The following is a 144,179-nucleotide window of genomic DNA, read 5'->3' on the forward strand; positions in this document are numbered from 1 at the left end:
CCACGATTAAAGACACCGAGGGAGTTGTTCCATCTACGTTCTCGATCATGTGGAATGGTATACATCGGTACGGCTGAGTTAAAGGGCCTACAATATTGTCAGCGTGAAGGTGTTTCTGTATGCCCTTTGATTTTTCGATTCCTTTGAAGATATCGGTGAACTTCTCGCACAATTTGTCAAACCTGGTCTTCACTGTAGTACAGATTCTTGGAATTACGTGTAACTACATGCTTCATTCATGGCAAACATCATCGACGGACCAGCTAATCTCGAGAAATCATCGCCGTATCTTGCAAGAATGCTTTACTAGCAACATCACCAACAGCACCAATACCTTTTGTTTGTTTGTTTGTTTTTTATGCTCGTTTACTTTCTGCTGAAAGATAGTAACATATTTATCATCAAATTTGATACTCTGAAAACCATTAGCGACGATATATATATATATATATATATATATATATATATATATATATATATATATATATATATATATATATATATATATATATATATATATATATATATATATATATAAGTAGTGAATAGGGCCACCCTACGGACAATGGGAATTAGCATTAAAAACACCCCTGGGCCACTCTACGGACAATGGAAATTTAACATGGCGAAAAATCGTGGGCCACTCTACGGACAAGGGGAATTTAACATGGCAATAAATCGTGGGCCACTCTACGGACAAGGGGAATTTAACATGGGATTTTTTTTTTTTTTTAAAAATTTTTTTTAAAAAGGGGTAGGCAATGGAAAGGCTATCTCTTTTCGAGAAATATGGCTGGCCCTGAAAAGGGCCTTTGGTTTATGTTAATATGCCCTTAGCATAAAGGGCATTTGCGACATCTTCTTTTCCTCAAACTTCGTCTTACAGCAGGGCCATACATCAGAGTCCTCTTGAGGCAACCTTGTCTCTCTATATAGACTCTTCTTATCCACAGGCTGCTGTTGGTCCTGTGGACAACGGTCCACTTGGATCGGACATACATGAGCATGTCCGTCCTGAACATCATTGTTGACACAAGGGTTGAAGATTCAACGTCGGTCCACATGTTGAGGCTCCGAGAATAGGTGAATCAATGCAGTGAACTGCGCTTATTTATAGGGACAGAAAGGATTGAAACGGATTGAGTTCATTCACCAATCCGAACACGCGTTACAGAATTCAGTCAGCCCGCATCCAATCCGAAGAGAGCAGTCTGTGACGTCACGTAGTCAATATAGATTCGCTAGCGCTTGTGTGCAGTCAATCTATGCGACAGTGATTCAACATGACGGAAACTCAGAAAACGATCCAGTGGGGTGCACCAGCAGGGGAGACCGCCCAAGGGAACCCGGACTTACTTTCAGAAGAGGTGAATTGGGATTTTGTGGATTTTCTCTCCTCGCAAGAATTTGTTCCGGAACCTTCGTTACCTTCTTCATTACCGCAAGTGGAGAATTTTAGACAGACAGAAAGAAGAATTGGAGAAATTTATACAACGACAAAAGGAAGCGGAACAGGCTTTTCTCCTACAGCAACAGCAACAAGAAGAAGAGGTAAGAAAAAAACAACAGCAAGAAGAAGTAGCAGCAAAGAAACAAGAGGGTGAAAATCAAACGGTCACGGTACTGTTGGACATTTTAGCGGAGTTAAGAAGTCTGAAACAAATGTATCAGACTTCTTTATCACGACCGAAGAGAATACGACCTTCCCGAGCCAAACATGTGAACCCTGTGACTAAGCCTACCGTACCACCCTTAGTGATTTCAACCCAATCATTATCATCATTACGCAGTCCAGAAGTAGGCCTTGGCCGTGGCAAAGGCTTAAGGCAGTTAAAATTGATTGCTTAAACTCACCCCTGCACCATAAAGAAAAAGGCCCTTTTCAGGGCCACCCACATTTCTCGAAAAGAAATACAATTTCAATTTGCCAATAACTCAAAAAAAAACTCACCCATGTTACCCTTATAGTACGTGTCTTTGTATGAGTGCGTGAGTGTAGCTTCTTATTTTAAAATCAAAACTCAAAGACTCTTACCTTATATCATTAATTTATTCTTTTCTCCATTTTTTACAATCCAATTCACAATTCACAACACAACACTTTAATAAAAAGTTCATTGATTTCTTCTGTCTCCTTGTTTAGTCTCTCTGTTTTTTGAATTTCTTCACCGTCACACTCTTTTCCTCTTCTTCTTCCTCCTCGCTTTCTTCCCTTCTTCTTTTTTTCTCCTGTTTCTTTTTCTTCACCTGTCTTCTTTCTTCCTCAGAAGAATCCCTCTCTTCCTCTGAAGAATCCCTCTCTTCTTCTGAATAATTCCTCTTTTCTTCTGACTCTTCTTGTTTCTTTTTTGGGCAATCTGGAGACCAGTGTCCTTTTTCTTGACAATAATAACAGGTATCTTGACTTTTGTCTTTTTTATCCCCTGTTTTTTTTCTTTTTTGACGGTCTGGACATTCTGAAGACCAATGCCCTTTCTTCTGACAGATATAGCAAGTATCTTGACTTTTATCTCTAAAGGAAGGAGAGTAGTCCGTAGGCTGGTCTGAAGAGAATTTTCTAATGACCCCTCGCAAAGCTCTGACGAAACGTTCCATCTGGTTAGTCTCTTCCATCGTTGTGCTCGGCTTGAGAGTGAAATGAATAGTGAAAGGACAAGACACACACCCTTTTATATACGCTGGTCTGCCATGACTATAAAGTAGTTTATGGTGTTTGAACTTGAGTCATTTGACTTTTTGCTTTCAAGATGAAACGATCCCATTCATTCGAGAAGAAAAAAGAAGAAGAAAGTAAGAGGCAGAAACGTGATCTCTCGCCTCGAACCAGGGCTGAAATCTTGGCACAAATTCATGCCAGTGATTTTGAAGAGGACATGAGTGAACCAGAATCCCAACCCTCTAAACCAAGTTCACCACCCTTAGTCAACCCTGAAAAGTACTATTCCATTCGAGAGACGGAAAAGCGCTCCTCTAGAAAATTAAGAACCACGGCTTACAAATACACGGTGAAGTTTAAAGATTTCAAGGCTGAAGTGCCGTTAGAGAAAGCAGAAGTGTTCATCACCGAGGTGTGGGATTCTTTGCTCACTGCACTCAAGCGACAATGTCAACCCAAAGAAGACGATCGCTTGAGACTTTCCATACAACACGACGGTTTGAAATCCCCTGTTTGGATCGAGTTTAGCACCCCTGCAGAATTGACTGCTTCCAAAGTCATGGACAAGATTCAACACGTACAACAATCTAATGATCAGTTTGACATCACCGATGGTAAAGCCACACTGGACATGACCCACGTCTCTCCTCCTCAAGGGACAGGACGCAAAAAGATGTTATTGGTGGACGACCTTCGCAACACCAAAACGAGTCTCGTCCGAATTAACAACCCTCATGACCAGATGTGTTTAGCTCGTGCCATCGTGGTGGGACGAACCTATGCCAACAAGAACGACACGGTAGAATGGAAAAGAACCTGGGACACTATTCAACGTTCCGACCGAGCCAAACAACGAAACGAAGCAGAACTCCTGTTACAACAAGCCGGACTGCCCAAAGACACACCCTGTGGCATTCCCGAGATGCAAAAATTGCAAGATGCCCTAGCTCCACGATACACCTTGAAAGTGCACCCTCAAGAAGTGCGCGGACCTCTGTTGTTTCGAGGCCAAGATTTTAAGGATGGAAAATATATTCACCTTTATCATCACGATGAACATTTCGATACCATTACCAGTATCACTGGATTCCTGAGATACAGATATTACTGTGAGAAATGTGACCATGGTTATAATAATCGAGAGCAACACAAGCATTGTGGATCGAAATGCTCAGGATGTTTGGCCTCTTCACCCTGTCTGAGCGAAGAACCAGTGCCTTGTTCAACTTGTCTGCGCACGTTTGTCAGCCCTACCTGTTACCAACAACATCTGAAAACGCAAGGTTCACAGAAGAAATGTGCTTGTCAACTCCTGAGATTGTGCCCTACGTGTGAACAAGTCATATGTACCAATGCTGCCAAGGCACACGTATGTCGAGGAAAGAAAAAATGTCACATTTGTCACCACATCGTGGACTTGGAACACCAATGTTACGTGCAAAAATACCAACCCCCACCAGAGAAAGAGGACGGTCACAAGAAGAAAGGCAATTTCATCTTTTTCGATTTCGAATGCATGCAAGAGACCGGCATTCACATTCCTAATTTCTGCGTGGCTCATCGAGCGTGCGAGAAGTGCATTCAAGAACCTATCTTCAGTCATTGCCCTCACTGCAGCAAGATTCCCGGAGGGCGTGAAAAAATCTTTCGGGGACCGAACACGTTAGCCGATTTTGCCCAATGGGTCTTAGACCCCGTCGACAAGACGTGGAGCCAAGAGGACATCGAACGTTACGGAGATTGTCATCGTCATGCCACGGTGATGGCTCACAATTTCTCCGGATACGATGGACAGTTTCTTCTCAGATACTATACGGAACAAGGCACCGAACGTCCTAAAGTCACTTTGAACGGAGCCAAAATCATTTTCATGCAAGTGGGACAAATACAGTTTAAAGATTCGATGAGTTACTTGGCCATGCCTTTGAGTCGAATGCCTAAAACGTTTGGAATGACAGAAATGGCTAAAGGGTACTTTCCACACTTTTTCAATACGGAAGCCAATCAACATGCCGTTCTACCCCATTTACCAGAGGTTCACTATTACGACCCCGACAACATGCGTACCGAACAACGAGAAGCTTTCTACGCTTGGTACCAGATTCACGCCTCGGACCCTTTCGACTTTCAGGAAGAAATGCTAAAGTATTGTCGTTCCGACGTGGACATTTTACGGCGTTGCTGTGGAAAATTTCGAGAACTGTTCATGGAACACGGAGGGGTCGATCCTTTGAAAGAAGCTTGCACCATTGCCAAAGCGTGTTCCTTAGTGTACCGCCAACGATTCATGCCTGAAAACACCGTGTCTGTCATCAGTCCTCAAACGACCCACTATGTCAAGCGTCAATACTCGGTCAAAGCCCTACGTTGGTTACATTACTTGTGCGACAAGGAAGACAAATGGATTCAGCATGCCCGCAACGGAGGAGGCGAAAAGACCATCGGAACGTATTCGGTCGATGGCTGGGACTTAGAAAACCCCAAGATCGTGTACGAGTTTAACGGCTGCTTATTTCACGGATGTCCCGTCTGTTACCCTGACCGTGGCACTAAAAATCAGTTTTTGCAACGAACCATGGAAGACTTGTACCAGGACACTTGTCAGCGACGCCTAAAGTTAGAACAGCAAGGATACCAAGTGGTGGAAATGTGGGAACACGAGTACGATCACCGTTTGAAAACCGATCCCGAGTTTAAACGCCTCGTGGAAAGTTACCAGTTCATGGACCCGCTGAACCCGAGGGATAGTTTGTACGGAGGAAGGACCAATGCCACCTGTTTGCTGTACCAAGCCGACGAAGAGAAAGGAGAAGAAATCAAATACTTGGACGTGTGTTCGCTGTATCCCTACGTGTGCAAATATTGTCGCTTTCCTGTAGGGCACCCGCAATTGTTCACGGAACACATCGACCTGAAAAACATTCGACAATACGAAGGCTTGATCAAGTGTAAAGTTTTGCCTCCCACGAACCTATACCATCCCGTCTTACCTCACCATTGTCAAGGCAAACTGATGTTTCCATTGTGCCGTACTTGTGCCGAAACGTGCAACCAGGACCAACCTTGCCATCACATCCAGGAAGAACGTGCCTTGACGGGAACCTGGGTCAGCGTAGAATTGTTCAAAGCTCTGGACATGGGATACCAACTGTTAGAAGTGTACGAAATTTGCCACTTTCCCAAGACACAACAGTACCACAAGGGTGACCCTACTCAGAAAGGCATTTTCGCCGACTACGTGGATGCCTTTTTGAAACTGAAACAAGAAGCCAGCGGCTATCCTTCCTGGTGTCACACTCCCGAAGACCAAATACAATTCAAAGAGAAATACTACGAACAAGAAGGCATCACTTTAGACCACATCGAGAAAAACGAAGGCAGGCGATCGTTTGCCAAAGTGATGTTAAATTGCTTGTGGGGTAAAATGGCACAACGACCGTGTTTACCCAAGACGGAATATTTGACAGAACCTTCCCGCTACTTCCAGATGATTCACGACAAAACCAAATACATGAAACACGTGGACGTCGTTCGAGAGAATTTGATCTTGGTCAATTACGAAGAAGATCTGGACTTTGTACAAGACGACCCTTTTGGAAATGTCATCATTGCGGCCTACGTGACAGCCCATGCTCGCTTAAAATTGTACGAAGCTTTAGAACTGTTAGAAGAACGCGTCCTGTACTTTGACACGGACAGTTGCATTTACATCCATCACCCGATTCAACATCACCCTGACATCGAAGGAGACCGTTTAGGAGCCTGGACAGACGAGCATCCCGACGACAAGATTCTAAGTTTCGTCAGTGGCGGTCCCAAAAATTACGGCTACGAATACCGTGACAAACAAGGAGAAGTGCACACGACGTGCAAAGTGAAAGGACTGACTCTGAATTATCGTACCAGTCGAGTGGTCAATTTTGGGGTATTGAAAGAAGCCTTGCAATCGGGAGAGGATGGAAACTTTAAAGTGACCACCTATCAACCGAACAAGATTGTACGTTTACCCACTCACCACATCGTCAGTCGGCCCTTGGAAAAAGTCTATCAAATCGTGTACCAGAAGCGAGTTCGACTTCCCAATCATTTCACCTTACCGTATGGACACGTTGGTATAAAACATTGGTTGTAAGAGGATAGTTACCCCACCAGAAAGATGACTTCGCCACAGCAAGAATCGAGTGAGAAACCCGATGAGAACTCCAAGTTCAAACCCTACCATTTTCCAGTCTTCTTACCTGACTATTGTGATTGTGCCCGTCGATTGGACACGTTTCAGAAATGGCCTACGGATAGGGAAGGATTACCTTCTTCGCATGTTTTAGCTAGAACAGGATTTGTCTACTTGGGACCTGAGTCAGGATTGGGATACGAGGTACAGTGTTTCGCTTGCGGACTGAAGTTACGAATGGATCTATGTATCTATAAAGATTCAGCTATTCTGGAGCATACTCGATGGTCTCCGAATTGCCCTTACCTTTCTATGGCCTTTCCACCCATCACACTACGGTACAATGTTGACGGTACCTTAGAGACGGTACCTTCCAGAACAGGACATAAAAAACGTAAAAAAGGAAAGATGTACAAGCTGGAGACTGCATTGCGACTAGTATAAAAAGGGACTATGGTCAAGATCGATAGTTCATTGTGACTACCAAGACCGAGCGAACAAGATGAATACTTTCAGAGAAACACAGAACAAGTTGTTTAGAAAGGCACAATTTAAGTGTGAAGTGGAATGCGATTGTGAGCCTTGCGATGGGTACGATGCTGTACGTTGTGACCTGAGCGATGCCGTAAAGCATCATGGGAACTTTAGTGTCCCTACCCCTATCTTGGAAAGTGATGCTGTGCGTGTCAAACCTGTGGGATGCGAAAGCGATGCTGCTCGTCCTCTTGGACATTTTACTGGGTTTCGTTTTAAAGGGGAATGTTCACCTTCACGTCTACCCCCCTACGGATGTCATCCAGCCCTGAGCAAACTCCTGTTCATGTCACCCAACCCTCATCGAAACGAACCTGTGAAAGACGAATATTCGTTTCCTGTGCGTTTGTCGGAATACTGCGACTTTGAAAATCGTCTTCAATCGTTCAAAGGAAAATGGCCAAAGTATCTGGGAGGACCGACCCCAGAAGAATTAGCCAGAGCCGGATTTTTCTATTTGGGCGAAGGAGATAAAGTCAAGTGCTTCAGTTGCGGTGTGTCACTTCACCACTGGGAACCGCAAGATTCGGCCTACGTTGAACATGCTCGATGGTCACCGAATTGTCATTACTTACCCTTAGTGGGACCGAGACATTGAAGTAACTTCTTACCATAATAATTTGTTCATGGATACTTTACAAGAGAACATTCGTGCTTTGCCTGTGGAGTTGAGAGAACGCATTTACCGAGAGCTGGTCAAAATACAAGTGAAACGTAAAGAACAATTGCATCCGTTACGTCACCGGTGTTTGAACCACTGGTAAATGAAGGCTATACAAGGACTGATTCAATTGAAAGTGTTCCATCGGACAGACATTGATCAACGATCCTCTAGTTTTAAAAAGGATTGGTTTGGTATGGACGATTGTAGTTACATCATTGTAAACGTACTGCATCGAATTCCAGAGGAAGAGTTAACGAATTACCAACATCTTAAACACAATGTCAACTTGGTGAAAGAGGAAACGTCTGAACGAATTGTAATGTGTAGATTAGTGACTCAACGATTTAAATTCGACACTGAAGTGAAACCATGTTTGTGCAAAGAGTACATTTCTTGTGTCAGACCAAAGAGGAATTAGTATGACCTATTCATGGATACTTTGCTAGAGAACATTCGTGCTTTGCCTGTGGAGTTGAGAGAACGCATTTACCGAGAACTGATCAAAATACAAGTGAAACGCAAACTCAAAGTGATTCATCCGTTTTTAAATTATGCTATGTTCCAAAGTACAAGAAGACTGATTATGAGTGGATATTACATTAGGCACAAAGTTAAACGAGGCTATTGGCTACCACCCAGCGATTCCAAAAACAGTGTATATACTTATGGATACTTTACAAGAGTACATTTTGGGCTTGCCTGAGGAGTTGAGAGAAAGGATTTACCGAGAGCTGGTGAAAATACAAGTCAAACGTAAAGAACAATTGCATCCGTTACGTCACCAGATCTTTAACCACTGGTACCTGAATGGTATAAGAGGACTGATTCGTCAGAAATTTTTTCACTGGTCAGACCTTGTTGAATACTTTCAGTATATGAATGATGATGGGCTAGACGTTCGTAATTTTGGTTACTTGGAGATTCACTTACTGCAACGTATTGAGGAAGACGAGTTAAAGGATTACCAACATTTGTTACATGGAATCTGCTTAGAAAAAGACGAAACATCTAGACAAACTCTGACGTTTCAGTTACAGTATGTAACATTTAAATTCCCTACTGGAGAACGAACGTGTTTGGTTAGAAATTACCTTTATTGCTTCCGAAACAAAGACACTATAAAATCAAGTTGCCATGCCACGGATTATGTCACATATCATTCAACAGATTCCGTGGAAGGAACTCAATGACCATATTCAAACCGTGGATCATTACCATCAATTATTACAAGAACTGTATCCGTTCAATTTGGGACGAGAAGTGGTGTGTGTCTTAGTGACTTGTTTTTTGGGATTTCGTTTACCAGCCGATTCTTTGTGGACTCTTTACGATCAGTACTTACCACCTCAATGGCCTTAAATGGTCACGAAAAACTCCTTTTGCTCAAAGCCTTGCGATTTCATCTGGATACTTCTCGACCTCAACAGGAAAAAAAGATTCGTCAACTTTTAGCTACCCAAGACGTGTATGACGATGTGTGTGTAGCTTGTGACTTACATACCCATTGGACACATGTCGGTGCCTGGAAAAAATGGGGTTTTGAGGCTTGGACCCAAGAAGTGGCTCAGTATGCACGAGAGTTGTTCAAGGAAAAAAGTTACTTTTCATCCCGTGTTAGTGACGGTGCCAGAAGAACCCGTCACCCAGGACAGGACTGTCGTGGACAGGCCTGAAAGACCCTTTCGGGAGGACACTTGTGTGACCTTACCCCCTGTTGAACTGGTTAGAACATTACCCAAAACATGTGGTTGTTGTACAGACACTTGTGTTTCTTCCACATTCATCGTTATCATGTGCCTTTTATTCTTGTACTTAAGCCTTTGGCTTTTATGTATTTTTGTCTTTCGTATTCATGTTTGAAAAAAAAAAAACATTCAATAAACGTGTTCTGAAAAAAGTATATAAACTCTTGTCTTGTTTGTTTTTCGTGTCACAAGTGACATTTCTCACACCATGGCTACCTCTACTGTCTCTGCTCCCTCTTCTTCTACTGTCAAAGTCATCGACGAACACTTAGATCGTGCCAGTTGGGAGGCTTTGTATCTTCGCCATCCCTTTAACATGCTCATTGCTGGACCTAGCGGTTCAGGCAAAACCGAATTCGTCAAACGTTTGATCGAACATAAACATCATTTGATCGATCGGCCCCCTCAACGAATCGTGTGGTGTTACAAAGAGTGGCAATCGGCGTACAGCCTCTTGCGAGAAAGTCAAGGCGATTCCATCGTGTTTGTGGAAGGCATTCCTAAAGAAGACGATGGCATCGTCTCTGACTCCCGTCTAACCCATTTGGTCATTTTCGACGACATGTTAGGAGAAGACGAAGAAGAAATTAAATTGTGGTTCACGCGCAAAGGGCATCACCGTAATGCCAGTGTCGTTTACATCACCCAAAATTTGTTTCAACAAAGTAAAGCCCATCGCACCATCCGTCTCAATGCGCATTACGTGGTCTTGTTTAAAAGCCCTCGAGATAAATCGCAAGTGCAAGTCTTAGCCAAACAGTTAGGAACGCCTTGGCTGACTCAGGCGTACGACGATGCCACTCAAACTCCACACGCCTATTTACTCGTCGATTTGAAACCTACGACCCCCGAGGATTTGCGATTTCGTACCCACTTGTTTCACCACTGGTGCCAAGACGGAGGGCCTGTCCTGTACACGTCTCGGTCCTCGACTTCATTTCACTCCCCATGAAAAAAATCTATAAAAACCTCAGACCCTTTTTCGTCTGTCTCACACAGTGTGAACATGACGTGCCTTCAGTCGCATCTTCCCGTCAAATTGATTCGTGCCTTGTATGGCATCAGTCGAGAAAAAGATCCACAAACACGAGCCCGTGTCTTAGAAGCTAGTCTCAAAGAAGTCTTACGATGGTTCACGGTGACGGCACGTCAATTACTCCAAGGAATCATTCAGATTCCTCATCAAACCCAACGCTTTTTCGATCGAAACAAAGTCGCTTTGGTCCAACTGGCCGATCCCCGCATCGACACTCAAACCAAAAAACAAATCATTTTGAAACCTGGAGGGAGCGGTACTCTAGGAGGGGTCATCATTCGCTCACTCTTAAGATGGGATCCTAATGCCCCCAAAGTTATCCCCAAGACAAAAGTCCAACGAAGCCCCAAGAAGAAAAAGAAAAAGACCAGGTCCCCAAGAAGAATAACTTCTCCAGTGGCAGGACCCTCCTCTTACCAGACACCACCACCATCACCCCGGAAAAAGAAAAGAAGCCCCCAGAAAAAGAAACAGAGAAAAAGTCCCCAGAAAAAGAAAAGTCCACAGAAGAAGAAAACTAGTCGCAAGAGAGGCACTTCGGCCAGGACGCAACCTTACACTCGCAAGCCACGACCTGCCACAGCGTCTCCGGCAGCCTCACGTTTGTCCACTTCTCCGTTGATGTCACCAGGAACTGAAGAGTACTTGGAGACGTTGATTACACCAAGAACTTCTCCGTTGATGACCCCCAAAAGAACTTCCCCAGTGGCAGGACCTTCCAATTTAGCGGCAGTGGCTGCTGCTCACAAAGTACCTTCTCCCAAAATCAAAGTCCAAGAAAGATCGGGCATGTTACAAAGTTTACTGGATTTGTCCAAACAAGAACTGGCTCGATTTAGTCCGTTACGTACCCCTGCACGACGTGTCATGCCTGTCCTCAAACTGATAAAACGTAAAGACAATCAGTGGCGACGCGTTCCAGTATAAAAAGACCTGTGACCAAGTCGGGGGTATCAGTGAACTTGTAAAAGATGTCACCTCCAAGAAGCCACAAAAGAAAGAGACAAAGGCAGACGCGTCATCCGACAAAGCGCTTAGCCAAGCATCGACGTTACCCTAAAAAAAGACACAGTCGTTCCAAGAAAAAGAGGCGCCAACAAAGGGGAGGATTCCTTGGCGATTTTCGGAAAAACATTGTCACCTTTATGACAAAGCGATAGTCCCAAAAAAAAGATAAAAGGGTGTGCGTTAAGTCATCGACGTTAGTGTCTGTTCGGTGAATGTCCCGGAACCCACAAGCAAAAATGTCACCCTCCAGAAAACCCCAAGGAAAAAAAAGGAAAGGACTGCCACCACGTTTAGCCAAACATGGGGACATGTTATCTGTCCTGTCCAAAGCTTCTCCACCCCTACGAAAAAAACTCATTCAAACGGCCTCCAAAGAGGTCATCGATACCGTGTGCGAATGTTGTTTGAACGTTTTGAAAGGCACGATCCCTTTGTCCAAACACCAGAAACAATGCTTAGGCAAACATCGTCACGTTCTTCGGAAAATGGTTCAAAAGAAAATTCCCATTCGTCAAAAAAAGAAGATGTTGGTCCAACGTGGAGGCATTTTACCTCTCTTGTTAGGCCCCATACTAAAAGGAGTCTTGGGAACCATGTTGGGAGGACTGGTGGGAGCAAGATAAAAAGGCCTTTGGAAGTCCCAAGATCTCAGAATTCACCCCTGACAACCCCATGGAAGGACGAAAACTAGCTTTAGTGCCTTACAAACGATGGATGGAATACCATCGGTGGCAAGAACAACGCACCCCGCATTTACCTCCCAATCCCAATTTGAGCGAGATGTCCCAGTTACAACACGAATTGCAATCCTTGATGGATCGCCAAGATTTGTCCGAAACAGAAAAATCGCAAAAGTACGGTCAACTCTTGCAACGACTGCAACTCTTTCACCAGAAAGCTTTAGACAAAACAGCTCTACCCACTCTGAAAGATTTTAAGACCTTGATGAAAAGTCCAGCACCATCACCAGTACCAGTACCAGTACCACCAGTACCCGTGACCAAGACAGAAAAAGGAAAAGAAGAAGAAGAAGAAGGATTTCAAACTCCACCAGAAAAAGTACGCAAGTTAACAACACCACCTACCTCCAGAATTGGATGGATTAAAAAGATGATGGCCACCCCTTCTTCCTCACAAGAGAAAAAGAAAGTGAAGACAGAAGTGAAGACAGAAGTGAAACAAGAACCGATATCCCCTGCTCAGACATCCTCCTCCTCTTCGACACCTATTGCTGGCCGCACACGCAAAGCCTTGCAATCCAAGAAAATACCCCAAGAGAAAAAGAGTAGCCTCTTCCAAGAGTGGGTGCCTTATTAAGACACCAATCAACACAAAAAATGGAAAAAGTCTTAGCCAGCATTTACTACGATCCCTCGCATCCTGCAGGTTACGCAGGAGTTCAAAAATTGTATCGTGCTGCCAAAACGCGACTGAAAAGTCTCCGTTTACCTCAAGTGCAACGATGGTTACAAGAACAAGCTACCTACACTTTACACAAACCCATTCGACGCAAGTTTGCCAGAAGTCGCACCCGAGTGGAAGGCATCGATCATCAATGGCAAGCCGATTTAGCCGATGTCTCTCATTTGGCCAGCTACAATCGTGGTTACAAATATTTGTTTTGTGTCATCGACGTCTTTTCCAAATTTGCCTGGGTCGTGCCCTTGACTTCCAAATCGAGCAGCGAGTTAGTGCGAGCCCTGCAACGGGTGTTGAAACAAAGCGGCCGTCGCCCTCTTCGATGGCAAACGGACAAAGGCACCGAATTTCTGAACCAAGCTTTCCAAAAAGAATTAAAGAAACGTGACATTCATTTTTTTACCACCGAGAATCCCGAAACCAAAGCCAGCATCGTGGAACGTTTTCAACGCACTTTGAAAGAACGCATGTGGAAATATTTTACGCATCACCACACTCTGAAGTACATCGACATCTTACCGCACCTGGTGCAAGCGTACAACCAATCTTACCATCGAAGCATCGGACGTGCCCCGCAAGACGTGACTCCCGACAACGAAGTGCTGGTGTTCGAGCGCCTGTTCGGTACGTCCCCGACGAGGGCTGTCCCCAACAAAAGTGAAGAGTTGACCGTAGGAGATTGGGTGCGCATTGGCAAAACCAAACGCACTTTCGACAAAGGTTACTTACCTAACTGGACGACCGAATTGTTTCGCGTCACTGGACGAGTGCATGGCCGTCATCCTGCCGTCTATAAATTGGAAGACATGAACGGAGAAGTACTCAAAGGAACGTTTTCTTTGCCCGAGTTACAACGTGTCACCAAAAAAGAAGACGACGTGTACGACATCGAAAGCATTCTCGAACGCAGAACCCGTAAAGTGGGCAAACGACATGTCAAAGAAGTCAAAGTACGTTGGAAAGGATATCCACCCAGTTTCGATTCTTGGATCGACGCTTCGCAAGTCATCGACTATAAAAAGAAGAAGTGACCATCATGCCCTTTCACACAGCAGCAGACGCAGCTACGTCGACCACTCCTTCTTCCCCTAGTTCTTCTGTGCAAGATTTACAAAAACAACCCTTGTGGGTGTGGTGTGGAGAACGTGTGCCTAAAACGCAAATCGTCTTTTTCTGCCAAATCTTCGTGGTGTATTGTGTCATCGGGGCAGCCATCGCCAATTTGAGTTTGCAACAAGGAGACAAACAATTGTGGACCATTTTATTGAGCAGTTGCATCGGCTACCTGCTTCCCAATCCCTCCCTGAAATTCTCCTCGAACGGGAACGTTGTGTCCAGTGCCAGTGCCAGTCACCACTCCAACATCCACAACCAAAACCCCATTTTGGGCGGAGACACGCCTCTGACATCCACTAACCCCTCGGACAGCCACAGAACTCTGGAATTATGAGTCACCAAAACCAATTTTACTTAACCTTACCCAGTGACAGTTCCATGGAGGTGTTTCCCAACAACACGTTGTGCTGTTACACAGCCAAATTACCTCAGGCCATCCCCTTAGATCACGAAGCCCATTGGGAAGTGGCTTTGGTAGAAATGATTCACCCGACCCAAGTCCTGAATGTCATTGACAATCAAAGTAAATTTACGGTGGAAGTTTATGACGAACCATTGCAAAAGTGGATGAATGACAATAACAAATATCCCCATAAAACAAAAAACAAAGTCAATCCAAATTGGATGGACTATGAGTTGTTCATTCCCCCAGGCTATTATTTTAGTGGTCAACATTTGGTCAGCGCCATAGCCTCCAAGTTTAATGGCGTGTTTGGGGAAGCTTTTAAGACTTTCAAGTCCAAAGCTGTCACCCTGGAATACCACAAAACAGCTCGTCGCTTCCTGATGAAATTTCCTGAGGAAAAAATCTTGGGTTTCTATTTCTGTGATGAATTGTTTGACATGTTGGGTGGTAACGTAAAGATGAGGAAGAAAGTAGAACAAACACTAAAACAAAAAACCATCATTTACAGCAACGAGTCTTTTGGCCAGTATTTTCATGCCCCGGTAGAACTGAACCAAGGACTGAATTTGATCTTTGTGTATTCCGATGTGGTGGAATACAACGTGGTGGGACACACCTCCGTGCCGTTACTGCGTGTCATTCCTTTCAAAGTGGACTCTGCCACAATCGCTGACGAAGAATGTGGAAACACTTACCACGTTCACCGCGAATTTGTCCATCCTCACTATTTGCCGGTCGGCAAGTCGTATTTGGACACGGTCAACATTACTATAAAAGGAGATTTGGGACAAGATATTCCATTCACCAAAGGAAAAGTCACGGTGAAACTCCATTTTCGAAAACGGTTCTCTCACGACTCGTAAGTAAGTAAGTCATGTATCCAGTGTACCGAGGGGTTGCTCGACAGCGAGGACACGGTTTAGGAGACATGTTAAAATCGGCCTTTCGTTCGGTGGCTCCAGTCTTGAAACCGATGGTGACACGAGGATTGCACGCCTTGAAAGATGCGGCACTGACACAAGGCAAAGAATTTCTCCAAAATGTCATCATCGACAAACAAAACCCTAAAGAAGCCTTCATGAGGGCTGGCAAAAATGTCTTGCTGCAAACGGGCAAAGACATTTTAGGCCGACGAGACACACCTATAAATGCCCTGCACGCTACCGAGTCAAGCATTCAGCAAGGACAAGGCAGAAAGAGACGACGAAGAAGAAAACACCCTTTCACCAGACTTCAAGCGAGAAAGGCCAAAAAAAGAAGAACCGTTCGAGACTTAGACGTTTTCGATTATTGAAACACAACAAAGAATGATGCACCGAGAGTCTTGCGCCTGTTCCAAGACGGAACTGGATTTGTTTGCCATGCCCCCCACCATGATGACCATGCAAGAATCCCAATGGGTGGAATTTCATCCCGTCTCCTCATTGACAGCCTCAGCTCCCATCGAGTTTGAAATCAAAGGACAGCCCGAAGATTACATCGATCTGAATAGCAGTTACTTGTACTTGAAAGTCAAAGTTCTAGATAAGGATGATAATGGAGTAGAAGACACTGAGATTATAGCTCCCGTCAACAATTTCATGCATTCCTTGTTCAGCTCAGTGGACTTGTACTTGAACAACAAACTGGTTAGCAGCAGCATGGATACATACCCTTACCGTGCCTACCTGGAAAATCTCTTGACGTACGGACCAGATGCCAAGACAAGTCATCTCAATGCCTGTGTGCTGTGGGTAGATGACGAAGCGGGCAAGTTTAAGATAGCTGACGCAGATACCAATGACGGCTTTGTGGCAAGACGAGCCAAAATCTTAAATAAGAACAGTTTAGAACTGATGGATCGTTTGCATTTGGACATGTGGTTGCAAGAGAAATATTTGCTGAACGGGGTCAATGTGCGCCTGAGACTGAATCGCAGCAGTGCCACTTTCCATTTGTTGGCTGATGAAACTGCTACTAAGGGTGGCAATCCTAAAAGCCAAATCGAGCAGGCCAGACTCTACGTACGACGCGTGGAAGTGTTACCTAAAGTGGGAAACAACATCAGTCAAACGTTGAGCAGAACGACCGCCAAGTATCCCATCCGACGCGTGGAAGTGAAAACGTTCACCATTCCCGCTAACCTTCAATCCATAACCGAAGATCATCTGTTTCAAGGACAGTTACCCAAGCGTTTAATCCTTGGTATGGTCTCGAATGCAGCCTTTAACGGAGCCTTCGCTGAAAATCCTTTCAACTTTCAACACTTCAACGTGAAGAAAATCGAAGTCAGTCGCGATGGCAAGACCTTGTGTACCCGACCTTTCGAACCTAGCTTTGATCCCACAAAGATGAATTACTTGAGATCGTACTTGTCCCTGTACGAAGCCACCGGCCAGTTAGGAACCAACACCAGTCACGGCATTGAGTACGACGAATATGCAGGAGGCTATGCTTTGTGGGCTTTCGATTTCACTCCAGACCAAGGCAGCGACGAGGGACATTTCCACCCTATAAAATCTGGCCAGATTCGTGTGGAACTTCAGTTTGCAGATAAACTACCAACGACAGTGAACGTCATCCTGTATGCAGAATTCGATAATACCATAGAAATCAACAGTTTGAGAGAAGTCATTCTAGATTATTAGAAAGCCATGGAAGACTGTTATCCCTCTTTACCTAGTGGAGAAACTTTGGAGATGGAATGTAAGGAGACCGTGGAAAAAGAAGAATCTCAAGACAAAGACGAAGAAGATATCATAATGAAGTCGAGATGGCCAGAACAAGAAGCCCATTTAGTCTGCTGTTTTGCCAAACACTTGGTCGACAAAATGACGGAATTGATCAAGAAAAATTGTTATGGATGTCAAAACGATCATCCCAGTCAAATTCAACACCATAAATGCCTGATGTTGAGTCAAGAAGAAAAATTGGACGAGTATCTGGACGAAGCTTGGAGCCTCATCTCGAACAAAGACGTGTTGCACCAGTGGTATAAAGACTTGCGTGAACATTCTTGTCCACCATTAACCACTCAAGAGATCCATCGTATCGAAGCTCTCCTGAATCAGAGTGAGGAAACAGAACGAATAACCGTTTATTCGTCAGACATTTTCAAGCAAAAAGTCAGGATCGAATTGACGACGTATTATTACCTGTGAAGAAGAAAAACACACAAACACAAATGGATACCTGGGAACTTTATTACCGTTTGAACCACAGTTCTTATACGGCTTCTTGGAATCCCGTCGTCTGTGCTAAAGATGAACTCCCTCATCGCAAACCTAAAGACCATCAAGCTTACGTGATCAACACGGACGACAGTCATCTCCCAGGAACCCACTGGGTAGCCGTCTACTTTCCTCAAGAAGGCTGTGTGGAATATTTCGATTCATACGGATTGCCCCCTTTGGAAGACGATATCATCGACTTTATGAGAAGAAATGCTCATACCACCCGATTCAATAATGTGAAATTACAAGGCACAGATTCCTTGGTGTGTGGGTACTGTGTGTATTTTCTGCATCATCGCAGCCTGGGCTATTCCTTAGAACATTTAGTGACTCATTTCGATCCTCGTTCTTCTGCTAGAAACGATGTGAAAGTAGATCGATGGTTTTGTGACCATTATGCTTATCTTTTGTCTCAAGCTAGGAAACGTAGTGTCCATCAATGGCCTAATGATTTCCAACAGTGGAAATCACAATTTCATTCACAACGTTGTCAGCCTTGTTTAAAGTAGATTGTATTTGAAGAAAAAAATGTTTGTGATTTGAAAAAAAATTGTTTGATGTTATAGTGTTGGATTATTGTTAAAAATGTTGTTGTTTAGTGTTAAGTGATTTTTGAATAAAAAATGTTGTGTTTAGAAAAAAATGCCTTTGTCTTTTGTTTAGCTAGAAGAATGTTGGATTGATGCTCTTTGATTTCTTACTATCCCTCTCATGAACGTTGCGGCTCGAAAACCGTGTGGGGATGTTTTCCTTCACGTCCGCGCTTTAACTTTAAGAACCGGGTTGTTCCCAGTCTAGCCATCCATTGTCGACTCATCCTCCTACGAAGATGTGCTCCAAACTAGCTAAGCTCAGCGAAGCCTACGTGAATTTGCATAGGGTCAGACACAGTCTGATACCGAAGCCAGAAGAAATAGAGAATGTGAGAATGTTAAAAATCACTGAAGACCTGATAGAAGAGCTCTTCAGAGAAGAAATGAACAGGGAGAAAGAAGAATGGACAGAGAAGTACAGACTTCAGAGACAGCAGCAACAGCAGCAACAACAGCAGCAACAGCAGCAACCTGAAGCTGACAGAGGCTTTGTCGATTGTCGTATCGACACCAAAGAATTCTTCTTCTCTTTCCGAAGAAGCAGACCTATCGCCAGAAAGTCTATCCTCAGAGGACATCGCATTCTTAGAAACTAAAAAAGAATGCCATAGCAAAAAACAAAAAAAACAGCCCTTTTCAGGGCTACCCAATACTCTAGAAAAGAAATAACGATCGATTTGCCAGTGTGTGTAGGTAGAGTAGTGTGAAAATAAACACTAACTCTTTCTTAAAAAATGTGAGGGTATGTGTTTGTGTGATTGTGTTTGTAAGTGATAAAGTAGGTTGGTGTGGATAGTAGATTAAAATGATGTTTGTTTTTTTGGCTGTTAGAGGTATATATTTTAGGTTAGATTGGATTGCTTTGCGTATGAGGATAGTCAATTGAAGTGATTAATAAAAATTTTACAATAGTGATGGGTAGCATAAAAAGTGAGTGAGTGTTTCTTTTAGGTCCGCGCGTTGTTGTTGTTTCTAGGTCATGATCTAGGTAAGATGAATTTTATGTTTTTAGGGGGATGTTTTCCTTCACGTCCGCGCTTTCAGTATAAATTGAAACTCGTTAGGCAGTCCAGCTACCCTTGTTGATTGATCAACACAGCCAGAAGAATGACTAGCAGAATAGTGAAACTGTTAGAACTCCAGATGCACCTGGAATATGCCAGGCGGATAGTAAACGAACTATCAGCAGAGGCTATAGTAGAAGAAGCAAGAGTAAAGAAGGAAGAGGAGGAGAAGAGAAGAGAGAGGGAAGAAGAGGAAAAGAAAAGAAAAGAGAGGATGTCGTTCAATATTCCCGAGACAGAGGATTGGGGTGTTGAAGCGAATCATCCTCCCTCTGCGCTCCCCAAAAGAAAGGTGAAAGAAGACTGGGGAAGAAGATGCGTGTGCGGCGCCAGGCCAGGAAGGTGCAACCATTAGATAGGTGCATCAGGAGTTCAAAAAACAGCCCTTTTCAGGGCTACCCAATACTCTAGAAAAGAAATAACTATTAATTTGCCAATGTGTGTAGGTAGAGTAGTGTGAAAATAAACACTAACTCTTTATTAATAGTGGAAGTGTATGTGTTTGTGTGTTTGTAAGAGCTTAGGTATGTTTGTGTGAATAGTAGATTATGGGTTTCTTAGCAAATGTGGAGAGTATAGTTAGGGTTATATTATATGAAATGAGAAAGTAGGGGGATGTTTTCCTTCACGTCCGCGCGATGTTTGGTCATCATCTAGGTAAGATCCATTTTATGTTTTAGGGGGATGTTTTCCTTCACGTACGCGCTTTTCGTATAAGAACCCACAGTATTCGTCGTTCAAACCATTCTGCAAAGAATAAAAAGAAGATGGCGTCAAACCAAATGGACAAATTACAAACCTTGCAAGACGTTTTAGACAACTTAGGAATAATGGAACAGATGCTAAAAAGACTCGTTGAAGACCATTATTCCTATAGTCCCCATCGTGTAAAGATGGAAATTAACAATTTAAGGAAAGCAAAGGACAAGATTAGTGGTGTCATGAAAGAGATCAAGGAGGAGAAGGAGGATGAAGAGGAAAAGATAAGAATAAGAACATGGAACGAAAAAATTGAAAAAGAAGAGGAAAATGAGAAGAGGAAGAAAGAAGAAGAGGAGGAAGAGAAGAAAGAAGAGAAGGAGAAAAAAAAGAAGAGAAAGAGTGTTGGAGATAAAATAAGAAGTTGGTGGAGGAAAAGAAGAAATTAGAAGAAGAAAAAAAAAATCCCATGTTAAATTCCCCTTGTCCGTAGAGTGGCCCACGATTTATTGCCATGTTAAATTCCCCTTGTCCGTAGAGTGGCCCACGATTTTTCGCCATGTTAAATTTCCATTGTCCGTAGAGTGGCCCAGGGGTGTTTTTAATGCTAATTCCCATTGTCCGTAGGGTGGCCCTATTCACTACTTATATATATATGTGTGTGTGTGTGTTTATATATATATATATATATATATATATATATATATATATATATATATATATATATATATATATATATATATATATATATATATATATATGTGTGTGTGTGTGTGTGTGTGTGTTTATATTATATATATATATATATATATATATATATATATATATATATATATATATATATATATATATATATATATAATTCAATTTTCACGCTTCAGGGATTTAATATATTTGGGTTTTACGTATTGTTTTCTTTAATCGTATCCATACGCGGCAACATTTACTAGTTGGTCCAGATCCTTGACAGCACCAATACCTTCAGGCTTAAATGTATCTATAAAATTAATTTTAGCTTTTGGCGGTTGTTGTGGAGGATGTGGCTGTGGTTGTTCTCTTTGTGGTCTTTGTTGTAAAAATAAGAGATATCTATCTATTCCATCGATAAATGCAATATATCTTATATCACTATCTCTGGCCTGCTTGACGTTTTAGTATATTCGTAATATCCATTTGTACCAGGTTTTTTGATCTGCAGGCTTATTAGCATACTCGGGTTTTAAATATGTTTCTCTGTTCCTAAAACTTGCCGCCGCAATATCAGATAATTGATCCAAGGTTTTCATGCCTCTTATGGTCGCAATACTTTTTTGGGTAAATTTATTAATCACTTCAACTTTTTTTATTAGTTGCTTTGGTTCTGGTCCTAATTCAGCTTCTCGTATAGGATCCTTTCTATCACCTATTTCAGCACGAGCTTGGTCAATACCTTCAAGTATTTCTTTCATTGGTTGATTAGCAGCTATTTTACCTGGAATTCCTCTTAGAATCATTTCTGTCTGTTTAGTTCTTTTTGCTATTTTTCCAGTTTTGTTTCAGCGGTTCGCTCTAACGTGGGAAGAAGACCCACGGTAGCCTTTGAAACTCCTTCGAAAGCCTTTGTAACCAGTTTAAATAACTATTTTGTACCCTCTATAAATTCCACCTGAGACTTCTGACGCGCTTGTAGTTGTTGTTTGACAGAATCACATACGGTAAGATATTTCTTAATTGCTTCTAGTCGCTGTCGAGCTAGCTTAGCTGTGTGAGATTCCATAGTTAGCATTATTATTGATATAATACTGATTTTGTTAAGATACACACACATCAGGGAGGGTGACGACCAACAATAGGTGTCCGATGGATGAACAAACACACAAAAACACAAGCGTCAAAATTAACGTAACCCCAATTAGAAAAATCTCGGTCGGTTAGAAGCTTCGGTTTGGCGTTATTTACCTTGTATTTTCATTTTCGTAGGAAGCTTTTTTTGCGAAAGCACTCTTCAAAAATGTGGTCTGTTTACCCTCTCTTCTGCTCTTTTTCCTTGTATCTCTTTTGATACCACCGTTGCCCCTACAGCCTATACCGTTAGCTTTCCCTTTCACAACTATTACAAGACTTCCTAGACATCGGTGGCTTAACGGTTTAATCAGGAGGTAATTTTACCGACTGAGTATATCTTACGGGATGAATCGAGAGTTGAATTTACCGACTGAGTAGAACATATGTGCATCCCTGGCACTTGAAAAGTGTCCTTTTGTCGGGATCCGTGGTAGACTGGGAGCACGGGTGCTGACTTTTAACCAAACTAACATGGAGAATTAGAAAACAATCAAATCAAACGAACTAAAACTTTATTGGACTCATATGACGAACCATTCAGTGTGGAATCATCTCCACACATCGTGGTGATACAATCAAAAGACCCTTTAAGACCGCTTGTGGCACTGTCTCCGTTTGTAATAGAAAATACCATTACGGGATCGATAGACACACCAAAAAAGTGTTAAAAATGTAGAAATCGGGATGCCTACTGGTTCAGTTTTGTGATAAAAAAAAATTGTTTTATTTCAACACACTTTAACACCAATAATCACTCTCTACTTGATTTTTCTTTTTCATGCCAATATATATTGGGCATGGTGACATGAATAAACTCATAAAAGAAACTTATTGGATTCATAAGTTAGATACTCTGTATCCTAATGGACTTAATGCCAATGCACTATATAAAATTGGATAATTTAAATTGATATACTGTATATCCTTTATAACAATATCATTATATGTATGACTGTTTGTCTCTATTTTATTTTATTATTTTACTGGTTCAATTTGACAGACGAGGACAATCAGAAAATATCTAGAAAGTGAAACCTTTCTTTGATATTCCAATAAACTCATTTGCTTAAGCAACACTCAATTTCGTTCAGCGGCACGATTCGCTGTCGTGACTTGGCTGGCATCAGCGACACAGAAATCATCGAAGGGACGAATAATAATTGAACCCCGTTCTTCCTCCAGTTAAACAGGTACATAGATTCCTGTCGCGTAATGTCTAACTTTATTATGTCATCCTTATTTTAAATTCATAATGAAGAACACGCTCATAGACTGGAACTGTCGAGGACTCAAAACCAACTACAATGATATTCATCTGCTTTCAAATGAACATGAACCTGCAGTACTATGCCTTCAGGAAACATTCTTAAAAGGCACGGACAATATCACACTTTAAAGCTACTCCCATTTCAACACTTACTCTAAAAGTGTTGACAGGGCATCTGGAAGAGTTGTGAACAATAGGACTCCTCATTTAAATGAGCATGATCCTGCAGTACTATGCATTCAGGAAACATTCTTAAAAGGCACGGACAATATCACACTTTAAAACTACCCCCTTTTCAACACTTACTCTAAAAGTGTTGAAAGGGCATCTGGAAGAGTTGTGAACAATAGGACTCCTCATAACGTCATCACTCTAAACACAAAATTTGCAAACGATTGCTGTAAGCGTGACTACATCGAGTGATTACTTTTTGTTCTATTTATATACCACCAAACACCAAACTATTACCAAACGAATTAGATAATCTTGTTCAATAACTGCCTACGCCATTTGGTTTACTCGCCGGTTTTAATGCCCATAACATTTTATGGGGATCAAATCACATTAGTGACAGAGGCCAAAGAGTAGAAGACTTTCTTGAAACGATTTGTGTCTATGTAACACCAAATCTCCAATGTACTTACACCCAGGAATATTCAATATCTTTTCGACTAAATCTTCATTAACATGCATCATTTACATTCCCCGTTGATCGGAAGCTTTATATATTACCCTGAACATCTTATTGTTTTGCTTTAAACTGTTTGATATTTTATCGCTGGTCGATAAGAAACCTTTTATCACTTTTAAATAATCCTACATATAACCTTTTGTATGGCGCTAAAAAGCCTAACATTGCTGATGCGAGGTAAAAATACAATCAATCAATCAATCAGTTTACGCCAACTTAAAAGAGAATTATGTGTCATTAATTAAATCATAACACAATATGATATGTTTTAATTATTTTATACACTCTTTCCACCGTTCATTTGCTTGTATCAATGAGATTATGTATAAGTCTTTATTCTAATGGTACGATTTGTTGTAATAAAAAGCTAAAGGACAACAGACTCGCCATAAATGCAGATGAAAAGGTTTGAAAAAAAGTATGCAAAATCCGCCATTCGTTAGGATTCAAAAGAGCTGCATGGTTCAAATGTGGCCTTCCGTTCAACTGAATATTTTTAAAATGTTTCTTTGAATTTTCCGATGCAAGTTGCTCTCCGGATCTACATATCGATCGATAACTATCTAGGAATCTGATTGCTATTTGTTACGAAACTTTATATTGTTTTTAAAACCTGTAGATTACAAATTACTACAAAGCAAAATAAAATTTTCATCATTATTTGGTAATAATTCAAGCTTTTGATACTCAAATGAGAATTGTAAACAAATAATGAAACAAATTGTGAACATATTTAGGGTCATTGTAATTTAATTTGCACCAAAAATTAGTTTTTACCTCTGAAGGTTCTGGTTAAGTGACCATAATGTGTCACTAACTTTAGTTGTTAATTTGTCCTTTGCTTAGATTTAGTTATCAATCGCTTTGTCACAAATATGATAATACTTCTTATTTTGATTAGTGAGGATCACTTTAGCAGTAATTCTGGGTCGAACTTCTTCGTAAATAGTATTTGTAAAATTATTTATGCAGCCTACTCCTCCGGAAACTGAAGTTTTGTTCATACCTCTCCTTGAATGAGTTAATATGAAGGCAAAATCAGCACGGCATGTGTCTTTTTATGGTGGTTAATGGTACAATAATACTTCCGAAATAACTAAATAGAGTAAACAGAACCTAACGTTTGTGCCGTTGGCTATTAAATTTTAACGACAGAGAAGCTGTTTTGTGTATAATGAATACTTCATTGCAATCTTTGTTTTCAAATAATGAAATTTCAGGTTAAAAATAGAATAACTTTTGATAAATATTTTTGTGTTTTTGCTTCGATGAGATTACTTCACATAGTTTACAAATCCCTCATTCCACAATAATTAACTGTCTGCGTCAAAAAATAATATTGATATTTACGTGACTTTATCTTTCTCTTGTAATTGCTTGATTATTTTATTTACGATGTCTTGCACAAAAACAAATCTTAAATTCAAGTTCAATTTGTATATATTATACTTGTTTTAGGAAATTAGTAGAAAAATGTTTATATTTGTCATTATTATATATTTTGGCTCTATCGATTAAATCTGGATGATGTCATCACATATTCTATTACACAAAAATAAATTTATTATCCTTAATTTAAATATGGATGCAGGTATTTTTATTTCTATCCAGTTTGGTAAGTCAAAGTATGATTTTCCTTTACCGGTTGCAATATCATTACATGTAGCGCTAATGAATTTATTTTTATAAAATTAAACTTGAATCATGAATACATTCTGATTAATTTTTGTATCCAAGATGTCAACATCATTTGTACTTTTTATTTCACTTTGATTTATTATGTTTAGTACAAATGGTATGTGATTTGGATTATATATAATTATTTCTTCTATCACTACGAGTCTGATCGATAAATCTAGCTCGATATTTACTAGTCCTAAATCTCTAATCATTTTTACGCACATATTCCCACAAGCAAACAAAAACTAAAATTAAATCCTGGTTAATTTATATATCTCCTTTCTCATGTCTAAACTCATTTAAACGCTAATAAAATGAGGTATGAAGTTTTCTAGTGATAATTCCATCGTTTTCATTAAAAAATATATTTATTTCACCTCTTGTTAGAAGGCGAGTTCTACAAGGCTGCCGTTTCTTTTTTGTGTATGTGCAGAGCAATTATTTTATTGATACAATACTTTCTTCTGTCTCCCACTAATCACATCCTTTCCATTTTCCAAGCACGTATATTTTATTTTTAAAAATTTTTGCTGTTCATTCTGTTTATCATTACAATTTTCTCAATAATGTACACATCAAACTGTTTGTTGTATAAACACAAATCCACCTCAATAAATATCCCCTAAGTATGTTCTTCCCTAAAGTCTTCCAATTTATTCAGAATAAGGTTGCCTATAATTATTTTGATGATTTTTAAATCTTTTCCGCGACATCAGAAAACAGACGTTTGAAAACATACACTTCTGTGTTGGGATTAAACTTTTTCAAGGTACTTTATTCTTAGGAATTACCTAGCTAATAATACCTTGATCAATACACTTTTAGAATCTACTTTCGACCTTTCTGAATTCAACCGGAGTCGTATCCAATGACTGTTGATAGGTATTATTGTAACCATAAATAAGTGTTGACTATACACCAGCCAGCCTATGTTTATGCTTCATTTTCAGTAAAATACTTCCACAATCTGGTCTTGAGAGTTCAGTGAAAACTTTCCACTACTAAGTGACGAAGTATATATTCCAACTTTTCGTTTCCGTTTCATTCCTAAACCATGCTTTTGTAACTTCGTTCTTTTCATCTGTTTATGGATTTTGCTCACTCTAGCTATCTCGAAAACTATCGTCTGTCATCTCCCTTGTTTTGTTTTTGCATAGCCCATGAGTGTTTTGAGAAGACATTTAACACTGTAAAATGTATTAATATCCGTTTTTTATTTCAAATTCCTGCATGAAATCGATATGTGCATGAAACTGTTCATATACTTTACTAATATAAACGTATGAGAAGGGGAAATATGTTTGTTTCCGTATGCAAAGTTTATATTATTCCTTCAGTTAATCGCTCCTTTAATGCGGACCATTATCTACCAGGTCATGTGCAGGCATCGAGCGAAGAACATATTTCATCTCTTTGGTGAAAAGTATTTTCACTCGTGGCTTCCCATGGGTGAAAAGCGCTAGTATTTGAAAATACAGAATTTTCACCCACATTATTAAATATATATGTTATTCGCTCGAAATGTAAGAAATGATTAAACGTACATACTAGATGTAGCGTATTTTAGTCACTATTGGTGAAACTTGAACGAAATATAATACTTATTCCCTTCAGTGAAGGCACTCAGCTGTCCTTTCCATGTGTGCCACTGACTATTGGACAGTCTGTGAAAGAGATCGATGTTCACTTCTTAGATGAAGATATATATGGATGTAGCCGTGAATGACTGCATTTGTGAAAAGAAAACAGAATTCGTACCCAATAATTGATTACCATTTTCTACCAGAAGAGCTAACGGTCGCTGGTGGCACTGTTTCATTTGTGGCAGAAAGAACGACGAATGATAATACGGTTTAAGTTGATACAATTATTTAATAAGTAGCTGTTTTTATGTCCTGATATTTATACTACTTTTTGGTGGAATTCCTTCATCATTTAGCTTCTGGATAAAGTGTTTCTAAATGCATTAATATGTAAATGCTGGTGTAGCTTGCACTACAGTATTTTTTCTTTCTTACACAGTTTGATCTACGTACTTGCTGTGATACAGGTATACTGCATTGTTACTGTATTTTGTACCTTACTGGATTGCCTCATATTATGCCAATGTTTTGATGAGAATTTGAGGTTAGGTAATCTTTCTTGAATATTTTTAATTCAAGATGATTACTTCGATGAGATTGCTTCTGTTTAAATATTGTTAAAATTTGTGATCAATAAGTATTTAGGATTTACCTGTAAGGACATATACGCTTGTCATTGAGACCTGCATCAGTCATCGTGTCACTCATGATCCCATATAACTTTTTTATCCTCATGGGAGTATGTTTGAAGCACTACTGTTCTGGTTTTGGTGATTGCTACATTTATTGAGAAGATAAAAAGGGATCCCAGTGCCATTTATTCCTGTCAATCGCTAGTCTCTATAACGTTTGTTGAGACCTACAGACGGATTTCAAATGTGGCATATGATCTGTGTTTTGTTAGAGAAATAGAATTAGGGACTTTATCAAATTATAATTATTTGAAAATCAGAAGGATCAATCGTCCTAATGACAACTTGCAAACATTATTGATTTAAGTTTTTTAATTAAGACTGTGATGTAAAATTTTATTTTCAAATCTGTGTTCAACTTGTTTATCTTTTACAAGGATACGAAACTGAAACCTATGTATGCTAACTTGAGTTGTTGGTGTACTTTACTATTTGATTTAAAGTATACCATTAACTCAAAAACCAGCTAATTGCATCAGTTTCTATGTATTTTTACAATACTTTTTATACTACAGAGACAGAAGAAAATCAAAGACGATTTTTTTTTCAAACTGGTGAAAACGTTGCAAAACAAACTTGCTTACTTTCTATGTTGAATAAAAGTCCAGAAATGTATAACATTCTGTGTTACATCATGCACTTATTTACAATGAATCAATGTTTTAAATATTACTACACTATTCAATGTGTTTGCAATGATTCAAAATATTCATTACCTTATGTTTCTTTCATTAAGACGTTATTGTTTTGTCTTTATTTCAATATTATAAACAAGATACTCCTGGTTGTTTTCGACTATTTGCAGGGAGATGTCAATCCACATCAGATTGTGTGTTTCCTTTCCTGTCCGCATTCCACAGCGGGTTGTGTGTATCCTTTCCTATCCGCATTCCACAGCAGGTTGTGTGTATCCTTTCCTGTCCGCATTCCAAAGTACATGGTACAGATGATCCCCGTTGAATTAAAAGAGCAACTGGATTGTCAGCACCCAGAGTATTAGCTCCATACATCTTCTGTAGATCCTGGTTAGGAATTGTGTCTGATGCCCTTGGTGTGTTGCCTTTTCCAGAATATTTTCCGATCCTTCAGCTTCATGTTTAGAACCGACAGACACTTATCAAATTTAACGTTATTTATTATTGAAACACTATATGGTTGTGCGTAAATAGCAATCGATTGATGAAATGATACCTCTTAGAAATGTTGGTTCCAATTCATCATCTCTCTTTTTCCTGACAAATAAAGATGAAATGGTCCATTCCTTGGTTTAGCCCTAATTGAGGAATAAACCATGGGAATTTTTGTTCCCTGCATCCTAAAGAAAAGCCATGCACAATTCCAAGGCGCGTTCAGCTTTTCTTTTTCTTCTTGATATTTGCCTGTTTTTCTAGTAAGGCATCGCCATCAGCAGAAATCACTTTCTAAAATACGTCACATTAAAATAATTGTTTAAGCTGGATAATTTAAAAATCAAGGTATTCATTGTCATTTGTTAAATCTTGCAGAGATATAACTCTACTGCAATCTCATCAGTACTTAATGTTTCCATTTTAATTTTGGTTGCAGACGCCATATACATAACAGGGGCATGTAGACCATGAAGAAAAACAGAAAATGAAAGGGAATGTAAGTATGTTCTGATATAAAAAGGAATTTCCACCCGTCAACAAATATAAATGATAACTATAAAAATTATTTTTATCATAAAAATTCATTAATTCATCGCCTAACAGAGATTAAATCTGAATATTCCCTTGCTTTGTTATGATCCTTTTCACGTTTACTTTGTTCCCACAACTGATATTGTGAAAGCAACAGATCTTTCGTGATCGCCAATAATATGTATTCTGTAGTGTTCCTTTCTGTTCACTACATAGGTTTTGCCGTTATTTATTTCATGCTTCAGCACTTCTTATAAATTCTTGTAGCATTTAAATAATGGCAAAACCTTGTTGCATGAGCTAAATTTTTTGCATTGATATTCGATAAATTGGTGTGAATATTTTCCAACATTTTGTAACGCAAAAATGTAGGTTACTTGATTGTCTGTGAAAAAAATTATCACTAGTGGTTTTTAATACTGAAACTCGCAGTTCCACGTGTTAGGAAAGACTAGAACCAAGAGTTTGCAAGAGTCCAATTTATTAGGAAAGACTAAAACGAAGAGTATTTATGAATCCAATAAGAGAAGAGACTGTTACCAAGAGTGTGTACGAGGTAAAGTGCATACGCTAATAATATCTTCAAAAGATCTCATGATCAGTAATATCTAATGACCTTTTAATTATAAAAATCACAACGAGTGATTTTCGTTTGATATTATTCTGGAGCATTTCATCTATTTTGTCAAGGCAATTTAAAATGAGTAATTTGTTCTGAATCAAGCAGATCAATGTAGAATTTTATATTCATTCGGATATCCAAATAGGTGGTATGAAATGTGTTCCCCGCCTTATTTTCAAAATGACAGGCAGGATTAACAAAAATAGGCCTATATGTTAATGGGTCATCTTGTGTCCGCCATTATGCATCGGAAAGTCTTTAACTGCTTCAAGGCATGGTGGAATGCAGCAGTTTTTAAGCAAATGTTTCAAGAGATGATTGAGAGAGTTAAATATAATATGAGAAGAAAGCCATATGATTTCGTACTTATCCCATCGAGCCCACTAGCTCTTTTTGTATCAGTACGTAGAAACTTGGACGTGTGTCTTGAAACAACATTTCATTTCATTCAGACCATTGCTGACAGATATGAAACACAAAGTCTTGCTATTTAAGACTTTGTATTCGTTATGTACATATTCATAGCTGATTGTAAGTTCTTGGGGATAGAGAAAGAAATCGATGCGTTGATGTCTTTGAAATTCTTTTAAATGAGTTATGTGTCTTTTTTTCTACCGGAAATTAAATAAGAAAAAGACATTCCTTTAATTTCTCTGATTAAAGACGTTTCGACATTTTTAAAATTCCAATCATTTTTTTTGTAGTCGCTGTTTACGTAACATAATTTACTAACCATTTTCATCGGTCTTCTTTCCTGGATGAGACTGTCGCTTGAGACTGGATCTTAGTGGAGTTTGTTTATCAAGTAAAGATAAACAAAAACTATCAAACCAAACTTTAACTCAAAAATGAAAGAAACAAATCATGTGTTATTCAAGGCTGAAAAAAATTCAGAAAGTAACAAATCTGTGTTCAATTATTGAAAGATCTGTATGAGTGTTTTATACTTGCTATTCTTTCATAGATCCCTACAGTAAGGAGATTTAGGCGTCATTGATTAAATGAGAAACACAATGTACAAGTCTATTATTTTATATACAAGCTCTAATGTGCATTTTCTTATGTCAACGAGATTCCGTTTATATCTATAAAGACGCATCTTTATTCTAACGGTAAGACTGTGATAATAAAATATAATCAACGACAACAAACTAAGACGAAATGCTAATGAGGAAGTTTTTAAAAAATTATGTAAAATCCGCCTTTCATTAAAATTCAGAAGAGATCTTAGAAGTGATGAAACCTTATTCTCTAAAGCAGACTAAATACTGTACAGCTTTTTTTCTAAACTGGAGGCGTCGCATTATTCGACATTGTCACCACGTACATCGAATCAAACTGTTGATGCATGCATATTAGATCTAGGGACATCGGAAAAAACCTGGAAGGACTGATGAGCGGCACGTGCAGCCTTGACAACAAATGGGCTGAACATTTTCATTTGGTTGTATTATCTTCACTAACAACTTTTAAAATCTAGGGGATGATTATGTTTTGTATATCTGTAATTCAAAATCTATAGAAAGTAAACTTCTTTCAGGTAATTAAATCTGTTTATATGCTTCTGATTTACAGGTAAGATCGTTTGTTGTCACGGATGCATGTGCTGGCTTGCTTACATCTTCGGACTGTTCCGGAACAATCACGGAAGCACAACACTTCTGTTCGGTTTACATAAGACAGGTACAATTAGGTTAAATGTTTCATATCATCAAAGCAAACTTTTGTTACTGCTCTTTTCAAGTTTCGAATTACAACCAAGCCCATATCCTTATATGATGTCAGGTAATTCAATGTTTTTTTGTGATTCCAAATGACAGGTAATATTGTCTGTTTTCAAGGCTGGCTTGTTTTCATCTTTTTTACTGGGAGTGTGTGCGCGTGGTTTGATTTGTAATGCACAATTACGTAAGCACATTTCCATTCGGTTCAAATATGATGGGTAAAGTTAGATTAAATATTTCATATCATCTAAGCACTAAAACGCTACTATACTGCACTTTACAATTACAACCTAGCCCATATCTTTATATTATGTCAGGCACGGAAGGCCATTTCTTTTCAGGTTTCTTTCCAAAACGTTAATAAAATACGTCAATAGCCTATTTATTAATTGTTCATTACATTCACATTACATTAGCATATATATATATATATATATATATATATATATATATATATATATATATATATATATATATATATATATATATATACTGTTAAAATTATAAAACGGTGCAATTCGCTACCTGTGCAATTGATTCTAAGATACATAATTATGTTGCACACTTAGTGCATAAAATCTAATGGGACATACATGTATTATCTTTGTAAATGTACATTTTAATTTACATCTTTAAACATATTTTGTTCGAAACTCTATTAGTGTGTGTGTTTTGGGATTTTCACCATAGCTTATACAATTTTCCAGTCATATCGCTACGATGTATAACGTGTGGCAGTTAACAATGATGTTTAGCACTAGGGCATCATGCCGCAGACATGTAGCATGATGTCCCACCCAGTCACATTATCCTGACACCAGGCTGACCAGTCCTAACAGTCTCCCGCATCCGAGGCGGACACTCGAACCACTAGGCCACCGGAGTGGTCTAAAATATATTAGACTCAAAACGAAACTGAGACAGAAAACAGTTGTTTTGCTTGAATCTTCTGATCATCTGCGAGCCGTGTGCTTATAAAGAGCATGTTGATATAAAGGTTCTGCTGAATTCTGTCCCGTCTGTCATACTACTGCCACTACTTACCTTTCGTCTGTCAACCCCACCACCACTCTCCTACTGCTATTACAACCACAACTACCATGCTGATCTTCATCATTCTTGAAACTGATCCTTGTTAATGTTCTTCTTTTGGTTGCTAGCTGAAGAAACTACGCACACATTACCACCACAACTGTTCTTGTTCTACTGTTACTAGCTCAATTTGTTGTTTTACATGGCCTTCTTATTCGATGCCTGTACGCATACGATCAGGTTAACTAGCCCCCAAGTACACAAATACTGATTATTACACAGCCACATGAACTGGAGATAAAGGGGGATATATTTAATTCATTCTCCTCCCCATCCCAAATTGATCAGAGCTTGTTATAATAAGGTATATGCATTCCAACATTACTTTCCTTTTGCTTTGTCAAATTTTAGAAAATGTTCACAATGTATCACATCATTATCCACTGCTTCAAATCATCCTTCAACTCTATTTGTGTAGCCTAAGTCAAAGCAATCCTTATAGTACACAACGAATATCGTCTGTACACAACGAATATATTCAGTACACAACGAATATCTTATGTACACAAAGAATATCTTCTGCACACAAAGAAAGTCTAGAAGTAGGATACAATAAGTTTGAGTTGAATTACGCAATTAATTTGAATACAGATTTATTGTTCGTAGAATTAGCTTTGCAAAAGACATTATTTCTGATCTAGAGTGTGAAAGTCTTATTGTCTCTTATGTCAAGGAACACGACAAAAGTAGAACAGCCTCTATAACAAAAGCAAAACAGCCTCTATGACTCAATTAGAACCAACTCTATGACAAAAGTATAACAGCCTCTGTGACTCAAGTAGAACAGCCTCCATCACAAGAATATATGTCTCTGTATCGCAAGTAGAACAACATTGTATCTCAAGTAGAACGGTTTGTCACAAGTAGAAGAACCTCTTTGTCTAAAGTAGAACAGTTTTTGTGTCTCAGGTAGAGTATCCTGTGTCCTACGACAACAAATTCCCTGTCTGGTGGTGCACTGTGTACATTACTTGCTATTAACCAATTTGAAATAATATCTTTCAATAACCTTAGTTTGCACAAACTGACTTCATGCCGCCATATATTCTCATACTAAACGTTAACAAGAGATCCTCACCGGAAATCTGTCATATATATTTATGTTCCCTGTTTCATATGCATATGTAAAGTGTCGTTAGTAAAAATAAAAGGAAATTCTGTTTTAATAACTTTAGCTTAATTAGTACATTTAATCTCGAACTCACTTTTGGGTATCATTGCACGATAGTCTAAACAATATCCTGTTTTATATGGTTACTAGATGGTTAACCAATGCATGGTCATTTAATTTTCCATTCATTTATTTGGTTTATCTATATGGAAACCTCCATATCCCCATCAATGAGGACACAATCAGGCTTATGAGGTAACCCAACCTCCACCCTAGTCTGAAAGTTCAAAGGCTTGTATACCTGGTCTCCAAACCCCATCCCCAGTTTGTACTATTTATGTTAGTATTTTTTCAACAATATAATATAATCTGGAAGAAACTAATTCAGAGCTAGCGTTCAACTATTTTAGAAAGGGCGTATTAGCCTAGAACGTGTGTACTGATCTTGTTTCTGATCTTCATGTTTACATTTTCCTTATCCCTCAAGCCTAAATTTGATTTAAATCAGGTTTGTTCTTCCCTCCACATGGACTACTCCGGCTTGCTGCTTTCCATGCATTTTGAAACAAAGTATTCACTGACATAATTCTATAAATAATCCTACCATTCTTTTGTGCAGTGATGTCTTTGTTCTACAGTCAACTTTTCAATAAGTGAGTGAGTATTTTCTTTCACTGTTCGGATCAACATAATTTCATATAGATTCTATCATTTCATCCCCCGAAAACTTTTCATCTTTTGGACACATTGATTATTATTCAATTACAAAGAAATGATAAAAATGAATACGTTACAGATTCCATTATAGTACAACGTTTAAAATTAGTTTATGAGTGTTGTCGTTAGGTAATAATACATAAACAATAATATTTGACATAAAGCCACGGAGAGTTGTACTTGATTCGAGTCTGAAGTCTGTGCTCTGGTGACAAACTTTATCCTTCCCTCGTTGGATGGGAAAACGGACCTAGAATGTCTCAGGTACTGCAAGAGCACATCAATGTCCAGAGAATCTGAAAAAATGCGACGAACGAATATGAAAATTATGAAGACAGGACATCATAAAGAGTATGACAATTTTCTTGAAGGAATAGTTGCAACTATGACACTTAGAGCTGACCACATCGAAAAGACAGTTACAAATGTAACACTTAGAGGTGGCCACATCAAAGGGACCGTTGAAACTATAACACTTAAGGCTGTCCAATCAAAATGGACAGCTGGAATTATAACATTTATGGCTGACCACAACAGTTGGACAGTCGAAACTACATTTAGGGATGACCACATCAAAGGGACAACTGAAACTATGATAAGAAGGGCTGAAACATCAAAGTGATACTTTAAGACATAACACTTATGGATTACCACATCAAAAGGAACAGTTGAAACTATAACATTTAAGGTTGACCACATCAAAGGGACTCTTGGAAACATATTACCTAGGGTTGACAACATCACTGGGACAGTTGGAACTATTACTCTTACGAATGACCATATCAAATGAACGAAACTATAATACACAGGGTTGACCACATTAAAACGGACAGTTGAAACTATGATGCTTAGGAATGACTACATCAGAGAGAAAAATAAAAACATAACACGCCGGGCTGACCACATCAAAGGGGCACATGGAACTGTGAAACTTAGGGTGAACACATCACAAGGGCAGTTGAAACTATAACACATAGAGTTGATAACATCAATGGGACAGTTGAAGCTTTAACACTTTGGGCTGTCCCCATCAAAGGGGCACTTGAAACAATAACACTTTGGGCGGGCCACATTAATGATATAGTTGAAACAATGACACTTATGGCTGAAAACAAACTGTAACTCACAGGGCTGACTAAATCAAAGCGATAGCTGAGACTATAACACTTAGGGTTGACCACACATATGGAACACTTCAACCTAAAACACTTAGGGTCGGATACATCAATGGAACACTTCAACCTATAACACTTAGGGTCGGATTGAAAGTAAAACATTTAGTCTAGACCACATCAGTGGGACATTTGATGTTGTAACAGTTAAATCTGACCAAATCAAATTGACACTTAAAACTTAATGCTTAATTTGACCACATCAATATGAAACTAGAACTATAACGCTTAGTTTGGCAACATCAATGGGACTCTTTCAGGAATAGCACTTGGGGCTGATCACGTCAATGGAACACTTTAAATTAAAACATTGCTGCTTACCAAATCATGTGGACACTTGAAACTATAACACATTGTGCTGACTAAATCATTGGGACACTTGAAACAATAAGACTTAGTATTGACATATTTACTGTACTTAAGATAATGATAATATTTTCTATCTGGTTCATAAACCTAGTAGGACTGACAACCAAATAAGTCTCAAAGTCTATTTATTTACATGTACCAGTTAGCAAATTTTGAAAGGAGTTATTCCTTTATTACACGAGGATTGAGTTTTTAATGAGTTTTTAATGCGCTTACAAAAAGTGGGAATATATATTTGTACATATATATCCCCACACCTCTGATGTGGTGTGATACCCTTACGTTCTTTCATCTCCTAGTGTATAAGAGATAAAATCCACGACTCACTTAGAGGGATATGTTGAATCATTGTCTCCTTAATTATAGTGTATCCGTCACCACCATTGATGACGAAATCGGGCAGAAGTATATTGTACACTGTGTTGTCATCCAGAAGACTGTACGTGGGCGCTTTACAGACATGACACTTCACCTCTACAGACACCACTCTCTGACCTTTAGGACTTCCAAGGTCGTAAGCAACCTTTAGACCTGGAAAGAATGGCATACTTTTTAACAATATTTAACATCATTTACAGTTGCTTCTAAGAAGGATTAGCCCATATAATCTCAGAAACTAGAGGTATTGTTTTGAATTGTAGTCATTTCGGTGAAATGCCCGGATAAAATTGAAACGGTTTGAATCAAAATATCAAACTCTGACTCAGCTCTTTAAAATCTATACTTCTTGACATAGAGGTTTTGTATGATATTTATATTCCTTCAACAACGAATGTGATCTCGTAATTAAATTAATATATAGTTAGAAATGTGTATGAATGGAATTCTTCACTAAGATGACATGTGTATAAGTTTGTTTGAAAAAACTTTCTTTGATATTCAACACCAAAATACTGTCATGCATTTCATTTACTAAATAACGAATGTGGCCTCATCAACGAAAATGGCAGATGTGTTCAGGGGTACTTAATTAAGGGGAAATGTATGGCAGTCTTCGATACTAATAAACAGACCTTAAACTTTGAAAGGGTCTGAAGAGAGAATGACAGTTTGTCTAAAACAGACAACAGTTTGTATTCACCAGCTATTACAAACATTAGACGTCTCAAATCTTAGCATCAGAGATGTTTATCGGATATATAAATATGACATAGGTCTTGAAACTTACAATGATGATGTCGTTTGACAAATTAGGATTCCTTAGAAGTAAGAGTAGTACAAGAAGACCAAGAATACCTGACATCTGAAGAAAAGCGCCAGGCCGGTTTTGGGGATCGTAATTTTCAACTGCATGCTCGAGTATTTTCCGCAGATGGATGCCCCGTATTTTGATCAAGTCGATGTTATTTCCAAAAGGAAAGACAGTCAAGACATTACCCATGGTAATATTTCCTGCAAATTGGAGAACAGTCAAACATCCGTATTAAGGACACTGATTGGGTTACAAAAATTCCCCTTTGAATGGATGGTATCCTACATGCAGAGGTTTATACTTATATGGCAGCATGAAAAGGACACAAATATTTTCCTTTATGAACAAGTATTCTTTATATATCAATGTTTCTCGGAGACAGGTTTGACTAATGTCATTATTGTATGCTCATTTTTGTCTCCGTTCACTTTACATTGTCAGAATCGTGCAATAGTTTACGATAATGAACACCTTCATATTGCACGCACGTGCACTACACGTGTACCTAAAGATAGTACAGTGTTTTAGGAGCTACTTTGTAAACAACCAAGTACACTCGTGTAATAGACGCCTTAGCTTTTCGTTGATTAAATTTGATTGTGAATGAAATAAAGATACATTAAAAAGTTAATGATGTGGACGAGTTCACTGGGTCAGAAACATGACCTTCATCGAAGCAAACGAATGAACGTGATATTTGCAATGTCAACTACAAGCGCGAAAGACGCAGTAATCGAAAACACCGTTATGATCATTGAAACAGTTATTTAGGATAATATTCATTTCTTTTCGCAAATAGAATGGTTACGCCTATGAAGAGTGCCATATATGGTCTAAATCAATAAAGAATAGAAAAGCATATTGAGGCCAAGGGCTATAACATATCTATCAGATACGTACCACTCTACAACTGTGTCAAAATACTAGATACGAGAAAACAATTCAACTGGAGATTTTGGTAGGTAACAACAAGCCTCAGAGCCAACAGTTCAAGACCACTGAAATGTATTATTTCCGCTGGATAAATGGAGTGTCCCACAACAGTTTCTTTTCAATTTTCCTCGTGTAATACAATGTTAGGCTAGCGATATAAGACACACTGCATGATACAGGTCATAGCTGGGGGCCTTGCAACAGCGAAATGCAAGTGACAGAACATAAGCATGTTTTCTTAAGCTAATAATAAGAATGGTAATGAATATACGTACATTTATGCATCTTAAATTTCCTCAGAATTGTACTTATTAGTTAGTTCTTCAAATCCGACTGACATGTCCTGCAAAACCTTATCCACACAGAAGCTGTACTGGAATTTTGAGTAGCCTACATTTCCAGCTGAAATCCATTCACCATATTGCACTGAATTAACCCAATTATGAGGGGTGAAACGATTCGTCGATATATCGATGGATCGATACTTTTGCTGTAACGAATCGATACAAGAGATGGAGAATCGATACAAAACTATACTTACCATATGTAAGTTATTTTAGTCTTCAGCAGTCATGACCGCTTATTATTAGTTTGTCTTGGTATTCTTTAAATACAGAATTCGTCTGAAACAGCATTTGCAGTCCTCATGTATATAAGTAAAAAGGAACAAAAGACTATTGGGAATACTCGCTCGCCGTCTGCAAATTAAAACAGTGAAATGCTTCATAATCTGCGCTCCCCCCCCCCCCCATGCTAATTATCTTAACCCAGTAGCATGTTCAGCATAAAGGATACATTCCAAAAGTGTTCCACATGTTTAATGAAGTACTTTACTCATCATTTAATAATAACCTTTACGCGAAGTTTCTACGCTGAATTGTATGTCTACTTTGGTCGATTTGAGACCTACACTACCAGTGTGTCACAAGGTGATATATGTTACATTGAAATCTCATTCGTGGTTATTGCTTGGTCCGTTCCAGGTTAAATAATAACTACCAGTCAGAAATTAGTGTAGCTTATTCCCTGCGTGACAAACAAGAAGTACGAGCAAAGCAACAAAGAAACTTCGTGCATAAGTCAATAATATGTAAAGTACTTAAAAAGAGATGATGTTATGGTGTACGATTGCGCGAATCGTCAAAATTTGTACGAATTCGCACCCTTGGAGAACAGTGACGCACGAGAATTCACGCAAATTAGTTGATAGTCCCACATATGAAAATGTGCGTGAGAAGTTGTTATGTATATTTAATTTAATTGGTTTTTTTTTGGGGGGGGGGTTGTTAGTTTAAAAATTATATTTCATTACATGATATTGTAATGTAACATTGTATGCTGGACTTGACCCTGTCCAAAATTGAGTTCGTTTCTGCTTTACCCGATTGGCTTGTTTTATTTCATTTTATGTCAACAACTAATACATAGTTAAATTATTCTCTATGTGCATGGGCTTAATATTAGGACCATTATTAATAGAAGAGGTAAATATGTTTATTTGGGTCAAAGTTGTGGAGTTTCCTAAGTGAATTATGCATAATCCAGGTTACTGTTTTGTAAACATCAGGATCATTCTAGAAAGTTATTTTCCACTAGGTAATGGGTTTCTTCTTCTTCAGAAAATGCTAATTCTGACATGCGGTCAATTAGAGAACTATATAATCTTGTGATTGTGATGATTGTATCATTCGTGTTTTAATATCTAGCACTTTCAAGTTGTATTATGATGTGTGTAGTTGGGTGGAAATTCTATTTCATCGAATTATTGAATCCCATTGATTATTTTCTCTGGGAATACAAAAGTGTTCCGATGAAATTCTTGGATAAAGACATTCACTGGAATTTGAAGTGTATACAAACCTGGAATTATATTTATGTGATTCAACAAAAGGATGCAGGCACATCAGCACACTAGGAGCTATAACAGACACTTTATCGCCTTCAATTTTCTTTTCTTTTACTGGATTTGCTTCAAGACATGAAATTACTAGGACTTGTGTTTATAATTCTTGTATTATTTTGGGATTTAATTCGAAATACCGTAAGTTAGTTTTTCTCATTTTCACTTTGTATCCTAGGGAAATAAATTATTTATTAAATTTTACAAAGTTTGTTGTCTTTCACTCTTTTCTGTTACTTATTTTAGGTGCATAGACTCGTAACAAAGTATACAATTTTCATTTAACCGTTCTTGTCATGACAACTATTTTTCGGGTAGACAACTGTTTACACATATGGGTTCTTCAAGCATGATGTCAATGGTTGTTAAACTAAATATGATTGGCACATTTTTGTTCCCTGGAATACGCATTGTGGCGTAGAATTAACCTTCCATGAAAGGAGTTTTACAAATGCGTGTTTAAAATACGGGCTACCAGAAAAAGCCAAAATTTCTGATTCCCGGCGTGGTTCATTACATTATTGTTCGGTAAATAATTTTTAAAGTTATGAAGTATATTGGTTTATTGGAGCTTGAAAATTGTTAATGGAGATACCAGTGAGTGATTTTGAGCCCAAAAATGGTGTTAGATACGAGCCAGATGTACATGTTGGATGGACAAAAGAGACGGCATGACGGTTAATCTCCATTTCAGCGATATTTCGAAATTAATTGTAGAAAGAGTGGAATACTGATCCTAATAAACAAAATATAGACAATTTGAAAGTTGAATGCAATTTTCATTTTTTTATCAGCTAATTCAGCCCTGTGGATAATATGCTAGAAAACCATATATCCATATCAGAGTTAAGATAAACTGAATAATAAGGATGAAAAAAAATTAAATTGTGCAGTAAAGATATTTATTTGAATATCTCTGTCTGCACAAGCAGGCTATGGCTTTGATGAACTAAAAACCCTAATACAGCATTATGGAACAGTTAAGAATTCTAGCATGATAGTGAACTACTGATTCAAGGAAGTTAGTTTATGTTAGTGAATAATCCTCTTTTGGTGCAGAGGTATCCATAAGATAATATCTGTGATCTCTGGAAAATTGCACATAACAACCATAAAGATCAGTTCCCCAACATATTCAACCCGACAAAGCTAGCTATGCATATGCCCCTTCAGAAGGAAGCATAGAAATATACACAGATAAGGAACAGAGTATGCTCAGATATGATTAACAGATTAATACATGTACATCTAGAGGTGAAATCGTTTAAAGATTTTTGATCTTACTATAGAGCTCTAAACAAGTAGATCAGAAAGAATGAGAGACACATATTGAAGTTTTAGGTAAATATTGAACTATGACCATTTCCTCCTCCCCCTCCATCTTTAATACTCTCCCCTTCTTTCGGTGACAAAGAGTGAAGCCCCCTTGAAGATACAATCTTGCAGTATCTCTTCTTAAATTGTACATAGGGAACAAATTTAGAATTACTCTTTTTATACGGAGATATTTAACCTTTTGGATGGACAAAAATAGACGGCATGAAGGTCAATCTTGATTTCAGCGATATTTCGAAATTAATTGTAGAAAGGGCGGAATACTGAACCTTTCAAAAAATACCTATGATTTGAAAGTTGAATGCAATTTTCATTTTTTTATCAACTAATTCAGCCCTGCGAATAATATGCTAGAAAACCATATATCCATATCAGAGTTAAGATAAACTGAATAATAAGAATGAAGAAAATGAAATTAAGAAGTAAAGACATTTATTTGAATATCTCGGTCTGCACAAGCAGACTATGGCTTTGAAGGACTAAAATCCCTAATACAGCATTATGGAACAGTTAAGAATTCTAGCATGATAGCAAACTACTGATTCAAGAAAGGTCGTTTATGTTATTGACAAATCCTATTTTGGTGCAGATGTATCCATAAGATAATATCTGTGATCTCTGGAAAATTGTATATAACAACCATAAAGATCAGTTCCCCAACATATTCAAGCCGACAAAGCTAGCTATGCATATGCCCCTTCAGAAGGAAGCATAGAAATATATACATATAAGGAACAGAGTATTCTCAGATATAATTAACAGATTAATACTTGTACAAGTAGGAGTGAAATCCTTTACAGATGTTGATGTCAATAGAGCTCTAAACAAGTAGGTCAGAAAAAATGAAAGATACATGTTGAAGAGTTAGGTAAATATTGACCTATGGCCATTTTCTCCTTCCCCTCCTTCTTTTATAATCTCCCCTTCTTTCGGTGACAAAGGGTGAAGTCCCCTTAAAGATAACATCTTGCAGCATATCTCCTTAAATTGTACATAGTGAGAAAAAAATTTGAATTTCTCTTTCTATGCGGAGATATTTAACCCTTAAATGAAGGTGCTGATGGAATAAATAAAATTAGCACAGAATCAGACCACTCAAGTGTATCACCTTGTATAAAACTTTGTAAAACAAAATTATAGAATAGGACTGGTTGTTTCAGTAACTTTCCTTCTTCACTGCCAAATACAAGTACCTCTGGATGCAGCAGTCTTTTGCATCTGCAGGAAGTAAAATGTGATAGATTTTGTTGGTATTCATCCTCATTTCCATGCCCTAGTTCAAGATGCACGAGGAAATTACTTTTTCTTCTCTTTTGAAGATAACATCGTAATGTCTTCCAAGTTTAAGTGAGACATGACTTTGTTAATAAGATGTTTTCCAAGCATTCATGCCATACAGAACAAAGGGCCTGGTGGCTAAAGTGAGTTAAATGTAACCACAATTAAATGACCTGAAACGCTTGGGGTGGGTGGGGGGTGGAATCACTGACAACTAACAGGTAGTCTGTTTTGAAAGTATTTTAGTTTTCATAGGTGAGAATTGCATATAAATATATGATAACTTTATCTCTACTTTTATTCTGCATACTCGAAATACTACCAGTCTGTCAACGTACATAAAATGGCACCACCTACCTTCCAAAGATGGAAGGACTATCAATAACATATGTGTATCGATATGTATCATATAGCAGGCTGTGTACCGTGAATCGTATCGATACGAGGCACAGGTGTATCGTTTCACCCCTACCAACTATCCAGCCCCTCATAATTAAAAAAGAAGAATTGAATTGGAGGAATATAGAAACAAAATCCTTGCGCATTCTTTCACAATATGATTCTAAATTTTGATTTTAAGTAGACCAAAACGACAATTCTTTTTAAACCTGATGTAGAGCGCGCGACTAAGTTAAAATGTCCCTTGGCGGAAATGTGTGCGCATGAATACTGTTATTGTGTAGTGCTGAATCTATAAATTCAGTTAATTATTTCTTGTTTTATCATTTATTATTAATCATTAGAAAGTTAAACAAAATGAGCATATAATAAAAAAAAAGCTTACTGCATTTGTATGGGAAAATATGAAGTTGTTTCTTCTGAAAAATACTTCACTCCTCAAGGTCGTGCAGTACTTTTCAGAAAAACAAATTCAGTAACCTGTAATTATGAGATGTGCCAAATAAAGGAAGTTTAAATAATACTCTCTGTTGCAAAACTGATTGATTATAAATTTTACAAACGGAAACACGTGAATTCAAATGTCTGACATGAGAAGTATAATCTTGCATCAATTATCTCCATAAAATATAGAAAACAAAATTACTGCTGCAAAGGTGTAACGAATAATTTTACAGTCACCTGTCAGGATTATTGATTTAGGTATATCATGGCAGGCTTCATTTCAAGCAGCAAATATTAGTATATGGTTATGTTCAGAGGTATACCTTTGATAAATTCTTCGCCAATCTGCCTTGTCATCGAAATGGAGATTAATTTTTTTTAAAAATACAAAGGCTGAATAACATTAAAAAGATATATTGATTGTATATTTATAATTAAATTTAAGCCAATAAGTGACCATACTCTTTACCAGGTATAATGAGGGTACAATTTGCACGGAAAAAGTCAGTAAAAGTCTTTACCTGGTTCAATGGAGGCCCTAATTCCCCCAGATTGCACCAAAGCGATTGAGGCAGCCGCCCATGTATCATTGGCTTGCAGGTAGTCTAAATGATAGCTGATCATTGCATCTGTATACAGATTACCTGTGTGACAATTAAATTAGTACATATATTATTTTTATTTTATAGTTAGCAGTTAATGATTCAATGTATTTTTTTGCGTTGCAATTGTTCATTTAAATTTTTAAGAGACAGGGCTCCTTATAAGTCTAGAAAATACGGCTGCTTGATAGATCACAGATTAGCTGTGTGATAATTTAATTAGTACATTTGTTATTTTGTTTCATAAGTAACAATGGTTGAATTGCATTGCAGTCATTATTTAATTCTTTAAGAGTCAGGGTTCCATATAAGTGTAGAAATTACAGCTGCTTGATAAATAAGTGTTGACTAGATGCATATGTTCACTTATATGCATACTCACGCGCACACACATACATTAGTGTTAATTTTATATTTAACAATATCGTATATATAGCCCTTCTCGCCACCCTTTTCCATTATAAGACATCTTTCAAGAGAGGTTAATCCCCGTTTAGAAGTCACCATATTCTGCAGCATGGTAGTACATATTTACCGTTTCATTCATCTCACGAAGAACCAGAGGGCATGCCTTAAACATGGTATTGTTGTAGGACAAACTGTTAAAATGGTAAAATGGGACAAATGATATATATACCAACATATCAGTGTCAGCAAAATAAGAGCGGATACGTTGGGCGTTGGAATGGGTGCCTTTGTTATTTTTTTATATTTGTTGTTTGTTTGTTGTTTTGTTTGTTTGTTTTTATGTTATTGGCGTTTTCTTTATCTCTGCTGGCTAGGTTCCCAAAACAAATCCACTTGAAGTATAGAACATGTGAGTTAAATCAAAAGTCTGAAAAATTTGAGTTTTGTTCACAAACATTCTCAATGATCAATATCGATTTTTATGATATTTTGTCACAAACATGACGGATTTACAAACCCAAATACAAATTGTAGAATAAAATCATATTTTCATAAATTTTGCACAAATCACCAATTTCTTCGAAAATGCCCCCAAAATACTATTACAGATTTATTATCAACTTACTGCAAAAAAATGAAAAGGATATTATTTATAGTTTGTAATTCTATACGTTTTTTTTCAGACCCTGACACAATCTTTTTGCCTAGTGCGCATCCAGTTAGTCCTTCAATTCTTCTCAAAAAATCTTTAAGCAAAACGCAGTCATTTTATTTATAAATCATGAAGATAAGTATGTTTTAAAATATTTTAAAATGTGACTTCACATAAAGAATGGTCATAAAAAGTCACCTAGACTATTGGCATAATAAGTTTAGCTCATTTGGTTGAGTGATCAGTGTATGTCCCCGAGGTCTCAAGTTCGAATCAGATATTATTTTCCGTTTTCACCGAATTTTTAACCTGTCGTTATCAAGTTACGTCCTTTTCCTTTCTTTTAAATAAGCAAATCTTTTCTGGTTTGTTTCTGCATATTGTTTGTCTAGAGTTTAAATATACACAGAAAAATATAACTTCAATATTGTATCATTTTGTTTTGCCGTCTTTTGATACAGCAGAGCTAAGGATACGTGACTATTCAGGAAAAGCGCTTTAAAGCGGACGCTTTCTCGCTTTCTGATCAAAACGTGTTCTGTACTTTCAAACATTGTTCACTTCTAAAGAGATTTAGCCAGAAACCGGTAACATTTACAGAATTCACGAAAATATTTCCAAAGTATTTTATGGCAATTTATAAGTTTTTACTATCTGCGGAAAATGCATACGAATGATATAAAGAAAATCACGAATTGTAGGCAAATGCATGCTTGCAATATATGAAGAAGCTCCAAAGTGCTAAGGGGATGTAAATTTAGATAAGTACCTAGATTGCACTCCCGGATCCTGCACCAATACACTTCACCCTCCAGAAGGACAGACATATGACCAACAACTTCACGCTTTTGGGCTTCTAAGGGTTTCTGCAATTCCTTTACTTCAGCTAATATATCGTTGTCTGCAAAAAGAAAAAGAACCCAAAAAAGCCTCATCAATTCAGAGAGTAAAGTATGCAAAATATATCAAGATAATTGCATCCCAATGTATATTGCAATAAATATCGACGACATTTCGAACTCCCCAGATATGTTTAGTACTTTAGAACAACTGGTGTCTGAAATCAAAGCAGCATGCCATTTAATGTGTGAACGTGGACGATGAGCATTGTGTCGATGAGAATAGAATGCATTCGTCCTTTCCGAATTCGTTGTTGCATAATACAGTGAGTGGTGATAAAGATGGCAGATTTTATGACATGATTAAACATAACTTTGTAAAAATGTGGTATAATGAAGCCAAGAAAGTATGCCAACGGATGATAGGAGTTCAATGACAAGGAAGAATACAGTTATGAAGAAAATGGATTAGAATTAAAATTAAATATATCGGACCTTCATATATATGAAGTTCCGATATATTTCATTTTAATTCTATTCCATTTTCTTCATAACTGTATATAAATACACAACACACACACACACACACACACACACACATATATATATATATATATATATATATATATATATATATATATATATATATATATATATATATATATATAGCTAAGAATTGTGTCGAAGAGAATATGAATAATACAGTGAGTAGTGATGAAGGTGGCAAATTTTATAACATGATTAAACATTCGTTATATAATACAATTCTTTGTGATAGTCCCTAATATATATATACATATATATATATATATATATATATATATATATATATATATATATATATATATATATATATATATATATAACCAAAATTATTCTACGAACAACATCAACTTGATATGTATAAAATGTGGAATAATGAAGCCAAGAAAGTATGCCAACGGATGATAGGATTCAGTTATGAAGAAAATGGATTAGAATTAAAACTAAATCGATGCAACTTTATATATATATAAGCACTTTATTGAGATGATGAATTTGAATGGCGAGCGACACATAAAATATTCCACCTGGAATTGGATTTAATATATTAAGCAACTTGTTCCCAATAGCCATTCAGAAGTTAAGGAAGTTATTCAATAGCTTAAAAGAAAACTTTTTTTTGAAAAAAAGAAAAGATAATTAGCTTTGCATATGTATACATATATACCATGGTTAATTCGGCTGCCTAAACAATTCCTGTAATGTGTAAGTCACAGTTCAATCGTTAACAAAGTGCAACAGGTTCTTTAAACCACGGTTTTTGCCAGCTGAACATTTTAATGTAATTGATAAGAGACTCTAAAACAAAACTGTAATAAAGTGTGTACTGTAGTCTCTAGTTTAAACTAATTGGATTGTTTTAGATATATGGATGGTATTTTATAAGCACCACATCAAGACGTTTATCCTGACTTGAAAAAGCTTAAAATCGCTTAGCGAAACTTTGTATGCGCTCTGTTATTTACTTGTTTTTCATCCATTGTTTCCAAAGTGATAGGAATAATCATTATACTATTCCTGTTCCGATCACATACTTTACATGTATCGAATATGCTAACAATGATATTTGTTTTGTTTCTGGTTTTAACAACACTTTTGCACACATTATTGACTTCATGACTAGACATACATACATACATATATATATATATATATATATATATATATATATATATATATATATATATATATATATATATATATATATATATATATATATATATATATATATATATATATATATATATATATATATATATATATATATATATATATATATATATATATATATATATCAGATGTGCGATACGTAAATGTTTAGGTCCGCAATAAAGGAATAGGGACCAACGTTCGAATCGAATGTAAAACAGCATATATAAGATTTCCAATTAAATAAGTATGCGACAACATGGCATATAAATTCGGGACATGTTGGTTTTTGTTTCTATAAGCTATAGATGCCAGGGTTATCCTCGACCAGATAGGACAATAGAAGGACATATATGTATGTAGGTATGTATTAGTATATGTACAGTTTCTTTCAATGTATGATTTAAAGCTAGACTGTGACCGTGATGTGCTCGTGCATTAAGCGATGATTATGTATATTTCCTTTTGGGAGTATTACATTTTCACATGATTTGAAGATGCGGACTTTGCCTTTCAAGGTGCAAAATAGTAAGATAACGTGCAATGTAGTAATATAAGGTTCAGTTCAATCTAGCAAGTCATTAATTTTGTGCAGAGCAATAATATAATTTTTTAAAAATTTAATAGATGAACGTATTTCTTAAATATGTGTAATCTGTTCTTACTCTGACTGGAGAAGTTTTAGTACTAGAGCATGCATAAGTAATGGATAAATTTTAACTATATTTGTTATACTATTACATGACTGTCGATGAAATGCAGCCACTTGGTAGTTATATCGAGTCTTAAAACATATCTGATTAACGTGTATGACCACTGAGGAAACTGTATTGTCGTTACCTTGTGGGACAGTCTTGTCTAGTAATATCGGATTCCCGTTCCAACTGGACACTTCTCCACTGTCGTCAAACAGCACATTAAGGTACCCCAGATATTTGGACCAAGCATAAGCAGTGACCACCAAAACTCTCCGGCCATTGTTTGTAGTGACAATGGTCGGATATGGACCCTCGAGTTCCTCATTTGGACGGTTGTGGCCCTAAATTAGAAATGTAAATAGAAAGATAATTGGCGCAATTAATCTAGACTCATTTTCATTCCACATCTCAAATAATAAAGGTTTTTTGTTTTATTTGGAAAATCTAAACGGATACTTGGAGTTATAATATAAAAAGTGTTATATATTTTAATAAAATAAAAAAGTGTTTCTTCATTACCTTTATCATTTTAATGAGACGTCATTACAGCAATTGGAGGAGCATGAAATGATTTGGCTTGCAGCAAAACTTAATTCAAGGGACCCTGACGGTGAAAAGACAAATGTGTATGGTGGTAATTTTGGGCCCCCACCAGGCTCGTGTCCGGCACCCATGCATCGCCGCAGTTGCGGGGGTTGTATGGGTTGTTACTACGCCATTGATTATAGCTCTTGCATACCTTTTATTTAAAAACAAAATACGTTCATTTGGTGTACACGTTATTTCTTACGTATCAATACATTGGCTGGAATTAGTACTTTTTTATTTCTGCTCTCAATCGTCTTGTCATGTGAAATGTTAGTCGTAAACCCTCTCGTATTCTTATTGATATTAAAATTAATTATGTTAATGTCAGTTAAAACAATACTATGCTTAGCGCGTACCTGTATAGAGAAAGCTGTAAATATATATCTGTTTTAGCTTGTACTACAGTTATGATACTCGTCATTTCCTTTATTACATTTTGTACGTTTTAGTCCTTTCCGAAAATTATTTAACTGTTATGATCAAGGTTGTATATACATCAGGATAAATATGAATTACAAATTAGATTTGTCAGTTCCCGTGTATTCGATTATCTGTATGAACGTTTCATAAAAAATATATTCCGATACGGCATTATTTTAACTGACTTTCTTTGGAGAATCCAAGGTACAGCCGTCGTAAGAATTTGTAGGCCATAAATCTTTGAGTGTGAGCGCTTGAACATAATACCTTCAAAGATATTATACAGGATATCTTTTTCAATTCCTTTGTATATTAATAGAAATTGTATTAGAGTATGCACAAATAAACTGTTTATGAAACCAGTTTAGAACATATCTGAAAGTGCTCATTTTGAAAAAGAACGAAGTTATTAGCCGTTGCTACTCTTAATTATTTAGGCTCTCATAACAGTAACACGAAAAAAGTGAATCCAACAAGCTTTCTAAAATTTAACACCAAAACCTTTCTCTAGAAACACGAGGTGAAATGAGGAAAAGAACTTACGGTTTTAAGAATCAAATCTAAACATAATCCAAGAATAATCCAAGAATTAAAACGTAGAAGTCATAGTAATAGAATGTTCTAATGAATATGAGTTCGAGTCCCGACGAAAATCCAAAATGGAAGGCGATGACGTATAATGTAGTGTCAACAGTTCTTTGTTCAACCACAGAAAATAATATTCCAGTTTTGAATTCCGAATAAAATTTTAACAAATGTCTTTGTCCAAGAATTCTTTATAAGTACTCAAATATTCCCATGGAAAGAAATTAATAATTCCATAAAATAGAATTTAAACTCAAACTTGTCACAAGAAAAGGAAACACATTATTGACATCTAAGCGTTTAAAAGTCAAACTGAAACCATCTCCCAACACATCACTATTAAATCTTGCTGACGTGCTATTCCAGTAAGACCAGAATTTCGAAATATCAACGTAGAAGCTATTCACATGTCTAAATCCACTTACTCCCAGTAGATCCCCGATTTCACTTTATCAATCCCACACTAAGAATGAATACAAAATACGAAAAGAAGTTGTTTCCTGTAACTCTTACTGATTATAAATCAAGGTCAGGAACTAGGTCACAATTTGATACAAAGCTTTAATATTAGGTTTTCGATAAACTGAACTGAATTTCTGAAAAATTTCAAATCCAGTAAATAAAATTACATTACAATACCATATAATGGAATATAACAAATTAAAACAAACAAACAATTAAATTAAATCAAATATAAATTAAATCTAATATACATAACACAATCTTACAAGCACTGTAATTGCTTGAATAGATTGCATTTTCCGTGGCAAATTGTTTTTTTTTTCGAGGCATGAAAGGCGATATTGTAAAACGCAGATAAAATGATCATGCATTCCCGGCTTGGACATTTAGATGAAACGCAAAAATTTGTTTGCGTGTATGATTTAAAGAAAAACCAAACTCAAGTCGTTCTCTCGACCTTGAAATGTTCTTGTATCAGTTTTTGGATAATACTTAGATTATTCTCAATATAATATAATTTTGTTTGCTAGGAATTTGATATTTTCCAGAAAATTCAGTTTGACCTGAATCTTTCCATCAATGCCTAATAATGGAAACACTGTCTCTATTTCCCGACCTTGATTCAAGTTGAGACAAGTAAACAACGTTTTTTTAATATTTTATTCATGGAGTAAAATGATTCATTTTTATCAAGGCCATACTGGAAGTACGTGATTTTCAGATATAAACAGCCTCTATTTCGCAATTCTGGGTTTTCCGAAATTGCGCAATATTTAGATTTAATAACGATGTTTAGAGAGATTTTTCTCAGTTTTAGCTTTTATCTTGGACACTGGAAAAGTGTTTGTTTGTGATCAGGTTGGAGGCATATTTTAAGTTTTATTTAAATTTTTGGGATTCTAAAATATAATTCTTTTTCCTGGAAATATTTGAGTCCTCATACAGAATTATTCGACAAAAATATTTATTTACATTTTATTCGAAAATTCAAACACCGGAACATTATTGTTTGTGAATCAACAAAAAACTGTAGTCACTACATCACCATACTGACTTCAGTATACGTTGTCGCCTTCCATTTTGGATTTTTCGTCAGGACTCGAACTTGAATTTATTAGAACATTTCATTACTAGGACTTCAAAAATTTAATTCGTGGATTATTCTTGGATTATTTCTGGATTTGACAAATAAACCCGTAAGTTCTTATTGTTTCATCTTTACATCGTATTCGTTCCAGGGAAATTAAATATTTGAAATTTTTTAAATGCTTGTCGTTTTCACTCTTTCTTTTGTTACTGTTTATTAGAACCTAAACATGTAAAAAATACATTAGGCGCTATTTCTTGGACATTTGAATTTTGGCTCAATATTTCAAAAAACTCTGTTATTTTGAAATTTGAATTTCCCTTGTTCTTGAAAACATTTAAAAATCCCAAGTATTCTTTAACAATTTTGAAACCGTGAGTGGATTCGGCAAGATTTTTTTAAAAATGTCATCAGAAACTGGATATCTTTCTCTCAAGTCCTAACCAGAAACAATTCATTTGGACGACGATGAATGGTTTAACTTGCCAGAAAATATTATATTTTTTGAGGCAAAAGCTTCCTTAACAAGGCAAGAAATAAAAAACGTTTTGGTCCAGTATTTGGCAGAAAAGAATGTTTTGGATAAGGTGATTTGGTTTCGGTCAGTAAAGTCTGTATCAGATACTGATATAAACGTAAAGGAATTAAAATTAAAATACAAGATGGAATTGGAATTGAGTAAGCTGGAACGTCAGAAAGATAAAGAATAAAAACAAATGCAGTTTGAGTTACAATAGGAGAAAGAGCAAGAACAAATGAAATTATAGAAAGAAACTGAACAAATGTTATTACAGAAAGAGGAGAAACAAATGCAGTTACAATTTGAGAAAGAGGAGAGAGAGAGAGACAGGAAATAGAGAAAGAAAACAGATGCAAATGCAGTTATATAAGGAAGAAAGAGAGAAAGAAAGACAAATGCAATTACAAAAAGAACAAATGCAGTTACTGAAAGAACAAATGCATTTACAATCGGAGAAGGATGAGAAACATATGCCAATGCAGTTATAAAGGGAAGAAAGAGAGGGAGATGCAAATGCAAAAGAGAGATGGAAGAGAAAGAATATAAATTTAGAATAAAAGAAATGGATCTTGCATGAGAAAAGCAAATTCCCACATCAAATACAAATATATGTTTTGATGTTTCAAAGCATATTAGGTTAGTGCCCCCTTTTAGAGAAAGAGAAGCGGACAAATATTTTACTCATTTTGAAAAGGTTGCTGAACATTTGAAATGGCCAAGGGAGCAATGGACTCAATTATTACAATGTGTACTTATTGGTGAAGCTAGTGATATTTCATTAATCTTTTCAATCTCAAACAGTCAGTTACCAACCCACCCATAAACATGGTCACATTTTAGACTGCATTCTTCATAGACCTGATGGTAACATTCTACGGTCCTCCCTGGTATCCCATGAACTTGCATCAGATCACCTCTGCATTATATGTCATTTTGACGCATCAGTTCCTAACCCCCCAACTTTATCTGCTACTACGAGAAACCTCAGTATGATAAATAAAACCAAACTAATGCATGGCATCCAAGCAAACCTAAAAACTTGCTTACCTCCTACAGCAGAACAACTCGATAACTGCCTGCGTTCATTGCTAGACATTCTCCTGCTGCCAAGCGCAGAGTATCAATTCAAAAGTGTTCTCCATGGTATAGCAGTGTTTGATCATTATCTACTAAAGCAGCAACTGAAGTTGCATCAGCATTGGAACGAATTTATCAACGTGGTAGTCTATGATGGCTACAGTTGCTACAGGTTGATCCGGGCAAGGAATTTCTTGGTGCAGTATCATCTCAGACGAAAAATCAGACGAGGCCATACAGCAATTCATCGCTGTCAGGCAATTATTGAATGCTTTAATTTAACACTTGCTGAGCGATTCTTTGGATATCAGTATGCGATGGAAATAATTTATAAAGACAAGAGATCTCGTTAATGGGTTGCAAGACTACGAAATGTAATAGCTGCATTAAATAATGAAATTATTCTTTCAACTTGTATAACCCTCATTAATGCGATCACAACAAACATATATCAGTACAACGATATGACTCCTTCTCAAAACAACCAGTTCTGGGTAATATGACTTGAGGTATTTATATGAATCTGGTGAACATGACGGTGGTAAAAAAAATAAAGAGCAACTGGTCTTATTTGGAGTGTGACGACACATAAAATTGATTGCGTGGTAAGCTGAACGGGAAGACCTGGAATCTGCAGAATAGTGTCAACTGCTCCACAACGTGGATTTGTACGTGAATAATTACAGGTAATTCCTGAAGACACACAATTACTACCGCGTTCACTTTTGTGAGCTGGTGCCTCGACGTCATTTTCATTCAAGACAGGTCAGCATCACATTTTCGCGTGTGTGACCAAGACTACTATTCATTCTATCTATGGTAAAATGTCATTGATTATTTTTTGAATACTGCCACAACATTACTGTGTTACAGCTCAAACAATGATTATTCTGTCGTTTTAATGTCAAAATAAATTCAGCCTCGATATCAAAATCGCGTTTTTTCACACTGTTTATAACTAGTTAACTTGTTTTGCTACATCATCGTTGATTTCCTGAGTTTGATTATTTTTTCTGTGAAGTCTATTCTTCTGACTCGAGTCACTGCAAGATAAACTAAATTTGAACGGTCGATACGATGATCAACAATCCAAATATTTGTATAAAAAATATTAAATCCTTGTGACGAATGTATCGTTATAGCATATCTTAGAGAATATGGCGTTTTGTCCATCGTTAACGCGCTCTCAACAACACTGTCAGGAACTAAGACTACATCATTTATCACAAGATTTTGTTTGCTACCACAAACAGGAATTTCAACGTCGATATTTTGCCTTCGAGTATATGCTGGGCGATAACACAATGGTACGGGTAGATTTGAAAATTATACATTATGTAACAGAAGTAATTGTTGTTGAAGTGTATCACGAAATATCTTTATACTTGCGTCTATCAAATCATCTGGTCTCCATAAATTCCAAACATTTTTCACAGGAGTTTCTGAAATTATCAAACGCATTATTTTACACTGAACTTTATTTGGTTGTAGTCTCATTACGTTCTTAAGCTCTCTCAGTTCTAGATAAATTTCTCTATGATCATCAATTATTTCTTCATAAATACTCTACGAATGTTTTAAGCATTCATGTAGAGACACTCCAACAAAAGGCGGAGGCTCACCATGATCGCCATTCATTATCACAGCAGTATTTGTGTCAACACCCAATCAAGAAATATTTTTAATCTCTACAGCGACACTCTGTATATTTCATCCTAGATAATAATCTTCGGAATATATTTTTCACACATTCGTTCAGGAGTCCATGTATCTCCCTTCATCAGAAAAAGATGTGATAAGTATGAGATTTAACTCCTCGTTCGTCAGTTCATGTAATTTTTCATTTTTGTCGACGCGATTTTTACTATTTTGAGCACATTTACCCCAGTAATTAAAAGTTTCACTGAGAATTACGATTTTGAGTAATATTTACCCCAGCAAGTTATGGAATGTGGTCGATGATCACAGTTTTGAATAAACAATCAGATTATATTTTAAGCTGATCAAATTCAATACAAAAATGTGCATAATTCAGAATCTGATCTCTATCACGAACAATCGTAATATCTTATCGTTGCGGTTCATTTAACGGTTTATGTGTTAACAAAAATACTTCATTACCGTATTCCGTAATAATTATATTAACACTAAATACAAGATACACATACAATATTAACTGCGATCGTTGTTATTATATTAACTATTCCTTGTGAAATATGTATGCCGCCGACGTACGGGTCATCGTCGTATCTAAGAATACATGTAAATGGTGCTATTTCTTTAGATGACGTGATAATTTGCGGGAAGCTTTTATCGAAAATATATTTCACTGATTTTTAGCCCTTTTCAATAATCTGTTGTTTTACGCCGTTATTGTAGTATTGTGTGATACTGGAAAATAAATTTTCTAGGCTATCAAATACAAGTTTGCACTCAGGTTTAATATCGTTGGAAAGTTATTTGATCGTCGATAAATGGTCTATCACTGTCATATATATTTCTCCGTAATTTATAAATGGTTTAACCATCACGAGCATAAAATCCCATTCTAATTTCCAAGGTTCTCTTTTTCGATATTCTGGAGTATTTATAAATATTTTTGTCTTTGCATAATTCGGCACATGGTGTTACTAACGGTCCTTGATAAATGGATGCTATCTCTGGCCGTCCTAATACGGTTCTGATCGATGATCGATATATATATATATATATATATATATATATATATATATATATATATATATATATATATATATATATATATATATATATATATATATATATATATATATATATATATATATATATATATATATATATATATATATATATCGATATATATATCGATGGCGTATTCAGGCGAAAATTTTTATATCGCGGCTGATAATGTTGGTTCGTGAACAATACTAGCTATTTTGGATTCTTCATAAGAAACTACCAGAAAGTTATTTGCTTGCAACATACTTAGTGAATTTGATCTAATATTTGGCCAGCTGTGATATGCTCATAATTATGCTAGTGCAATTTCTTTGGCTGGAATCGGAGTTGGCAAACGATCGCTAAATTCAGGTTTGGATGAGCTTGCTCATATCACCGTTGTTTTTGACGGAGTTGTATTAGCGACGATCGGTTGTATTAATTCATGCGTTGACATTCTTGTTATTATTCAATAAACCGGAGGTCTAATATAGTTTATCGTAGATTCTGATATAGTCATTCCCAAAGGTATATGTATGCCTTCGTGGTAAATCCTAATCATTTCTAAGAATTCCTTATCTGATTATTTTTTAACAATAGCAGGCATTCCACTGACAAGATCTTCTAGTTTCTTCTAATATCATCGATATTCCTCTGTTCTATCGCGATTAGATCTGAAAATGATTTAGGATCTCTGATCACACCTAATCGTTGATTAATCGTTTCAATATCTGACATAGCTGTTTTAACATCGCCCAGTTTTGTGTTAATTTCAGAGAGGTTTACGTCAACAAACAATAGACTTCCAAAACTTTCTACAAAGATTTGAAAACATATTTACGTGGTTAAGTTGGTATTTTATTTCCATTAAAGTTGAGTTCAGCTGTCGTTGTATAACCGGTGGATCGTAAACGATTAGCAATACTTTTTATAATTTCATTTCTGATAGTTGCGATTGATACATTTGAGTTTCTGATTCTACCACCGTCAGTAAGTACTGGAATGTTATCCGTAGTAGCATCTTACGAACTATGTCGACTCCTGAAAAATAAAAACTTCATACCGGTCAACTAAATGGAGATTCATAAGATCAGCAATATCATTTCTAGTCCCGTAATTCGACAAATCAATATCATATTTTTCTTCTTTTCTTTGATAGAAGATCTTCCATAAATATCAACCATTATATGATAAGTAATTATTTAAAACAGAACTCGTGTACGCATGTCAAATTTATGATATGCATCGAAATAATTTGGCACAGCATCGAGTACAGCAATTACTTCACAGGCCATATTGGCGGATCAGTTATTGTCTGTGTTGGTAATGTTGAATACCGGATTGGATTGTTTCAATGATGAGTGCTTTGCATGTTTTAAAACTTCTTTTGGTCGTGCCAGACCATACGAATCGAAATAAATAATTCCACGTGGATCAATCGCGTAGGCAACCCTGAGTACCTGAACCAGAACTTTAATGATACCGGTTTTAACATAGTTTAGTTTGTTTCGGTAATTGGTGACGCATAAAACACCTCTGAATCATTTCTGTCTGTTTAGTTCATTTTGCTATTTTTCCAGTTGCTTCAGCTGTTCGCTCTAACGTGGGAAGAAGACCCACGGTAGCCTTTGAAACTCCTTCTGAAGCTTTTGTAACCAGTTTAAATAACAATTTTGTACCCTCTGTAAATTCCACCTGAGACTCCAGACGCGCTTGTAGTTGTTGCTTGACAGAATTACAGACGGGAAGATATTTCTTAAATTCCTGTAGTCGCTGTCGAGCAAGTTTAGCTGTGTGAAGTTCCATAGTTAGCGTAGTTATTGATATAATAATGATTTAATTAAGCTACACACACACATCAGGGAGGGTGACGACCAACAATGAGTGTCCGACGGGTAAACAAACGCACAAAAACACAAGCATCAAAACTAACGTAACCACAATTGTGTATTTTCATTTCCGTTGGTAAGCTTTATTTTTGCGAATGGACTCTTCAAAAATGTGGTCTGTTTTTCCCGAGTAGAACATATGTGCATCCCCGGCACTCGAAAAGTGTCCTTTTGCTGGGATCCTTGGTAAACTGAGAGCACGGGTGCTGCCTTTTAACCAAACCAATACGGAGAATTAGAAAACAATTAAATCAAACAAACTCAAACTTTATTTGACTAGAATGACGAACCATGTAGTGTGGAAACATCCCCACACATCGTGGTGATACAATCAAAAGACGCTTCAAGACCGCTTGTGGCACTGTCTCCGTTTGTAATAGAAAATACCATTAAGGGATCGATCGACACTCCAAACAGGTGTTTAAAAAAAGTTGAAATCGGGATGCCTACTGGTTCAGTTTGATAGACGAGGACAAACAGAAAATATCCAGAAAATGAAACCTTTCTTTGATATTCCAGGAAACTCATTCGCTTTCGCAACACCCAATCGATAACTATCTAGGAATCTGATTGATATTTTTTTACGAAACTTTATATTGTTTTTAAAAACCTTACCTTACAAATTACTAATAAGCGAAATAAAATTTTCATCATTTTTTTATATTAATTCAAGCTTTTGATACTCAAATGAGAATTGTAAACAAATAATGAAACACATTGTGAAACATATTTACTGTCACTGTAATTTAAATTGCACCAAAAATGAGCTTTACCTCTGTAGATAATGGTTAAGTGACCATTATTTTGTCGCTAATCTATGTTGCTAATTTGTCGTTTGCTTAGATTTATTTATCAATCGCTTTGTCACAAATATGATATATACTGAGTTATAATAATTCTTATTTTGATTAGTGAGAATCATTTTATCAGTAATTCTTGGTCGATCTTCTTCGTAAATAGTATTTGTAAAATTATTTATGCGGTCTGCTCCCCCGAAAAATATAGTTTCGTTCATACCATCCATGAATTGTTTAAGATGAAGGCAAAATCAGTACGGCATGTGTTTGATTCTTTATGTACGGTTGCTAATGGTTCAGTAATACTTCCAAAATAACGAAATAGAGTAAACATAACCTTTAGTTTGTGATGTTGGCTATATAACGACAGAGAAGCTGTTTTGTGTATAATGAATACTTCATTGCATAATCTTTGTTTTCAAATAATGAAATTTCAGGTTAAAAAAGAGACAAGTTTGCAAAAGTATTTTTTGTGTAATTTATTCGTTGAGATTATTTCACATATTTTACAAATCCCACATTCCACAATAAGTACCTATCTGCGTCAAAAATAATAAGGATATCCACGTGACTTTATCTTTCTCTTTATATCATTCAAACACTTGCTTTATTATTTTATTATTTTATTTACGTTATACTGCATAATAATAAATCTGGATTGTGTCATAACAGATTCTAGTACATAAAATAAATTTATTGTCCTTATTTTAAACATCGATGCAGGTATTTTTATTTCTATCCAGTTTGGTGGGTAAAAGTATGAATTTCCTTTACCGGTTGCAACATCTCTACATGTAGCAATAATTTTTTTAAAACTTGAATCTTGAATTCCTTCTGATTAATTTTTGTATCCAAGATGTAAACAACGTTTGAACTTTACTTTCTATTTCATTTTACTTTATTATGTTTAGCACAAATGATATATGATTTGGACTATAGATAATTTAATCTTCCATCACTACGAGTCTGATCGATAAAAATTTAGCTCGATATTTACTTGTCATTAATCTCTAATCATTGTTACCTACATGTTTCCACAAGCAAAAAAAAAATATATATATAAATAAATCCTACTTAATATATATGTCTCCTTTCTCATGTCTAACTCATTTAAACGCTAATAAAATGAGGTATGAAGTTTTGTGGTGATAAATCAATCGTTTTCATGAATTTTTTTATATGCATTTCTCCTTTTGTTAGAAGGCGAGTTCTAGAAAGCTGACGTATTATTTTGGGTGCGTGCAGAGCAATTACTTTAGTGATACAATACTTTCTTCTATCTCCCACTCATCACATCCTTTCCATTTTCCAAGCATGTATTTTTATATTATTATTTTTTGCTGTTCATTCTGTTTGTCATTACAATTTTATCAATACTGTTCACATCATACTGTCTGTTGTATAAAAACAAATCCACCTCTGTAAATATCCCCTAAGTGTTCTCTTCCCTAAAGTCGTCCAATTAACTCCAAAAAAAGTTGCCCAGAATTATTTTGATGATTTTACATGAGTAAACAGAGGTTTGAAAACATACACTTCTGTGTTGGGATTAATGCATCAATTCGCAAATATCTTTCAGTTGATGCCACTAAAACGCTTGTGTGTTCATTAGTACTTTCAAGACTGGACTATTGTAACTCAATTCTGTCTGGTTCATCTCAAATATCTCATCCAGAAACTTCAAAAGGTTCAAAACACAGCTGTTCAGATCATACTTAGTGTACCACACACCTCTCCACTGCTCTGTACCCTACACTGGCTATCCATTTGATCCAGAATCAAACACAAAATTTGTTCTCTGTGCTACGTTTCACTGTCGGACTCTCGTCCAACATACCTTTCCGATCTCACCCATGTGTACACACCATCAAGATTCTTACGCTCCTCGTCTGACAATCGTATACTCATTATTCCCACTATGAAAACAAAGTCAATTTGGACATCGTTTTTAGTTTTGCATACCAGGGCCCAGTAACGTGAAATGAATTACCCACTGAACTTAGACAAAGTGTATGGGAAGTTTATATTATTCCTTCCGTTAATCGCTCCTTTAATGCGTATCAATATATACCAGGTTATGTGCTGGCATCGAGCGAAGAAGACGAAGAACAGTTTGATCTACGTACTTGCTATGATACAGGTGTACAGTATTATTACTGTATTTTGTACCTTACTGGATTGCCTCATATTATGCCAATGTTTGATGAGAATTTCAGGTTAGGTAATCTTTCTTAAATATTTTTAATTCAAGATGATTACTTCGATGAGATTGCTTCTGTTTAAATATTGTTAAAATTTGTGATCAATAAGTATTTAGGATTTACCTGTAAGGACTTATACGCTTGCCATTGAGACCTGCATCAGTCATCGTGTCACTCATGATCCCATATAACTTGTGGATCCTCATGGGTGTATGTTTGAAGCAGTACTGTCCGGGTTTTGGTGATTGCCACATTTATTGAAAAGAAAAAAGGGACTCCCAGTGCCATTTATTCCTGTCAATCGCTAGTCTCTATAACGTTTGTTGAGATCTACAGACGGATTTCAAGTGTGGCATATGCTCTGTGTTTGTTAGAGAAAAAGAATTAGGGACTTTATCAAATTATATTTTTTCAACCTCAAAAGGAACAATCGTCCTAATGACAACTTGAAACATTATTGATTTAGGTTTTTTAATTAAGACCGTGATGTAAAGTTTTATTTTCAAATTTGTGTTCAACTTGTTTATCTTTTACAAGGATACGAAACTGAAATCTATACATGCTAACTTGAGTTGTTGGTGTACTTTACTATTTGATTTAAATTATACCATTAACTCAATAACCAGCAAAGTGCATCAGTTTCTGTGTTTTTACAATACTTTTTATACTGCAGAGACAGAAGAAAATGAAAGACGACTTTTTTCAAACTGGTGAACACTTTGCAAAACAAACTTACTTACTTTCTACATCAAATAAAAGTCCAGAAATGTATAACATTCTGTGTTACATCATGCACTTATTTACAATGAATCAATGTTTTAAATATTACTACACTATTCAGTGTGTTTGCAATGATTCAAAATATTCATTACCTTATGTTTCTTTCATTAACACGTTATTGTTTTGTCTTTATTTCAATATTATAAACAAGATACTCCTGGTTGTTTTCGTCTATTTGCAGGAAGATGTCAATCCACATCAGATTGTGTGTATCCTTTCCTGTCCGCATTCCACAGCGGGTTGTGTGTATCCTTTCCTATCCGCATTTAACAGCGGGTTGTGTGTATCCTTTCCTGTCGGCATTCCAAAGTACATGGTACAGATGATCCCCGTTGAATTACAAGAGCAACTGGATTGTCATCACCCAAAGTATTAGCTCCATAGATCCTGGTTAGGAATTGTGTCTGATGCCCTTGGTGTGTTGCCTTTTCCAGAATATTTTCCGATCCTTCAGCTTCATGTTTAGAACCGACCGACACTTATCAAATTTAATGTCATTTATTATTGAAACACTATATGGCCGTGCGTAAATAGGAATCGACTGATGAAATTATACCTCTTAGTAATGTTGGTTCCAATTCATCATCTCTCTTTTTCCTGACAGATAAAGATGAAATGGTCCATTCTTTGGTTTAGCCTTAATGGAGGAATAAACCATGGGAATCTTTGTTGCCCTGCACCCTAAAGAAAAGCCATGCACAATTCCAAGTCGCCTTCAGCTTTTCTTTTTCTTCTTGATATTTGCCTGTTTTTCTAGTAAGGCATCGCCATCAGCAGAAATCACGTTCTAAAATATGTCACATTAAAATAATTGTTTAAGCTGGATCATTTAAAAGTTAATTTCTTACAGGTTTTCATTATCATTTGTTAAATCTTACAGAGATATAGCTCTACTGCAATCTCAACAGTACTTAATTTTTCCATTTTAATTTTGGTTCCAGACGCCACATACATGACAGGGGCATGTAGACCATGAAGAAAAACAGACAATGAACGGGAATGTAAGTATATTCTGATATAAAAAGGAATTTCCACCCGTCAACAAATAGAAATGATAACTATAAAAATTATTTTTATCAGAAAATTCATTAATTCATCGTCTAACACAGAATAAATCTGAATATTCCCTTGCTTTGTTCTGATTCTTTTTCACGTTTACTTTGTTCCCACTACTGATATTGTGAAAACAACAGGTCTTTCGTGATCGCCAATAATATGTATTCTGTAGGGTTCCTTTCTGTTCACTACGAAGGTTTTGCCGTTGTTTATTTTATGCTTCCGCACTTCTTATAAATTCTTGTAGCATTTAAATAATGGCAAAACCTTGTTGCATGAGCTAAATTATTTGCATTGATATTCGATAAATTGATGTGAATATTTTCCAACATTTTGTAACGCAAAAATGTAGGTTACTTGATTGTCTGAATTTTTTATGACTAGTGGTTTTTAATGCCGAAACTCGCAGTTCCACGTGTTAGGAAAGAATAGAACCAAGAGTTTGCAAGAGTCCAATGTATTAGCAAAGACTAAAACGAAGAGTATTTATGAATCCAATAAGAGAAGAGACTAGTACCAACAGTGTGTACAGGTAAAGTGCATAAGCTACTAATATCTTCAAAAGATCTCATGATCAGTAATATCTAATGACCTTTTAAATATATAAATCATGACGAGTGATTTTCTTTTGATATTATTCTGGAGCATTTCATCTATTTAGTCAAGGCAATTTAAAATGAGTAATTTGTTCTGAATCAAGCAGATAAATGTAGAATTTTTTATTCATTCGGATAGCCAAATAGGTGGTATGAGATCTGTTGCCCACCTTATTTTCAAAATGGCAGGCAGGATTAACACAAATCGGCCTATATGTTGATGGTTCATCTTGTGTCCGCCATTATGCATCAAAAAATCTTTAGCTGCTTCAAGGCATGATGGAATGCAGCAGTTTCTAAGCAAATGTTTCAAGAGATCATCGAGAGAGTTAAATATAATATGAGAAGAAAGCCATATGGTTTCGTACTTATCCCATCGAGCCCACTAGCTCTTTTTGTATCAGTACGTAGAAACTTGGTCGTGTGTCTTGAAACAACATTTTATTTCATTCAGATCATTGCTGACAGATATGAAACACAAAGTCTTACTATTTAAGACTTTGTATTCGTTATGTACATATTCATAGCTGACTGTAGGTTCTTGGGGATAGAAAAAGAAATCGACGCGTTAATGTCTTTGAACTTCTTTCAAATGAGTTATACGTCTTTTTCCTACCAGAAATTAAATAAGAAAAAGACATTCCTTTAATTTCTCTGATTAAAGACGTTTCGACATTTTTAAAATTCCAATTATTGTTTGTATTCGTTGTTTACGTAACATAATTTACTAACCATTTTCATATGTCTTCTTTTTATTGGTGAGACTGTCGCTTATCCCTTCTGGATCTTAGTGGAGTTTGTTTATCAAGTAAGGATAAACAAAAACTATCAAACCAAACTTTAACTCAAAAACGAAAGAAACAAAAAAAATGTGTTATTGAAGGCTGAAGAAATTTCAGAAACTAAATAATCTGTGTTCAATTATTGAAAGATTTGTATGAGTGTTTTATACTTGCTATTCTTTCATAGATCCCTACAATAAGGACATTTAGGCGTCATTGATTAAATGAGAAACACAATGTATAAGTCTATTATTTTATATGCAAGCTTTACTGTGCGTTTGCTAATGTCAACGAGATTCCGTTTAAATCTACAAAGACGCATCTTTATTCTAACGGTAAGACTGTGGTAATAAAATAAAATCAACGACAACAAACTCAGGATAAATGCTAATGAGGAAGTTTTAAAAAATTATGTAAAATCCTCCTTTCATTAAAATTCAAAAGAGATCTTAGAAGTGATGAAAAGTTAGATCCGTACTCTCTAAAGCAGACTAAATACTGTACAGTTTTTTTTCTAAACTGGAGGCGTGGCATTATTCGTCAAATACGACTGCAGTGACTTCGAGGTTTCGTTTAGCACAATTCATTGTTTTTCGTAACCACACATTAAAATGGGTGAAATGTATGAAAATTCTTAAAATAGTTGTACATCACTCTGGTCTCATACTTAAATGATGATGTGTCTTAGAAATAAACAAAACTACATACGTATTTTGTTCCGAGTGGGCAGAAAGAACGAGTGTGATAGGGCGTAGGAATATTCCGAGGATGTCTGGCCGAGACTATGTTACTACCTTGTATCAAACGAGTTCTCTCCCCGACTCGAAACAAAGAACTTATATGTTTGGGGGAAAGAGCTCGTTTGATAAGGAGTAGGAATATTCGTATCGGTCAGACGCCCTGCACATATTTCTACGCCGTATCCAATTCGTTCTTTCCGCCCACTCCGAACAAAACATATGTAATTTTGTCTCTTGATATTTGTCTTATATCAGGCGTGTATGTGACCTTCAGAATAACAACAACCTTGTTCTGGTTTAAATTGGTGAAGAATAAAAACACTAACAAAGCAATCCAACAGTATGAACCGGGAACATAACACCATTGACCTCAGCAAATGGAGAACCAGCAAGCTTGACTAATCCGTGTTGTTCTAGACGACATTAACCTGCAATCGGAACATGGTCACACCTTTCTCATATAATCGTATCTACGCCTTGGAAATAATTCAGTAGCGCCATTGCATATCTATGTACCCTGTTTACCAAACGAAATCAGATGCATATCACATAGCATGAAATTGATTATTACGGCAACTCGACAAAGATGTCTTTATTCATGGCAGAAAAAATCCCAATTTTTTTTTCAATCAAAAACTCACTTGAAATCTTTCTTTCTCTAAACATACCGAAAGATTCATAAGGAGTACTATAAGGCTGTTCTGTTTTGTCTAAAATAATTCAGCATACGAATGAATTATTCGGCATTTTCTGGGAATTCCTCTTTTATACACTGTTTCAATGTAGTATTTCCGATCTGAATTCTGTTATAAAATTACCAGGTGTTTTCATTGCATTACCCTACATTAATGAACTGACCAGTATTCAACCGTTTAATACAGTATTTGATTCGCTTGATATTGTGATCCATGCAAATATCTACGTTATTCCCGGATAGAGGAAACAAAATAACCCCATAGTATAGATGCTCCTTCAAAAAGTGGCAAATTATAAATCTCAGCCACAGCTTGTAGGGATGTACATAAACAATTTCACAAATCGTGAGGTGGATTTTTTTATTCTTTCTTCATGATAACTTGTTCCAGTGAGCACGACAAATTTCTTTCAAGCTGAATAAGTTGATACAGGCAACACATGTTACACAGATAAGGGTAAATGTACTCGTAGTTTGGTGCACAGTTTTTGTTTTTCGGTCACACGCGTCTGATACACAAATAAATCAACGCGTGTATCAAACCCGTCAGGTTATTAGTGCAGTACAAATTAATCAGCTGATTACATTTCAACTCTTGGTCTGCATATTGCACTGCTGCCGAACAACTTGCAGCATTTCACTATCTATGGATTTGTCTGGTAGAATGATATCATTACTATCTTGAAGTGCGATCAATAATTGATTTTCGTTAAGCAAATATATCCTGCGATACAGCATGCAAAGACACATTACTGAGAGTGAGAGAGATGGCTGCCGTTTTCACGAAAGAACGCTTTGGTTTTGGAAGTGGCAGAGTAGTGGTTGTTTCTATAGGATTACCCCTGAACTAAATCCCTTCACAAACTGTGTCTGACGCAGTCACAATACAGTCGTAAAAGGAAACTGACATTTAATGAACCAAGTTATTACAACGTTGAAAATACACATTAAAAGTTAATTTTAAAAGTAATTTGGATCTTTTGTGCTAAATAAATATTTAGAAAACACTCGAAATTAAGTACAATTAAATTGTTAAATCCTTAGACAAGTGATTAAATATTTTACGCTTTGTAATTGCAATAATGTAATATATGTACTCGTATCAGTTAGAACTGATTACAATGTATAGTCTCTGCTGTGCTCGTTTGAAGTTATACGGCCAAAATACATACTGCAATAACTAAAAAGGTAAAATATGTCTTAAACAATGAGAAAAGAAAAAATATATATGTTGCTGTTGGATATTCAGGCCAAAATCAAGTTTCACCAAATATAAAAGTCACCTCAGCAATGTGTTAACTCTTTAGAATCTACAAATACTATTGCGTCCCTACCAATAGTCAATTCATTTGTTAATTCTGGTCCTTTGCACATATCTAAGTATACTCATGTTATGCATTCTCAATAACATTAAGTTAAGAAAGCAGCTAGAGCAGCTATTGTCAATATGATTATTTTGTTCCTTGCGAATGGCTAAAACTAATTCGCAATAAACATCAACAATTAGTTGCTTCATCTATCGCAATGTGTCATGTACACTTCCACATGGGTCTGCAAGGAACTACTTAGAAATGTTTTAAGAACTTTGACATAGAACGCACGATAGAATACAAGAAGGCGTTAAATAAGTCCCAAAAATACATAAATTGTCTATTAATTACATTTTCGTAAAGGGCATAATGCAAAATAGTTTGTATTGAAAAGATAAAATAATTTGAATGTTCCGGGCGTAAAATTTACCGACATTGTCACCACGTACATCGAATCAAACTGTTGGTGCATGCATATTAGATCTAGGGACACTAGGAAAGAACCTGGAAGGACTGATGAGCGGCACGTGCAGCCTTGACAACTGGGCTGAACATTTTATATTTGTTTGTAATATCTTTACTAACATCTTTTAAAATATATCTGTAATTCAATATCTATAGAAAGAAGACTTCTTTCAGGTAATTAAATAGGTTTATAATTCTGATTTACAGGTAATCTCGTTTGTAGTCATGGATACATATGCTGGCTTGCTACATATTCAGACTCTCCTTGTGAAAATCACGAAAGCACAACATTTCTGTTCGGTGTACATAAGACAGGTACAATTAGGTTAAATTTTTTATATCATCAGAGCAAACTGTCGTTAGTGCTCTTTACAAGTTTCGAACTACAACCAAGCCCATATCCTTATATAATATCAGGTAATTAAATATGTTTTTATGTGATTCTGATTTAGAGGTAATATTGTCTGTTTTCAAGGCTAGCTTGTTTGCATTTTTCTTACTGTGAGTGTGTCTGCGTGACTTGATTTTTAACGCACAATCACGTAAGCACATTTCCATTCGGTTCAAATATGATGGGCAAAGTTAGATTAAATATTTCATATCATCGAAGCACTAAAGCGTTACCATACTGCACTTTACAATTACTACCTAGCACATAACTTTTTATTATATCAGGCACAGAAGGCCATTTCTTTTCAGCTTTCTTTGCAAAACGTTAATATAAGTAGTCAATAGCCCATTTATTAATTGTTCATTAAATTCAAATGACATTAGTATATATATATATATATATATATATATATATATATATATATATATATATATATATATATATATATATATATATATATATATATATATATATATATATATATATATATAAACATCTTTAAACATGTTTTGTTTGAAACTGTAAGTGTGTGTGTTTCGGATTTTTACCATAGCTTTAACAATTTTCCAGTCATATCGCTACGATGTGTAAAGTGTGGCAGTTTACAGTGATGTTTAGCACTGGGGCATCATGTCGCAGACATCTAACATGATGTCCCACCCAGTCACATTATCCTGACACCAAGCCGACCAGTCCTAACAGTCTCTCGCATCCAAGGCAGACGCTCTAACCACTAGGCCACTAAAGCGGTCTAAAGTATTTGTTTTGCTTGAATCTTCTGATCATCTGTGAGCCGTGTGCTTATGAGGAGCATGTTAATATAAAGGTTCTGCTGAATTTTGTCCCGTCTGTCATACTACTGCCACTACTTGCCTGTCGTCTGTCAACCCCACCACCACTCTCCTACTGCTACTACAACCACAACTACCATGCTGATCTTCATCATTCTTGAAACTGATCCTTGTTAATGTTCTTCTTTTGGTTGCTAGCTGAAGAAACTACGCACACATTACCACCACAACTGTTCTTGTTCTACTGTTACTAGCCCAATTTGTTGTTTCACATGGCCTTGTTATTCGATACCTGTACGCATACGATCAGGTTAACTAGCCCCCAAGTACACAAATACTGATTATTACACAGCCACATGAACTGGAGATAAAGGGAGATATTTTATTCCTTCTCCTCCCCATCCCAAATCGATCTGAACTTGTTATAATAAGGTATATGCATTCCAACATTACTATAATTTTGCTTTGTCAAATTTTAGACAATGTTCACAATATATCACATCATTATCCACTTCTTCAAATCAACCTTCAACTGTATTTGTGTAGCCTAAGTCAAAGCAATCCTTATAGTACACAACTAATATCTTCTGTACACAACAAATATCTTCTGTACACAACGAATATCTTATGTACACAATGAATATCTTATGTACACAATGAATATCGTATGTACACAACGAATATATTATGTACACAATGAATATCTTATGTACACAATGAATATCTTCTGCACACAAAGAAAGTCTAGAAGTAGGATAAAATAAGCTTGAGTTGAATTACGCAATTAATTTGAATACAGATTTATTGTTCGTAGAATTAGCTTTGCAAAAGACATTATTTTTGATCTAGAGTGTGAAAGTTTTATTGTCTCTTATGTCAAGCAACACGAGAAAATTAGAACCGCCTCTATGACAAAAGTAAAATAGTTTATGTGTCTCAAGTAGAGTATCCTTTGTGTCCTACCTCAGCAATTTCCCTGTATGGTGATGCACTGTGTACATTACTTGCTATTAACCAATTTGAAATAATGTTTTTAAATGCCCTTAGTTTGCACAAACTGACTTCATGCCGCATATATTCTCATACTAAAAGTGAACAAGAGATCCTCACCGGAAATCTGTCCTATATATTTATGTTCCCTGTTTCATATGCATATGTAAAGTGTCGTTAGTAAAACAAAAGGAAATTCTGTTTGAATAACTTTAGCTTATATAGTACATTTAATCTGCAATTCACTTTGGGTATCATTGCACGATAGTCTAAATAAGATCATGTTTAACATGGTAAATAGATGGTTAACCAATGCATGGTCATTTAATGTTCCATTCATTTATTTGGTTTATCTATATGGAAACCTCCATATCCCCAGCAATGAGGACACTATCAGGCCTATGATGTGACCCAACCTCCACCCTAGTCTGAACGTTTAAAGGCTTGTATATCTATCTATTAGGAGAGAACTTTAAGTAAAAGTATTACGATTGAAATTTATTCTAAATTGTATTAAACGTAATTTTTCATTAATTTATATTAATAGTTTAGAAGTAGGTAAGCACGATGGGAAAGTGTAAGTTTATATGTATTTCTTGTATTTTAAATATAAGGCTTTATATATGTATCTTTAGAATTTAGCATTATATATATATATATATATATATATATATATATATATATATATATATATATATATATATATATATATATATATATATATATATATATATATATATAAGCATGAGTTGCGCCAGTCAGAACAGCTGTCTTTTCCTTACAGCGATTCCGTACCTCATTCCCCAAAGATGTAGTCGTATCTTCACGGTTATTGGTGACACCCTTGTTAGAGAGTCTGAATTCCTTTTCTCTCCCCCCCCCCCTCTCTCTCTCTCTCTCTGAACATGGGCAAAGACATTTCCTAACTTATGAGTATGATAAAACAAACGCATATCATAACATATCTATACGTGGTATCCAAACCCCATCCCCGGTTTGTACTACTTATGTTAGTATATTTTCAACAAGATAATATAATCTTGAAAAAAACTAATTCAAAGCTAGATTACAACTATTTTAGAAAGGGCGTATTAGTCTAGAACGTGTGTACTGATCCTGTTTCTGATCTCCATGTTTACCTTTTCCTTATCCCTCAAGCCTAAATTTTATTTAATCAGGTTTCTTCTTCCCTCCACATGGTCTACTCTGGCTTACTGATTTCCATACATTTTTAAACAAAGTATTCATTGACATAATTATATAAATAATCCTACCATTCCTGTGTGCAGTGATGTCTTAGTTCTACAGCCAACTTTTCAATAAATGAGTGAATATTTTCTTTCATTGTTCGGATCAACATAATTTCATATATATTCTATTACTCCATCCCCCGAAAACCTTTCATCTTTTGGACACATTGATTATTATTCAGTTACGAAGAAATAATAAAAATGAATACGTTACAGATTCCATTACAGTACAACGTTTGAAATTTGTTTATGAGTGTTGTCGTTAGGTAATAATACATAAATAAAAATATTTGACATATAGCTACGGAGAGTTGATAGCTACGGAGAGTTGATATTGATTCGAGTCTGAAGTCTATGTACTGGTGACAAACTTTATCCTTCCCTCGTTGGATGGGAAAACGGACCTAGAATGTCTCAGGTACTGCAAGATCACATCAATGTCCAGAGAATCTGAAAAAATGCGACGAACGAATATGAAAATTAAGAAGACATGACATCAAACAGAGTATGAACATTTTCTCGAAGAAATAGTTGAAACTATGACACTTAGAGCTGACCACATCGAAAAGACAGTTACAAATGTAACACTTAGAGGTGGCCACATCAAAGGGACCGTTGAAACTATAACACTTAAGGCTGACCACTCAAAATGAACAGCTGAAATTATAACATTTATGGCTGACCACAACAGCTGGACAGTCCAAACTACGACATTTAGGGATGACCACATCCAATGGACAGCTGAAACTATGATAAGAAGGGCTGAAACATCAAAGTGATACTTTAAGACATAACACTTATGGATTACCACATCAAAAGGAACAGTTGAAACTATAACATTTAAGGTTGACCACATCAAAGGGACTCTTGGAAACATATTACCTAGGGTTGACAACATCACTGGGACAGTTGGAACTATTACTCTTAGGAATGACCATATCAAATGAACGAAACTATAATACATAGGGTTGACCACATTAAAACGGACAGTTGAAACTATGATGCTTAGGAATGACTACATCAGAGAGAAAAATAAAAACATAACACGCCGGGCTGACCACATCAAAGGGGCAGATGGAACTGTAAAACTTAGATTCACCATACCAAAGGGACACTTGAACTATAACACTTAGGGCTGACAGAAAGGTACAGTTGAACCAATAGCACTTAGGGTTGAACACATCACAGGGGCAGATGAAACTATAACACTTAGAGTTTGTAACATCAATGGGACAGTTTGGGCTGTCCCCATCAAAGGGGCACTTGAAACAATAACACTTTGGGCGGGCCACATAAATGATATAGTTGAAACAATGACACTTATGACTGAAAACAAACTGTAACTCACAGGGCTGACTAAATCAAAGCGATAGCTGAGACTATAACACTTAGGGGTGACCACACATATGGAACACTTCAACCTATAACACTTAGGGTTTGATACACATATGGAACACTTCAACCTATAACACTTAGGGTTGACCACACATATGGTACACTTCAATAACACTTAGGGTTGACCACACATATGGAACACTTCAACCTATAACACCTAGGGTTGACCACACATATGGAACACTTCAACCTATAACACTTAGGGGTGACCACACATATGGTACACTTCAATAACACTTAGGGTTGACCACACATATGGAACACTTCAACCTATAACACTTAGGGTTGACCACACATATGGAACACTTCAACCTATAACACTTAGGGTTGACCACACATATGGAACACTTCAACCTATAACACTTAGGGTTGACCACACATATGGAACACTTCAACCTATAACACTTAGGGTTTGATACACATATGGAACACTTCAACCTATAACACTTAGGGTTGACCACACATATGGTACACTTCAATAACACTTAGGGTTGACCACACATATGGAACACTTCAACCTATAACACTTAGGGTTGACCACACATATGGAACACTTCAACCTATAACACCTAGGGGCCACCACACATATGGTACACTTCAATAACACTTAGGGTTGACCACATATATGGAACACTTCAACCTATAACACTTAGGGTTGACCACACATATGGAACACTTCAACCTATAACACCTAGGGTTGACCACACATATGGAACACTTCAACCTATAACACTTAGGGTCGGATACATCAATGGGAAGATTGAAAGTAAAACATTTAGTCTAGACCACATCAGTGGGACATTTGATGTTGTAACAGTTAAATCTGACCAAATCATATTGACACTTAAAACTTAATACTTAATTTGACCACATCAATATGAAACTAGAACTATAACGCTTAGTTTGACAACATCAATGGGACACTTAAAAGTATAGTACCTGGGGCTGATCACGTCAATGGAACACTTTAAATTAAAACATTGCTGCTTACCAAATCAAGTGGACACTTGAAACTATAGCACATTGTGCTGACTAAATCACTGGGACACTTGAAACAATAAGACTTAGTATTGATATATTTACTGTCCTTATGATAATGATCATATTTTCTATCTGGTTCATAAACCTAGTAGGACTGACAACCAAATAAGTCTCAAAGTCTATTTATTTACATGTACCAATTAGCAAATTTTGAAAGGAGTTATTCCTTTATTACACGAGGATTGATCTTTTTAATGCGCTTACCAAAAGTGGGAATATGTATTTGTACATATATATCCCCACACCTCTGATGTGGTGTGATACCCTTACGTTCTTTTATCTCCTAGTGCATCAGAGACAAAAAACACGACTCACTTAGAGGGATATGTTGAATCATTCTCTCCTTAATTATAGTGTATCCGTCGCCACCGTTGATCATGAAATCGGTCAGAAGTACGTTGTACACTGTGTTGTCATCCAGAAGACTGTACGTTGGCACTTTACAGACATGACACCTCACCTCTACAGACACCACTCTCTGACCTTTAGGAAATCCAAGATTGTAAGTAACCTTTAGACCTGGAAAGAATGGCATACTTTTAACAATATTTAACACCATTTACAGTTGCTTCCAAGAAGGATTAGCCCATACACATCTCAGAAACTAGAGGTATTGTTTTGAATTGTAATCATTCCGGTGAAATGCCTGGATAAAAATGAAACGGTTTGAATCAAAATATCAAACTCTGACTCCCTTCTATTAAATCTAGACTTCTTGACATAGAGGTTTTGGATGATATTTATATTCCTTCAACAACGAATGTGATCTCGTATATAAATTAATATATGGTTAAAAATGTGTATGAATGAAATTCTTCACTAAGATGACATGTGCACAAGTTTGTTTAAAAACATTTTCTTTGATATTCAACACCGAAATACTGTCACGCATTTCATTTACTAAATGTCGAAAGTGGCCTCATCAAAGACAATAGCAAATATGTTCAGGGGTACTTAATCAAGGAAAAATGTATTGCAGTCTTCGATACTAATAAACAGACCTTAAACTTTGAATGGGTCTGATTAGAGAATGACAGATTGCGTAAAACAGACAACAGTTTATATTCAACAGCTAATACAAACATTAGAGATCTCAAATCTTAACATCAAAGATGTTTATCAGATTTATAAATATGAAATAGGTCTTGAAACTTACAATGATGATGTCATATGACAAATTAGGATTCCCTAGAAGTAAGTGTATTATAAGAAGACAAAAGAATACCTGACATCTGAAGAAAAGCTCCATGCCGGTTGTGTGGATCGTATTTTGCAACTGAATGCTCAAGCATTTTCAGCAGATGCATGCCCCGTATTTGGATCAAGTCGATGTTATTTCCAAAAGGAAATACCGTCAAGACATTACCCATGGTAATATTTCCTGCAAATTGGAGAACAGTCTAACATCCGTATTAAGGACACTGATTGGGTTACAAAAATCCCATCTGAATGGATGGTATCCTTCATGCAGAGGTTTATACTTATATGGCAGCATGAAAAGGACACAAATGTTTTCCTTTATGAATAAGTATTCTTTATATATCAATGTTTCTAGTGTCATTATTATATGCTCATTTTTGTCTCCGTTGACTTTACTTTGTCAGAATCGTGCAATATTTTACGATACTGAACACCTTCATATTGCGCGCACGCGCACGACACGTGTGCCTAAAGATAGTACAGTAAAAGTTAATGATGAGGACGAGTTCACTGAGTCAGAAACAAGACCTTCATTGAAGCAAACGAATGAATGTGATATTCGTAATGTCAACTACAAACGCGAAAGATGCAGTACTCGAAATACCGTTATGATCCCTGAAACAGTTATTTAGGAGAATATTCATTTCTTTTCGCACATAGTATGGTTAAGTCTATGACGCGTGCTCTATAGGATCTATAAAAAAAAAATAGAAAAGCATATCGAGGCCAAGGAATATCGCATATCTATCAGAGACGTACCATTTTACAAGTCTGTCAAAATACTAGATTCGAGAAAAAAACAATTCAACTGGAGATTTTGGTAGGTAACAAAGTGACTCAGAGCCAATAATTCAAGGCCACTGAAATGTATTTTTTCCGCTGGATAAGTGGAGTGCAACATAACAGTTGCTTTTCAATTTTCCTCGTGTAACTATATGATACAATGTTAGGCTAACGATATAAGACACACTGCATGATACAGGTCATACCTGGGGGCCTTGCAAAAGCGAAATGTAAGTTACAGAGCATAAGCATGTTTTCTTAAGCTAGTAATAAGAATGGCAATGAATATACTTAACATTTATGCATCTTAAATTTCCTCAGAATTATACTTCTTAGTTAGTTCTTCAAATCCGACTAACATGTCCTGCAACAACTTATACACACAGAAGCTGTACTGTAAATTTGAGTAGCCTACATTTCCAGCCGAAATCCGCTCACCATATTCCACTGAATTAAGCCAATTATGAGGGGTGAAACGATATGTCGACATATCGATATATCGATACTTTTGCTGTAACGAATCGATACAAGAGATGGAGAATTGATACAAAACGATACTTACCATGCGTATGTTATTTTAGTCTACAGCAGTCGTGACCGCTTATTAGTAGTTTGTCTTGGTATTCTTTAAATACAGAATTCGTCTGAAACAGCATTTGCAGTCCTCATGTATATAAGTAAAAACGAAAAAGACTATTGGGAATACTCGCTCGCAGTCTATAAATTAAACAATGCTTCATAATCTGAGCCCTCCCCCCCCCCCCCGCTAATTATCTTAACCCAGCAGCATGTTCAGCATATAAGATACATTCCAAAAGTGTTCCACATGTATAATGAAGTGCTTTACTCATCATTTAATAACAACCTTTGCTCTATTTGAGACCTACACTACCAGTGTGTTACAAGGTGAAATATGTTACATTGAAATCTCATTGGTGGTTATTGCTTGTTCCGTTCCAGGTTAAATAATAACTACCAGTCAGAAATTAGTGTCGCTTATTCCCTGCGTGACAAACAAGAAGTACGAGCAAAGCAACAGAGAAACTTCGTGCATAAGACAATAATATGCAAAGTACTTAAAAAGAGATGATGTCATGGTATGCGATTGCGCAAATTGTGCAAACTGTGTACGAATTCGCACACTTGGAGGACAGTGATGCACGAGAATTAACGCAAATTAGTTGATAGTCCCGCATATGAAAATGTGCATGGGAAGTTTTTATGTATATTTAATTTAATTGGGTTATTTGTGGGGGGAGGGGGTTGTTAGTTTAAAAATTATAGTTCATTACATGATATTGTAATGTAACATTGTTCGCTGGACTTGACCGTGTCCAAAATTGAGTTCGTTTCTGCTTTACCCGATTGGCTTGTTTTATTTCATTTTATGGAAACAAATAATACATAGCTCAATTATTCTCTATGTGTATGGGCTTTATATTAGGACCATTATTAATAGAAGAGGTAAATATGTTTATTCGGGTCAAATGTTTGGAGTTTCCTGAATGAATTATAGATAATCTAGGTTACTGTTTTGTAAACATCAGGATCATTCTAGAACGTTATTTTCCAGTAGTTAATGGGTTTTTCTTCTTCAGGAAATGCTAATTCTGACATGGGGTCAAGTAGAGAACTATATAATCTTGTGATTGTGATGATTGTGTCATTCGTGTTTTAACATCTAACACTTTGAAGTTGTATTATGATGGGTGTAGTTGGGTGGAAATTCAATTTCATCGAATTATTGAATCCCATTGATTATTTTCTCTGGGAATACGAAAGTGTTCTGATGAAATTCTTGGATAAAGACATTCACTGGAATTTGGAGTGTATACAAACCTGGATTTATATTTATGTGATTCAGCAAAAGACTGCAGGCACATCAGCACACTAGGAGCTATAATAGACACGTCATCGCCTTCAGTTTTCTTTTCTTTTACTGGATTTTATTCAGGACATTAAATTACTAGGACTTGTGTTTATAATTCTTGTATTATTTTGGGATTTAATTCGAAATACCGTAACTTAGTTTTTCTCATTTTCACTTTGTATCCTAGGGAAATAAATTATTTATTAAATTGTACAAAGCTTCTTGTCTTTCACTCTTTTCTGTTACTCTTTTTAAGAGCATAGACTCGTAACGAAGTACACAATTTTTATTTAACCGCTCCTGTCACGACAACTGTTTTTCGGGTAGGCAACTGTTTACACATCTGGGTTCTTCAAGCATGACATGAATGGTTGTTTTTGATTGGTACATTGTTCACTGGAATATGCATTGTGGCGTAGTATAAACATTCCATGAAAGGAATTTTACAAATGCGTGTTTAAAATACGGGCTACCTAGAAAAGCCAAAATTTCTGATTCCTGGCATGGTTTTGTTCGGCAAATAATTTTTCGAGTTATGAAGTATATTGGTTTATTGAAGCTTGAAAATTGTTAATGGAGATACCAGTGAGTGAGTTTGAGCCCGAAAATTGTGTTTGATACGAGCCAGATGTACATGTTTGATGGACAAAAATAGACGGCATGAAGGTTAATCTTCATTTCAGGAATATTGTAGAAAGGGCGGAATAATGAACCTTTCAAAAAATACAGATGATTTGAAAGTTGAATGCAATTTTCATTTTTTTATCAACTAATTCAGCCCTGTGGATAATATGCTAGAAAACCATATATCCATATCAGAGTTAAGATAAACTGAATAATAAGAATGAAGAAAATGAAATTAAGAAGTAAACAAATTTATTTGAATATCTCGATCTGCACAAGCAGACTATGGCTTTGATGGACTAAAAACCCTAATACAGCATTATGGAACCGTTAAGAATTCTAGCATGATAGTAAACTACTGATTCAAGAAAGGTCGTTTATGTTATTGACAAATCCTATTTTGGAGCAGATGTATCCATAAGATAATATCTGTGAGCTCTGAAAAATTGTACATAACAACCATAAAGATCAGTTCCCCAACATATTCAAGCCGACAAATCTAGCTATGCATATGCCCCTTCAGAAGGAAGCATAGAAATATATACAGATAAGGAACAGAGTATTCTCAGATATAATTAACAGATTAATACTTGTACAAGTAGAAGTGAAATCCTTTACAGATTTTGATGTCAATAGAGCTCTAAACAAGTAGGTCAGAAAAAATGAAAGATACATGTTGAAGAGTTAGGTAAATATTGAACTATGGCCATTTTCTCCTTCCCCTCCTTCTTTTATAATCTCCCCTTCTTTCGGTGACAAAGGGTGAAGTCCCCTTAAAGATAACATCTTGCAGCATATCTCCTTAAATTGTACATAGTGAAAAAAAAATTTGAATTTCTCTTTCTATGCGGAGATGTTTAACCCTTGAATGAAGGTGATGATGGAATAAATAAAATTAGCACAGAATCAGACCACTCAAGTGTATCACCTTGTATAAAACTTTGTAAAACAAAATTATAGAATAGGACTGGTTGTTCCAGTAGCTTTCCTTCTTCACTGCCAAATACAAGTACCACTGGATGCAGCAGTCTTTTGCATCTGCAGGAAGTAAAATGTGATAGATTTTGTTGGTATTCATCCTCATTTCCATGCCCTAGTTCAAGATGCACGAGGAAATTACTTTTTCTTCTCTTTTGAAGATAACATCGTAATGTCTTCCAAGTTTAAGTGAGACATGACTTTGTTAATAAGATGTTTTCCAAGCATTCATGCCATACAGAACAAAGGGCCTGGTGGCTAAAGTGAGTTAAATGTAACCACAATTTAAATGACCTGAAACGCTTGGGGTGGGGGGGTGGGGGTGCAATCACTGACAACTAACAGGTAGTCTGTTTTGAAAGTATTTTAGTTTTCATAGGTGAGAATTGCATATAAATATATGATAACTATATCTCTACTTTTATTCTGCATACTGGAAATACTACCAGTCTGTCAACGTACATAAAATGGCACCACCTACCTTCCAAAGATGGAAGGATTATCAATAACATATGTGTATCGATATGTATCATATAGCAGGCTGTGCATCGTGAATCGTATCGATACGAGGCACAGGTGTATCGTTTCACCCCTACCAACTATCCAGCCCCTCATAATTAAAAAAGAAGAATTGAATTGGAGGAATATAGAAACAAAATCCTTGCGCATTCTTTCACAATATGATTCTAAATTTTGATTTTAAGTAGACCAAAACGACAATTCTTTTTTAACCTGATGTAGAGCGCGCGACTAAGTTAAAATGTCCCTTGGCGGAAATGTGTGCGCATGAATACTGTTATTGTGTAGTGCTGAATCTATAAATTCAGTTAATTATTTCTTGTTTAATCATTTATTATTAATCATTAGAAAGTTAAACAAAATGAGCATATAATAAAAAAAAGTTTACTGCATTTGTATGGGAAAATATGAAGTTGTTTCTTCTGAAAAATACTTCACTCCTCAAGGTCGTGCAGTACTTTTCAGAAAAACAAATTCAGTAACCTGTAATTATGAGATGTGCCAAATAAAGGAAGTTTAAATAATACTCTCTGTTGCAAAACTGATTGATTATAAATTTTACAAACGGAAACACGTGACATGAGAAGTATAATCTTGCATCAATTATCTCCATAAAATATAGAAAACAAAATTACTGCTGCAAAGGTGTAACGAATAATTTTACAGTCACCTGTCAGGATTATTGATTTAGGTATATCATGGCAGGCTTCATTTCAAGCAGCAAATATTAGTATATGGTTATGTTCAGAGGTATACCTTTGATAAATTCTTCGCCAATCTGCCTTGTCATCGAAATGGAGATTAATTTTTTTTAAAAATACAAAGGCTGAATAACATTAAAAAGATATATTGATTGTATATTTATAATTAAATGTAAGCCAATAAGTGACCATACTCTTTACCAGGTATAATGAGGGTACAATTTGCACGGAAAAAGTCAGTAAAAGTCTTTACCTGGTTCAATGGAGGCCCTAATTGCCCCAGATTGCACCAAAGCGATTGAGGCAGCCGCCCATGTATCATTGGCTTGCAGGTAGTCTAAATGATAGCTGATCATTGCATCTGTATACAGATTACCTGTGTGACAATTAAATTAGTACATATATTATTTTTATTTTATACTTAGCAATTAATGATTCAATGTATTTTTTGCGTTGCAATTGTTCATTTAAATTTTTAAGAGACAGGGCTCCTTATAAGTCTAGAAAATACGGCTGCTTGATAGATCACAGATTAGCTGTATGATAATTTAATTAGTACATTTGTTATTTTGTTTCATAAGTAACAATGGTTGAATGTACTGTTCGCATTGCAGTCATTATTTAATTCTTTAAGAGTCAGGGTTCCATATAAGTGTAGAAATTACGGCTGCTTGATAAATAAGTGTTGACTAGATGCATATGTTCACTTATATGCATACTCACACACATACATTAGTGTTAATTTTATATTTAACAATATCGTATATATAGCCCTTCTCGCCACCCTTTTCCATTATAAGACATCTTTCAAGAGAGGTTAATCCCCGTTTAGATGTCACCATATTCTGCAGCATGGTAGTACATATTTACCGTTTCATTCATCTCACGAAGAACCAGAGGGCATGCCTTAAACATGGTATTGTTGTAGGACAAACTGTTGAAATGGTAAAATGGGACAAACCAACATATCAGTGTCAGCAAAATAAGAGCGGATACGTTGCGCGTTGGAATGGGTGTCTTTGTTATTTTTTTATATTTGTTGTTTGTTTGTTGTTTTGTTTGTTTGTTTTTATGTTATTGGCGTTTTCTTTATCTCTGCTGGCTAGGTTCCCAAAACAAATCCACTTGAAGTATAGAACATGTGAGTTAAATCAAAAGTCTGAAAAATTTGAGTTTTGCTCACAAACATTCTCAATGGTCAATATCGATTTTTATGATATTTTGTCACAAACATGGCGGATTTACAAACCCAAATACAAATTGTAGAATAAAATCATATTTTCATAAATTTTGCACAAATCACCAATTTCTTTGAAAATGCCCCCAAAATACTATTACAGATTTATTATCAACTTACTGCAAAAAAATGAAAAGGATATTATTTATAGTTTGTAATTCTATACGTTTTGTTTTTTTTCAGACCCTGATACAATCTTTTTGCCTAGTGCGCATCCAGTTAGTCCTTCAATTCTTCTCAAAAAATCTTTAAGCAAAATGCAGTCATTTTATTTATAAATCATGAAGATAAGTATGTTTTAAAATATTTTAAAATGTGACTTCACATAAAGAATGGTCATAAAAAGTCACCTAGACTATTGACATAATTAGTTTAGCTCATTTGGTTGAGTGATCAGTGTATGTCCCCGATGTCTCAAGTTCGAATCCGATATTATTTTCCATTTTCACCGAATTTTTAACCTGTCGTTATCAAGTTAAGTCCTTTTCCTTTCTTTTAAATAAGCAAATCTTTTCTGGTTTGTTTCTGCATATCGTTTGTCTAGAGTTTAAATATACACAGAAAAATATAACTTCAATATTGTATCATTTTGTTTTGCCGTCTGTTGATACAGCAGAGCTAAGGATACGTGACTATTCAGGAAAAGCGCTTTATAGCGGACGCTTTCTGATCAAAACGTGTTCTGTACTTTCAAACATTGTTCACTTCTAAAGAGGTTTAGCCAGAAACCGGTAACATTTACAGAATTCACGAAAATATTTCCAAAGTATTTTATGGCAATTTATAAGTTTTTACTATCTGCGGAAAATGCATACGAATGATGTAAAGAAAATCACGAATTGTAGGCAAATGCATCCTTGCAATATATGAAGAAGCTCCAAAGTGCTAAGTGGATGTAAATTTAGATAAGTACCTAGATTGCACTCCCGGATCCTGCACCAATACGTTTCACCCTCCAGAAGGACAGACGTATGACCAACAACTTCACGCTTTTGAGCTTCTAAGGGTTTCTGCAATTCCTTTACTTCAGCTAATATATCGTTGTCTGCAAACAGAAAAAGAACCCAAAAAAGCCTCATCAGTTCAGAGAGTAAAGTATGCAAAATATATCAAGATAATTGCATCCCAATGTATATTGCAATAAATATCGACGACATTTCGAACTCCCCAGATATGTATAGTACTTTAGAACAACTGGTGTCTGAAATCAAAGCAGCATGCCATTTAATGTGTGAACGTGGACGATGAGCATCGTGTCAATGAGAATATAATGCAATCGTCCTTTCCGAATTCGATGTTTCATAATAATACAGTGAGTGGTGATAAAGATGGCAAATTTTATGACATGATTAAACATAACTTTGTAAAAATGTGGTATAATGAAGCCAAGAAAGTATGCCAACGGATGATAGGAGTTCAATGACAAGGAAGAATACAGTTATGAAGAAAATGGATTAGAATTAAAATTAAATATATCGGACCTTCATATATATGAAGTTCCGATATATTTCATTTTAATTCTATTCCATTTTCTTCATAACTGTATATAAATACACAACACACACACACACACACACACACACACATATATATATATATATAGCTAAGAATTGTGTCGAAGAGAATATGAATAATACAGTGAGTAGTGATGAAGGTGGCAAATTTTATAACATGATTAAACATTCGTTATATAATACAATTCTTTGTGAGTTAGTCCCTAATATATATATATATATATATATATATATATATATATATATATATATATATATATATATATATATATATATATATATATATAACCAAAATTATTCTACGAACAACATCAACTTGATATGTATAAAATGTGGAATAATGAAGCCAAGAAAGTATGCCAACGGATGATAGGATTCAGTTATGAAGAAAATGGATTAGAATTAAAATTAAATCGATGCAACTTTATATATATATAAGCACTTTATTGAGATGATGAATTTGAATGGCGAGCGACACATAAAATATTCCACCTGGAATTGGATTTAATATATTAAGCAACTTGTTCCCAATAGCCATTCAGAAGTTAAGGAAGTTATTCAATAGCTTAAAAGAAAACTATTTTTTATTTTAGAAAAAGAAAAGATAATTAGCTTTGCATATGTATACATATATACCATGGTTAATTCGGCTGCCTAAACAATTCCTGTAATGTGTAAGTCACAGTTCAATCGTTAACAAAGTGCAACAGGTTCTTTAAACCACGGTTTTTGCCAGCTGAACATTTTAATGTAATTGATAAGAGACTCTAAAACAAAACTGTAATAAAGTGTGTACTGTAGTCTCTAGTTTAAACTAATTGGATTGTTTTAGATATATGGATGGTATTTTATAAGCACCACATCAAGACGTTTATCCTGACTTGAAAAAGCTTAAAATCGCTTAGCGAAACTTTGTATGCGCTCTGTTATTCACTTGTTTTTCATCCATTGTTTCCAAAGTGATAGGAATAATCATTATACTGTTCCTGTTCCGATCACATACTTTACATGTATCGAATATGCTAACAATGATATTTGTTTTGTTTCTGGTTTTAACAACACTTTTGCACACATTATTGACTTCATGACTAGACATATATATATATATATATATATATATATATATATATATATATATATATATATATATATATATATATATATATATATATATATATATCAGATGTGCGATACGTAAATGTTTAGGTCCGCAATAAAGGAATAGGGACCAACGTTCGAATCGAATGAAACAGCATATATAAGATTTCCAATTAAATAAGTATGCGACAACATGGCATATAAATTCGGGACATGTTGGTTTTTGTTTCTATAAGCTATAGATGCCAGGGTTATCCTCGACCAGATAGGACAATAAAAGGACATATATGTATGTAGGTATGTATTAGTATATGTACAGTTTCTTTCAATGTATGATTTAAAGCTAAACTGTGACCGTGATGTACTCGTGCATTAAGCGATGATTATGTATATTTCCTTTTGGGAGTATTACATTTTCACATGATCTGAAGATGCGGACTTTGCCTTTCAAGGTGCAAAATAGTAAGATAACGTGCAATGTAGTAATATAAGGTTCAGTTCAATCTAGCAAGTCATTAATTCTGTGCAGAGCAATAATATAATTTTTTAAAAATTTAATAGATGAACGTATTTCTTAAATATGTGTAACCTGTTCTTACTCTGACTGGAGAAGTTTTAGTACTAGAGCATGCATAAGTAATGGATAAATTTTAACTATATTTGTTATACTATTACATGACTGTCGATGAAATGCAGCCACTTGGTAGTTATATCGAGTCTTAAAACATATCTGATTAACGTGTATGACCACTGAGGAAACTGTATTGTCGTTACCTTGTGGGACAGTCTTGTCTAGTAATATCGGATTCCCGTTCCAACTGGAAACTTCTCCACTGTCGTCAAACAGCACATTAAGGTACCCCAGATATTTGGACCAAGCATAAGCAGTGACCACCAAAACTCTCCGGCCATTGTTTGTAGTGACAATGGTCGGATATGGACCCTCGATTTCCTCATTGGACGGTTGTGGCCCTAAATTAGAAGTGTAAATAGAAAGATAATTGGCGCCATTAATCTAGACTCATTTTCATTCCACATCTCAAATAATAAAGGTTTTTTGTTTTATTTGGAAAATCTAAACGGATACTTGGAGTTATAATATAAAAAGTGTTATATATTTTAATAAAATAAAAAAGTGTTTCTTCATTACGTTTATCATTTTAATGAGACGTCATTACAGCAATTGGAGGGGCATGAAATGATTTGGCTTGCAGCAAAACTTAATTCAAGGGACCCTGACGGTGAAAAGACAAATGTGTATGGTGGTAATTTTGGGCCCCCACCAGGCTCGTGTCCGGCACCCATGCATCCCCACAGTTGCGGGGGTTGTATGGGTTGTTACTACGCCATTGATTATAACTCTTGCATACCTTTTATTTAAAAACAAAATACGTTCATTTGGTGTACACGTTATTTCTTACGTATCAATACATTGGCTGGAATTAGTACTTTTTTATTTCTGCTCTCAATCGTCTTGTCATGCGAAATGTTAGTCGTAAACCCTCTCGTATTCTTATTGATATTAAAATTAATTATGTTAATGTCAGTTAAAACAATACTATGCTTAGCGCGTACCTGTATAGAGAAAGCTGTGAGTATGACCTCCAACTATAACGTCAAGGCCGTCAACCTCACAAGCAACTTTCTGATCGTTGCCATATCCGGCGTGGCTCAGTCCAATAATAATTGAAATGCCAGCCGCTTGCAGTTTTTGAACCTCTTTTTGAACGCTCTGAATCGGATCAAGAAACTTCACAGTGGGACCTGAGGCCAGGAAAAAAGAGAAACTCGTTTGTTTACATTAGTCAGTATTCATCGAAAAGTTTATTTTTAGGCGATGGTTGCATTTTCAAAAGATCAACAAACTTCACAGTGGGAGTGGAACCTGAGACCGGAAAATAAATCTATAATTTGTTTATTTTAAGTTAATATTAAATTGTATGATTTATATAATATACTTTTATCTATCTATCTATCTATCTATCTATCTCTTTCTCTCTCTCTCTCTCTCTCTCTCTCTCTCTCTCTCTATATATATATATATATATATATATATATATATATATATATATATATATATATATATATATATATATATATGTGTGTGTGTGTGTGTGTGTGTGTGTATCTATCTGTCTGTATATTTATCCCTCCATCCATCCATCTTTCTTTCTATCTATCTTCTATCTATCTATCTATCTATCGTTGCATAAATGTATGTACGTACACCATGAACACTATAAGGTGCACAGTTCTCTTAGCGTTTATTCGTTTTAACATACATATAAATCAAACAAAAATTATTTGTCTCTTTATTAAAGTTCTAAAATATTTCAAATAACTTCATCGCTTGCCTCATGGTTGGCCTCAAAATAGGAAAAGAACCAGTCTGGATGATTTCATTGTCAATGTGTATCATTGAATTATTTACATAAATGAAGACACTGTATATCATGCACATTACGTATGAAAGGGATGAAAGGTATCACCCAAATGGAAATTTCCCTTTTGTCCAATTCGACAACTTCAAAAAGTAGAATTACCTGCTTCGGAAAGAGAACCAGTTTCTTCAGTGATATATCCCACAATTCCTATCTTTGTGCCATTTACGTTCAGAATGATTGATTTGTTGAAAATTCCCTGTAAACGAGGTTCATCGCCCACGTCAATGTTACTACTGACAACGGGAATCGTTATGTTCTTCAGGAAATCGACCAGTCCGGGAACTTTAAGATCGAACTCGTGGTTACCAATGCACTGTACAACATAAAGTAATAAGTATTTTGTATTTTCTAAAATCGAAAATATCGGTGACGATTAAAACAGGTAGGAAAACTCCGATCCACGACTTGGACTCGAGTGTTTGTCCCGCCTGCAATGCGTATATGAGACATAGGTATTAATTGACATACGATGTTCCTAAAAGTGTTGTTAGTGTAGTAGTAGTAGTTGACGTTGTTGTGTTGATCCCTTAAGTGTCTCTTTGAAATTGCTGAGTATATAATCATGACATGTGATGGGTAGAAAACCATCTTCAAGTGTACTAATGAACACCTGCAGAATTAGGTCACAGATCAGTTGTGGGGATTTGCTTTTTTTTTTATAAGAAGTGCAAAATAGTGATATGACTAAATACAAGGACTACGATGGAATCTTGCCAGGAGTACGAGTCCTGGACAAACGAAAATTGGCAACTTTCTTCTACAGGCATGGTTTCAAAGTAATCGCATGCATATATCACAGAAAATGTAACAAAAGCGTAAATACCGGCCTTGACCGAAGCATCTGTAAACAAAAATAAACGAGAACAAAAAACAGATTTTGGAAAGGAAGTCACAACAGCCAATAAAGGACTACACCGAAAATATAAGATGATGAAATACATATAGAAGAGATGGAAAGAATGACAGAAGAAAAATAAAGTATAGCAGGCAGAGAAAAAACAACAAGCAGAGAAGGAAAGAAAGCAAAAAGAGAGAAAATACGAACACAAACATAAAAAACAAAGAGAATGAAAGAATACAAGAAGAGAAGCAGAAACAGAATAATACAAGCAGCCAGCAGAGGAAAAAATACATGAAGAGAACGAAAGAATACAAAGAGAAAATAGGAAAGAAGGAATGAAAGAAAGAAGAAAGAAGAAAAAAAGAAAATAGAAACATAAAACTGAAACAAAACTGGAATATAACGAAAAAACAGGGAAAAATAAAAGATAAAAATTACTCCAGAACCAATAATAATGTCGGATCTGATAAAGAAACTCAAAGAATAAATTTCTGTGCGACAAACCCTTTAAGTGAAGATGCACTAATGGCTATTATAGCAAGCGGAGTCAAACCAGAATAGACGAAACCCTTTGCTGACTAAATGAAAAAGAACATGTATTGCAACCTAAAAGGGATCTTTTTTTAAACAATTAAGCTATAGCTACATAGAAGTGAACGGAGATAAAGGAAGACTCTACTAAATACATAGCGGATTATTAATAAATAACCTGCAGAAGGTAAAGTTTTAAACACATTTATAAATTACAGATTTTAACTATATAATATTTGCAAAATGTAAAAACCAAATTTTCCGGACATCTCAGAATTACAGCAATATATGTCAAAATCTCCTGAACACCTACTGGATTCCATCTTCGCTAGCCAGGGTTTCGATATGTTAACATAATCTACACCTTGGCGGATAGAGAGCACATAAATAGAATGTACACATAAATAAGCAAATTCATATATAATGGCTTCTCTCTAGTACATAGTCATACTTTCGATGTTAAACGTTCAATATGTCCTTTTGAAGTAAATTGCCTCCAACATTTTCGGCTGATATACAATGTACCTATGTGGCACTCTGCTGGTTAGCTGGCATTACATATTAAAGAAAGCAAATCATGAAATCCAACAGATGTCGCTGGGACAAAGCATTGAAATATCTCTTCGATCCGCCAAGGTGTAAATAGGGTCAATATATCGGAAACCCTTGTTAGCGAAGATTACTGAGTTAAGAACGGAAATCTGACTCTAAATCTTCTTTACCTATCCACCATAAAACCAAAGCGTGACAATGTTTTCAACCATCCGAAAAACCCGATAAACCACTTTTCGCTACCAGGGCATCTATAAAACAACACACGTATCTTCACAGCAGAAACATAGCAAAAGCGAAGAGGCACACTCTCCCAACAGGTAGAGTTACCTTCACAGGAACCTTCCCCCTCCTGACTCCATGCATACAATTATTTTTAATACGTTTGCTACAAATAATTAACAAATGCGTATGCAATAGACATTTATGTATTTATTTTGCGAACAATTAAGTTCCATGACCTATTTTAGCGACTATTTATCGTAAACAACTATATAGATTAAAACATCAATACATAATACAACCATAGTAACTAATAAAGATTGCCTACGCTAAATCGTAGACAACTTCACAGATTAAAAACCCAATTTATAATACCCCTATAGGAAAATAACAAGAAGCCACTAAACAACGACACAAGCATGAAGACACCTTTTTTTTAAATTTCATCCTTTGAACATTATTGTATCTCTTCAAATAATTTACCGATAGAATAAAAGCTAAATTTGATCTTGCCAGTGTCAGTCTTCTTACAACGGGATTCACAAACAACGTTGCAAACTCTATATCGCCACAAAAGAGGACAAAAGGAAACTGACTTTGGCAACAGTTACTACAAAACCATTTAACAAAAAGGGAACGCCGGACAAAGGAAACGGATTTGCTGGATTTTCAGTGCCTAATGAGATGGGAGTACGAAACCCATGGTCAATACAAACAAGGGATAAGATAACTATCAAATATGACAGGACAAAACAAAAAACAACCTCGACAAACATGTAATAAGGAAAAGCTATGATATGTATTTATTATTCTTTTATCACAACTATACATATATATATATATATATATATATATATATATATATATATATAGAGAGAGAGAGAGAGAGAGAGAGAGAGAGAGAGAGAGAGAGAAATAAAACATATGATACCAAATCATAACTTCAGGAAGAACGATGTGTCATCTCTAAGTCCTAACAAGCAAGACATGTCAGGATGGGCTATGGGGTGTCACCATAATATCCAGTGATATTCAGGGCTTAATTCAGGTCAAAAGTAAAACTGAGTGTCCTCTATTCGGACCGGGAGCCACTTTCAACAGCGGCTATTTGTGTAAAATAAGTTACAAAAAATAACGATACGTCAAACACGATCAATTTGCTGTTCATATTACATGCAAAGAAATTTGACGATATCGTCTGCTTTGCTGTGAATTGTTAAATTCCGACGCAAAAAGGAAGGGAACCTTTGACAAAAGACTATTACAACGCAAAACTCTTATCAAGATCCTTATTTATCCCAATGTGACACGTGTTCAACCATCTTCACGTGTTGCTAAGTTATTTCTTCAAAAGAAACCAATTAACATTTAGTCCAGTACTAGTATGGGAAAGTCCGATGAGAGAGTACTGCTTTTAAAAATTACCTATAAATGACCTATGTAACAAGTCTATGCTCTTAAAATAAGTAACATAAAAGAGTGAAGACAACAAGCCTTGTAAAATTTAACAAATAATTTATTTCCCTAGAATGCAAAATGAAAAATGAGATAAACGAACGTACGGTATTGCGAATTAAATCCAATTTATAATCCAAAAATTAAAGATACAAGTCCTAGTAATAAAAGTCCTGAATTTAACTGAATTTCAAGTCCCGATGATAACCAAATTTGAAGGAAAGACGTGTCTGTTATGGTCAGCGAAGTGCTAATGTGTCAACAGTCTCTTGTTGAATAACAGAAATATTATTCCAGGTTTGAATTCAGTATACATTCAAATGAATGTCTTTAAGAATTTTGTCAGAGCACTTTTGTATTTCCAGAGAAAATAATAACTTGAATTCAATACTTTTGAAGAAAATAAAATTCAGCCCAAACTGGACACAACATCATACAACTTATAGTGCTAGTTGTTAAAGCACAACTGGTAAAATGTTCAGTCACAAGATAATATACTTGTCTACTTGACTTCAGGTCACATTAGCATTTTCTAAAAACAACCATTACCTAATGGAAAAAACCTTCTTAGAATGATCTTAATGAGCCTTGTTTACTAACAACACAATAACCTATTAAATTCACACGGTCCCTGACCTTGATGAACATATTTACCACTTCTTGTTTACCTGAATAATGATTTGGCTAATAAGCTCATACACATAGAGTATAATGAAGCTATTTTTAGTTGTTTACATTAATGAAATTTAAAATAAAAAAGTCAATCAGGTCAAGCAGAAATAAACTAAATTATGACAAGGTCAAGTCCATTAAACAATGTTACATCACAATAACATGTGATGAAATAATTTTTAAAAATTCAAACTAACAGACAAGCACTTAAATTAAATATACATGACATCCATATACATATATACCTATGTGATCTAATCTGTATAAGGAAATACTATGAGAACATATATGCCTAGCAGAACATCGATACGGAGGAGGCAAATATTTATATGCAAGGGGTAGAATGAGGGGAAAGATCTAAAAGAGCAGAAGGAACAATGCGAAGATTTTATTAGAAGTACAGAGATAGAAGAAGAAAAAATAACCTCTCTCGCGAAAGGAAATTCGCAGAGGGATAGACAGACTAATTGTAGTTTGTATATAAAGTTAAATAGGGAACCAATACCAATATTGGAATCCCTATACAACTGCATTTGAGGAGGGGGGTGACGAAATCAGTGAGAAAGGATTTAATATCAATATTATATAAGAGAAAGGTGGATATGGATTAGTTGAAAATCTGGAGAGCCATCTCCTTGCTAAATGTGGACTAATAAATTCTCAGTAGAGTTATATCTAACTGGACAAACAAACCATTTAAACAATAATAAATGTTAACCAAAGTTGCGGGGAAAAAGGGAGGGCTATTCAAAACAACATCCCCAGTATACAGACTGTGATAGACTATTTAAAAATAACTGGTCATAAATGTGCTATGGTACTTTTTGACCCGGAAAAAGCCATTGACAGAATAGAACATAAGTACCTAGAAATGTTATTAGAGAAATTTGATTTCCGAATGTTTTTCTCCAAAATTGGACCAAATCTTGTATAATGAAATTTTTTCAAACGAACACGTGAATGGAGCGGTAACAAAGAAATTTGATATACAACGTTGAACAATCAGTAAGGCATGTATGCCGTCTGTCCTTGCTATTATACATAATAGCAATATAAAGTATATGCCAAAATATAAGAGGCATCCAAAACATCGCAGAAATACCCATACCATATTTGAAATATGAACTAAAAAGTTTGAAATGCTTAAACATGGTGATGACTTTACTGATTTCATATCTGATGTAAATTTCCTTTAAACACCTACAAATTGAATTTGAAACTTTCAGAAAGGCCTCGAGATATAGAATTAATCACGAAAAAAAACCCCGAAATCTTACTAATAGTAAACTCGAAGGGGAATCACACAGGACTCACTCTTCCCCACCTATCCTATTAAGGGCAAGGTCAAGGTCCTAGGTATAATCTTAGGGCACAAGGCAGCTTAGAGAATTACATAAACATGGACAGGAAAAAGTGAACATGGACATCTGGGTGTATGCGCTGCTCAGCATAACGGATAGTGCCTAAGTGGCAGAAACATACGTGTATAGTAACGCTAACTATGAAATGAAATCAATTGATATCAAAAACAAACAAATTGAAGATTTGGATAAGCCAAGTATCCATTATTTATGGAACGGAGCATTACATTATTTACCAACAGAATACCTTTTCAGAGACAAAGAACAGAGAGGGATAAACATTTCAAATCTACTCTATACAAAATTCGTAATCATACTAAATAGAACAAAGCTAATAAAAGCAAACGAGCATTTGCATGGGAAGTTTATATATCTCTTGGTTTTGGATTTACGCTGAGAAACAATGCAGACATTCAGAGAAATGATAATTTAGTTAAACAACTAGAGGCACCCAAGATGTACAGATTTTAAAAAAAATATTATTATTAAAGTATAGGGACAAAAAACACGAGTGGGAAACTGAAGAAAAAGAAACGTACGAATTGGTTAGAGAAGACTCAACAAAGAATATGCTAATGAAAGTCGAACAAAAGAATGGGCAGATAAAATGGGTGGAAGTGTGAGGAGAGTAGTTGGGGGTTAAACCTCTAAAGAGCCAAAGTATGTTCTTGAAATACATGCACGACACATTTCTTACGGGAGAAGTGGTGCTGAATCGACACATGATAAAAAAAAAGATCCGAAACTGCCCACAATGCAGGAGAGCAAATCTTACACACAAAAGTACGTAATCACCCAGTGTGATGAAAATAGAGCAAAAAGGGAACGTTTAAAGAACTTAATCGGCCAGAACGTAAGGTACCATGATAATAATATATTGTATTTAGACCAAATTTCAGATAGAAATAAAATCCAAACATTTATAGATCATGTAATTACAACAATGTTGAAATGCAGGCAGGTTATCAGGATAAAGAGGTAGATTACTCAAGGAACAACAATTTCCTCCCAAACCCTGCAGGAAGAAGACCACTGTGGTACACCGCCCTGCCTAGGCTGTGGTTCCAGACTGTGCTCTGGCTGGTGTGCTCCTCTCTCCCATTTCCCAGGCTTCACAGGCTTGATGAAGGAAAACAAAGTGTATACGAATACCTAATATTCACCACATACATAAGGGAAACTCACTTTCAAGTAACACTACTTTAACAACTACAATCTAGGTACAAGAAGTCTTCCAGACGGGAACAAGGGTCCTGTGTGCCGAAATAAGTATTGAGCGTAGATACCACGGGGCTCTATCACATGGCGCTACGCGAAGCAGACAGACATGAGGAGGAGCCAGATAAAACACTGGTGCACAGCACATGGGTACTCAAACAGCCAGACAAGGGGAGACATGTACATACCACTAGCATGGCTTCCCCACACAATAACAGAACACGTGCAAACACGGACACACCGTCATATATGGAGAATAAATCTTTATATATTATTTTTACTCTTTGTTTGCCGTTTGGCCTTTTATTTTTTTTAGAACAAATTTTTGGACGAAATGAGATAACATAATCAGCCTACATTAAAAAGGGACTAACATAAAACTTGACCAAGATATGAAATGAGTAGCGGAATCCGGAATGATAGCAAAAAACATACCGGAACATAGAATGGAAAATTAATACGAGAGGTGACTTGCAGATACTGCCTATGAGTCATATTAGTAGTGTATGGGTGCATTATAGTGTGAAGGGGACTTTAGTGTTAGATCGGCTGGATGTACCCTAGGGTCAAAGGGAATTTAACAGGGGAATTTTAACATAGGTGGCCGTATACAGCGTCAAGGGAATTTTAACAACGGATTGGGCCTGTTTAGCGTCATGGGAAACGGAACAGGATGATGTCATGGTAATGGACACTGGCAACAATGTTACAAGTAGCTGACCTCAATCCGGCGAAGCAGGACAGCGGAAAAATGCTATAACGCTTGGCGAGACATATAATTTTATATAACGCCTGGCGAGGCGGAACATATAACTTTATAAACATAGACAAACAAACAAACCAAAAAAAAACGAATACACTAATATGTCAATAAAAAAAAACTGTCTTTTCGAAGCATTGGAGTGGCCCTGAAAAAAGCATTTGGGATTTTATGTTAACACCATTCAGTTAACATAGAGGGCATCTCACGGATCTTCTTTTCTTCTTCAAACATCGTCTGGCCTCTGGTCTGTAGATTAAGACTCTCTTCAGACAGCCATGTCTCTTCACATAGATCCTTCTTTTTCAAAGGGCTATCTCTATGATTTGGGTGATAGCCCATGATGATTTGACAAACATGGGATAGTGCGAGTTGAACAGTATAGACGATACGAGGGTACACGATTCTAAGTTGTCGACATCTTGTGAAGAGAACATGTGAAGTGAATGAAGTGAACTGCGGTTATCTATTGTGGAAGAGCGGATCGAAACAGATTGAGTTCTTTCACCAACCCAAACAGACGGGTTAAAAAATTTAGTCAGAGTGCGGAGTCTGTCTTCCAATCCGAAGAGAGCTACCTGTGATATAACATTCCTTATATAGATGCGCTAGCGTCTGTCTACAGTGAATCAATGCGACAATGTTAGAACATGACGGAAACTAAGAAGATGATGAAATGGGATGCACCGGGTGTAACGACGAGAAGTGATGGCATAGCATTGGCTACCAAAGTAAACACGGTCCTACTTCCAGAAGAGACCGATTTTAATTGGGATTTAATGGATTTTTTCTCTACTTCACAAGAATTTGTTCCTGTAACAGCAACTTTGCCGCCTTCTCCCTCCGTACCACACGTCGAGGATTTTAAACAGAGGCAGAAAGAAGAATTTGGGAAATTTTTGCAACAGCAGAAAAAGCAGAACACGCTTTTTTCATTCAACCATGCTCCAGATCCGGACAGCAACGAAGCGAAGAAGACAGTAGCAGAGATCCTTTGAAGAGCAATAAATACCGCCGAGAGACCAATGGAAATAATCATGCAAAGCTATCTCGGAATTTCGTTGCAGACAGCGAGTATGTTGCCATCGTATACGGCTTCACAGAGTGCGATCGAACGACGAAGAAAAAAAAACCATCTTCCATACGCCAACATAATTTCGTAAAACGATATTGCCATTCTATAATCTCTGCAAAAATCTGCAAGAGACACTCATTTGCTTCTGTAGGGTTCGGGTGCGGATGATGATATTCGCATTCTGATGTTCGGAACAACTGAAAAACTTATCCTTATACAGCAAAATGATCACTAATGTATCGATGGTACTTTTTAAGTTGCGCCGACATCATTTACTCAGCTATTCACTATCCATGCTTTAATTAGCAACTCGGCCTATCCTGTACGTGTTGCTGCAGGAGAAAACAGCATGACTATGAACGCGACATGCAGAAACTTCTCGAACTGTAGCCTGGTCTTAATCCTGCTAGCATTATGGCCGATTTCGATAAAGCTAGTCTAAACGCACGTGCAACCATTTTCGCAGGAGCACGGTTATCAGGATGCTTCTTCCATCAAGAACAATGTTTGTGGCGCAAAGTACAGGAATATCATTTAGCGGATGCTTACCGTGATGATGTACATGTTCACATGTATGTCGAAATGTTTTTAGCCTTCAGTTTTGTTCCAGTTGAAGATGTTCCAGACGCTCTTGATGAGTTGGTGGAAAGCAACCCTCCGGAACATACACCAATCAAAGATTACTGGGAAGACAACTATGTGGGAAGACAAAGAAGAAACCGTAGAGGAAATACGAGATTTCCTATTAATTTATGGACATACGCAACCGTGTAAACGACAGGTTACCACGCACTAATAATTTGGTTGAGACATGGCATTGATCGTTTCAACAGACAGTAGACTGTCATCATCCGTCTGTCTACAAGCTGGTTGACCACTTTCGCAATAAGCAAGATCATGCTGAGATTACGATCGAAGGATATCGAGCAGGATTTAGACAGCCTGAGGCATCGAAATCAAAGTATGTCAGACATAACTGACGTCTGCTAGCTTTGGTTCCAAAATATGGTAACGTACCCTTGATCGAATATCTGCGCGGAATCGCACATAATGTTGCAATTTGAAAAATTATAGATATAAAAAATGAAAATTATATCAATTTTTATAATCATTTTGCCTTGTTTGTTTGTCTTGATTATGCGCATATCGTTGCATTTTGAACAGTGACAGAAATAATACACTGAAACTCATATTAATAATATTAAACATTTTTTAAATAGCGAATATTTACTTATCTATTTGACATAATAACTTTTATAATGTATGCCTTGTGCGCTTTTGTCGGTGAACGCTTTTATCGGCGCGCATTGGTAGGCGTGCTTTTGACCTGCGCGCTAACGACATGACGGCCACTCGAGGACCAAAAGAAATACTTGGAACAGAAAGGCATCACTTTAGACCACGTAGAGAAAAACGAAGGTCGACGATCCTTTGCCAAAGTGATGTTGTACTGTTTGTGGGGAAAAATGTCACAACAACCGAGTTTACCCAAGACATAGTATTTGTCCGATCTTTCAGGCTACTTCCAGATGATTCACGACAAAACCAAATACATGAAACAAGTGGACGTTCTTCGTGAAACGTTGATCTTAGTCAATTACAAAGAAGAACTGGACTTTCTAGAGGATGACGAATTTGGAAATGTCATCATTGCGGCCAACGTGACAGCCCATGCTCGCTTAACCTTGCACGAAGCTTTAAAACTGTTAGAAGATCGTGTGCTTATTTTGACACGGACAGTTGCATCTACATCGATCGCTTGTGTCACCGTCACCCTAACATCGAAGGAGATAATTTAGTAGCCTGGAGACACGAGCACCCCGACGACAAGATATTTGCTACTGGACGACACCGTTCCTGACGTCAGTCGCGATGGCATGACGTTGTGTGACCCTTCGAACCTAAGTTTGGCGAGAATAATTACTTGAGATCGTACTTGTTCCCGTACGAAGCTACATGTCAGTAACGGAAAAACAACAGGCACGGTATTTCTAACGACGATTATGCAGGAGACTACGCTTTATGAACTTTTGATTTCACTCCAGACCAAGGCAGCGACAAGGAACATTTCCACCCTATACAATCAGGCCAAACTCGTGTGGAACTTCAGTTTAAAGATCCTCTGCCCAAGACGGTGAACGTCATTTTGTATGCCAAATTTGACAATACGATACAACTCAACAGTATGAAAGAAGTCATTCTAGACGACTGGAAGCTATGGAAGACCTCTTTGAATGGTAGAGAATCTTTGGAAATGGAATGGAATAATATCGTTTAATCAAAACCCATCAACAAAGACGAAGACGGGACGGTCATATATAGATGGCTAGAACAACAACAACATTTAGTCCCCTGTTTCGCCAAAGACCTAGCAGAAACCATTACAGGCTGTATCAACAAAAATTGCTATGGATGTCACAAACGATCATCCCAGTCAAATTCAACACGATAAATGCATGGTGATGACTCAAGAATAAAAATTGGACGAGCATCTAGAGGACGATTCAGGTCTCATTTCGGAAGAACCAGTGTTGCATCAGTGGTATAAAGACTTACGTGATCATTCATCCCCTCCATTGACTGCTCTAGAGATCCATCGCATCCAAGCTCTCTTGGCCCAAAGTATGGAAACGAAGCGAAGAGACAATGACTTGACAGAGATTTTCAAGCTAAACGTCAGAACTGAATTGATGACTAATTATTACCTGTGAGACCAGCAACAAAACAAAAGAAAATGCATACCTGGGAACTTTTTTACCTTTTGAGCAACAGTTTATACACTGCTTCTTGAAATCCTGTTGTGTGCGCTAAAGATGAACCGCCTCGTCGCAAACCTAATGACCATCAAGCTTATGTCATCAATACGGACGACAGTTATCTCCCAGGAACCCACTGGGCAGTCGACTACCTTCCCCAACGATGCGTGTGTGGAGTATTTTGATTCGTATGGATTACCGCCTTTGGAAAACTACATCATCGTCTTTATGAGAAGAAATGCCCAGACGAGAAGATTAAACAACGTGTAATTACAAATCACAGAATACATGGTGTGTGGACAATATTGTGTGTATTTTCTTCATCAACGCAGTTTTTAATATTCCTTTGAACAATTAATGACTTTTTTATCGTGGTTCTTCTAGAAACGATGAAAAAGTAGATCGATGGTTTTGTGACCATTATGGATATATCGTGTCTTTAAGTAGGACAAGTAGTGTACGTCAATGGCCCAATGACTTTCAATAGTCAAAGTCTAACTTAATTTCACAACTTTGTCAACCTTGTCAAAAGTAGTTTGTTATTTGAAAACTTGTAATGATGTTATATGATGTGTTGGTTAATGATTTGTAGAATAAAAAATTTATGTTTGGAAAATTGTTGGTGATTTATTTTTAAATTTTTTTACTTCCATGCATGCTTATTGACTTCTCTCTATCCCTCACCATAAGATAAACTATAACGTTCAGACTCTAAAAACAGCAGGGATGTTTTCAATCGCTTTTGCGCTTCAACCATATAAATCAAGGCGATCTCCAGTCAGACCATCCTATGTTCACTCGTCCACCTATGAAGACGACTTCAAGACTAACCAAGTTGAACGAAGCCCACGTGAATTCACATCGTGTCAGGCAAAACCTGATACCCAAACCTTATGAGACAGAGAATGTCAGGATGTTGAATACGGCTCAAGACCTAATAGGAGAAGTGTTTGAAGAGGAAAGCAAGAAGGGACAAGAAGAATGGACGGAGAAGTATAGACTTCAGAAGCAGAGAGATCAGCAGCAGCAGCAGCAGTCGCAGGAACCAGACTGAAGTTTTGTGGACTGTCAAGTGGACACGAAAAGAGATCTCCTTCTCTTTCCGTTGAAGCAGACACTATCCTGTCGGAAAGCCTGCAGCCAAACGGGGACGCAGTCCTAGACGATAAGAGATTGTCATAACTCCCCAATAAAACATCCCTTTCAGGAATACCCCAGCACTGTAGAAAAGAGATAATAGTCAAATTACCACAAACTATTTGGCTGTCTTTGTGTTTGTCTGTGCTATGAAACCATAGAAGTGTGCCTATAAAAACTTCGTTTCTTTGACTATGTAAAATAGTGTGTGATTGTGTAGATAAAAAATAGAAGTGTATCTATAAACACTTCTTTTCTTTCACTTTGTAAGATAGTGTGTGTGTGTTTGTGTGTAGATACGAAAAGTGTGTCTATAAGCACTTCGTTTCTATGACTTATATGATAGTATGTGTTTGTATTTAGGTAAAAACGTGAATATGAGTGTTTCTTTTAAGTCCGCACGTTCCATGTTATTGATGGTGGTATGGGCATTGTTAGTTTTTGCGTAAGGGGAATGTTTTTCACGTCTGCATTTCAGGAATATAAAGCAGAGCGTTAGTAAGTCTGGCTAACCATCGTCAACGAAACAACAGTGACAACATCAGCAGAATCAGTAAATTACTCAAACTCCAAATGCACATGGAGTGTGCCATGCACATACTTGACGATCTGGCCATGGAGGTCATAGAAGAATCAGCCAGGAGAGAAGAGTAGGAGGAGGAGAGGAAAAAGAAAAAAATAGAAGAAAATGATCCTGCTTTACCTCATACTAAGGCCATTGTGTGAGGTTAATCCTGAGGTGAGGACACCTCCACAGCCACATCAGCAAGCAGGACAAAGGATAATAAGGGAGAGAGTCTTCAGGGTCCCGCAAACTGAAGCATAGGATGGTGAGGCCACTGAAGCTGCCTCTGCACTCCCAGCAGCTACAGTCAATTGGGACAATGACTTGAGCCGCCGTTATGTCTGTGGTGTCAGCCCAGGGAGATTTCACCATTAACCATGTTTATTTTGAGTTAGAGAAAAACAGCTTTTCTCAGGGCTAACGAGATCGCTAGAAAAGAGACTAATTCAAGTTGCCAAGCGATTTATCTGTCTTTGTGTGTTTGTTTGTAGGAATTGTAAAAAAATGGAAGTTTGTCTGTAAACACTTCATTGTATGCGTGTGGCTTTGTGTGTGCATGTGTGTGTGTGTGTTTGTTTTCCCCTAACAATAGACATTGTCTCTAAACTAAAGAATATTTGTGAAAGTGGAATAGTGTGACTATATACAGTAACTCCTTGGCTAGTCTGTGTTGATAGTAGATTTTTTTGGTTTTTTCTCTTCTCTGTGTTGATAATAGATAATGGATTGTCCCTTCTGTAAGTGTCCTAATTTTACAGCTGCTAATCTCACTCATAGATTGTTCGAAAATATAACACAGTGAGATGAACATTTACGCCAAGAAGATCACAAAAGCAGTCACGTCAGTAAGTTGTCCAATGAAAAATTCATTTAACGTATCGTGGTTTAAAATGCTAGAAAGGTGGGTAGAGCCATTTGTGAAGATATGTAACCACTATTTCCTCGTGATGTGAAGTCAGATCTGATGCATGTCACGTTGTCTGAGAAAATTTGTCAACAATTCAGCTTCATGTTTATAAATGTCTTCTGATAGAATTTGTAATTTTAAGTACTTTGGGTAATCTCAGTACGTGTTATATAATATTACAACTTTAGACCGATTCTGAAACAAAGAAACTACCTGTCCGTGAATTAGCCATTGCGGTACTGTCAAATTCTCGGTTATTACCTTTGAATAACCTTGCTGAGGTGGGAGAAACTAGGTTTGTTTGCAACTAGCAGTGATGTCATCGGTCGGGTTAGGCTTAGAGACCGGAAACCCAACATTTTAACACCTCAGTGATACCACCTTCACTTAGTATTATTCGATGCTTAGGCAATAGAAACTCGTCAATAAGTTTTGCTCTATTATTGAAAGAAACGTAGTTGGAACAAAAATCGATTTGTTTGAAACGAAACTGGTCTTTTCTCATAAATCAATTGACGTTATTAGCCCTACCATTAAAATCTCTCTTTAGAAACATTTATTCTAAATTAACATGACAGTAAAATTTGGAATGCATTTAGTCGTCAAATATGGAGTAAGCCAATGGTCATTCTGACAACAAAACCAGTGAGACTCTCCCACCCCTGTGGTTATCCCCAATAACGTCACGGCTATAATCGCGATATAATGGAACGGTGTATATGTAAACCCTGCGGTTATCGTAGCATTTCGTGGTTGTACAAGAGCTCCGCTTCGTTGGGTGTCAAAACTCACATGTAGACGTTGGAAGCTTTGTTCTAGAACAAAGGACCCTTGTTGCTGTGTAAATCTCTTCGCGTTGACAGATGGCCTGAGGCTCGTCTGTTAAACTAGACCGACTGGGGTAGAATTGATATCCAATCGGAACTGAAGTAGGGTGGGGCCATCAATTCTAACTAGAATGTAACGGTCATTTGGGCTGGGAACGGATTAGTTATTGTAAGCCATCGTATCGGTCAAGCAGCAATCTTTTCCGAGGAAGCCACTCGTGAACTGGCGGGAAAACCCTTAGTACATTCTAAGGACAGAAAGCTTCGTAAAGGAATCTTTTGGGGACAGAACTACCTGGTAGTTAAGTCCCGAGTCTCAGAGAGGAGAGACAGGATAGAACAAGGCAGTAGGCAGAGAACAAGCCTAGTAGCTAGATAGAGAGAGAGAGAGAAGGAGGAGGAGGAGAAAAGTAGACAATAAGGGGTAGAGTATAGGAAGAATCGTAGTACGGAGAACGCCGGAAGGAGCAAAGGAATTGGCAGAGTAGAACACAGATGAGCAGAAACCAAGTACAGGGGAAAGCAATCTCACACTATAATCACGTGATGAAATAGGTTGTTACATGGTCGAGAGGAATAAGATTGGTTGAGAAATTAATATGGTTTAAATTGTATTAAATTGTTATTCTTTTGAATTTCACCTTTGTGTTCTCAATAATTTAATTGTCGGCATTGCTGACTGGGGGCTCGGAGCTTTACCTCTCTCTATCACTAATTTCACTTCCTACAAAAACGAGCCAGAGTGGGAGTTCCATAGTAATTTTAAAAAATATTGGGAGCACCCCACCCCAACTCATAGCAGACGTCTTAGAACGCCATATATATTTATTACTAAATGGAGATAAACAGTTGTATCAATATTTGTATTACGTATAATGCACACTTAAATAAGTCGTTCTATTGCTAATTCGTGGATCATATGTTGATGCCATGGTGTTGTCGAGGTTTTCTTGATAAATTATAAAATAAAGATACAAGTGATATTGAATTCAATTTGATTTCAGTCTGATGAAGCATTAATGCGAAATCGGTCACACATTCTACATGTTGGTGTTGTTTATTTTATAATTTTTATATATATAGTTCATCTTGCAACACAAAATCCCATATAGTTTGACTGGTATCTTCGATATTCGTGAAAATGCAATGTTTTTGTACCATAATATAAATCAGTTGCGTAGCAAACAATCATTAAATGGGAGGGAGGTTGAAGCAGAATTAGTGTCCTCGTATTTTATTCTTTTAAATTAACAATACCATTTTCTACTATTGTATAGGTCAATGTCATTTGGGATTACGAGTTTTAATTTATGAATTTACGAGTGTTCTACGTATAAACTTTTAATGCGGCCATAATGTAAGTATGCTCCCCTCTTTAAATACGTTATTATTATTAGTAGTAGTAGTAGTAACTTACCATGGCATCATACTGTAATGTTTTCATAAAGTACGCAGATGCGAAGCCCTTGTACTTCAAGAACCAGAGGGTTCCAGTAAACCGATCTCCGGCGTCAAGGAGAATCACATTTTGATGTGTGTATCGGATTTCTTTAACTTTTGTCGCCTCTCGTGCAATGCCACCGAAACACTCTCCCTTCTGGGCCTGTTCCACTGTACAGTCGCTAGAATACTTGTTGATCTGTTCAAAATGAGCATGAAAATCGTTTGTATGAAGTATAGTCAGATTAAAACAGCGTACGGACACTAGATCGACGACAGCAATAAAGAACAACAAGTGTGTCTTTGAAACGCCCATGATTTACCAGTAATCGCCAAGATACACCGTGAGTACGGTATCTAGTACAGGAATACTTCACCTCATCCGATCAAACATGATGTTTTATACTTGCCCCTGTTTACACTCTGATGCCTTAACTTTTAAACTTGCCCCTGTTTACGCTCTGTTACCTTAATTTGACCTTTGACCGGTTGGCAGACCTGAATCCTGTATAGTATATGCATCTGGAGTTCAACTGTTCATTCAACCTCATTAGAACACCGTCTCCTCTGCTATGTTAGTCGAGACTAATTCATAATCAGATACAGTAAATATTTGTCCTAGAAATCAGCGTCGCTGTCGCTTATTAGGTCTATTTTGAATCACGTATATTTTTCTTTCGTTATTTGTCTTCATTTCATTAAATTGTTCCCTATTTAGAACTTGTGGGACTGGACTCGTGGGTGTTAGACTCATACAACTATGCAAAACATGCACTTAAAGTTTCATATTTTTTTTTGATAAACAAAACATGTTTTATATAGAATAATTTCATACATTTTACGACTTTTGACACACACCCCCATGTGATTTATAGGGCAATACCAATGCTAACTTCTGACAGAGGTTCCTTCTTACAGTCCCAATGTGGTTATTTGATCTGTTTTTAAAATAATTTTCAAATTCTTTCTTTAAAAAATTAACTCTTTTCATAATGTTGTGTTCAAACAACCAATATGCATCAGGCGTCATCTGCTTTACTTCTTGTCGTTTTGCATACACATCAAGTTCTACTGTATCTAATAGTACCTGGCATTCGCTACTAGATTCCGCAATAATAGACCACAAAACCTTAACTATAATTTGAATGGTTGTGGGATTGGACTCGAGGGTGTTGGACTCGTAGAGGCCTACATTAAAAATACATGTACTTTTAATTTTGTTTTTTTTTTGGGGGGGGTGCACCAGACAGATCCCCCCCCCCCAATCTAGCCAAAAAGTTGTAAAGGGTTTATGTGTTTATGTTTCCCCCGAAGGTGTGTTGTTTGGTTGCTGTTTTTTTTTTTAAATTTAGAATTTAAGATTATTTAGTAATTTCGAAAGGGGTATTTCAAAATTTTCCCTAGCGTGTCTATAGGGTTGTTCATCCGAGAGTGATTTCCATTACCCTCTCCGAGTTCCTTCCCTTGTATTTTTGTCGACCTTGTTAGGGTCGCCTATGTCCCATGTTTGCTATATGAGTGTGCTATGTGTTATGATTGCTATTTTTTGTTTTCTTGTGGGGACAGCATATTGGGTCAAATCTATTCCCAGTTGTCTTATTTTCTCCCGTGTTTACATTACACCGGGAGTGTTCTTTTAATTTGGAATTTTCTGCGAGTAGCGTTATACTGTATATAACTTTAAAACCCTACTGGTTTATGTGTGCGCTATATGTCGCTCTCGTATATTGAGAAAGATTGAACTGTGCTCGAGGTGGGGTCTGTACTTTCTTTATTTTATGTATGTCTCCCATCTCGAGCAGGTTCTCTTTTATTTAAGTTTATGCCAAAGTTTCAAAATATTTTTAATTATATTTTGTCTTTTTAGTACAGTATGGAGCTGTACTATGGTTAGTATTTTTTATATAAAAAGGGGGGGGACCTAGTGTGATGTATTTATATTGTTAAAAGTGTCACTTATTTCTATATTTTTGTTATCCCTTCCATAAGGGTTCCTTTTCCAGACTCTTCCATGGGCCTGTTCACTTCGCGTAGCGCCATGAGGCATAGCCCCATGGCGTCCTTATCTGTACTTTCCTCATAGGGGATATTATCATCTGTTATCTATTGTTATCATCTGTCCACATGCTTTCATAGTTGTAATTTGTTATTTTGTATAGTGTATTTTTGTTAAAGTTCCCATCAAGGTACAAAAGGTTTTGTGGTTTGTATGTCTCATTTTTTTGTATTTCTATTATAACTTGTTCTCTATTGTTTTTGGTTTGCATGCATTGTAATATTGTGTGTGTTTTACTAAAAGGGCCTTTCTTACACAGTGGACACTTTGGGGGGTACTCTGACCATATGCCGTCTCACTGCAGCCTCTCCCGTCAACCATGCATCATGCATGTGTTTGAAGCAGAAGAGTTGGGCGAGGTTTCATTTTCTGTTATCATTGTATGATTTGTTTCTTGTAGCGTGCTATCTGGTTCGCTTGTTATTACAGTCTCTCTTGTTCCTTCTTTGCTGTCATATTCCGTTTCTGTTTCTGCTTCAATTTCTGTCTCTATTTTTGTTATTTCTTATTCTTCATTAGTCACGTCTTTTTCCTTTTCGCTCTCATTTTCGGTTCCCATTTCATCCTCATCTGTGTCTTCATCTTCCTTTATCTTTTTGGGTGTGCTTTTTCTTATCTCGGTTGGTTCTTTCATGGGTGTTGTATTTTTCTCTTGTGGTGATACGAAGTCCGCTTTTCTCTTTTGTAGGTTTCTTCTGGATAGGGGTGTCGACGTCAATGGTTTAATTCCCATCATTTCATTTTCTGCTTCTTCTTATGTTGTTTCTATTTCCAGTCCTTCAAATCTATTTTTGGAGAGTATATTACTCTCCCTTGCAGGTGTGTGGCTTTTTCCAGTTCTGTTCGGGCTCAAGATTTCTTCCCATTCCGAGTTTTTTTTGGCCATCTCCAATATTTGTAATGTCAATTTCCGGGAGTGAGTGTATGGTATCTTCTTCCGCTGCTTGCTTTTCTTCTGTTATCTGCCGGATTAAGCTGAGTATTTGTTCTTGATGTTCTTTTTGTTGTTGTTGTTGTTGCTGATCGATCTGTTTATTTGCGGTAACTTTGCTTACATAAGTTGTTTCATTTGCATTTATCTCTGTTGTTGCTCTTGTTCCTGGGCATTCTCTGGGGCCATGCCCTGTTTGATGGCATAAGGGGCACGCTCTGTCTTTTTCACAGCCCTTATACCAGCTTTTTAGTCTAAAACCTAATACATGGAAATATATAGGTATCCTCTTTGCCTCTTCTCTGTTCACGAAGATAAAGCGTATCCCGGATTTGATAGGGGCAAAGCCCCACACAGTAGCCATCTTGTGTGTGATGACTTTGGTTCCGAACTTTATTCAATCTTCTCCACCAGTTCCGTGTTATCAACTTCAAGTGGGAGACCCATAATATGTATTTCGGTTGCTTTGGGTTCGATTTCTCTTATAAATGGTGGTGTTTTGGTGACCGTAACCAGCATTCCTTTGATCTGTAGGGTATCCGTCTCTATTAGGGGGGTTCTCTGTTTAGGGTATAACACTAGTTTATTGAGCCCTCCATTTTACAGTGCGTCTATTTTTCCTATGTCGATTCCTAGGGTGTTTAGTGCTTTTAGTATCTCACTTTGCCTCGGCATGGTTTGTGTTATCCCGAAGTCCAGTGTCTGTACTCCCTCGGGGTGGCAAACAATGAGTCTCGTGTCCTCAACCATGGTTTGGAAATATTACTCAAGTCTAGAGCCCCGCGGCGCTGACCTGGCTGGCATTGTACCTCCTTCTATGTTTTCCGGGTAGGCGTTTGAGCTGAAGTCAAGGCTGAAAGGTCGCACACTACTATAATTATGCTATGCTAAGAACAATCTTGTTTTTGGGGAAATTAAGGCGGTCAATGTGTCTCAAAAATAGGTTTTTGTAAATCTCTTTAAGCCAATGTTTGTTGTTTCTTTGGTATTATGTTGGTAGCTTAAGGCAAAAGATTTAAAACAAAAGGTTTAAACTGAGGTAAGTATATATCTCAGTCCTGCCGGCTGCATGCTAATCCCAGCCGGGATTAATACATGCAGTAAATAAAGTCGAGATAGAATGTATGGTTAAATACAATATCAAATATACAAAAGGTGTTTGTGTGTATAAACGTCTCACCAAAATTCTCACTTAAACTTGCTTTGTCCTTGCTTGGTACGCGCCATTGCCAAATACAAACTGTACTTCTCAACAAGGAGTGTAAGAATAACCACAAGCAAACCGGTTATAACGCACTTTTCTATCAGTACGTGTCAGGTAACATTTTCCAGTACAGTAAAAACTGGAAGGCGTTGTATTCAGATGTCAGGAGGTAGTGGTGGCATGATGTGAGAGATTTCGCACTCCGTATGGTGCTACGGTTATCGTTATCTAGGAGATGATCGACCACGGTGTTATTACACGGTTCTAGTAAATAATACTATAAAATATGACATCAATGAATGAATAAAGAAGATCTGACCCGAGATATAGAAAAGAACAAAATGAGCCTTTGTATGTAAAATATAACAATTAAATCAATCATATAAATAAAATGAAATTGAACATGACATTTGAATTATTCACTTTTTCTTAGAAATAGAGTTTACAATTTTTTATGCAAAATACAATTGACCATTCTCTGATGCTTAGAAGAAATTTCATCATACAATTGAGTGACTTTTCGAACTCAAATTGCCGGCATCTAGACATCACTTGGTGCCTCCGTTCCTATCCAAATCAGTGTTGGCAATGGGTGGGCAGTAATAAATAAATGCATTTTGGTAAGTCTCTCCAAATATCACCCACCCACCCACCTCTCTCTCTCTCTCTCTCTCTCTCTCTCTCTCTCTCTCTCTCTCTCTTCGGGTCGCTAACGGTCCAATGTGCAGAACAGTTAGGAGCTACTATTTCGTCAAAAATAAAAATATAATACCCAACCTAATACGTGTCAGATTTTCTTCTCTGGGATAGAACAATATTCACATTCAATATTACGTCAGATAACGTTTATCGAAAAGCAATACAATAAGGTATGGTCATCTCGCCACTTAATACGCAGTCATAACCATCTTAAAGTGAATTTGTGCCTTTTCTAGCGGATATTTGCATCCTACTGGAATATCATATAATTATACCTCCTAGGTAAACTATTACATCCCACTTTCATGTTGACGACTAGACCAGGTTACAATGTTGCCACACAGGGGTAAATATGAGAGAAAATGTTAAGATTGTTTGTATTGCTCTTTCAATCCACTTGTGCGTTGTTATTGTTTTCTCCTATTTTTAGAATCTCGTCCGGCCATTAATGGGCGAGATATACCACCTGAGCCAAATGTGAAAAGAGCAGAAAAGAAACTTTATTAGATAATAATAATAATAATAATAATAATAATGAGGACTTTGTATAGAGCCTAATCTTTAGAAGCTCTAAGCGCTTTACAACATTAGACAACACCTATAAGATAAAACATTTATATAATAATATGATTCCAAAAGCAAAAAGCACCATGAAATTCGAAAACATAAAAATATGCTGAGAATATTTAAGGTAGGAAACATTATTAGGTCTTTAAGTTTGTTCTTGCAGTCGAAATAAGTGAGTTTTAAGAGCACTCTTGAATGTGATCGCTGTATATTTGTGTCTAAGTTCAGTGGGCAATTCATTCCACGTTGCTGGACCCTAGTATGCAAAAGAACTCTGTCCATATGACTTTGTTTTCATAGCTGGAATAATGAGTATACTATTGTCAGAAGAGGAGCGTAAGTATCTTGCTGGTGTGTACACACGGGTGAGGTCGGATATGTATGTTGGACAAGAGTCCGTCAGTGAAACGTAGCACAGAGAACAAATTTTGTGTTTGATTCTGGATCAAATGGATAGCCAGTGGAGGGTAAAGAGCAGCGAGGAGGTGTGCTCTGATTGTGGTACTCTATGTATGATCCGAGCAGCTGTATTTTGAACTTTTTAAGTTTCTGGAGTAAATATTGAGATGAACCAGACAGAATTGAGTTACAATAGTCCAGTCTTGAAAGTACTAATGAACACACAAGTGTTTTAGTGGCATCAACGGAAAGGGATTTGCGAATGAAGCTGATGCGTCTCAGCTCAAGATACGCGGCACCGCATATGTTCATGACATGTTGGTGCAATATGAGTGTACTTTCCAGGGTAACACCTAGGTTTAGTACTGACTGTATGAATTTAATGTTGGTGTTGCTGATATTTATTGTTTGAAGTTAAGGATGTGAATGAGAAAGTCTTTGTGTTGTGATCAGAATGGCCTCAGTTTTATCATCATTCATCTGCAGCTTGTTACATGTCAACCATGATATCACATCAGCAATGCACCTCTCTACACCTTGGATGGTAGCATCAACTTCAGTTGGGTGGCTAGATTTGTATATTTGGGTGTCATCAGCGTACACTTGGTGAGACACTGGATGATGATCTCTGACACTTGAGAGCGGCTGAGTGTATAGAATGAAGAGAACAGGTCCAAGAACAGTCCCCTGTGGAACACCACAACAGAGATTAACTGGGCTGGAGTGTATTCCATTTGCAGACACAATTTGTGTCCTGTTGACCAAGTAGGACTTGAACCAGAGTAAGGCTGTATCATGAATGCCACACACATGCTGGAGACGGTGAAGTAATATATCATGGTCTATTGTGTAAAATGCTGCAGACAAATCAAGGAGGGTGAGGACTGTAATCTTTCCGCTATCCAAAGCAGAGTGAATGTCATTAACTACTTTTAGAAGAGTAGTTTCAATACTGTGGAAACGGCAATATGCAGAGTGTACATTGCTAAAAATAACTGTTTGAATGTAGATGAGATACAAGCTGGGTTAGAAAAACCTTTCTAAGATTTTTAAAAGAATGGAAGATTAGAAACTGGGTGTAGTTCTTTAAAACGTTATGGTCTAGTGATGATTTCTTCAGCAGTTTTGAAAAATGATGGGAATTCCCCGGATGAGAGAGGGGTATTAATAACATCAGTTAGCGAAGGCAATACTGGATCTAAGCACTCAAGCAGCAGTGATGTTGGAATTGGATCAAGTTCATATGACTTTGGTGAACTCTTCATCAGGATTGTACGTACGAAATCCATAGACAGGTTCAAATGCTGCTAATGGTTGCCGCTGAAATTCTGTATCCCAACTGTATGGTGACGAAGAGTCAGTTGAAATTGTGGTGTCAAGCTTATCTCTAATGGTTTGTACTTTGTCACGGAAGAAATTTGCAAACAGGTCCGGAAGGTCGTCTGGAGAGAAGGTAGTTGGAAGGGGTGTAGATTTGTTCCTTGACATTAGCTTGTTAGTAATCTCGAAGAGCTCTTTGCAGCTGGAACTTTCCATGATCTTAGTACTGTAGTGGGCTGATTTCGCTGCATGGACTATATTTGTGACATTCTTCTTAGCGGCTTCATAGATTTGGTATGAATAGTGAGTCTGGTGGAAAGCCAAAGCCTCTCAGCTTTACGGCGGTCTCTTTTAGCGGGGTGAAGCTGGTCCCTAACACTGCTATAACATGGAGAACACTTTTTTAATTGATAGCTGGTAGCTGGGGCATGTTTGTCGAACAAGGAACGCGGGCAGTTATTGAGACACGTGTAAGGTAGTCATTATATGGCAGGATGTGCTATTTGTGACTTTGAGTTCCTTATGAACATTTTCACAATTGTAAGTTCTTGACAGATATGCTTAAAAATCCGATGCGATAATGTCTTTGAAATCCTTTCTGTTGCGTTCTGTGTTCTTATACCGGAAATTAAAGTAGAAAAATATTTTCCATCAATTCCTCTCATGAAAGGTTTTACCTTATTTCGAAATGTGTTAAAATTCTACCAATTTTTCTAGATGTGGTAGAACTTGCACATCTTGCTAGCCATTTTTATATAATCGGCGTGCCGTTCTGGTTCAGCCTGTCACGTAACTCTTCTGGATCTTGGTGGAGTTTGCTTATTACGTCAGGATAATCAAAAGCTTTCAAACCAAACTTTAACGCAAAACGAAAGACAAAAATCATGTGTTATTCAAGGGTGAAGATATTTCAGAGAATAATAAATATGTGCCTAATTTTTGAATGATTTGTACGAGTGTTCTACATTTGCTATTCTTTCATAGATGCCAGTTTTAGAGAGAAACAGGTGTCATTATTTTATCGGAAACACGATAAATAATTTTAAATTATTTTATATACAAGCTCCACTGTGCATATGCTTGTTCTGTTGAAATCTATAAAGCCTCTTCTTTATGATAAATGTACGATTGTGGTAATAAACCAAAACAAAACAAAATACAATGGACTCTGGATAAGCACTAAAAAATGAAAACCTATTTAGAAATTCATTTATGTAAAATCTGCAATTAAAAAGAGTTCTTTTGATGTCATGAAAGGTTAATACTTGTTTTTTCTCTATCAAAGTAGATATCGTACAGTTTATTATACGTCAAAAAGGAGACTGCCATGACTTCAAAGATTCGTTTAGCACAAATCATTGTTTTTGTAACTATGCATTAAAATCGATGAAATGGGTAAAAGTTCTTAAAAAGTTGTACATCACTCTACTTTTATATTAGAGTGACCATTTCTTCGAGAATATTATTGATATTTGCCTTGTATCAGACATCTCTCTCTCTCTCTCTCTCTCTCTCTCTCTCTCTCTCTCTCTCTCTCTCACGGCGGGTCCGGATTTGTAATATAAGCCCGATGAGTAATCGCTGCGTGTTGTAAGAAGCGATTGAGTGGAAGCAACCTGTTGGCCCTGGGTTGCGACCCATGTCGAGGGAGAAAAGGATCATTAATTGTTGAGGAAACTGGAGACTCAAAAGCAGCACCCCGATGCAACACTGTACTTTAGCCTCTGGGGCCCCGAGTAGCCGAATGGTCTAAAGTGCTCATCGTTACAGAACACTGCCATCTCACCGCTGGCTGCGTGGGTTCGAGTCTCGGGCTCGGCCAATGTGGGTATGTGAGAAAGCTTGCCGGTAGCTTCTCGTGGGTCGGTGGTTATTTCCGGATTATTACGGGTTCTTCCTCCACCATTAGTACTAGCCATCATGTATCTTGTGTTGAAAAATGGCGTTAAACCCTATAACAACAATTTTGGCCTCTACTTGTTCCTACAGGAATGGTCGAGATGGGCTGAAGGACTTGTATGCAGAGGAGACTGCTCCATGTGATCAAGGCAGATCAAGATTTTATGCACACTTATATTATGTAACTCCTGGTACATGGTTTTATTATTTTTGTACTTTTTATTTATTTTTTACCTATAATTATTACCAGCCGATCAGATACATTCCTTCCTTTACATACAGTATTCATTATATCACCACATATAGGCTGGCTCTATAACTCATACAAAATTGTTGCAAGTTCCTATATGTTACACGAATGTTAGATCCAAACCATAAAACATAATCATTTAAAAACAGCAAAGGCGGCAGCGAACTATGCCACAGTCACTGAGGGCTTTAGTATTCATTTTAAAACATTCGTATACCAAGTCACAGCACTCGAACAATATTATCTGAGAAAATTACCTATACTCATACTGAACCTCTGAAATGGGATTGGGCAAAACGTAATCCAATTATTATGGATACAATATATATTATTATCACGAAAATTATTCTCGTTAAGTCTCCCCCGTGTGCATTTGTTCAGATATCACCAAGTATATGTTAAATTAGTCTAATCACATTCGAAGGGGTTTCTTAAACTGAGAGATGTTTGTATGCATTGGATAAATCGCTTTTTCATCTGAATTCATAAACTCTCACCTGAATAGCCTGGAGATATGGAACAATTCATGAGCGGCATGTTTGGCCTTAAAATTAGTACACTTACGGAACTTAAGGTTTATCTCCCCTTTTTGGTCATCATACATCACTACAAATGAGCACAGTAAAAGCTAAATGTTTTACATCTAACTGATATTAGATTACCATACTTTAAATGCAGTTTCCAAAACTTCACCAAACACTGGCCAGGTCCAAAACATTTCAAAACTGTTGTGAAACAGCCCGTATAAAATATACAGAAGAGCGCAAGCACGGATTTATTCACACCGCAGTACTCATATATTCAAGCCATAGTGTATGATGATACAGGTAAGTTAAATTAACTTTGCAATTTCATGTTTACGGGTAAATTTAAACATTAATTTGGATGTTTATGACTAAGTCTGATATTGGAAATGACTGGAAACTAAGAACAGCTAAATTGTTAGTTCCAGTGACAAGTGATGAAATATTGTACCTATATGTAATTGAATAATCTAGGCACTTCTGTTAATTAGAATTAATTAAAATGTATAGCTTCTGCTGCGCTTATTTGAAGTTGGATGCCCAAAATACATAGTGCAATGCCCAAAAAGGGAAAATGCACCTTAACCAATGAGAAAAGATTTTTTTGGAAAAAAAAACATTGTTGACTTTGGATATTCAGGCGAAAATCAAGTTTCAGGAAAGATGAAAGTCAGGGTAGCAACGTGTTGACTCTTAATGGTATACAAACAACAAAATCTTCCCATAGTCAAGTCATTTGATAATTCTGTTTTTTTAAACATATTTAATTCTGCTCATATGATGTATTCATTAAAGGTTCATAAAAGAACTACCGCAGGATTTGCAAATTTGATCATTTTGTTTTATACGAATGGCTAAGAATGTAATTCGCTATAGATATCAATAATTAGTTACTTCATCTGTCACAGAGTGTCATGTACGCTTCCATAAGGGTCTCATGAAAGGGACTATTTAAATATTTTTGAAGGTCTTTGACACAAAAAGCTCGAAAAAAACAACAAGTTAGCTTTAGGTCCGCTAAAGATATGAATTTTATATTAATGACAAATTCGTAACGTGAAACTTAGCAAAGATTTTGTATTAAAAAGACGAAAGGGTGTACATATTCAGGACGAAAAAGTTACCGACTTGTTCTCCACTTAAGTCGAGTTAAATTGCAGATGTATGGATACTAAATCAGGCGGCACTCGGAAAGAAAGTTGCATTCCAGATGAGCATCAGGTGTAGCTTTGAGAGCTACGGGGTTGAGCATTTATCTGTATGATGCACGCGATTTGTGGTTGTATTATCTTCATTACCAGCGCTTGAAACCTACATGATGATTATATTTTGTATACCTGTGGTTTAATATTCATAGAAATTACTTTATTTCGGGTAATTTAATCCTTATATGCTTCTGTTTTCCAGGTAATATTATTTGTGACTAAGGTACCTGTCAAATTCCAAGGAATCAACATGTATACAACTTATTAACAAATATATAACAAAAATGCCTGGTTTCTGCAAACATTCGCACACAGTGACACTTGTTAACCGAAATTTGAAATAGTATCATTACAGACCCCTACATTGCACAAACAGACTTGCCGCCATTTACCCTAATGCTAAAAGTCTACTAGTAAACCTCACCGGAAACCTGTCACATGTATTTATGTATATTCCCTGTTTCCACTGCATATGTAAAGCGTCCTTAATTAAAATAACAGGACAATTTGTTTGAATGACTTTAGCTTTTTTTGTTAGATAAAACCTGTCACGTATTCTCTGGGTCTCCTTGCGAGGGAGTCCAATTAATATCCCTCATTTAAATGATTACCGTATGGGTAATTAGTGCAGGTTCATCTGATTTTCCATTCAATTATTTCTTTTATTTGTATGGAAACTTCAATATCCCCAGCTAAGTGGACGCCAACAGGCCTATGAGGTGACACCACCTCCTTCCCAGCCTGCAACATAAAGACCTTTATATCTTTATGTGGTCCCCAACCCCATCCCTATTTTCTACTATCTGAGAGAGTATATCTTGAACAAATATAATAGAATTTGGAACACGCTGTTCTGCATTAGGTTCAACTATTTTAGAAAGGGTGTATTAGTCTAGATTCTTATTGCCATGATTCCATTTGTTCTATCCCTCAAGCCTAAATATTTATTTAATCAGGCTTGTGCTTCCCTCTTTCTCCATTACTTCGGTTGTCACGTTTGCCTGCCCGCGATTGCGTAAGTCAGGAACAAAGGAATGGGCATTGCATTATTGGATTAAAGTCGCGTGCACCATTTGGTATGTGCGACTGGTTAGTTTGTACACGTTTGTGTACTTTTTGATTTTTGCGTTTAACCGCTATTAAGACAGCTATTACAACAATGCCTCCCATACAAGCAACCGAGATAAGGGCGCCAAAATGACTCCTTCCGCTACCGAGGCTGCAACCTTATATTTACAATTATATCGAATCCATGCCAGGTTTCCTATCTATCGGGTTGTCCCTAACCTAATGCCAAATATGTGAGAGTCACATCCGAATCAAATATTCCCGAGTTGTGAATTTACCTATTGTAGAGTTTTATAATTTTCGTGTACAATGCGTACTTTTATTTTTTGCAAAACATTAAACCAATCGATCTGGCTAGGAGTAGCCATAACATTTTTGTGATCTCCATTAGTGTCACATTTCGTAAGTTATTTAGCAGCTTGTCAATCTGTATCTTTTCAGGGACAGAGTTTTCGCCTTAAAGGCTTTCGGGGGTCAAAATGAAAGCCAAATATTATAGGCAATATTTAGAGCCCTACAAAGGGCTGTTTTTTAGTACTGAAAGGTGCCACGCCGCTCGTCCAGCCTCACGATTTGTTCCGCAGTCCTTTTATCTTGTTTGATGATATCAGGGAATGCGTATCCATGATGTGTAGCGATGTAGGAGGCGGCTTCTGTCACTTGGCTGAGGGGGTATCCAGAGAGGGCACGTTTGTAGAATTGGCGGTGGACTCTGGTCCCAAATGCCCATTGATATGGTCTTGGTTGATAAGTGTCCAGGGACCGGAATGCGACATATTGTACAGCTCTGGTGAACTGACCTGCAATTTTTATGTCATGTAGTGGCAGATCCAGCCCCATTTCAGTGTACTTCTCCACTAGGGGGTCAATATCCTCCTCTCTTTCTTCTGCTACCTCCGTCGCCCACTCTTTAACCGCTGATACTTGTTCTTCTTTTTCAGTTGAAGTCGACACCTCTAAGTCAGCTGCCATGACGTTGGCCATTGTGGTGGTTTGCCTTTCAGGTTCGACTGCCCGGGACATCGGAGAGGGAGCGTTGCGTTTTCCAATCTCCGCTAACATATCCGATATCCGTGATATTACTTGTTCTACAGCTAAGTTTGGTTCCTGGGCCCCTTGTTCCAGAACCACACTTTCCGGCGTGGGTTCTGTATTCAGGACTGTCGGCTGCAGGCAAGTTGTGTTTGTTGTTCTCGTTGTGGTGGGGCTGCTAGCATACTGGGTCTGCTTAATTGGCTCCCGCTGTTGTTGCATTTTTTTCTTCCCGCCACGTCGAGTGCTAGGCCTAATTCTTTTTTCCTCCTTTTCTTCCCAAATCAATAAGAGCGTAGTTCTTTTGTGTTGTGCCCTTAAGCTCCAGCCGGAGGCTATCGTTAGGCCAAGCCCTTTGATTGAGTTCAACGCCTGGTTAGGGATTAGTGTCTTCGCCATTGTTACGTGTTGTTTCTTCTGTGTTCGCTGCAGACTGAGGAAGAAATGGGTTAGCAGACATGTGTAAATGTAGATCCTGCGGTTATCGTAGTAATTCGTGTTTGTATAAGAGCCCTGCTTCGTTGGGTGTCAAAACTCACATGTAGACGTTGGAAGCTTTGTACTAGAATAAAGGACCCTTGTTGTTGTTGTAAATCTCCCCGCGTTGACAGATGGCCTGAGGCTCGTGTGTTAATCTGGACCGACTGGGGTAGACTTGATATACAATCGGAACTGAGGAAGGGTGGGGTCATCAATTCGAACCAGAATTTAACAGTCATTTGGGCTGTGAACGGATTGTAAGCCATCGTATCGGTCAAGCAGCAATCTAATCCGAGGAAGCCACTCGTGAACTGGCCGAAAACCCTTAGTTCATTCTAAGGACAGAAAGCTTCGTAAAGGTCATTGAGTTATTTGCTCGATTGTTGCAACGTCGTATGATCAGGATAATGCCGAAATGCCCTTTATGTAAAACAGCGAACTTCACCAAATTGCATACGATTCCCAATGTGATAAAAGTAAACATAATAGGATAATGTTAATAATGGAAATTTGCAAAAATATAAGTATAACAAAAATAACATTTTTTTCTTAGATGTAGACTACGAAAATAAAATCATTCTAAAAATAACAGACTATATAGTAACTACGATGATATCCTGTGGACAGGTGATAAAGATTTTTAAATAAGATAGGTGGTACAAATAAGAATATTAACCACAATACGAACTCAATACGTCTTACGACGAACGGATACTTACCGTCAGGCTGATATAACGCAATTTATGTTGGAATTCGGGGAGAGAGGGGGAGAGAGGAATTGGTATTACATACCGAAGGGTCGAGTAGCGCTATTGCGAGCCGATGCCATACCCAAACCCCCACCTCTCAACCCACAACAGCCATATATCAAAGAACATTTGAAATTATATTTCAAATATTTCACAAAAAAAAAACATATGACCTTTTTGAAAAAAAGAACAAAAAAGAAAAAAAAAATTCTGAAAGAAAATTCTAAAGACATATATAGTAAGGGATACAGGGAAACTATATGGGGGAAGTAAAAGGCGATGACATTATGGGGCTAAGTCACATGGCTACGCGAAGTGGACAGGCCCATGAAAGAGTCCTTGAAAACACCCCATGTAGAACATAAACAGACAAAACAGAGACACAAATACAAACTTGATAATACTTAGTTTAAAACCCTGCTAACTTCTTCTATATCTTCAAAACCACACAGCTCCCGCACTGTATGGTTGACCACTACACAATAATGTGGTCTCATAAACAATTTTGGATCTTTCAATAAAGAATACTCAGATAAATAAAGGAGGCCTAACTCGACCCAGGAGAAACACATAGAGAATAAAGAAGTGTGGACCTTGGATCGAGCGTAACCTACATATCAACATTTTTAAAAACTATTACGAGGAACGACACATATTATCACTCGAATAATACAATATGATTTTTTTTTAAACAATGTCTAAATAGTATACCGTTCCATCGTCAAAATTCGAAAACCATAAAACAAATTAAAAGATAAAATATAACATCATAACGGGTCTTAAATCCAAATTTGGAAGAAATACAACTGGGAAGTCACATGGCGCTAGGCGAAGTGGACATATATATATATATATATATATATATATATATATATATATATATATATATATATATATATATATATATATATATATATATATATATATATGTATATATATATGTGTGTATATATATATATATATATATATATATATATATATATATATATATATATATATATATATATATATATATATATATATATATGACGCAATTTAGTGATGTCTGTTTAATAAGTATGATACCGCTCTTTATTGCAACGTTGTTTTCTAAAAGAACGTGTGGGTTTTTCGATGTGCACGAATGCGTGACCGATGATGTAGATAGCCTTTATCTGTTGATTCATTGTTGATTTAGTGTGAGGCGAGATTGCTAACGAAACATGCTAACGTCTTTGTGCTTTTCGCAGGAAGCTTTTCGGGACAGAACTACCGGATAGTTAAGTCCCGAGTCTCAGAGAGGGGAGACAGGATAGAACAAAGCAGTAGGCAGAGAACAAGCCTAGTCCCGAGAGAGAGAGAGAGAGAGAGAGAGAGAAGGAGGAGGAGAAAAAGAGACAAGAAGTGGTAGAGTATAGGAGGAATCGTAATACGGAGAACGCCGGAAGGAGGAAAGGAATTGGCAGAGTAGAACACAGATGAGTAGAAACCAAGTACAAGGGAAAGCCATCTCACACTGTAATCACATGATGAAATAGGTTGTTACATGGTCGAGAGGAAGAAGATTGGTTGAGAAATTAATATCGTTTAAATTGTATTAAATTGTTATTCTTTTGAAATTCACCTCTGTGTTCTCAATAACTTAATTGGCGGCATTACTGACTGGGGGCTCGGAGCTTTACCTCTCTCTATCACTAATTTCTCTTCCTACAAACGAGCCAGGGTGGGAGTTCCATAGTAATTTAAATAAAATATTGGGAGCACCCCACCCCAACTCATAGCAGAACGATATAGAACGCCACAATCAGCTTGCTGATTTACATACATTTTAGGAAAATTAATAATACTTATTGTTATGATTCTGTGAATATTCGCACTTTCCTGTATGCATATCAACTGATGTGTACGTTCTGCCGCCAACATTCCAATAAGCGAGTATATACATTCTTTCAGTATTCGAATCAACGTTATTTTATATGGGTTTATCTGCCCCGCCCCCATTTCCATTTTTGGTCCCATATATCAACATATCGATCAAGATTTATCAGGAACGAAATGGTAAAAATGAGAATTCACAAATTCCATTATAGTATTACGTTTAAGACTAGTTTAAGAGCGTTGTCATTAGATAATAATATAAAAAACAATAGTATTTGAAATATAGGCACGGAGAGTTTTAATTGAATAGAGTCTAAGTCGGTGTTCTGTTGACAAACTGTATCCTTCCCTCGTTGGATGGGAAAACGGGCCCAGAATGTCTTGGGTACTTACTCTCAAGGTTGACTTGTCATTGAAACAATTTAAACCATAATCCTTAGGGCTGATCATCTTAATGGAACGTTTGAATCCATAAAACTTAGGGCTGACCACATCAATGGAACATTTGAATCTATAAAACCTAGGGCTGTCCACATCAATGGAACATTTGAATCTATAAAACCTAGGGCTGTCCACATCAATGGAACAGTTGAATCCATAAATCCTAGGGCTGTCCACATCAATTGAACATTTGAATCTATAAAACCTAGACCATCTCAATGGAACATTTGAATCTATAAAACCTAAGGTTGACCATATCAATGGAACATTTGAATCTATAAAACCTAGGGCTGTCCACATCAATGGAACATTTGAATCTATACAACCTAGGGCTGTCCACATCAATGGAACATTTGAATCTATAAAACCTAGGGCTGACCATTTCAATGAAACATTTGAATCTATAAAACCCAGGGCTGACCATCTCAATGGAACATTTGAAACTATAAAACTCATGGTTGGCCATATCAATTGGACACTTGAAACTATGACACTGGTACAAAAATGGCATTATCAGCTGCCTCGCTTGGCGCGCCGCATTAAGAGCATAGTGTTTGGACTAGTTGGTCTAGTGTCAGGATAATATGACTGGGTGGGACATGATGTCACATGTCTGCGGCATGACATTTCAGTGCTAGACATCACTATAAACTGCCACACTGCAGACATGACATCGAAGCGATGTGATTTAAATTGTTAAAGCTAAAATAAAATCTAAAAGCACACATATAACACTTGACACGATAAGACTTTGGGCTGATACTATTAATGAGACACTTGAAGCTATGACATTTTGGGCTGACGACATCAAGGGAACACTTGACACGAGAAGATTTTGGGCTGATAATATCAATGAGACACTTGAAGATATGACACTTTGGACTGACCACATCAATGGAACACTTCAACTACACGACGGAGAGTTGACCACAGCAGTGGGACATTTTTTGAAATGATAAAACTTTGCCCTGACCATATCAATGACAAACTTGAAGCTATACCACTTTGGGCTAACCACATCACTGGAACATTTGAAACTATAATACTTTGGGCAGACCACAAATATGGAACGCTCGAAACTATACCATTTCGCATTAACACATGAAGAGGACAATTGTAATCATAACCCTTTGGCTGACCACATCAATACAACACTTGAAACTACAACATTTCGGTTTACGACATCAAAGGAAGCAGCAGAGGGGGCGAATCCCACAAAATATTTCGAGGACATTTTAGATAGAGATATTATTTTTCAGAAAATAAACACTTCAAGTCAGAAAAACATGACAAAATGGGCTTTCTCTGCTGACTTGAAGGGTTATCTCATGAAAATATCTACCTATACAACTATTTCTTGATACAAGGGTCTATCTTGCGAAAACGCTCGGGGATGTTTGCCCCCTCTACTGCTCTGGACAATATCCTGGCAGAGTTTGCCTGTAGTCGCCTGTCTAGTTAAAAATTTTATCTAACCCAACTCGATACCGCGTTCGAGGATCATGTAAATTTACTGTTACAAATCCGTGTGGTTTTGCCTGAGCACGACTAAAGAAATTTCTGAATTTATTTATGTCCATGTCGCCGCTGCACCAAGTCTGATGTATATTTCGTAACGTGTGTGCGTCAACGCTGCTGAATATCGCAAGAATGTTACAGTTGTCCCTGATCACTTTTGGGATTTGTGTATATCGCTGGGTTACATAAATCACATCAGTGTTTTTATGTATGCCGCGTGAAAATATCCTTGCGGGGTTTGATTGCTTGTCTAACATCACATCATCGTACACGACTAAATTGTTAATTCTCCCATCAATATCATCAATACTTGGTGCTTCATCGATGATCGATGTCAGTGATAAATTCAATAACATCATCACCGTCGTTTAGCGACTTTACACTTTCATTAAAATCTTTTAACACGCTGTAGCATCGCTGATCGTCCACAGACGGAGCTATCAAATACAGTTTATCCCACGCCATCCATTTCATGATTAGGTTAAGTAACAACTGCGTCTTACCGCTCCCAGATGGGCCTATAATTATCATTCGAATTGAATTTGGTAGCACTGAGTTATGTTTGATTGGCTCTCGTCGTTTTGTAGCAGAAAAGTCAGTGATCTCCATTAGATATATTATAAAATAATATGGATTTATATTGTGTGAAATGTAGAGCACGTACCCCAACTGCAGACATAACAACCACTACAACAAAAAATAATCGACAAGCGCTTACAGGCAGGTGTGAACGATGTGGTACAAGCAAGTTTAGATTTATTCCGTCGAGTAAAAAAAAAAGGAGGTGATATCGCAGCCAAGTTAGGAAAATTACCAGGGGCTCCGTGGGCTAAATACCCAGGAGAAAAACATCTTCCGGGATATAATTACTGTGGTCCTGGAACCCGACTTGATATCAGACTTAATGACCAGAATCAGCCCAATCTAGGTGAGTATCCGATAAATGCTATCGATAGCGCATGTCATGCGCATGATGTAGCTTACCGAAGCAAGGATTTGCAACAGCGCCATCTCGCGGATGTGAAATTAATTCACGCGTTAAATGCCATCACTGATAAATCTTTCAAGGAGAGGTTAGCATCCTGGTTAATAAAATCTGCAATGAAAGGTATATTAGCGCTAGGTGCTAGTATATAATGAAGTCGATTTATTATTCCCCAAGCGGATACTGGAGAGGTAGCGCAGCAATTAGTAAACTCGCTGAAGCGGCAAAAGTTACGCGAGTTACTGCTAAAAATTGGTTATCCAAGCAGGCAATATGGAAATTTATCTACCGCGTCCTAAACAAATTCACTTTGCACATTTTAATGTTAGTGTGCCAAATGAAGTTCATCAGGCTGATATATTATTTCTGCCACACGATACTATTAAAATCCGAAGACGTCAAAACACATTTAGGTACGCGTTAACTGTAGTTGATGTTGCAAGTCGATATAAAGATGCGGAACCGTTAGCGACTAAAACAGCGTCTGAGGTTGCTTCTGCGTTTGAACAAATTTATCAACGAGGACCTCTACGATGGCCACAGCTGCTACAAGTTGATCCTGGCAAAGAATTTCAAGGTGCAGTATCGTCGCTGATGAAGCAACATAACGTTACCATCAAACGAGGGCATACTGAAATTCATCGTGATCAGGCAATTGTTGAGCGATTTAATCGAACACTTGCTGAGCGGTTATTTGGATATCAATACGCAAAGGAATTTATTCAGGATACGAGATCGCGTGAATGGGTTGCAAGATTACCAGGTGTGATAGCTGCGCTAAATAATGAAATAACTCGAACAACCAACATGAAACCTGCCATCGCGAGCACAAAAAAATATATACCCGTGCAACGTGATTCTTCAGCGCAGCCAATACTGGGTGATGTCACTGTAAGATATTTATATGAACCAGGTGAACTTGAAGGTGGTAAAAAAAGAGCAACTGATCCTATCTGGTGTGTTACCACACACAAGATATCTAACATAACTAGATCTACTGGCAGACCAGCAATCTACAGGTTGGATTCAACTGCTCCTCAACATGGATTCACACGTGAGCAGTTACAAGTAATTCCCGAGGACACCCGATTACCACCGCGATCACTTAACTAGCACCAAGGGTGCCAGCACCCCGACGTCGATTACACTCAAGACAGGTCAACATCACATTATCACGTGTATGACCGCGACTGTTATCTTTTCTATCTACGGTGGATTGTCTTGGATTATTACTCGAATACTGCCATAGCATTATACAAATACAGCTCGCACAGTGATTATTCTGCTGTTGTTTCAGCGCGCTGATAAATTCAACATCAAGATCAAAATCGCGATTATTTTTTTTTTTGTCACTCTGTTTGTAACCGGCTAATTTTCTTTTTATAATGTCGCTGTTGTTTTCATCGCTATCAGTTATTAACTCTTCCAAGACAATTCTTCGCAGTTGAGATATTATTCTGACTCTGGATACAGCTAAGTAAACTAAATTTGACCATTCGATTCGATCATCAACGATCCAGACAGTTGTATCACTGATAGTCCTTGAGATGAATGTATCGTCATTGCGTATCCTAGCGTCCACGGGGATTTATTCATTTTTAGTGCATCTTTGACAGCGTTGATATCAACTAGCACAATATCATTTAATACTAAATTCTGTTTCCTTGACTCTGTCAAGTTCCCAGGAATATCAACATCTATATTCTGTAACCGCGTATCAGCTGGTCTATAACATAACGGCACTGGCAACAATTAAAACTTTTCTTGTTGTAATTGAAATAGCTGTTGCTGAAGTGTGTCTCTGACTATCTTTCTACTTACCACTATCAAATCGTCTGGTTTCCACGAGCTCCAAAAGTCTCTCATTGAAGTTTCAGGAATCATCTCGCGCATAATTTCGCATTGAATTTTATTCGGTTGTAATCTAATTAATGTTTTAAATTCCTTCAATGTTGCATCAAGTGCTCTATGATCATCAGACACTTCTTCATAATAATCAACACAATCTTTTAACCAATCATGTGGGGATGCGCCGACAAACGGAGGTGGCTGGCCGTGGTCGCCGCACATTATCACTGCAGTATTCGTTGTTAGCAGCCAATCAAGAAACGTTTTTAATGTATCTAACGGTACTGTACATATCTCATCCCAAATTATTTTCCCAGGAATATATTTTGTTCCCATTCGATCTGACGTCCACACACCGCCGCTGTATTTGATAAAGCTGTGCCAAGTACAAGAATTGACTCCTCGTTGTTTCATCTCCCTGGCAAGCCTGTGTGTAGGTGTTAGCACAATCATATCCGAATTTCGAAATAATTCAATCGCTTGAGTTGTCTTGCCAGACCCACCCGGTCCGTTCAAATAAAAAGTTTTGTGTCTAGTGATTGGATCATACACAGATGGTGCGTTTGACATTTCTGGTAATTCTGATTTACAATAATCATCCTTAATTATAACATCAGCGGATTCACAATATCCATGTAACATCTCCGCTTTTATTCTCCACGAACTCCATGATTCATCGCTGCTTGTAAAACGAGCCAGTGATTCTAAGTATCTGCTACTGATATAAAATGAATCCGTTGTAACTCTAACTGCAGTGTCAGGAAATCGATTTATCATTGATAGCAAATTTATAGAAACATAAGCTAGCATCAAAGATCTTAAATGTGTGTATTGAGGTGACTCTCCGTCGATATAACTTACAATTGTGCCCAACTTTTCCCCGTTGGACAAGTAAGCATCCTCCCGATTACAAAATATATTTCTCGCAACGGCGTCAGCAATTATAAAATCCAATTCAGCATCATCGATAATCAGTCGCGAGTGATGTAGTTTATGATCATATGCGCCACCTTGAGTAGATTTACCGATTATTTTTCGTCCGAGATCTTTTGCTATTTTTTCACTATTGCTGAGTTTGATCTTGAGAACTTTAGGAGCCTCACCGATAATGACATCCATGGGAGTATTTGGACTCTCTCGTGCATACTCGCTAATAATATCATCTACACTGACACCCTCCGGTGTTGGTAACCAAACTGAGGTCTGCGGTCGATATGATATGATTGCTTCACTGACAGTCAACGATACCAGTATTCGGCTGTCAAGCATATATCGCAATAACACCATTGGTGCCCAGCGTTTTTCACTGAAGTGTCTGCCAAACCAAACATAACAGCACGGATGTAGCTCTTTAGCAAATTCAAACGAAGTTACACGAGCAAATCCTGTCAAATCAAAATCGGGTAAAGGACCGTTTATAGCAACTCGTGTCATCCAGTTCGTGGGATGTCCAAATCGCTTAAAGTATTCGCTGCACTCACCCATCCCGAGACAGCTTCCCGGATAACACGCAATCATATCCACGGAAATCATATCCCAGTGGTCATACCGGGTATTCCATAGTCCGCAATGTCCATACTTGATACAACTCAATTGTATATCCGAAAGAAACTGACTTCGGGTTGGTCTCCACGAATTTCTTTCTCTGGCGGCGTGAGCGGCAACACTCGGAACCGTAAAACAATTAGTTAACAACTGCTCAGTGTTTTCTGAATATTTCTTTGCGAGTTTTTTCATTTGTTGTTGCAACGACTCCGTCCGGTATAATTCACCGTTGGGTTTTACAAATTGATCATACTCGGAATCTTCGGAACTTTTAAACAACCATATCGACACAGGGTCGTTGATGCTTATCTGCTTGATAGCATCAAATATGTTTCCGCAATAATATTTCACAACACGATCCCGCGGAAATATCGTAACTGCGTTAGTCCAAGCATGAGCGTTATGATCAATGATATTTACTGGAGCCCCGTATCGATTATATTTCTATTTGTATAATACTTCCTTTGTTATCGTTGTTACGGTTATGGGAAATCTTAATGCGCTTTCTAGCTTGGCAACATCGTTTATTGACGCTCCTGTGTGTTTGACCCACTCCGCCCACGCTGCTATCTTGGACTGTCTTAACGCAGTCAAACCGTTTCCGCGCATCGCATTTTTAAAATGTTCCATTACTCGCTCGGATACACAATTCAGCGCCAACGACGAAGTCGTCCTCATCGGGGTGAGTTTATCAATTTTTTTTTTTTTTTTATCGGATAGATTCCATAAATGACTGCGGTCACAGGATAAGCTCTCGCGTAATATGGTTTATCAATCCCGGTCAGCATTCCTGGTCTACAACCACTACTTAACAGAATGGTCTTTCCGCTAGCAAGAACAGGATCATGTTTATCACGGATAATCCACGTATCAGAATCTGCTTGCACAATAAATTTTATTCTGGAAAAATATTTCCGACCACCTTGATGTTCATCAGCGGTGAGATAATCAATAATTGTTTTCGCTCGTGCATCATTCATTGTAGCATCAATGACTTCGGTGTCGCGTATAATTTTAAATGACGACCACACGTGAGATGCACCGTCATCGCGGAATTCTTTTTTGGCATTCCTGGTAATATCAAACAGATCAGTCAGGGCTTGTCTCCTTGAATCAGGGGTTAGTCTGTCAAGATCGAATCTCCCGGTACCAATGGTAGATAACCTCGAAAACTCCTCCATATTATATTTAAGACAAATATTTAAATAAGAAAATTATATATATGAATCATTGTAAGTGGCTTGGTACAAAATCATCAAACCCTTGTAATAAATCCTGCAGAGGTGAATTCTGTGGACAACATTCCCAAAGCGTACGAAGGGGGAGTTTAGGGCCAATACCATGCCTGCGATGTGGTATTGGGGTCAGGGGTAAAACACAGTTATGTGCAAAAATGCGGAGGAAAACGATACTGTGAACTTAAACGATATTACAACAAAAAATCCAGCGACATATCCGAGCGCGATTATTTAAATAAGTTTCCAGACAAATTATAAATTAGACAAATATATTATTATATAAATGAGCCAAGAATTTGTCCCACATCCAACCATTAAAAATTACGAAGCATCTCGCGAGGGAATAGTCAGAAATAGTAAGTTGAAAAAACCAGTTGGTGTTGTTAATAATTCTGGTTATCTTAAATTTAAGGTTGCTGGGGGTAAAGCCCACTATAATCAAAGGTTTGTGTTCGAGTGTTTCCATGGAGAGATCAAAGACGGTCTTGTAATTGATCACATTGATGGACAAAGACTTAATAATAATTTATCCAATCTACAAGCCATCACGCAGAGCGAGAATTCTGCACGAGGTGGCACTGGTAAATTTGTAAAAATTCCCAGAGCAGTTAAATCTTTCAACATAAGTGCCAGTGAAGAAATAATATTCCCATCTATGAACTCAGCTGGCAAGTATTTTGATATTTGTATATCCTCGGTACGAAAAGTCGCAGAAAAAATATATAAATCAGCTCTGTCAAAAACTAAGCAGAAGATTATTTTTAATTATCACTAAAATCCGAGGATTTTCCAAACGGAGATAACTCCGTTAGGCATATCTCATGCACTTAGTTCCCTCCCTTTGTGCAGTACTCCTTGAGATGTCATTACAGGTAAATTTATCCAGCGCGACTTAGCGGTATACAATTATTATTTATAACACTTCCGCGTTCACGTATTTTTCAATTTAAATTCAATTTAAAATTTGTTAACTGTCTGTTACCACTACAGAGGTAACACAACGAGCAGACGGTTTTCTGTGTACAAGGAAGTAAATAACTTCCCCTTATTCCTTAACAGCGTCAAGAATGATTTTATCGTAGACGAAGGCGTAATTGTCTATTTATCTTTTTTTCACAGATGAAATCTTTATTTTATTGCACTTGTTCGGGGTTATGGTTCATCTGTATTTTCTACACAATCATATTTAAGAAAAAACATTCTAAACAAATCAAGTATTAGTCGGTTTATATACGATACGATCCTATTAGAAGACGGAGTCTTCGAAATTCAACAGCAATCAATACCATCTCGTCATATCCGCTCATGGCGGATGCTTTTTGCGTCATCCAAGGGTTGATTTTGAGGGGATGGTATATATCCCGCTGTTGAGTGTAGAAAATGACTCCGTTAGGATAAGTACTGTAAATACTATCTCTCTGTGCCGTCCTTACTTACTACTGTAAATACTATATCTTGTGCTGTCCTAGGATAAGTTATATAGTGTAAATACAGTACTGTAAATACTATATGTTGTACTGTCCTACTGTAAGCTTGCTAAAATGCGGTGGCAATTTAGAAGCTTTACAATGTAAATACTACATGTTGTGTGTTGTCCCTGTATGAATCTTGCTAGCATATCATTCAGGTAAGCTATGGGTTCACATGGGGAATGTCTCGTCGCTCGCAAACACACCCTCTGGGCTCTCTAGACTGTTATTTGACAGGTTGGGGGCTCACATGGGGGTCGTGTTTCCAGTCCTGAGTTTGGTAGCCTATCATATGATAAGCTAGAGGCTCAAGGAGATGTAATCTTTTTTTTCTTTTAAATATATATTATTATATATATGAATTACGAAAATATCAATAATGTGATTGCTGCTATTAAAAAATTAGAAGAGCGCGGATTTAATATATCACTAAATTCTGAAACAATCATTCTGATTTTGAATCATTACATGAAGCTAAATGCGCAGGGCATTATATTCTTCCTGCTCAGTATCGGTTTATAAAAAGAATTCAAAATAATTTGTATAAATCGCTGGCTACCGTAGAAGAAGCACAGATAAATGAATTTGTTTCATTGTCTCGTGCAATTGAAAAGATTAGGCTGGCATTGGCGGCCGAGTATGAAATGAAAAAGATAATAAATACTCGGATAAGGAAGTTAAAAAATTGTATGTCCGCTGACAGCGTCAACGATGAAATCAAGGACGAAGTCAATGACGAAATCAAGGAAGTAAATACCTCACCTTGATGAAATGAAGCATCAAGGAAGTAAATACCTCACGCTGATTTACTTAGAAGTCAAGTACTTGGAAGTGAAATTGAAAGTAAAAAAAAACGGTATTTTTTTTTACTTGCATCAGTCCGAGTTAGATAGTATTTCCCTTAATCGGTTGGGTTCAATGCAGGAGTGTGCATAATTGAGAATTTGATCTCTGTCGCATACTATTGCGGTAATATGCTCGCGTCTGAGATTATCCAACTGTTGCTGTGTTAGTAAGAAATGTTCGTCTCCGTATTCGTCAATGATGAATTTAACGTTAATTTCTTCTTGTGTAAATGCAGCCCTAACTGCTTGCTCGAGCGCTTGTTTGTCATACACGAAAACATCTGTGTTGTGGTACATATTCATAAGTTTAATCTAAGATCTAAATACGCGTATATATTCGAGGATTTGATGTATACCGCAATGCGCGATCACAATATGATCTTTTTCTAATACTTGTAGATGCGTGTCAGTCAGTATAAAATCGTCATTCCCGTATACATCAACAATTATTTTTTCCGGGGTAACTTTTCCGGTTTTGACAGCTTTATTAAGAAGTTCTTTATCATGTATGAAACATTTCACGCGGTGATACATTATATAATACTTGCTTGATTAACTGTGGAAATCTCCTGCGATTTTTCAATGTATTTTTCTGCAGATTTCAATATTTTTTTACTTTTTACTAGTAAAGTACCCTTCCAGGTTGAGAAATTGGACGATTTTTTTTAATTTTACTAGTAAAGTACCCTTCCAGGTTGAGAAATTGTCAGTGTGTACAAAATATATATAAAATAAAATATTGTTACTGTTGCTTTTACTTCCTTGTGAATTTCAGATGATTTTTGTGATTTTTACTAGTAATTACCCTATCAAGGTTAGCAAATTGGACGATTTTTTTGTTTTTTACTAGTAAATACCCTATCAAGGTTGAAAAATTGGACGATTTCTGTGATTTTTACTAGCAATTACCCTATAAATGCCGTGAATTTGTCAGTGTTGCACAAAATATTATATTTTTACTGGAAAGTCATGGAAGTCTTCGACTTCTAGGATTGAAAGTCCTTAGGATTTCACCCTGATTGGAAGTCTATGACTTCACCCTGATTGGAAGTCTATGACTTCACCAGGAGACTAATGTGTAGTGTTTCATTCCGTAAATCAAGAGGATTCCCACTCTGGTCTGTCAGCGCGAAATTTATTCTGGTCAGCCATGGATTATGACATCGTAGGTAGACCTGATTGATTGGCTCTTGCACAATCTGAAATCTAGGTGGTTCTTTCGGAGTAAATGAATAAAGAATAAATCCCTGCTGGGCTTGATTTGATACTGTCGTGTCTGTGCTGTAGCTGCCATCAATGACATCACACACAAGATTGACCGCGACCACATCGGTGATGTTTACGATGCCCGGGGATACATGTCGGCCTTGCCCTTCGGGGTTATTGTTATGTCTGAGGATAGTTGCCGGTGGTACTGATCGCCTGTGTTGTGCAAGTATGTCATCAAAGAACTCATTGATTAGATCATTGACTGATTTCTTCAGCTCGGGCACGTTATACCCGGAAAATTTAAAACTTGGCAGCGTGGCTGTTGTCAGTGAATAACGGGTTAGAAAATCTTGTTTATGATTGGTTTTATTGTCAATTATTGCCTGAATTGCCAGCTGGTTGATATATTCCATGTCTGCCGCAAGCTGATTTAATATTTCAATCCGCGTAATAATTTCGCTGCGTGAACTTGTTATATCGAAAAGATGTTCTTGGAAATATTGCCGTAGTCGCGTTAGTTGTGTTTTATGTTCTTGATTAATGACCGTAAAGAACTGGCGGGTGATATCCCTTAGAGAAAACCATAAAGCTACAAATGTTCTTTCCCCTGGCACTATGAACTCCTGTTTTAAAGGAAACTCAAAAGTGGAATACTCACCACGGAATTTAAATTCACTACCCAACGTTTCGTTTTTTATTCTAAGTAAGATATCTTTGTATGACGGTGTAATTTCGTGATATGATTGTTTGTCAGTGATATAATCAGACTTTTTAGGTTCAGGTGGATGTGGTATTTCAGGCGGTTTTGATTCAGGCCATCCTAACACTGTTCTGATTGAACTATTATATATATCCACGGCGTAGTCTGGGATGTTTATTTCGATGGCAGAAGACAGCGTTGGCTCATGAACAGTTATTGCTATTTTGGATTCCTTTGTTGTGATATTTTTTATTCGACGTTGTAATTCCTCGTTGATTTCTTCGATTTGATAAGACCCGGTTGGTAACCCAATGACGTTCCAGTCTGGCGTGCCATCGGGTTTATTTTTATATGCAAACACAAACGAATTATTTGCTGCCAATCCGCCAAACGATCTTGATCTGATATTGGGCCAACTGTGATATACTCGTAATTGTGCTAACGCGATCTCGCTTACTGGAATCGCAGTTGGAAAATTAATACTGAATTGTGGCTTAGTTGATGTTACTGTTAACAAAGATGTTCGCGCCGGGCTTGTATTTGCGACTATCTGCTGAAGTAATTCCGTCATTATTTATCTGCTGTCGTTTCAAATCGAAGTACTTTATGCTCTGAGAGTAGTCGTTGTACATCTTTGCCATTTCGGCGAATTCGGAATCTGATATTGTTGTATCGTCAAGACTGGATGATATCAGCGACGACAATTTCGAGTAGGTGCTCGTGGCCGCACTGTTTAACTTTTCATACTCGTGCAATTTTGTTAGCGCGTATGAAGATATTTTTTTCGCAATAATATTAGCAACTCCTGCAATTGTCGCTGATGTTGAAACTGTAATTGTGATTGCAATTGCAGTTGTCACTGGTGTTAACGCTGATAATAACACACCCATGGACGCAACTATCGCTGACACCGAATATACTATTGTGTCTAACACGGTTACACGCCGCTTGTATTTTTTACCTTTGCTGTTCATTCGTTGATGGTATTTTTTAACTCTGACTGCCATCGCGTGCTTGATCATATCTATATTGCTGCGCTGTTGTCGGTGACTGCGTCACTGTCGTTGACTTCGTCATTGACTTCGTCAATGAGGCCATTTTATTATTTTACGCAGTAACCAATTGAGGCGTTTCAGCTACAAATTCCAAACACCACCAGTAAGATGTTGCGGTTAATTTCTTGTCCGCGGATTCCAGTATATATGTTTCTTCGGTTCCGCTATTTAATATGATAGTCACAACCCCGGAATACTTGTCGGTGGAGTGTCTCCAGGGATATGTTGTGAAGATTTCAAATTTAGCGGCACTGAACACAGACAGTCTGTACACGCCAGTGACTGTTGCGTTATATTTGATAGTATTATTTTGTCGAGACCATGTTGCAAATCCAGATGATACCGTGTATACTATGTTGGTAATATGCCCGGGAGTTACTCCAGATGGGATTTTAATCAAACTGGTTTTGTTAACGATCTCAGGAATCCCGGATACGATATTCTGCTGTGTTTCTTTGATCGTGTCAATGTTGGCATTGATATCAGAAAGCTTCATATCAACGGTGTGAGCAGTACCAAAGAATTCCTCTGCGGTTTCATTAGTTTTTCTAAAGTTTCTACGGAGATTTGTAAACGCGTTTACATGAACATCATACTCGGCTCGCAACGTTGTTAGTTTACTGTCAACGGCGCTAGCGCTTGCGTCAACATATTGTTTATTTGCGGCATCTTCCGCCGATGTTGGATCTCTTAAAACGGTTATTTTGTTGCCGTTCATGCTGAGCTCACCTGTCATTGTATCACCGGTCTTTTTTACTGCAACTTTGTGCATATCATCTCGCAGCGCCGCGATTGATATCAGCGAATCTCTGATTTTTCCGCTGTCAGTGAACACAGGGATGTTACCCGGAGTAGCTCAAATAACCCTACGAATTATTTCATGCCATTTGATATCGCTGGTTTTTAGTTTTCCGTGCCGGTCCTGAAAAATAACAACCTCATCTGGGTCTATCCCGGTCAGACTTAAAAGATTATCGACTTCATCTTTGGTCGCATATTTTGATAAATCCACATCGGTGCGCTTCACTTTTCTGTTGAGGAGAGATCTTCCGTAGATATCAACCATTATTTGATAGGAAACTGTTTAAATCGACCCGCGGTATACTCGTGCACGACTTTGTGAGGTGGTTCGGTTGACGCTGATATCGCATCAAGAACATTCAATACTTGCTGGCCACATATCGGAGGATCGGTCAGTGTCTGTGTTGGCACCGTTGAGTACCAAACTGTCGCGGGGACGTCTTTTGTATATCGGAGAAATTCAACTGGCGGCGCTAACCCATACGAATCAAAATATATAATTCCACGTGGATCGATCGCGTAAGCAACCCAGTGAGTTCCTGGACCATCGCTGTTATCAAGATTAATAATTCCGGTTTCTGGATTATTCGGTTGTCGTGGTAGCTGATCTCGCATAAAGACGCCTCTGAAATTTTTTATATTTAATTGTTTAACAGCATCGAGCAAATCAAAATTTGACATCGGTGTGAAAACACTTAGAACCGTTTTGGGTACCATGATGGCGGAGTTCCTGGAAGTCTTAACCCGCGTCCCTTTTTTTTTGTATCCTTTCCCTGTCGCCTTTTTCAGTGCCATTCCAGCAGCGGTTCCAACAGCTCCTAACGCGGCGGCTTTAGCAACAGCTGGGGCAGCAGCGGCTATCAACGCTGTTATTGCCGCGAGAAGAGGAAATATACCGCCGGTTTTAACCATGTTCTTGACAGCTGCAGGAGAGAAATCAAGCTGAGCCCCAGTTTTCGCTTGCTTCGCCTTATTGAAATGATTAAGTTGTGTTTTAGTTAATGACAGTTTGTTTGGACCGCCATTAGCGATTTGATCATGTTTTAGTGTTATTTTTGTCCCACGTGTACTCGCGTTTTTCGATTGTAATTTCTTGGCCTGACCAGGAGTCAGAGTGACATTAACGTGACTGTATGACATTTCTTATAACTTCACGATTGATCTAATTGTCTACATGTTTTCCACTGGTGCATCAACGACTCTCATTCGACCACCAGCACCTTCAAGCAACATTGCTATGTCACTGAGGATGACCGCGATTGCTCTAGCACCTCCAGGAACTGCTAGTGGACCAACTACTGCTGCTGGTACTCGAGCCAGGCGAGCCCGAATAACTATATCAACGACAGATTTTCTGAATAAATCCAAATGCTCCAGCGAAAGGTAATAGATTGGATACAACGTTGTAAAATCACGCTGGGATATCTGCAACCCAGTGTCAACGTTTTGATCACGCCCATCATAAGACATCAATCGATAATATGCCCGTACAACATCATTTTGTTCAAAATTTAGATTAATGTCCTCAGCAGGTTCTTGATGTCCGTTTATTCTTAATGAAACTTCAGAAACTCCAAATGTGTCAAATATCATTGGACTTGCTTCTTGGTTATTTATTCTAGAATTTGCCTGAAACGCGATAAATATATGTCGCGCTGCTGATATTCCCTGTTGTGATCCCAATTGCCACGTAAACAATCCAGCAGCGTTAATAGAAGTGCTATCTGTTGTCATTGCTAACCATGATAACAACGATTTTCCACCTTGATCCATAAAAGAAAGTAACCGTTGTTCTTCAGTGACTGATGGAGCCATTGTTGGCATCCACAGAGATAGTTTTGTTAACACTACTTTACCAGGATGAACTCCATCAGCTCGCCATATTGCATCATTATCAGAGTTTTTTCTGACGAGTACTACTGTATGTTTAGTGCCAAATATAACCTTTCGGACATTTCTACAAAATCCAAAAATATGAGATAGTGGAATAGCACAGGAAAACTCTTCGTTGCCGTTCAGCATTGCTCGACGCGCGGCAAAACCCAAGTTGAAATTTTCGTTCATGGACTCAACTGCATCCCCAGCCGCGTTCATCGTTACATTTCTGTTTTCGGGATGATCAGATGTGTCCTTTACAAACATCATTGTTGGACCAGCTGATCTTGTGTAACCATCAGAATATCTTGCAAGACCAAGTATCGTCGTGGCAACATCGACATTGTCCAAACACGACTCAATATCTTTTCCATCAATCGAATATGTGGCTTTGTTAAATAACGCCATCACACCATTATTAACAAAACCAACACGATCGCCTATCCCATATCCAGTATCATCCGCTTTTACGATTCTACCTACAATTTCAATATAAGCTTCACAAGACAGAAAATATCTACTCGTATCATGAATTTAAAATTCAATTCTCCCTGCGCGTTGGGTGTCTTTGCGTCATAGGAATAATATTGATAATCGCGCAAGGATTACTTGAAGCTATATTTTTTTCTATTTCTTTGGAAGGTATCAGCGACGCTAGTTTTCGATTTGCATTTTCGTTTATTATTTTGCTAACATCTGCGGGCATGTCCGCGGTGCTTGGTAATTTTACCATCTGAGGTTTTCTGCGTATTAGTCGTGCTAGTCTTTCTTTGATTGCCAAAAACGCTTTGCCGGCAGCATCACCGATTACACCAGAAGCTTTATCTCTAATAACATCAATAGCTTTTGACGATAATTGTTTTGCAATTGGCCCCGCCTTGGGAGCTATTCTTGTAAACAATCCTTGAATAACATTTCGAAGTCCATCTCCATAATATGCACTGTAAACAGGATATCGCGAATTTACCACTCTGACTCGTTGAGACATATGATGAGAGTCATGTATGATCATCTTATTTAATTGTTATTTATCTAATCGCTGTCAACAAGTTCATCAATAAGTTCTCGATAAATGTGAGCATCCATGATGCCGCCGCGAAATAATCGCTGACAGATATCAGCTGCTTCATTAATTATTTCTGGTGAGTTATTTCCGGCACGTCTTCCTCCGATGAGAACTTCTAACCGTGATACATCATTGATGATATTATCAGGACAAATATTTAAACCCTTTCCAGTTTTTGGTCGTACAATTCTCGGGGTTAAAACATCTTGCGGTAAACTTTCAGGAGATGTTGTTAAACCAATTATCGGCGACCTATATGGCTCGGATTTTTGACGACATGGACTTTGTTCAGATGCAACCTTATATTCACCTAACGGGACTAGGTCAGGGTCTATTATCCTCCGCCGTGGTTGTTGCAAAGGCGTAGAAGGTTTCTGCTGGGGGGGGGGGGGTTCTAGTTGTTTTACATATTCGTCATAAACGCTTCTTACTTCATCAAGGAGACCTCTGTATTCTAAATCATCGTCTCTGGCCTGTTTTTTGTTTTTATATATTCGATATATCCATGTAATAAAATTATCATCGTTTATTTTTTCAAACCCGGGTTTTAAGATACTAGATTTATTAAACATACTAATTAATATTTTTCTGGGCAATTCTTCTCTTGTAGTATTTTTAATATCTTCAGTAAAACCCTCCCTAAATTTTGCAACCAGTCCAATATTTTCCTTTATTGGTTTAGACGCGAGTTCAGTACGAATTTGTCCAATACCTTCAAGTATTTCTTCGCCGGGTTGAGCTGCAGCTATATCAGTTGGAAGATCTCGTAAAAGTTTTTTTGTTTGTTTGGCTCGCTTAGCGGTCTTTTGTAACACTGGAAGAATACCCTTTCTTCGTTCCTCTTCCTCCTTGATATCATCGTTAGGTTCTCCCAGTAAAGCTCTTTCGGTGACCATCGCCGCCTTTTCAGTAGCTGTTGTAACGGGTTTAAATAATTCTTCTGCACCTGTCGCAAATTCAACTTGTACTTGCTGCAGTTCTTGAAGTTTTTGTCTTACACTATCTCGTACAGGAAGAAATTTTTTTATTGCTTCTAGTCGCTCTCGAGCTAGTCTAGCGGAATGTGCTTCTCCGATGTTGGCACACATTATTGTTAACTTAAATTTTTAATTCACAGCAGCAAAAAAGGGCGACTACAGGCAAACTCTGCCAGGGACTTTCACAGAGCGGCAGAGGGGGCAAACATCCCCGAGTGTTTTCGCAAGATAGACCCTTGTATCAAGAAATAGTTGTATAGGTAGATATTTTCATGAGATAACCCTTCAAGTCAGCAGAGAAAGCCCATTTTGTCATGTTTTTCTGACTTGAAGTGTTTATTTTCTGAAAAATAATATCTCTATCTAAAATGTCCTCGATAGAAAGCTCTGTTAAGCGAAATATTTTGTGGGATTCGCCCCCTCTGCTGCTAGGGAACACTTGAAACTATAAATTTAGTGTGAATATATTTAATATCATTCTGTTTATTGATACTGATTTGTCATTGGGAAATAAAGCTAGTAGTTCTGACTACCAAACAAGTCGCACGTCCTTTTATTTAAAAAGAAGCAAATTATTCCTTTATTACATGAATCCTACCATTTTAAGTGCGTACATAAAGTAAGAAAAAAAAATAAATAAATAAAATACTCACACACCTCTGATGGATAGTAATTATTAATAACATTACGTTTCTACATCGTCTAATTCAAACGAGACAAAAATACGACTCAATAAGAGAAAAATGTTGAATCATTGTCTGCTTAATTATAGTAAAGACATTACCCATGGTAATATTTCCTGCAAATTGGAGAACAGTCCAGTCTCTGTATTAAGGACACTGATTGGGTTACAAAAAGCCCCTTTGAATGGATGGTAACCTTCATGCAGAGGTTTACAATTAATTATAAGTCATTTTAAAGAAGGATGTAAATGATGTACTTTATCAACAGTTATTCTTTATACTTGAAAGTTTCCGCTGGGACAGGTTTGAGTAGTTTTATTATCACTTGAGTTAAAGAATGAATGTTTACGATAAATAAAACACTCGAACGAAAACGAATGACTAATTTTGAACGTCTAAGGGAGACTACTAATAACTTCCACATACATATATATATATATATATATATATATATATATATATATATATATATATATATATATATATATATATATATATATATATATATATATATATATATATATATATATATATAGTCTTCAGATGGCAGAAGGAAAGAACTTTATTTGTTCAATTTTAAAATCAGAATTATATGCATTATTAATTCGCACACCTTACATGAGAAAAATATAGTAAACGAGATTTCTGCTTGAAAAATGAAGGGAATACATTTACAGTCGTCTTTAAGACTAAGGGAAATCCTGACAAACTTCCTTTCAAGCAGCAAAAACGAGTTTATGGGGAGGGTAAGGAATATATCTTGGAGAAAGTTTGTGCCAATCAGAGTTGTCATCGAAATGCAGATTAAACTTTCATTTAGACAGAAATACTGACAAAAATTAAAAAGATAGGCTGATTGTATATTATTATATTTAAGCCAAAAAGTGTCCCTACATGTTACCTCGTTCAATGGAGGCCCTAATTCCCCAAGAATTCACCTAAGCGATTGAGGCAGCGGCCCATGTATCATTGGCTTTCAGTAGTCTAGATGATAGCTGATCATTGCATCCGTATACAGATTACCTTTGTGATAATTAAATTAGTACATATATTATTTTTATTTTATATTTAGCAATTAATGATTGAATGTATTTTTGCATTGCAGTTGTTCATTTAAATCTTTAAGAGACTGGGCTCCTTATAAGTGTAGAAAATACGGCTGTTTGATAAATCACAGATTAGCTGTGTGATAATTAAATTAGTACATTTATTAAATAATGCAGAAAAAAACAAATGCGATTTACTTGTGTTATATATATATATATATATATATATATATATATATATATATATATATATATATATATATATATATATATATATATATATATATATATGTTACTGCATTTGTATGGGAAAATATGAACCACTTTATTTACGGATCAATGTTGGGCGTGACGTATTCATCCGAGAAAATGAGTTCATATGTTCCCATACAAATGCAGTAACCATTTTATTATATAGGCCTATTCATTTTCTTATTCTACCTAAGGCTTAACTATAAAAATGCAATACAAGAAGCACAGTAATTGAAATCATACTATTTTTTAAACAAATACATAACCATAGATTCATCAATACACAATAACAATAATAATGTACACATAGCACCGACCACCAACCTTTGAACTTCAGTTTCAAAAAGAATTGTCGTTTTGGTCTACTTAAATTTAAATTTAGTATTATGAAGGAATGTGCATTTCAGCAACTTTTCCGTTGGTTCTGGAATGAATGGATTTTGTTCTTATGCTGATCCAACTCCATTCTGCTTTTCTGATTATGAGGGACTGGATTATTGGATCAATTCAATGCAAAAAGAAGATTGTGATTTCAGTTGGAATTGTGCTCGAAATTCCAGTACAGTTTCGGTTTGTAGCAGGTTTTGCAGGACACGTCATTCGGATTTGCAGAACTAAGAAAGTAAATTTTGAGAAAATTCAAGATGCAAATATGTAAGTATATATATTGCCGTTCTTATTACCTGGTAAAGAAGACATATTTATATGCCCTGTCACTTTCATCTCGCTGTTGGAGAGACCCCATATATGATCTGCATCATACAGTGTGTCTTCTATCGCCAGCCGAACATTTAAAAAGACACATATAACACTTTGGGCTGAACTCTATAGCGTAGTCATATGACTAAAATTGTTAAAGCTATGTTTAAAAAAAACCCACAAACACACACGTTCACCTCACGGAGAACCAATCTCTTCATGGACCATTTTTTTATTTCAGCGGGCTTCCATTAACATCATGGTTGGTTAAAGGGGACCAATGCACAACCAATGGGACAAATGGTGCATATCAGTGTGTGTGTGTGTGTGTGTGTGTGTGCGAGAGAGAGAGAGAGAGAGAGAGCGATTTGGATTTTTAACAATTTTTAACAAATCATATCGTTACGATGTGTGCAGTGTGGCAGCTTACTGTGATGTCTAGCACTGGGGCATCATGCCGCAGACATGTAGTATGACGTCCCACCCTATCATATTATCCTGACACCAGGCCGTCCAGGCGAAAAGCATTTTTTGAGAAATGCACAAATCAGCACCGGATTCGTTTACCCGCCCCCCCCCCCATTACTGATTTAGTTTAAACTTGAAGCAGAATTTGAAAAGGACATTTTGTGTATTTTTATAATTCTATAAAGGTTTTTCCATATTCTGCAAGAATATTTTTTACCTTCGCGAGCCTAGAGTTCCTCCCTAAAAATCTAACAATATGCAATGATTTTAATGATAACTCACGGAGCAATGTATTTTTTAATATATTGTACACTTGAACATCAAACAGATATTGGTGATTTTAAAAACAAAGTCATCAAGACTAACTGGATAATTGGTCTTCGCTCAGTTGAGTAATCTGTGTGTGCAATAGATGTCTCAAGTTCGAATTTAGTGTAAGATATTCGTTTCACTTTCACTACTTTTTCAACCTGTCATAATCCAATTGGGTCGTTTCGGTCTCTTTCTCGATAAACAAGTGATATCGGTGGTGGTGGGGGGGGGGGGTCTGCATATTGCTTGTTTTGAGTTTCTCAAATACATAAAAACAATATAGTTTTAATAGAGTATACTGTCATTTCACAGTTAAGTATAAAAATGATGGCGATTGGAAAATCCTTCAACATTGTTCCCCCTTGTATCGAATTCAAGAAAATATTTGCGAAGGATTTTTAGGAAACTTATAAGCTCATAGTCTCGGCGGAAAATGCATATGAGCGTTATGAAGAAGAACGTAAATTCTACATAAATGCATGCTTGCAATATAAATAAAGTCCAAAATGCTAGTGAAATATATCTTTACCAATACGTACCTAGATTGCACTTATGGATCCTGCACCAATAGGTTTCACCCTCCAGAAGGACAGCCGTAGGACCAACAACTGCATGCTTTTGGGCCTCTAAGGGTTTCTAGAATTCCTTTACATCAGCTAATGTCTCGTTTTCTGCAAAAGAAAAACAATCCCAAAAATTGAAAGAATAAAAAATACATTTAGATAATTGCATATATATATATATATATATATATATATATATATATATATATATATATATATATATATATATATATATATATATATATATATATATATATATATATATATATATATATATATATATATATATATATATATATATATATATATATATATATATATATATATATATATATATATATATATTAAAGAGACTATAAACAATTTGTCCAGATACTGACTTTGTAAATCGAATGACACGTGAGATATTCCGGGAATTATATTATTAATAGATTAAGCAACTTTATCGCAATAATCATTCAAACTTTATGTAATATATAAGCAATATTTCGAGAAAAGGAAGTTATTAATACCCGAAAAAGAAAACTATTTTTAGTTTTAAAAACAGATAATTAAATTGCAACAAGTTCTTTAAACCATATTTTTATGAGCAAATACTGTAAAGTGACAGATAAGGGGCTGTATATAAAACTGGATCAACTTTACTCACTGGTTTTATACTAATTGCTTTGTTTTAGATAAATGTATGGTATTATATAAACACTGTATTTAATATGCCTTGACAAAGCTTCAAACCGCTTAACTTAACTCCGGTGTGCCTTATTACTCGCTTCTTTTTCAGCGACTGTTTCCATAGTGATCGAGTATAATCATTCTAAAGTGCCTGACCCAATCACATATTTTATATTTACTATTTAAGATATTTGTTTTGTTTTTGTTGGTTTTAACAACTCTATGCACACATGTTTCATGCAATAGGAGCTAAGTGCCTTTCCCAAGGACATACTGAGGCAGCCGGTCCTGGGCTTGAACCGGCGACTCTTGGTTTACGAGTGCAATGATTTATCTGCCGAGCTACTCGATGCCATTAGACTTTGAGTGTTGTTTAGTCAGAAGAACAAGTTCTGACCTAATTCTAAACGTTTTAGTTAAGTTATTTATGTACAATACGCAAATACGCTGTTTATCAAGAACTCTGGACCGATATAAATGAATTTCGGTCATCGGAACTGTGTAAAAAATATTAAAGAGTACAATGCAGACAAAGACTTATAACCTTCATATTTCGCTCTCCAAACTATCTCCAATATATATTGCTTCATTTTATTATCGCGTACAACAATTTCCTTTTATTATATAAGAAATTATGAGTATTTTACACTGGAACAATTAATGTTAAGCTTAGACAGAAGTATTGAGGCTTAGATTGCCCGAATGACAGTAAGTAACTCCGTGCCGTCGTAAGGGGCGGGCGAAGCAGGCGACTGCCCAGAGCGCCAAACCCGAGCTGAGAGGAGGAGAGGGGACATTTTGCAGAGTCTGCAGTAATCTTTTCAGAAGAAGGGGCGCCAAAGGCGACTCTTGCCGAGAGAACAGTTTCGTTCATCGGAAACTTTTGACGACCCTGAATATTCTAAGATGTCTTGTACATAATTAGTAGACCGCTCCGTAGCGTAAGTGGCGCAGGCTCGAATCCCGGCTGAGTCATACCAAAGACTTAAAAAACTGGTACTAACATGTGCCTCGCTTGGCGTTGAGCATTAGGACGTTAGTGTTAGGACTGGTCGGCCTGGTGTCAGGATAATGTGACTGGGTGGGACATCATGCTACATGTCTACGGCATGATGCACCAGTGCTAGGCATCACTATAAAAAACCACATTGAAGTCATCGTAGCGATATGACTGAAATACTGTTTAAGCTACGTTAAAAATCTAAATCACACACACATATTTTATAATGCATATGCATGTTACTCGCTAGCTCAGATTCCCTTCTCTTTTTCGTTCTGTTTTGTTTTGTTTTACCTATTAGAGGTCTATGCAGGTAAAACGATAGTGAAATATTAAATATTGTTGGAAATCCTGTTAATTCAAATATTAAGGCTCATGCAAGGTTTTTCATACGAAAGCATAAAACAGGGTAGACCAGTCAAAAAAGTTCATTTTTAAACTTTCCATATTATGGTTACTATAACGACACAATACACGAGAAGAAAAAGGTCTGCGTCATTGTTGAACTTCTTCGGAGAGCAAGAAGTGTATCCAAGAATGATCATTTGATTTTATCTTATTAATTTTCATATTATTCTCAATGAAGGCCGTTTTAGTTTGGCAGTTTACTAGTTTTACTTATTTTTCTCTTTTTTTCTAGTTTTTTTTTCCATGTTTGGTTTCGTTTAAGCTTCTTTGTTTTCGTTATTGTTATTTTCTGTGGGGTATTTTTTCAACAGTGTCTATCTCTAGAGTGGATTCCAATCTATCTTCAGCACCAGCAGTGTCTTGATGTGTTTTCATCTTGATCTTCAACAAATACCCCATAACAATATTAAATCGTCGATGATCAAATATACTCGTATAAGCGCAATAAATTTAGATACTGTGGTTTTATGACTGATGACTTCTGCAATAATTTCTCTTGAGAGTCAATGATTTCTCATAACAGTCAATTGCAGTCTTGCAAAATTTTGGGTAATCAAAATGAAACAAACGAAGATCTGTTTTCGTCGTGATCTAACAGCTGTATTCTCAACATTTCTTTCGAGCAAGAAATTCAGGCTCAGGATCGTATCGAAAGAGAGGCACATATGGATCTGGAATCGCTGATCTAGCTTGCATACCCTAGCAGTTGACCATCTCACTTCCCTGTGATTGTTGCTGTTAATAACAAGCTCCGTGTGATCAAACTAACCTTGGGGAATGGCTTTCTTCCTACTGAACCATCCATACTTATATAGCCCACTCCTACATATTAAACGGCAAAGACCGACCTGAATGCGTTTCTTGCAATAAACCCTTCACTGTGAAACACTTTATGATATATTGTTTTAATATCCAACATACATGCAATCGTTACTACAGTGTTCACCACATTAAAGAGCCTTTCCATACGTTAAATGTGTCTTGTATTTTAAATTTCTTGAAGGAAGTTAACATTTATTCTTTAACAAATGCTAATGTGCCACCCTATTTCCGTTGAAGTAGTTAATGGGGATACTTTAACGACAATGGGACTTTAATGTTAAAATAGGGGAGTTGTACCCTGGCGACAATGGAAAATTTAACATTAGAGAAAAAAGTTTGTACCCTGGCGACAAGGGGAATTTAACATGGGGAATAAATCGTGGGACTGTTGAGCGCCAAGGGGAATTGAACATGGGGAATAGAGTTTGGGACTGTTGAGTGACAAGGGAAAATGGAACAGGGTCGGGACCCTATTTTAAAAAAAAATAAAAAAAAGAAAAAAAAGGGGTAGGCAATTGAAAGTCTATCTCTTTTCGAGAGATTGGAGTGGCCCTGAAAAGGGCCTTTGGTTTTCTTCTTCTTCTTCTAATTTCTTCTATTTCTCCACCAGCTTCTTATTTTCTGTCCTACACTTTTTCTCTTCTTTTCTTT

The 144,179-nt window shown here is 36.8% G+C and overlaps 1 pseudogene; it reads right to left on the reverse strand.

The window, feature by feature from the left end:
* Positions 1-34,579: 34,579 nt before the first annotated feature.
* LOC149773027 (snake venom 5'-nucleotidase-like) lies at positions 34,580-103,107 on the reverse strand (annotated as a pseudogene).
* Positions 103,108-144,179: the final 41,072 nt, after the last annotated feature.

This window comes from Sinohyriopsis cumingii, unplaced genomic scaffold, assembly GCF_028554795.1.
Source record: "Sinohyriopsis cumingii isolate HCF-2022 unplaced genomic scaffold, ASM2855479v2 utg000913l, whole genome shotgun sequence".
Lineage (NCBI taxonomy): Eukaryota > Metazoa > Mollusca > Bivalvia > Unionida > Unionidae > Sinohyriopsis > Sinohyriopsis cumingii.